This window comes from Thalia democratica, chromosome 6 (genome assembly GCF_965202585.1).
Source record: "Thalia democratica chromosome 6, ktThaDemo2.hap1.1, whole genome shotgun sequence".
NCBI lineage: Eukaryota > Metazoa > Chordata > Thaliacea > Salpida > Salpidae > Thalia > Thalia democratica.
In genome coordinates, this window is record NC_139170.1 from 61942280 (window position 1) to 62043660 (window position 101381).

The 101381-nt window shown below is 25.6% G+C and overlaps 5 protein-coding genes across 5 annotated transcripts; 2 read left to right on the top strand and 3 right to left on the bottom strand.

Moving 5' to 3' along the window:
* Positions 1-6986: 6986 nt before the first annotated feature.
* Positions 6987-16498, bottom strand: LOC145837827 (ubiquitin-fold modifier-conjugating enzyme 1-like). Its single transcript, XM_082945278.1, has 4 exons — positions 16363-16498; positions 12983-13114; positions 10165-10332; positions 6987-7208 (listed from the first exon to the last, which is right to left on the bottom strand). The coding sequence occupies exons 1-4, from the start codon at positions 16480-16482 to the stop codon at positions 7134-7136; spliced, it is 495 nt and encodes a 164-aa protein (XP_082801404.1). The 5' UTR covers positions 16483-16498; the 3' UTR covers positions 6987-7133.
* A 2701-nt stretch (positions 16499-19199) lies between these two features.
* Positions 19200-21262, bottom strand: LOC145838581 (uncharacterized). Its single transcript, XM_082946199.1, has 3 exons — positions 20985-21262; positions 20453-20565; positions 19200-20096 (listed from the first exon to the last, which is right to left on the bottom strand). The coding sequence occupies exons 1-3, from the start codon at positions 21249-21251 to the stop codon at positions 19883-19885; spliced, it is 594 nt and encodes a 197-aa protein (XP_082802325.1). The 5' UTR covers positions 21252-21262; the 3' UTR covers positions 19200-19882.
* A 21187-nt stretch (positions 21263-42449) lies between these two features.
* Positions 42450-43529, top strand: LOC145838367 (5-hydroxymethyl-dUMP N-hydrolase-like). Its single transcript, XM_082945944.1, has one exon. The coding sequence runs from the start codon at positions 42456-42458 to the stop codon at positions 42903-42905; it is 450 nt and encodes a 149-aa protein (XP_082802070.1). The 5' UTR covers positions 42450-42455; the 3' UTR covers positions 42906-43529.
* Positions 43530-43531: 2 nt separating this feature from the next.
* Positions 43532-50200, top strand: LOC145838365 (succinate--CoA ligase [ADP/GDP-forming] subunit alpha, mitochondrial-like). The gene is made up of 7 exons (XM_082945943.1): positions 43532-43710; positions 44724-44856; positions 45275-45390; positions 45587-45743; positions 46231-46398; positions 47058-47145; positions 49362-50200. Exons 1-7 carry the CDS (start codon positions 43564-43566, stop codon positions 49540-49542), a joined length of 990 nt encoding a protein of 329 aa, XP_082802069.1. The 5' UTR covers positions 43532-43563; the 3' UTR covers positions 49543-50200.
* A 6572-nt stretch (positions 50201-56772) lies between these two features.
* On the bottom strand, positions 56773-59019 carry LOC145838227 (uncharacterized). Its single transcript, XM_082945788.1, has 4 exons — positions 58803-59019; positions 58181-58289; positions 57559-57825; positions 56773-57075 (listed from the first exon to the last, which is right to left on the bottom strand). The coding sequence occupies exons 1-4, from the start codon at positions 58957-58959 to the stop codon at positions 56946-56948; spliced, it is 663 nt and encodes a 220-aa protein (XP_082801914.1). The 5' UTR covers positions 58960-59019; the 3' UTR covers positions 56773-56945.
* Positions 59020-101381: the final 42362 nt, after the last annotated feature.

The window sequence follows — 101381 nt, forward strand, 5'->3', positions numbered from 1 at the left end:
TTCAAGATAAATGTCTATAAAAAAAGTTAAAGTATTTTTTATGAGTTAAAAGCTTTATTTTTCACATGTGAAATATATATTTACACTTGAAAATAAACGAAACACTTGAAACAGTTTAGGTTATCATTAAATTTATTGATTATTAAAGTTTCATTCATAATTTACTTGACTAGAAAGGTTTTAAAAACGCTCTAAAAAATCTCGAAATTAAAAAAAAAATTTTAGTAAAAACTAATTAGCAATTTATATATAAATACTTTTGCTTGAGTTTTCACCAGTAGTCCTGACTTAACATAAGTTCCTCAGAACTTGAATAACTGAATCTTTATAAGTTTTTCATCATCCTAATAAAACTTATGTAACCTAAAAGTTTTGTCTGTTGTGACAGCACTATATGAATATAAAAAGTATAATTTATAGACTATTACTATAGTCAATAACTTAAAAGCTATACATAAAAGGTCCTATGTTTATGTATTTTCTATAACTTGCTTCAAAAAAAAACTTTTAAAAGATAAACATTGTACAATATAAAAGGTCTTATGTTGAAGTATTTATTATCACTTGTTTCAAATATTACTTTTTACAGAATAAATATTTTACTACATAGAAATGGCCTATGTTAAAGTGTTTTTATCGCTTTGTTCGAATAATTTTTCTTTACAGAAAAAACATTTTACTTGACAAAGGTCCTATGGTTAAGTATTTTATATTATTCGCTTCAAATAAAAGTCTTTGTAAAAAAAAAATTATAAGATAAAAGGTCTTATATTGAAGTGTTTTTTAACTTCTGCTTTTAATGAAAGTTTGTACAGAAAAAATACTTTACTTTATAAAAGCTCCTATGTTACTGCATTTTTTATCGCTTTCTTTAAAATGAAAATTTTTACAGAAAACACATTGTAAAATATAAAAGGACTTATAATGAAGTATTTTTTATAGGTTGATTCAAATATATCTTTTACAGAAAACACATTTTACTATATAAAAGGTCTTATGTTGAATTATTTATTGTCGTTTGCTTTATAAAAAAGTTCTTACAGAAAAAACATTTTATTACATAAATAGTCCTATGTTGAATTGGTTCTTATCACTAGCTACAAATAAAACTTTTTAAAGTAAAAACATTTTTTCACATAAAAGGTCGTTTGTTGAATTATGTCTTATCGCTTATTCAAATAAAACTATTAAAGTAAAAATGTTTTACTACTCAAATAGTCCTATGTTGAATTATTTTTTATGTTTGCTTGAAATATTTTTTTTTTTACAAAATAGCATATTTTACTAAATAAAATGTCCTATGTTTAAGTATTTTTTGTCTCTTGCTTCAAACTTTTTAAAGTAGAAATATCATACTACATAAAAGGTTCTATGTTGAAATATCCTTATCGCTTAGTTCAAATTAATTTTTTTATAGAAAAAAACATTTTACTACATAAAAGGTCCTATGAATATACTACATAAATGGTCCAAACTATTTTTATAGCTTGCTTCAAATATTTTTTTTTACAGAACTAACATTTACTACAATAAAAGTCCTATGTTTAAACATTTTTATCGCTTGTTTCAAATAATTTTTTTTACAGAAATAATATTTTACTAAATAAAAGGTCCTATTTTAAAGTATTTTTTATCACTTGCTTTAAAAAAAATTTTTTACAGAAAAAGTATTTGACTACATTAAACGTTCTATGTTGAAGTATATTCATTGCTTGCTTAAAATAAAACTTTTTACAGAAAAAAAAATATTTTACTACATAGAAGATCATAAGTTGAAGTATTTATTATCATTTGCTCCAAATAAAACTTTTGACAGATAAAACATTTTACTGCATCAAAGATCTTTGTTGAAGTATTTATTATTGATTGCTCCAAATAAAACTTATTACAGAAAATACATTGTTCTACATGAAAAATCCTATGTTGAAGCACTTTTTGTACCTTGTTTTTAATAAAACTTTTTACATAAAAAACATTTTACTGCATAAAAGGACCTATGTTAAATTGTTTTTTATTACTTGCTACAAATAAAACTTCTTACAGAAAAATATATTACTAAATTAAAGATCCTTTGTTATAGTATGTTTTATTGCTCGCTTCAAAAAAAAACTTTTTACAGAAGAACATTTTACTACATAAAAGATCTTACGTTAAAGTGAATTTTATCGCTTGCTTCAAATAAAATTTGTTACAGAAAAAATATTTTAGTACATAAAAGGTCCTATGTTAAAGTATTTTTTATCGCTTGCTTCAAAAAAAAACTTTTTTTAGAAATTACATTTTACTACATAAAAGGTTCTATGTTTAGGTGTTTTTCATCGCTTGGAGCTATTAGAAAACTGCAGAAGTTTTTAAATTGAAATTGAATGCTTGAACTAACCAACAGATTTCAGTGCACAATGATCAGACTACTTGTTTTTTCTACCAAATACTTTTAAGCTACCTTTCTTTTAAACAAACATTTTGAGCAATTATAATTGTATAGGAGTCAATTTTTATAAAGGAATTGTACAAATTTATGTTTGAAAAAACTTTCAAGAGTTATGTAAAAGTTAAACAAATTATTTTAACTAGATAAAATTTATGCGAAAATTTAGCATCACACAAATATTCTTAAAATAAATAGTATGTTTGCTACAACTTAACAACTAAATAGAATATAAAACAATTTTATTTAGAACAAATCTCTCTTGTAAAAGTTTTCTATTTCAATTATAAGATTTAGTTTTATACTTTTTTTCCAACGATAAAAAAACTAAAATAATTTTTTTTATTTTTACTTTATGTCTTGGTCCTTTAAAGTTTAATGAAAAATTCTTAAAATTTCTTAAAACAAGTATTTTACTTAAAAAATAAAGTACTTTGTTTAGATCGTAGAATAAGTACGCACCCATCCTAAATTCATTTAACTATTTTGACCACACTTATTTATTATACACAATTATTTAGTATAAAAGTATCTTTTCGTACTTAGAAAGGATAAATTGTTAAGATTAAGTGGTTAGAAAACCTTAACAACAAAAAAAAAGATTTTAATTTTTTTGAAAAACATTTTTTAACATAGATAATCATAGAAAATGAATTAAAATTTGAATTTTTCACTAGGGACATTATGTTTAACAACTAAAATTTAAACATTTTTCATGATTTCACTAACAATATTTTCCAGAATGATATTATAAACAACAAAGAAAATCTAAGGAAATAAATCTTGAAAAATATTGATATTAATTTTGAAATATTTAGTATAAGTGAAAGACTTTCTGAGAAATTAAACTTTGGTACCTTTACAACGTTTGAAAAAAAGTTTTTAGGAAAAAGTATTTTAGAGTTGCATATACATTTTGATTATTCAAACTCAATAAGTTTTTTTCTTAGTACCTGCTACTTATTTACAATAGATTTAGCAGTGAAAAAACATTCAAATACACAGTGCATTTAAGTAAACACAAAAATTTTATTTTATAACTTTAAATTATCTGCGCAAGTACTACTTTTATATTTATTTGACCATACTATGTTATGTTTAATGTTTATCAGAATAGTTTTAAACAGGAGAAATAAATATATAAAAATAATACAAGACGTGGTAGGTAACCGAATGACTCGATAACCGAAAGGTTTTATTGTACACCTGGTCTTGGGTTGAACTTTTTGAGCGCTTTTTTGTCGCTAAATAAACTATATGATGTATACACTAATAACAGAAGAAAACAAGAGATAACTTATCATATAACGAGTTAGACTAGGTAAGGATTTCATAAGTTTAAATAAACTAGAATGTTAAAGTTATTAACAAACTGATATGGAAAGTTTAATTAACTGCCTATCTGAGAAGTTTTACTTATAGAATTATCCTAAAATAATCATTTTCTACAATTTACGTTTTTAGCATAAAAGCCAGTCAAATGAACAAGTAAGGTTATGATTATAAAAATGGTTACAAAACTATTTTTAGTACAAAAGTTTTCACAAATGTCTTACAAAAAGTTACAATTTTTTTATAACTGCTACTTACATGATGCAGTATAAAATAAACTACAAGTTCTCACTTTATATGTACATTAAAATAATATTCAACCGGTTCAAACTGTTTGATTTGTAGAGTTTTTAAGCAACACTGTCAATAAAAACGTCAATAAATCACAGTTTTCAGACTGACAAATATTTTGAGTGAAGCGATGGCTTTATACTTCAAATCGCTAATACATAATAAGTTTCAAATACTGATTTGATTATTTAATTTTTCAGAAATTTTTTTCAGTTTTTCAAGCTATTTTTTAATTTCAAATGTGTTTTATTTAGCTGCAACATGTTTTATCTTTTTAATAACTTCAGGGTTGCCACAGGTCAAGCTATGAATAATTTTTTTGACTTTTCCGGACTTTAAACTAAAATGTTCCTGACTTTTCTAGATCAAACTCTTAATTTAAAATTGTCAAAAATAAAACATCAAACATTTGAAACTACCTAAGCTTTCGATCTTATTTTTATACATTTTATAACAAAGTTTTTTTTTTGCTGAATTCAATCATATATATTCCATTATACACCATTTGGACTAACTGTGTATGATTGGTGTATTTGCAATAAACAACTGCATCGGAAAAATATAGTCAGACTTAGTATAAAATTTGTAAAACAACCTAGAAGGTAATAATATCTAATAATAAAAATTATTTATCTAAAAGATGTAATACTTTTATAGACTGTTTTACTTAGTTTAATAAGATACTACCTAAAAGTAAACTATTTAATAAAAAACCTTTAAACTATAAATCAATTAGAAAAGAATAAACTCAAGTAAGTGTAAAAAATTATATAAAACAGTAAAATATGTATCTTTTACATAAAATATTTCCTCCTATCATCTAAAATGAAAATTGTAACAAATGAATATACTCTTATTTTAGAAACCTAAGTTATTTTAAAACAAATTACAAATAAGTAAACTTAACTATGGCACACCTCTCTTATAACTTATTTTCAAAATTTAAAAACTTGGAAAAATTATAAAGAAATAAAGTAAACACATAAACTTGTTACATAAAATACTAAACTAAGTGCTTAATTATAAAGAACTTAATTATTTACTTAAACAAAAACACTCTGATTTTAAAATTCTGCAAAATAAACTTTTGTGTATATATCACAGATTCACTATGTAAGAGTCCTTACCACAGATCAATACTAAAAAGATTACATACAACAACTACTTCTTCAAATAGGGTATAGTTCAACATGTTTCTTATTTTTTTGTTAAGTTTTTGCCACTTTAAATTTTGTTTAAAACTGCTTGTTCAAGCAGGGTAGTTGGTCAATATATTAATAGAAAATTTTGCAGTTTTATATAGGATATCTTATTAATTTTTACCGGATTAAGGCATTGAAAATTAAGTAATTTTGTAAATTTCTAGGGAAATTTTTGCAATTTTAGTCTAACAAATAATTTCTTATTGATCTTTACCATTTGAAAGTTTTAGAAAAATAGGATTTTTTTAATTTAAACTAACAATATCTGACGTTTTTTCAATTTGCATTTCCTAACTTTTTTAAAAACCATAATTTTTTCCTGACTTTTGTCATTTTCTAGTTTTTTTTTTTGACTTTTTATGATTTTCCTGACCTTGTGGCAGCCCTGCAATTTGTTCAAATTAATTTCCATAAGACCGTTTCTACATCACAGAAATAATATTAATATTTTTATTAAAAGTAGTTTTAAATGTTTGTCAGATATTTTTGAAATAATAATTCAGTAGATTCTTTTTTTAACAATTATTGATGAACATTTTTAAGTAACTTGGTAAAATAAAATTTTATAATAGAAAATAAGTAAAATAAAGACAAATTTAAACTCTTAAAACAGGAAACAAGTACTATTTATTATCAATCAATATAAACACTAATTACAAAAAACACTTTTTGATAAGAGTTGCTAATCATTGGTATACTACATCATGACCTAATTTTTTGATTAAATCATGTAGTATCACATTGCTGTTTCACATGTTTTTTTTTAATATTTCCTTTACTTTACAAGATAAATTGATTCATAGCAATATCAAATTAAATAATTCTGTAAAAACGTCAAATTAAAACAAACATTTGAAACATTTTTTTAACCTTAGAGTTTTTTTATTAAAATTATATGTTTGCTTCTGTTTACAGATATGTTCATTAGATTTTAAAAAATTTAACTTAATAGTTCACAACTATGAACAAGAATGTAAATAAGACTTTTAAAGAAAAACACGACAGTTTTCATATTATTATTCAAAATTCCAAAACTTTTCAAAAAGAACCAGAATCTTTTTTTTTTTTAATTACAGGTTGTTTTGGGATTCCAGGTTAAATGGTCTGATACTTATTTAAAACGTTTACCTAAAACACTAATAGCTTTGGCAAGGTTTTTTTCAATAAAAAATGTTGTTGGCTTTTTATGTCAAAAGCTTCAAAGTTTAAGACTAAGCACTTTAATACACTTTCAAAAGCTTGTTCAGTTATTCAACTGTTTTACAATACAATTTATAAAATGTCTTTAATTGTTCGTTTTAAACTGAATTTACAATCAAAAGATTAATAAAATTAAAAGCTTAGTATAAATTTATACAAACTAATATATAATAGTTTAATAGCCATAACATTTAGATATTTGGAAAAAAAATTCATGGAAGATAAAATATAAAGTCAATTAGTAATTCTAATTTTTTTCACATGAAGAACAAAAACTAGTACCTTGCTTATATAAATATACTTATTCTTAAATAAATTACTTTTTGGAACAACACTTTTAAAAAATGTTTACTGATTTAGTCTAAAACAAGACATTGTATTGACACTAAATTGTATTTTACTAAACACTTTATTCTATTCTTACTCAGTCTTAGGAAAGAATAAATTAAATAAATTTGAGTCAATAAAACTTGAAATAACGTTTTTATTAATTAAAATTTATACATTATCAATGTATTGTCTTAAATATTGCATTAAAATTGGTCTATGAGTTTATTGCAAATAAAATTACTTAGAATAAATAGATATAAAAGATCCCGAAAACTGCACACCTTGTTGTATTATGACGTCACATCACCTTGTATGACGTCGCAGAAGTATTGATGACGTAACAATCGAGCTTATTGTTCGTCACTGTGTTTGACGTGACCCTTGGCGACCAAGTCTGGAATTTCTACTGCGAGCCATGGTCCTAACTGTCAAAAAAAGTAAAAATTATTAATCTAATAGTCCCAACTGTGAAAAATATTTAAAACAATTAAATTTATTATGGTCCTGAGTAATTAGCCATAAACTGAAAAATATAAAAAATAAATCACTTGATAATGGTCTTAACAGAGATAAATATTTTTTTTGTTAATTTAACGCCTTTTAACGCTACATCTTGTTTTTTTGTTATTAATTTAAGTCAAAAAATAAATATTTAAAAATCCATTGGTTTTTTAGTCTTCAAAATTGGTGCAGCATAAACTATGTGAAAAAAACAGTGCAGCAAAAATATTAAGTTAATTATTTTTTGCATAATATCAATAATTAAGTTGTATTTAAAACTTAATAAAATCTATCGAAAACCAGATACTGAAACTATCACAATTAAAAATTAAGTTAAACAGATTAAAATAATATATATTCATTCAAGTTTTTCTTCATTTCTATGTATACTACTGTGTTCAGGTGTACAGTTTAAGATATACTAATTATAATATTATACTAGATATAAATTTTAGGAACGGTCGAATTTTGAACGAGATCACTTTAGCACGGCGTCGCTTTTACACGGAGGGTCACTTTTTGCACCAGTGGATAGTTTTGCACGTTTACTCTTTTAATAATATCATTGTTGAATTAATTTTTTTTTTGTCAAATAACTTGGGTCGAGGAATCAACATACAAAACTAAACTTCTTTTTTTTTTCAATTTTATATTTAAAACCTACTTTTTAAATCAACTGTCACACTCAATTGTTACCAACTGTTTTTCATTTGGGAACATTTAGTTACTGAGTAAAAGTTAATTTAATTTGTAATAAAAATTTAATCTAGAATTTTCTTTTTTTAGTCCAAATAAAAGGTCACAAAATAAAAACAAATAAAACAAATTAAGATTTAATTTAAGGCTTGACATTTTAATAAATTTATATTTTAAGGCGTTAGCTTTACAATCTGTCACATTTAATTGTTGCTTAAAACTAAATTTAAAGCATAGAAAATATTTCTTTCTCTAATTTAAAATTAAAAGAAACCAATTTGTTGAAACAAAAATTTAAATCCAATTTTTAAATTAATCACAATAAACCTTTAGTTCAACAGCTTACTAGTAAAAATTTAAAATCAATTATTTTAGTTTTCTTAACAGCTCTAAAAATAATTTTTTGCAACAACTCTTATATTGTTTTACTAAAATAAAAGTGAATTTACTAATTATAATAAAAAGCTTACAACTATAATTGTTCACAACATTTATAAATTTTAATCTAACGACTATAACAAAAATCTCATTGTAACATGTTATCATAACCAGTTCTTTTTTACTCAAAAATACTATCGCATTCGTACTGTTTCTAACTAATTGAGCCCAATAAATACATTTTTAATGTAGTGTTGTAAGCATTTGAAAATCAATAAAAAAGTAAATATAAAAATAAATTCACATGTTGAAGATATTATCAAAATATTTTCAAGCATTCTTACTTTATTATTCTTACATCTCATGAATACGGATCACATGTAACAAAATAATAATAAATCTAGCTTGATAACACGTACCATATATTTAAACTATATTTCAGCATAAGTACATTGTATGTTTACGATTAAAAACTAAGCCTAAATGCCAAACTTCTACAATACCAAAAAGGATATTAATTTTTAGTATGGATTTGTTTTTTTTTTTTAATTGGAAACTATTTAGTTTTCTACACGGTTGCCACTGACTTTGGCGAATTTTCTTCCAGGTTTTCAAAGTTTCTTCTAGGTTTTTAAAAGTACTTGTTTTTGGGATTATTTTTAGTTTTAACTAACGTTTAAGGTAAAAAACTGTGTTAGATAGTATAAAAAATTGAAAAGATACTGTAGAGCTACTTCAAATGTGTTTTATAATACAAAAATTTTTGATGATGACAAAAAAGTGTCATCTATATGGTAGATTTTTTGTGTCAAATCAAAATTTTTCTTCTTACCATGTAAACTTCTTTAAATTCCAGGTTTTTCCAGGTCTTTTTAAAGATTTTTGTTCAAAAACCCAAGTTTCTTTCAAAATTTCTCAAATTCCAGGTTTTTCCAGGTAAAAAGGCAACCCTGCTTTTAAAATCAAATTTAATTTGTGCATGTTTTTTAGTTTTAAATGATTGGCTAAAATGTTTTTAAGCAAAAAATACAGGTTGTAAACTATTTTAAATTCTTATTCTTTTTAACATTTACTTTTTTAGTATTTCTGACCCCAAACCTCAAAAAAATAAACAACTTTTTTAAATATTGAACTAAGAAACAATAAAAATTTCTAATGCAACACGGAATTCTTTTAGAAATATCAAAATATTTAATTCATAAATATTAATCTAAATAACAGGCTAATTTATATGTAATAACTAATTTAATTACAAAATTTTAAGCTTTTAAAAAGAAATAATTACACCCCACGGGATCATAGGGTCAAATTAAAAAGCATTTGTTTAATATATAAATCATCCAATATACTTGTACCAAACTATTTAAAATATATTTAGGGTGACAAGGAATGCAGTTTATGCTTTGTTTTCAAATTTAAACTTCTCTTATACGTTCTAATAAACAATTTATTTAATTTGGTTTTAAACAAAATTTTTAGCAAAGCAGAGTTTAATTTAAGGTTATACTATGATTACTATAAACTTATAATCAAATATTTTATAGGTAAAAAATATATCATTGTGACGTAACAAATAAACCAAAATTATGTGCCACAGCGATATTGAATTTATGTAGCATTACTACGTAATACAAATATTTCTATGACGTAACAAATCAACCCAAAGCGCCATAACAATACCAAATTTAGGTAGTATTATGACGTAATATAGATAATAGTATGACGTAACCAACCCCAAGTGCCAAAGCGTTACCGAATTTAGGTAGTATGATGACGTTATATAGATAACAGTATGACGTAACAAACCCCAAGAGCCATAGCGTGGGCGATGCCGAATTTTGGCGCGTTTCTGGCCCACAGAGGTTTGAAGTGATCAGTCAAGCATATCCTACCGCCACGATACATTTTGGCTGTTTTGCCTTCAAGCTCCGGTAATGCGATTTCCACAGCCGTTGAGGGGTAAGTTACTGGTACCTGATAAAAAACATTAATTAATTTTAAAAACTATATATGTTCCTATTCTAACTTATATATAAACGTTAAATAAGTAACTGGACCTATGGAGAAAAAAATATTTAAACATTTAACAAATAATGACAAAAGTTTTTTTTTTTTTTGACATTTTAAGTTTATATTTTCAAGTGGTATGTTAATGAAACCTCTTAGAACTAATTACATACAATAAAAATTTAATAAACAGTGACAAAAGTATAGTTGTTTGTTGTTTATCACATTTAATTATATATAAGTTTATTTTCACCGCCATTGAAGGGTTATTGGGACAAATCAAATCTGTTTACTATAATTTTGAATTTTTTGAACAATATGTCTTAAGTGAAATAAATTACTTACTCTCGGTTTAAAAAAAACATATTAAATTGCCTAATTTTTTTAATTTAATTCAACTTAAATTAGTTTATGGGATTAAAAAAAGTCATAACCATTTGTTAGCTTTTTTAACTTTAATTGACATAAATGCTTGACTGTTGTAAAACGATGTACACAGTTAAAAGGTAAATATTTATCTTATTTGAACTCGAGCAAAATATCAAAACTACACTTACGTTAAAATAAAAATTTGAAAACAATATATTTTGAATCAAAAAACAATTATACCAATTATTAGTTAATATATTTATTTTGGTCATTATGAATGTGTTTTGGTCAGCTAATTGTATTACATTTATTTAACACTTGCGAACTTTTAATTAAAAACTTAAGCTATCAAGTTCACACAAAAATTTTGAGAACTATTCCTTGAAAGTGTTTTAAGTAAGGTTAGTGTTATGTTTTTAAAATTTTTTAAGTCTAGTAAAACTTTTAGTTTTCAATTCATTTAAAGTAGACTTACTATATTTTTAGGTTATTAAGAATCCTTAGCTGGTAAGCAAAATACTCAACTTTTTGAATTTTTATATAATTATATGCAATTTTATTGAAAATTTTCACAACTTTTAATTTAATTGACAACAAAGTTGCATAAATATAACAATAGCAGTATTGTTAAGTTAAAAATAAATGTTTATAAAACTAATATCACAATACTTTACTTGTGTGATAAACTTAAGATTTGTTTATTAAACAACTCTTAAAATCTCAAGTGACTTTTGGAGAAAAAAATTTACTGTTATAAAATATTTTTGTAAATTTTTAGATTGGTATTTATTAAGGTTACAAATTGAAATTGGGCTAATTAAGGGGGTATGGGGGTTAAGCACTTTTTTTGAAATTTGGTCTTATTTTATATAGTTTTTACTAGCTACAAGATGCTTTTTACAGATTAAAAAGTTCAACATAATTTTTGATATCTAGCCGTTCAAAGTTGGAGGCAGCAATAGGATCCTCCTTAAAAGCGCAAACTAAAACGGCAAATAACTAGAAATCACTAAACATTTATCTTCTCCTACGTTTTTGGAGATAACTACCGCAAAATTTCAAAAAATATTTCTTTCAATATTTAAAAAATTCTGTCGGAACAACATTTTAAAGACCTAGTAAATAAAAAATTTATAACAAAAAAAACAATAATACTGTTTTTTTTTTGTTTTTTTATATAGAATTTTTATTATAAAATTTTTATAAAATTCTTTCCGACAGAATTTTCTAAATATATTAAGGAACACTTCCTGAAATTTTGAAGTAGTTATCTCATTAAACGTAGGAGAAGATAGATTTTTAGTGAAATAATCTATTTTCGCCGTTTTAGTTTGCGCCTCCCATAAGGATCCTATAGCTGCTTCCAACTTTGACTGTCTATATTTCAAAAATTATTATGAACTTTTATAATCTGTAAAAAGCATCTTGTAGCCTAGTAAAAATTAAATAAAATAAAATTTCAAAAAAGTGTTTTACCCCCCCCTATGCCCTTAATTTAAATACTGAGAATTTATTATGTCTCTAATTAAATTTTCAGAGAGAATATATCTAAGTTATTTTTAGAGCACCTGTCAACTTTAATTAATTTAAATATAAATTTGTAAACAATACTTATTTTTTAATTTTTTTTTCAATCTAATAAATCAAATACTTTTATTTACTAGATCAATTTAAAACTTTATTCATCATGAAGGGTATATATCAGATAAACTTTGTTGAAAAAAAAATTAAATGATTACTTTTTTGTTTAAGCTAACCTTGTACAAAAAATTATAAATTAATTTTGGAATATTTGTTTTTATTTCGATATTGTTTTCATACACTTTTATCTTTTAGAAACTTGCTTATAAATATTTTATATTACAGATAACTATTTTTAGAACTTTTTAAAAAGACTTATTGTGAAAAAAAAAATAGGCATAAAGCCTTATATGTATTATTTTATAAAATAACTATAACACTCATTAACGTTAGAATTAAATAAACAAATATAACAATTATCAACTAACATTAAATTCAACTATAAATTAATAGCTTTTCAGATGAATAAAGGAAAATATTAATTTAAAACTAGTATAATAAAAACTAACATCAAATTCGATTTTGAGTTCGAATTTATTCAGGTAAATTATGTACCAACATCAATTAAATACAATAAATAATAACTAACATAAAATTCGATTTTGAATTCATATTTTTTGAGGTCAATAATGTACCAACAATAACTTAAAAACAAATAATAACTAACATCAAATTCTATTTTGAATTCATATTTTTTGAGGTCAATGATGTACCAGCATTTTCCAGTCCACTTGGTACCTTCCTTGTTGCTTTCAAGCCGGAACCAATCATTGTCGTTATCTTTGTTGTTTTGTACGTACTGAAAATTGAAATAAATAAATACAAAATATAAATCATTATCGTTATCTTTGTTGTTTTGTACGTACTGATAAACAAATATATAAATTTAAATCAAACATACGATTCTAATTAACTAATCAAAGTACAAATTTTACTTAAAGTGTGTATTTTAAATTATCTAAATATCATCATTGTCTATTTTTGATGCATATTGTTGAATTTAAAAAAAAGTTAAACTACAATGTACAATACACTAAACATAACAATTGTTTTCAAACAATATTACCTACAGCCTACATTACTAATATACAAATATTTTTTATTGTTTGTATTTAGTAGTTGTTGTTGATAAAAATACTATATTATAACGGATAATCAAAAATATACATTCTCAATCACCAAAACTGATAATTTTCATTAATAGTTTGTATATGCTGCGATAATAAATAAACATATTTTTTACTTTATTTTTCTTTTAATAATTTTCTTGTTACAAAACTGTTCTTGCTTTATACAAGCTTATGTAAAACAAATAAAGAAAATACTTTGCTAGATAAACTACAGTTATCTGATTGCAATTTTTTACACAATTAATACTTGATGCTGCACAGCTCACAGCTGATGTATTTGATACAGAATACTTACTATTGTTTTTTTCTTGAAAAAAAAAAGATTAAAAATTTAAATAATTAGTTCTTATATCTTTTGATATCAAAAGACCAGTTATTTTTGTTGTGAACTTTTAGTTTAATATACAGCTTATTTGCTGTACATATGTTTGAAATGTTTATGGTGATGTCTAGCTAATTTTTAAGTGTTAAAAACTATTTATAATTAACTCTAATTTTACAAAATATATAATAAAGATGAATACTCAATCATACCAAACCATTATAAAAATATACTTTACGAACTATATTACATTAAGTAGTTTATATATATATATAACTTATGTTTTAAATATTGTCAAGACATCATTAAATATAAGAGCAGTAATAAAACTGTATAAGTTATTTTTTTTTTTTACAATTTATTAGATGATATGTTTCACTTGATGTTGTAACAAACGCTATGGTGCAAAAAGAAAGCTTAAAATAAATAATGTTTGAACTTTGTGGTTTTTCGAAATATTTTTGAGAAACATCCATATTAAACATATGTTGCAAGCATCAATTACAAAAGCATTAGCACTATTGAGAAATATGCTGAAGTAAATTGATATTCACCTCAATTTTCTAACAGGGATTGCTCTTTAAATTTTTTCAAATATGACCTTTAATTTTGTTGATTTGCATATACTACTAAAAACAAATTTTAAAAATAAAAAGCTAAAATACCTTTGCATAGATATTGAAAGGTTGTAGCTATTATCATGTTACTACATTTCCAGTACTTAATTATTAAAATTATAAATACATATGATACTATTGTCAGTGGTAATTATACAAAACTATTACATGTTAAAAACTTACTATGTTAAATTTTATTTTGTAAAAATATGAGAAAAGTAAAATAGTATTAAGTAAACAGAATTAAAAATCTAAATAATTACTTTTGTAATACTACAAAATTGAAAATTGATTATTTTTTCTTAAACTTTCAAATACAATTGTAGTACCAAATAAGAGTAGAACTAAGAATTTTATTTTTAAAACTAAACAATGCAGTAGATTTTGTATAGAAAAGCAGGAAATAAGAAAAAAACTGACAATCTTTAGCAAAAAAGTGGGAACAATTAATCTCATATAACGAGGTTAGTTAATCATAAGTTATTTAAATTATATAATTAATAAATATCAAGTAATAAAAAACAAATATGTTCTATATAATAAGTATCTAAAATTCAAACATGTTTGTAGAGCGCTTTTTAACAAAAAATATTTTTTCTACGTAATTACTTGAACTTTATTAACATCTGTGATGCAATCACGGTAGCTAGAGATGAAATTATTTTTTAGTGTTTAATTTTATTTTGACGCTAAAGTTGAGAAATAACGTTTTGAAGTCACGATTTAAATTGTTCTTCAAGTTTTTCAAGACTTTTAATGTAAACTGTATCCTTATTGTAACAGGTTGTTGAAAATAAATAGAAAAGTTATAAGAAAAACAAAGTCTAATATTAAGTAAGACAAAAATACATAAAGTTTAACTTTATTCTAGCAAGTTTGTATATACTTTTGAATTAAAACTGTTTTTATATTAAAAATTAAAGTATATAAGTATGTTGTTTAGTTTGCTTGAATGAAGTGATATTAATCAACCTATTTTTTCAATTAAAAAAATTTTAGTTGTTACTTTATTCTTAATTGATGAACAAACTGGTTAAGAGTATGTAAGACATAACTAATTAACAAAATTAGGTGGTAATTAGTTTTACTCAAAATTAAAAATATATGTACTAAGTTTAAACAAGATAATATTTTAAACAGTTTTTCAATATTTCTTTATTGACATTCTAATCATTATTACTATTCTATAAAAATATATTACAAAAAAATGTTTTTAAAAGGAGTTGTGAATATAATTACAATCACTATTTACAAGATTGACAGGGTTATTCAGGTTTTCAAAAGTACACATTTTTGGGTCTATTTTTAGTTTAAAGTTAAGTTTAAGGTAAGAAAATGTGTTAAACAGTATAAAAACATTGAAAAGATACTGTAAAGCTGCTTTAAATGTGTTTTTTTTAAGTTTTGATGATGACGATATTCATTTATCTGTATGATAGATTTTTTGTGTCAAATCAAAATTTTACTACTTAACATGTAAAAATTGTTAAAAATTGCAGGTTTTTCAGGTTTTCAGGTGTTTTGGCAACCCTAGATCGAAGACATTGTAATGAAATAAATTGAAAACCAAACAAACGGTTTTTTATAAACTATATATCACAATAATTTTGTTTTAATGGGCTGCTCACATACTCTGATTTTTTTTTCGAAACAAAAACAAAATATAAATACGAAAGTTTAGCTTTTATATCCGAACATATTTTTTTCATCAAGTTCAAAACACTAACACTTTAAATATATTTAAAACAGAATTAACTAACAGCAATAAAAGAAAAATATTTTCATTATAATATTGCATGTTAAATCTTGAACATTTACTTTAATAAAATAAACTAGCAGCAAATAAAGATAATTTTTTCATCTAATAATTAAACATTTTTATTACAATATAAACAAATAACTAACAGCGATCAGTGACAAATATTCTTCTTTTAATATTTATAGAACTTACACATTACTTTAACTAATCAAAACTAACAGCAATCAAAGATAAATATTCTTCTTTTAATCTCTCAGTCCAGTCATCAGACCTCGGACCTGCGTTCTTCTTGCAGAAAGGTATGGATGAAAGTGTCTTCTTGGTTTGCACATCTACCATTGTTATTTATATATATTCTGCTAAAAATTAAAAGTCAAGCATTTAAAATGGTGTTAAAATTTAGCTAACATTGAAACAAAATAGTGATGATTCATAAAAGAAAGATTACGCTCGAATACAACAAAGAAAATAAAACTGATTTGTACAAGTTAGAATTTTTTACAGCAAAAATTGTGTATGACCAAAAATAAAAGAATAGTGTAAATTTAAGTACTAAAGTACAAAAAGTTAAAACCTTAGTAAATTAATTCACTTTTACAATTTCTTTTTTTCAATTACAAATAATTCAGTGTAAAATTCAAAATAATTATTTTTTTTAACCACATATGTAAATCGAAACAAAAAAATGTGCAACGAATTTGTCTACATTTTGGTAAAACATTATATAAAAATGTACTACAATCAAAAAATGTTTACAGAGTAAAAATACAAAGAAAACTACGAAAAAAGGAGTCATACTTTTAATTAATGTTAATTTTAAAATAAAACAAATGTTAAATGGAAATTTTTCAAACGGTTGTTTATAAAACTTACAAAGCTTTAAGACTTTAATAAAATTTCAAATACAGTCAAAAACATTCACAATTATTAACATTCAGGAATGAAAACTATTATGAAGGCTTTATTTCAAATTTGGCGATTTATCTGCTTATAGAGGTATCTAAGTTGATTATAATAAATTTTGCATGGAAAACTGCTGTTATCAATTAAGTAAACATTGATTGTTTTTAAATCTCATAAAAATTTAGTTCTGTAGGCGTTTAAATATTTAAAACTGATGTAAATGCATGATAATGTATCTAGTTAGAAGTACAACACAAAATAATTAAAATCTAAAAAAAAAAATTTGTAGTCGGTTCAGTAAGAGTTAAAAGCACAATATAAAAATCAAATAGAATATTTTAAGCAATAATGTATAAACACAAAAAATACAGATGTTTTTAGTTCATATACAAGTCTACAAAAAATGTTACTGAAATGAAAAACTATAGGCATTATACAAAAGAAAATAATAAATTGAAGGTTTATCTTATATCTACTTAGCAGTGAAAATGGCAAACTAGATTTTATTTTACTTGTTAGTACTAAACGTTAACGATTTTGACTGATTTTGGCAAGTTGAACAAAAAACTGCATAAGATAAAATCGATCTTGTTTAAACGTGTCATGTACTAACAGTTTTGTTGGTAATCTTATAAGAGCTTTTGATACCAAATAACATTTTATTTGTTTAATATGATAATTTTAGGACCTTGTTTACTAATAATCAAATCTGTTTTCAAAATAAAAAAATGACTGCAATGTGTAAAACATTCAATACTTTGATTACACTGAGTATAACTTTGTATAAAAACCATGTAGTTTGTAAAATTTTTGAGTAGTCAACATTTAATGATTTCGAGTAGCTTAAGTTATTATCATAAATTGATAGATTTTATTACAAATTCATTTATAAGCTGATATTTTGAAATTCAAGTGTGATACGAGATACATCAACAACCAGTCATCTCAAAAAACTTTAAGTTTACTTTTTGTGAAGGTCTCAAACATATAAATTTTGATTTGTTAAACTCATTTTGCTAACCTATAATACATCGTATACAGTTGAAGTACAAAGATTTTGTTTGAACACCGCTCTATGTTTGTGTACAGATATTTTGAAAGAATCACCATGAAAATTTCAAAAAACATTTGTATGCATATTTTCTATCCTAAATTCAACTCAAGCTCATTGCAAAGATGATTATTTTTACTGATGGTCTCTTACCACAAAGATTTATCGAATCATTGTTAAATTTTTCAAGGTATGTAATATAGCCAACAAAAATTAGGCTTGATATCAGTTAGGAAAGTTCATCAAAGACAGAATTATATACAAAAGTGATCTTTAAAGCTAGATAGATTTACTTTGTACAACTCGATCAAATTTCACATTAAGATGCTCATTGGCTAAGGTCCAGAAGAATATAAAAAAGTCGTGACTTTGACAATAATTTTAAGTACTCGGTAAAATAAGATTTAAAATATATTCACAATAAAAAATACTTATTTACAGACTAAGTGCTTTTACACTAACTTTAGATGGCATAAGTTTTATGCAAAAATCAGATTAGAAAAATCAAGTAGGCATGTGAATATCTACAAAAGACACAAATTTGTATGTACAAAAAGGAATAGTGTAATTTACTCTAAACCCGTATGGCACATAGTATATAGGCCCTTTACAAAAAGTTGGCTTCATATTAATAAGACTATTTTTACATAAAAAATACAGTATAATTTTTATGTACAAAAAGGAATAGTTAACTTTTACACTTATTCCATATGGCACATAGTATACAGGCCCTTTAAAAAAATTGGCTTCAATTTGGTAAGACTTTAATATAAACGAAAAAATATAGAACAATGTGTTATGTACAAAACACTTAAAGCTGATGAGAAAAAAATTAATTAATTTTTCAAGTTTACAAATAAGGTTGTGTCATTTATTGGAAATAATCTTCTAATAAGTACTAAAGGTTTATTTTTATTACTTTATACATTTTTTTAGATATTTGTATCAACTAAACTCTTGTAGAACTTATTTAAAATAGATATAATTTAATACTATTTATAATGAATACTGAAAATAAAGTTGATCTAATTTTATCATTTATGTTAACTTGCATTTTAAACATAAAAAACAAAATGTTTTATTAATCAAAAACTTTGCAGAGTCTAAGTTTACGATTAGTTCAAAACTACAAGTATATGTAAATTTAACAAATGTAATTTAACATGAGGTTATAATTTCAAGTTTTAAAGATAATGAAATTTGAATGAAAATAGTAAGTTTATGTTTGTTTTATGCAGAGACACCAAGGCAGATTTACACAATATCAGATAATACAAAAAATGTTGTGTAAACCAATAAGACTATACAAAATATAGTAGCTTTTTTAGTACTTTACCATAGTGGACAGTTAGTTAGAATGTTATGTTGTGTTCTTTGTCTAATATATATGTATAAGATGTGGTTAATATCAAAGGTAGTTAAATACAGATTCAACGCAATATGTATATACTATAATTATTTTTCACAATAGCTATTGTACATAAATCTCAACTTTATACAAACAGTTTAGGGTCAGCTGAGTTACATGAAAAACTAAACAGTAACTGTTCTTTTATATCATATTCTACACAAAACTATATGGTTGTTGTGTTTGTAAATAATAAGCGGAACATAATACACAATGCTTTGTGTGTTAGTGATTAAACTCCTATGTATAAACTACAAGCTTAATTACAATTTCAAGTAACAAACATTACATAGTTCCTAAAAATCAATACTGTTACTGTCCACAAACTTATATCAATATTAACAGTTCTTCCAAACTCCACTATACAGTTCAATTATCTACATATGAGGTTGATGGTGCATGTCGAATGGTTGTTCGAGTTGTATGTTGCAACCGCTGTTCATGTGGAACACCACCTGCTGTTTGATCTCGCCTACTTCCTGCCTCAGCTGGTCAATGTTGGTGGTTAGCTCTTCGTTGCAACTCCTTAAAGTGGCCACACGGTCCTCCAGTTTGCTGATCCTTTCCAGCTTCCTTTTCCTACATTTGTGCCTGTTTGAAGGTATGAATGTTTGTTATAATAATACAATTTCTCTTACTAAATTTACTTATGTAAATTACTTTTCTCTTTGTGTTAATTTTTTATCATTTAAACTATTTGAAATTTGCAAAGCACCCTAAACTTGTGTCTATTTGAAAATGATGTTTTTTATTAATACTAAAGTAGATTTTGTACTGATTACTATTATCACTCATTCAACTTTTGAATATATGTGGAAATTGAAAGTACTGAGTTATGTAAATTTAGTAACTACTTTGTTGCAGCAGAAAAACTCAAAACCAATTAAAACTCCACAAACTTGAACTTAATTCAAAGTTAGAATTTGTAAAATGGAAAATGTACTCACGCAGCAATCCTGTTTCTCATCTGCTTCCTTTCCAACTTTTCTTTTTCTTGTTTTGTCATGTCAATGGGTTCAACAGCTGGTGAAGATTGGTGAGGTGGTTCTGACTTTACCGGCTGTAAAACAAAAAGTTTAAATAAATAACAAAATTTATGAAAACTATACATGACTACTGTTATATGTTAAAAAACTAAAAGAGTAGGTATTGGTAACTAAAAACTTAAAAAAAAAACAAAATATACTTTTTTTTACATAATTGGAAGAATACTTTAAAAATAAATACAAAGGTTTAATGTAGATGTTTAATATTTTACAATAAATTCATTCAATTTTAAATAAATAGTTTTATTTGAACACTGAATGTATAAAAGCATAAGTAAATGTTTTATCAATATTTCATGGTTATAAATATGCTATTTTTATAGTTTTACAACATTAATATATTTTTAAAACTCTAGTCGTATAACACAGTTCATATAACTATACAACGTGTTTAGTGTATGTGTAAATCTTTAAAAATAAAAACAAAGCAAACCTGTTCAGGAGGTTCAAAACCAGGCTGGTCTGCCATGAAACCAAAATTCACTTGGTTATCGTCCACATGATAGTTGTATGCGCTGGTGCCGGCCTGCTCATAGGTGGGAAGGTAGTAGCTCGTGCCAGGCTGCTGTACCTGATCTGGGTGGTGATGTGTGGGTTCTACAGGTTGCTGGTAAGCTTGGGTGCTCATTGCCATGTATGAGTCGCTCATGCTTGGTTGCTTTGGAAAGTCTCTCATGCTAGTGCTTTGCTTTAAATCCATTATTATGTGTTAAGAATGTTACTGGAAAATTATTGTGAGAAATTAGGTTGTTGTGAAATATTCAAACAGTTATGAGAAGATTGTTAAACATTTAAGGGCATAGGAGGGTTAACACCTTTTTTTGAATTTTGATCATATTTTATATAGTTTTTATTAAGCTACAAGATGCTTTTTACAGATTTAAAAAATTCAAAATAATTTTTGAGATATAGCCAATCAAAGTCGGCGGCAACAATAGGTTTCTTATGGGAGGCGCAAACTAAAACGGCAAAAATAGACTATTTCACAAAAATCTATCTTCTCCTACGTTTTTTGAGAATTTTCAGAGAATGTTCCTAAATATATTTAGAAAATTCTGTTGGAAGGAATTTTTAAAAAACTAAAAAATATAAATTTAAAAAAAAAAATAAACAAAAAAAAAACAGTTTTTTTTTAGTTTTTTTGTTATAAAATTTTAATTTTTTAATTTTTTTAAAGAGGAGAAGATAGATTTTTAGTGATTTCTAGTTATTTGCCGTTTTAGCTTGTGCCTCCCATAAGCATCCTATTGTTGCCTCCGACTTTGATTGGCTATATCTCAAAAAATATTTTGAATTTTCAAAATCTGTAAAAAGCATCTTGTAGCTTAGTAAAAAATATATAAAATAAGACCAAAAACCAAAAAAGTGCGTTAACCCCCCCCCCCTATGCCCTTAAATTTTTACTATAAATGAAGCAAATAGTGCTTGAGCTTTGTTTTAAATCCTTTTGCACTGCTTATATAACTCTGTGTGGTTTGTTCCTTTAGTTGATATTCTTACAATATACTAAACAAAAAAAATACTTTTTAACATTTTTTTTTTCTTTTCTACTTGAAAATATTTTCATTGCAAAATTAAACATATAAATGAAATATATGGATCCAGTTATTTTTTTAGTAAAATGTATTATATCATTTAAGTTTATTTAAAGATCAAATCATATGAACATACATAAAGATGGCCTTCAAATTTCACAGAAATTTCTTTCATGTTTTCTAACTTTTGTACAGATTTTTTTTCATACAAGTTTTTTGCATATTTTTAAGAGAAATATAATTTTAGGTGAAAATATGTTTTTAGGAATATGAACTCACTGAAAAGAAAATGTAATCTTAATTAAAATGTGTCTATCCATATATAAAACTTTAAAAAGTATTGTTTTGTATACTGATTGTAAATTTAGAACAAGAACAAGAACAGGTCAAAATTGCACTAAGAACTAAATTGCACAAAGACAAAATTGCAAGAAGACAAATTTACACCAAGGGTCAACTTTGTACAAGTTACAATTTTGCACAGAGAGTCATTTTTGCACTAGAGTAAAAATAAAACAGAGAATACATATATATATAAAACAGAAAAAAAAGCTAAAAGATAATTTAATAAAAAACAAAAAGAAAAAAAGTTACTGACTGAGGGTTGGGGTTAGGGGTAACAGTGATAGCAAAAAAAAATAACTAATATAAATTATTTTTAAAATAAAAATGAATAAATAAATATTAATTAATTTTAAAAAAAAAGCTACCAATAAAAAAAAGTTAAAAAGAAAAAATTTAAATTAATAAGAACACTAAAAATAAAATTCAACCTGTGCAAAAATGTCTCCGTGGAAAATTGTATGCTTGCGCAAAAGTATCTTTGTGCAAAGTGACCCTTTGTGTAAAAGTGTCTTTGTGCAGTTTTATCCCCTTGTGCAATTTTATTCCCTCTTTCAAATTTGTACCCTTGTGAAATTTTGTACGATTGTGCAAATTTGGCAGCTACCCATATGTACTTATGTAAAATCTTTAGATTACTGTTTTATTTGGGTAGGAGTGAAATATGCACAAAGGGTTACTTTTGCAAAAAGACACTTTTGCATGGAGTGAAAAATTTTAAATTTATTTTTTTATCTTCAAATTATTATTACTTTAATTTTACTATCATTATTACACCTAACTCTTAACCCTCTGCTAGTACGGTTTTTCATATTTTTTTTAATAATTTTTATTAGGTAAACTTTTTTCTTTTTTTTTCTATCACCACTACCCCTTACCCTTACTCTCTCTCTGTGACTTTTTTTTCTTCTTTATTTTTTTCATTTTATTTGTAATTTTTTTGTTATTTTTTATTTGTACAATCACTGTTACCCCTGAATTTTACTCTTGATTATAAGTTTTTTTTACAATTTATTTTTACTTTATTTACCTTTGAGCAAAAATTACCCTTGGTGCAAATGTGACTCTCCCTGCAAAAGTGTCTTTGTGCAAAAATGTCTTCTTGAATAAATGTCCCTTTGAGCAAAAGTGTCCCTTTGTGCAGATTTGACCCTCTATGCAAAAATATTTTTGTACATTTTAGACCGTTCCTGTTTTATTTGTACCTGATGATATGCTTCAAGCAGCAAAATGCTTTTGTACTTAAATAAACAAAGCTACACATTAATATTTTTATTGATTTAAAAAATAAAAATTTCTTATGTGATTTATGATTGATCTTTTTTTGTATATATATTAATAAGTAGGTAGCTGTCTAAACTACACAAGCATCAAAATTGCACAAAGATACTTTTGCACAAGGGGTTTTTTTCTACACAAAGGGTCACTTTTGCACAAAAACACTTTTGCACAAGCAGAAAATTTTGCACGGAGACAATTTTGCACAGGTTAAATATTATTTTTTTAATTTTTTTATTAATTTCAATATTTTTTTTACTATCACTGTTACCACTAACCCTTACCCTCATTCAACAATTCCAAAAACTCAAATTCTTTAAAAAATGTTTTAAGGGCCATACCTCAAAAAGTAATGTATATTTGAAAAAAGTAATAATGCCATATGGGGGGTGCAACACTTTTTTTTAATTAACTTTGGATTTTATTTAAAAGCTTTATGTACAAACTACAAGCCAGTTTTTAAAGAATTCAAATATATCATTTAACTTATGAGATACTTTATTTTTTGTAAAAAGTTTCCAATACAACGTATAAACCTCAAACTTTTTGGGACCAATTTTCTCAGAAATTTTAAAAATTACTAAAAATCTATCTCCTCCTTCATTTTTCAAGCAATCTTCTTTAAATTTTTAGGAAATGCTTCTTATATTATAAGAAAAAACTTTAACCATTAATTTTGATATTTTAAGTATTAATATTTAATGACTAAAATTACAAAAAAAAAGTTTTTTTTTAAGAATAAAGTATTTTTAATCAAAATTTCTTGAAGTTCAAAGTAACGTTTTTTTGTTATAAAGATTAGACTGTTAAAGTTTGAAGAAGATTGCTTGAAAAATGTAGGAGATAGATTTTAAATTCATAGTTTTTTTTGCTGTTTTAGTTTTCCCTTCCCATAGGAAACTTTTTATGTGGCCTGACTTAGATCTGTCATATATCAAAAAATAATTTGAATTGTTATAAAGGATAAATAGCAACTTGAAGCTTAGTAAAATCTCTATAAAATAAGATCTTTTTGTATACATGTATAAAACGTGGCCATAAATAATATGTAGGTATAATTGAGGAAACAGATCACTTTTGCACAAGGGATCACTTTTGCACAAGGGAAAACTTTTGCACAGGGCTTTTTTGAACAAGCATAAATTTTACACGTAGGGTCTGTCTACACGTGGGTTTTACACTTTTTCACTTAACGTCATTTTTGGACAAAGGATAATTTTTACATGAGAGTAAAATAATAAAAAAACATGTTGTAAAAAATTAGATAAAAAATATAATTATTGATAAAAAAAAACAAAAAAAAGTTACAGCCAAGGGTAATTGGTGAGTTGTAACAATGATAGAAATTCTAAATGTACCTAATAAACATCATGAATCAGAAAAAACGGAAAAAATAAACTATAAGAAAAAATTATAAACAGCAAAAAAAAGAGAGTGAGGGTAAGGGTTAGGGGTAATATTGAAAGCAAAGAAAAAAAATTATAGTTAATAAAAATAAAAATGAAATTTCAATCTGTGCAAGATTGTCTTTGTGCAAAAGTGACGCCATGCCAAAATGTCCCCTCAAGCTAAAGTGAAGCCATGCAAAAATTTCCCCTCATGCAAACAAGTTTGTATGCAAAATTTTTCACCCATGCAAAAGTATTCCATTGGGCAAAGGTGACGCCGAGCCAAAATGTCCCCTCACGCTAAAATGATGACGCTTATGCAAACAAGTTTAGATACAATACTTTCCACTCATGCAAAAGTGTCTCATTGGGAAAAAGTGTCACCTTGTGCAAAAGTGATACCAACCGTTATTGAGGGCATATTGGGGGTAAATCATTTTCAAAACTTGATCATTTTATTTTGTTATGTTTTAATCTAAACTAAGTTAAATAGTGTTTAATACAGATTTTAAAAATTAAAAATAATTTTAGAGATTTAGATGGTCAAAGTCAAAGACTACAGTAGATTCCTTTCGGTAGTTACAAACTAAAAAGTCAAAAAAGTACTGTTTCACTAAAAATCTATATTCTATGTTTTTTTGAGATCACTACCTTAAACTGTTAGGAAATGTTCCTTGCAATATTAAAAAATTCTGTCAGTTCAAAATTAAAATAACTAAATATTTTATAAAACAAATGAACCAAAAAACTGTTTTTTTTTTTTTTTGCTTGTTTGACATAAAATTTTAAATTTATAATTTTATTAAATTTTGTTACAACAGAATTTTCTAAATTCTAATAATATTTTTCACAATTTCAATGTAACCAAAAAATTAACCTGTGGAGATAAACCATAATTTTTTAATTTACACACAATTTATTTGGATAATTACCTAGCATGATGTCGCACCAATATCAAACCAAATTTTTATAATATTTAATGTTCTTTTTAACTATAATTAAGGGCTGTAAATAACTGCTATACAAATAAATAAATAGAATTAAACTTACTTATAAACAGTTAACAATTCTTAAATATTTAATAGCTTTTAATTGACAATATAAAATAATTAAATCAATGCAATACTTTCTATTGATTACAATATTGTAAAAAAAAGTTGAATATTTAAGTTTAAAAGTTTATGGTATATAAGTTAAATTCATTTTCTGTATTTATATAGATAGTAAAAAAGGTATCTTTTTAGACTATACATATTAGGCTTAAAACATTGATTTTGAACCTAAAATTATGGCAAAAAAGACATTGAATATAATTTAATTACAACTTGATATTGGTGCAACATCATGCTAGGTAAATCTTTATTTTTTAAAGTAGTTTTAAAACATGTATAATAACTAATCAATCAAAGTACAATACTTTGTTTTAGATTAAAAACTTTTTAGTTTAAATTATAAACAACTCTTATATCTAAACACTTTTAAGCACAAGCCAAAACCTGCAAACAATACTAATAATAATTTCTTTATCATTCTTTACAAAAGTCCTCTGTATATAGAAGAAAATCTTTTTTTGTATATTTGTTGACCATGGGTTTTGATCTTGCAACTTTCAACTGTGAGAATTTTCACAGCCTTCATGAAGGCCACACAGAAGTTGATATACTTTATTGAATGCAAAAAAAAGCGCTCAAATGTTTGGTCCAAGAACCTGGTATACAAAAAAACCTTTTGGTTATCGAGTCATACACCAGGATACAGTTTAAAGTCATGTCCAGGAAAAAAATATTTAAAACTATTTTAAAGCTATAATAGCCTAGGATTTAGAAAATTGATACTAACTAACTTTTTTTTCAAAACATCTGAAATAGAAAACTACCTAGAGTTATTCTGAATTTTTTTGTATAATAATCAGTGCAATTACAGGTCATAGTAGTATTCTGAATTGCATGGTGATGATTTAGTTTATTGTAAATAGTATGGTAAAATTTACATTCTTTTGTTTTGAGAAAATGTGCTTTCAAACCGGGGAATTTTATTATTTGACACGAAGTAGGAAAGCAATTTCCAATAAAACACAGCATAAAATAACTTCAAAAAATGATATCACAGTAAACAAACTAAAACCATCGATTTGTTATTCATTTCAAAAGTTCATTTACTAAGATTTTTACCTAATGACAATTGAATGTACATCAGACACCTTGTTTAAACAAATCGATAAAAAAGATATTAAGTTAAGTTGTGTTTACAAATTATCACAGAAAAAAGTCTTGTTTTCAATTTTTTTTTTCTGGTAGAAAAACAAATTTTTTGACAAAAATATTTTCATAGCTAGTAAAAAACACTGTAAACTTACTTTTAAATAAAAAAACACTGTAAACATATAGACATTATATTAAATGAAAAATGTATTATATTAACTGCAGTCATACATTAACTTTTCAAACTAAATAAAAAGTTTTATTAGGAATACATAAACATTGAGTAATATCAATAATCTGTAAAAAAGTTGCCAATATAACGATAAGCAAGTTAAAAGTCACCTGATTATACTATTTTTTGCTAAAAGAAAAAAAATTAGTTCTATATCAGCATACTGTATTTTGACCTTATCGCAAATCTGCTTTGTAGCAAAGCAACAAAGCTTAATGAATTACAATAACGTTGTTCACTTGAGCAAAATAAATAAAAATTTTAGTGGCATTTTTTTATGGTTATGTTTGTATGCATAATTTTGTATACTAACTTTGTATTGTGTAAAACACACTATTTTATTAACATTTGAAAATGTCGGACCTTTATCCCACTGAAACCGTGTAGTAGGCGAAGTAATTAATTTGAACATCTATTATTATATTTTTTTGACTATGTTTATAGTTTTAACAACTTAGAAAAAAGTCTATAAAAAATTAGTTTTTAAGATTTTAGTAAAACAACTGTTATGTCGAAACTAAAAGTATTATATTTCTAAAATTTTAGTATAAACTTCTGAAATCGTTCTTTTTTAAAGTAAGTACAGCAAACTGCACCATTTGTACAAAAATTAAGCAGAAATTATGAACACCGCGGCATGTTTTTGCTAAAAATCGATAAAAAAGTAAATAAATGTAAGCTTTTTTATTATAATACTTTACAAATATGCCTTTTTTGCTTTAGAGAAAATTATGCTGCTTTGTATAAAACGGTACACCTAAGCTATTAGACGCCTTGCTTTATTTTATACTAAAGTTAATTGACTTATAAAATACATTGGAAGTATTTTTTTGTATTTTTTAATAAACAAGCACAATTTTTAAGTCAATTTGATCAGTTTCTCATAAAAAACAACCCAATCTTGAACTATATGATCTAATCTGTCAATACGAAACTAAACAAATAGTCAACATGATATATGTGATAAAAACTATCTCCAAAGATGTATTCTTGCAGCTAAGTTGCAAATTGACAGACCGTTCATTTCATAGTATTAAAGAACACTTTATTAAAATTATATTTTAAACATTAATACATCACATTAATTAGAGTTAGACTTTATTAAGACTTGAACATCTTTGTTTTAAAATTTGTTAAGTAAAAAAAATATACAAGATTTATTATTCAAGATTTTCATTTGCAAAACTAAGTTTCACACTTTAAAGGATCTTCAGCTACAACTTAAATCTGAAAAATAAAAGTTAAACAAAACATGGAATATAGTATAAATCAAAACAAATAAATTAGAAATTGTAAATTATTTTATTTAGAAAGTAATCAAGAATTTGAATATAACACTCTTAAAAACACTTTATGAGTTTAGGCCCTTAAAAAACTGAACGTGAAACTATTATATACTAAAAAAAACAAAAAAACCTTAGTGGCTCATAAATCATGAAAAAAAACAAGCTATTTACATACTATAATATACAGAAAAACTTTTGAGTCTTTAAATTAGAACTTAGTTACACTGAATATAAAAATTTTAACTTTAAAAACATTACTAGCTTATAGGCTAGAAAACTGAATAAAATTAAAACTATAACACACAAAGGATTTAAGTTTTTAATCATTATTAAAACTACTTATATTGAATAAGCTGTTAACTGAAAAAAAACTTTCAACTTTGTAAAAAACTTTTAACTCTATAAAAATTATGTTGGCATAGAATTTAAAAACAATGTGAATAATTTAGATACTACAACAAATAAAAAGTTTTGAGTCTTAAATATGAAAACTGTATGTACTAGAATTACTAAGTAAATTAAAACTTTAACTTAGGTATAGAACATGAAACTACTAAATTCATAAACAAAATCAGCTTAAAGTAAATAAATAAACTAAGTAATTTACATATTATCATACACAAAGAGATTTATACTAAAGTTATAACTTGATAGGCTACTAGCTGACTGAAGTTAAATCGAGTCTCGAACTATGTAAAAAAATATGCAATAGGTTTGTAAGATTTTTAAATGTAGATCAAAGTTTTTAAGAACTACAGTTATTAACTGTTACAATATCATCTTTACCTAGTCGTTGTAAAACTAGTAAGAAAATGCAAAAAACAAACGATTTTAAAACTTAAGAAAAATTTAGCAGTCTAATGTTAAAAATTGTAGAATTGTAGAAATAAGCTTTTGAAATAATTATAAATATAAACCAAAAGTGCTCTAAAAGTAATAAATTAAATCAAACGAAGAGGTAGATTAATTAGAGTAGGTAACAATTTGAATAACAAAATTTACTTTAAAGTAAATCAATAAAAAAATAGTAATATAAAAACTTGATAATTTTTTTTTAATAATTCTACATAAAACGTCTATTAATTGCTTTGAAAAAACATTAGAAATAGTAACTTGCACTTTAAAAACAAGATGTAAAAAACTGTCTAAAATAAAAGTATCATTGTTAATTTCACATTTAAAGTAAATATATATTTAGTAATAAGTGATTTTGTTTTGTCGTTTATAGTTTTAAATAAAAAATAATCAAATTAACATAACAGTTCAGTTTTATACAACTATGTTACAAACGGGTGGGTGTCACTTTTGCACGAGCGTCACTTTTGCACGAGCGTCACTTTTGCACGAGGGGACACTTTTGCACGAGGGTCACTTTTGCACGAAGGGTCACTTTTGCACGAGGGGACACTTTTGCACGGCGACTCTTTTGCACGAGCGTCACTTTAGCACGAGGGGACACTTTTGCACGGCGTCACTTTTGCACGGAGGGTCACTTTTGCACGAGGGGACATTTTTGCACGGCGACTCTTTTGCACGAGCGTCACTTTTGCACGAGGGGACACTTTTGCACGGCATCACTTTTGCACCGAGGGTCACTTTTGCACGAGGGGACACTTTTGCACGGCGATTCTTTTGCACGGAGGGTCACTTTTGCACGAGGTGACACTTTCGCACGGCGTCACTTTTGCACGAGGAGACACTTTTGCACGGCGACATTTTTTCACGATGACAATTTTTTACGACAGCATTGTAGCACAACGTCACATTTTTACAATGAAATTTTCGCACAGCGACATTTTGTCATGATGACTTTTTCGCACGAAAAATTAATTTTGCATGCAGGCCGATTAACAGTTTTTTAGCTACTACCAAGTCTGTAACATAAAAAGAAACTGAAAACTAAAATTTTATAATATACCTATATTAAAGGCAAAAAATGAGAGATCTAAAATCTTAAAAAGTATAAGTTAATGTTAGAAACAAACTAACGAAAAGATAAAATAAAATTATTTATAAAAGATTCATACCAGGGACAATAAAGTTAATTCATTTAGAAACTAGGATAAAAAATACTTTAAGTGTAAGTAAGTTGTTCTAGCTTATTTTGAATTTTAATATATTAATCAACAACTATGCCTTTTTATATATTTTACTATACGGCTACAAGTTTATTATTCATATGATGAACCTAGGCATCAAAACCTAGACCACTTAAACTGGAAGACACATTAAGAAAAAATAAAATAACACATGTAGTATATTTATTATAACAAAAAAAAATATTATATAAAATTTATAGGTTAACATAAAAAGCAAAATTTTAACCACAAACTTATATTTATTTACGCTTTGATGTAGAACGATCATCATCAAGTATTTAAATGCATTGACTAACAACAAAAATAAAAACCTAACGCTCCAAAGACATTAACGTTAGGCTCTAATTGGCTTATTTCATGATCATGGATTGCTGGTGTAAGCATCTCTTGATACTTTTGATGAACATAAGTTCAAACTTCCAAGTGTTACTCTCTCATTGGCTTATCATGATCATGCAACATTATTGTAATGAAATAATCTAAGTTTAAATCATGAAAAATGCGCTATTTTCTTACTTTTTTTATTCTCACGCTAAATTAAAAAATAAAAATAAACATCAGGTAAAATATGAAATACCTTTACACTTTATAAACTAACTAAATCTTTATTTTTAATTTAACAATTGTTTGAAATAAAAATAAATTAAAAATATTTTATTAACAGCTATATAATGCTAACTATAACATCAAGAGAAAATAAGTAAAAATAATACTCAAAATTCGTGTTTTAAGCCTTACTAAATTAAGTTTATCTTTCTGTTTAAAAAGTAACAAAATTCAGATTATTTTCATTTAATGTATTCAAAATTGCTTTTTTTTTTAATCAAAAATGTGTATTCAACTAGTTTATTTAAATTAAGCTAATAAATATAAATTAATGAATTGTGGTACGTTATTATATTGTTCTACGTAAAACTTCAAAAAAAACTTTAAATTAAAATTTCATTAAAAAACTATCACATTTTAGTTATTTACAACAACTTGCGTTTAAAAGCGAGTATTGTTTACGTCGAAAAAAAAAAAAGAAAATTTAAAAAATGTCGCTGTGCAAAAGTGTCACCTCGTGCAAAAGTGACCCTCCGTGCAAAAGAGTCGCCGTGCAAAAGTGTCCCCTCGTGCAAAAGTGACCCTCCGTGCAAAAGTGACGCCGTGCAAAAGTGTCCCCTCGTGCAAAAGTGACGCTCGTGCAAAAGAGTCGCCGTGCAAAAGTGTCCCCTCGTGCAAAAGTGACCCTGCGTGCAAAGGTGACGCCGTGCAAAAGTGTCCCCTCGTGCTAAAGTGACGCTCGTGCAAAAGAGTCGCCGTGCAAAAGTGTCCCCTCGTGCAAAAGTGACCCTTCGTGCAAAAGTGACCCTCGTGCAAAAGTGTCCCCTCGTGCAAAAGTGTCTTCGTGCAAAAGTGACGCTCGTGCAAAAGTGACCCGTTCCCGTTACAAACAACTTATAAAAAATCAAAAAAATAAATAAAATCTTATAAAAAGAACAAAATAAAAAGTATTTTAATGACTACGAAATACGAACTACTACAATAATCTTTATCTATTAAGTCTTATATTTTGCAAAATTTTACAAAAAATTAACAAAGTTTGATAATACTTTTGTGAAATATACTTTTATAAAGTATTGTTAATTGTTAGTGTCAATTTATTAACAATAGTTCTATGCCGTTAGCTAGCTTTTGTTTATTATTAGTTAATTTTATTAACATTAAATTAAAAAAAAAAAGTACAAAAACGAGAAAACTAAATAAAAGTTTTGTATCTAGATGTTTTTAATTTTTTTGTAACTAAAATTTATTGATTAACTTCTTTTAAGATATTTTAAAAGACTCTATTCGAATAAGATTTTTTAAAATAAGCTATGAAGAGGTCTTTGACTGAAACTGAGTCTGCTTTAAAATATCTCGAAAGAATTTAATAAATATAATTTCTCCTCTAGAAGTTAAGATCTTTTCATTAGTTTTCGAAAAATTAAAACATATAATACTAAATTTTTATGTTATGATAAAATTTGTAAGTAAAAAAAAAAACAAAGTACTATAAATGCTACGGTTTGTTTTATATTCTTTTTGTTAAAAATTGAGTTAAATGTGGTATTTATGAAATAAGTAGTTAATTTTTTATCTTATCGTAAAGAAAATTATTGTAAAGTAACAATTTTAACGGCTAAAAATAAAATAAAAATAAAATTTTATAGTTTAGTTCAGATTTTTACAAACAAACTTATAATCTTATTATTTTGCTAGTTCAAACTTTTTAAATAAAGCTACGAAATTAAGACAAATTGAAAAGAAAACAAGTTAAAAAGTGTTTATCTTTTAAATGTATGATAAGAATAAAATTTCCAATATGTCAATAGGCCAAATTGTTTTCATGAGCTTGACTTGTGTTAAACTGAGGGTTAATCAACTGCTCTATGACAAAAAACAATCTAAAACTTGAAAATCAAAGAAACAAACTTATAGAAACCTTACATTTCTCTTGACTTTTTAAATGTTAGTAAACTTAAGTTTAACCACCTCTTACAGATATATTTCCCTAAGTTCACTTACTATTTAGTTCCTAATCATGGGTTAACTAACACCATTTACATGTTCAATCAAAAGGTTAGTCATCATTTTATGGATTTATGACTAAAGCTTATTTTTTTCCATAGTTTTTTTAGTCTGTTTATTAGAATAGATCTCATATGAAGTTCCAAATTTATGAAAGTTATTCATCTTTATGAAACAAATTTAATATTCTCTATTATAATTTATTTTCTGAGTAACATCTCAGTAAAATAGTTACTTAGAACGAAAGAAAGAAAAAAGTGAGCGCTCACAACTATGGTCAATGGGTTGGTGTGGAGAAAGACCAATCGGTCATCGAGCCTCACACCATATATTTGTAAATAATTTTGATAAGCTTTATTTAAAACTTTGATAAAATCTAATTTTAAGTAAAATTTATGAATTTTTTTTAACTTGAACTAATTAAAAAAATTAATTCTTTAATGAAAAAAATGGTATGCACTCTTTTTTAAACCCTTTACTGCCAATATTAGCCATGAAAATCATAGTCTACCATGGGCACCACACCGTCTCCTCCCAAAGATTTCAATTTTTATGATCATGTAAGTTCACATTTTTCTTGTTGCCCTCTCCACAAGAGCAACCCTGAAAAATGCAATAAAAAGGTCAATAATAGAACAAAAAGGGAGAAGTAGTAAAAATGCAATAACTAACATATCTTCTTTTTCTGAAACTAAATGTGTTTAAAAAAGAAAACAAAAAACAAGAAAAAAGACTTAACAACTTCTTAAGTAAATAAAAAATTATTTAATAAATCTCACTTAGAAATAAAAATAAACAAAATAAGTTTCAACTATACCTGTTCAAAAACCCTGTTACTCTGAAACAAACTCAACAATTATTTTTAAAAATTAAAAAAAAAATATTAATAAATAAAAAACATAATCATACTTATTTATAAACTCACATAAAAAAAATGTTAGTAAATAAAAACTGCTTGTTCAAAAACTATACCCCAAGATTTTTAGTGTTGTATTATTCTGTAAGTTGTTGATGTACACCAGAAATAACAAGGGTCCCAAAACCAAGCCTTGTGGCACTCCTGCTTTGATACTTTCACAAGTTGATGTGTACCCTGCAAAATCTACAAATTGTTTCCTTCAGTGAGATGAAATTCTAAAAATTTAAGCATTTTCCCCTTAACTCCATAATATTCCAACTTGTTTAATAAAATTTCTCTGTCTACACAGTCAAATGCCTTTCTTAGATTTAACAACACTCCACAAACGGCATTACCTTTATCAAAAGAAGTTAGTGTAAACTCCACAAACTCTGATAAGGCTAGAGTAATAGAATGTCCTTCTCTGAAACCAAACTGGGAGCTATTAAGTATACTAAATTTACTAAAAAAACTTTACAGACGACTATATACAGCCTTTTCAATGATCTTATTGATATTTGATAGGAGTGAAATAGGATCTTAGTAAGTTTTAGGATAGTTATTTAATATTGATGTATTCAATAACACAAGTTGATTGCATTTTCTCAACAACTAATTGTACACTAAGGTGGCAGTGATTACATGATTGGATTGTTTAAGTGATTTTTTGTTGTAGCACTGTTTATTATCTACTTAGGGATTTGAGCTTCATGATTTTCCCACACTTTGTGGTCTTTAGTGTTGAATTATTAGCCTTGTGAGTGTTCTCCAAATTGTGTGTCACCAAGGGTTTTTTGTATATATAATTGTATAAAACATAGTTTTTTGTTTTTGGATAGTATGAGTTGAATATTAACAGGTCAGGTAAAATTACGCATGATGTAACACACTCACTTTTCCCTAGAAAATGTTTATTGTTGCTAGGGGTGAAGTTTAAGACTTATGTATTTTTACCATTAAAAAAAAAGTTTTTTTTATTAGTTAAGAACTTAACTGACTTCAACTTTTATTTATTTTAAATTTTTATCTGGAGATTTTTTAGAAAATTATTGGTTTTGCTTAACTATAGGTGAGCATGCTGTGGTTGGTAACTTATAATTAATATAATTATTAATTAATATAATATAATTAATTGATAATTAAAAAAAAAGCTACTGACAGAGGGTAAGGGTTAGGGGTAACTGTGATAATAAAAATAAAATACAAATAATAAATGCAAAAAAAAAAAATTAAAAAAATATAAAATAAGTTATCAATCAAAGCATGCTCGCCTAAAGTTAAGCATAACAAAAAAATCTTTCAAACTTACTCTTCCCTTTACATTGATAAACATTTTTTGAAGGTCAAGCAAGCACTTAAAGTAATTATATCTCTCCCTTTCAAATTAACACTAAGCTAACCAAAAAACAAAAATAAAAAAACAATATATCAACTGAAAAAATTCTTTAGTGACTTGTCTTTTTGCAAACACTGACAAGGTTAAACCTCAACACTAAAAACCTCAAAGTGTGGGAAAATCATGAAGCTCAAATCACCTAGCAAATATCTTCCAATTCAACAACAAAAAACACATCCAAAATCCAATCATGTGGTTACACTGCCACCAGTGTAATCACATTGCAAACTCAAATAAACCAATATCCAACTGAAAGTATTAAGTTGTATAAAAAATTTAAATGAATAAACACTTTAAGTTTGAAAAAATAATACTGTTTGCATAAAAAAAATATATATCAAAAATAAAATCAATAAAAAAATAAGTATTATACAAGTTTATTACTATTTACTTCAAATAAAACTAAAAGAGTAATAAAGCCATAAAAAATAATTATACAATTTGTATTAACTTAAACCTTTAAATTCTAATAAAAATAAATAATAAAATGAACTATCTTTAATCAAACACAGTAATAAAGTTATATCAAATAAAATAAATTAAGGCCATAGGGGGGGGGTAAGCTATGTTTTTTATAAGTTGACCTTATTATATAGAGTTTTTTCTAAGCTTAAAGATGCTTTTTATTGTTTAAAAAAATATTGAAAACGTTTTACAAATATCTCAATTTTTTTGCAATATCTCAAAAGTTAAATGATATTTTTTAACTCTATAAAACTGGCTTGTAGTTTGTTTCATATAAAAACCAATTTAATTTTTGTAAAAAAAAAGTTGTCAACCCCCCCAATGGCCTTAACAATAAATATAATATATTTCAATAATATATGACAATCACTTTTTCATTAGCAGGACAATCATAAGAATAAAAACCCATCAGAATCTGCTGCCCATATAACATGATCAGATTTCTACACAAATAAAACATACATACAGAAACACTCTATATCTACTCTTTGTAGTTATTTAACAAGAAGTTTTTATGACTATATTTGAAACAATATTCTTAAAAGTTTTTAAAAGTTTCAGGGACACTAGAACAAAAATTTGGATCCAAATACCTAAATCAATTTAGGCCAAGTCTTGTTGTAGGTCTTTCGATTATAAAATTAGTTTTCTTTGAAAACCTTGTTAGTGAACAGAACTAACAAGTGTAAATCTATTGTGATCTACATCAAATCTTATTAAAGAATTTTATGCATCAATTTACAATTTGGCAATTTATACACATAATTTTATTTTACAAACCATTTTGTTGTTGTCAGGACAGGCAAACGTCTGTTTAACTTTTTTGCATATTGGTTTTAAGTAATAGTCAGCAGCACCACCCAAAGCAGATATACAATATTGTATGTGCGGACAAAACAAACTATAATATATAATTTGAAATGTAATTGTGTTCAAATAATATCTCAATTAAAACAAAATGTAACAACTCCCAGACAATTTTGATGTGAGAGAACTCCAATGTTTCTTCCAATTCAACTTATCATCCAAAACCACGTCTAATTATTTTTACTTTCTCTCTGCTCAACAAGAAAACCATTAATATTTACACTAAATTCATAATTTGTTGAAGTTTTATTGATAGCAAAAATTTTGTTTTTGAGTACTTAATAAAAAGTTAAATAAAACACAACCATTTATCAACTTTATCTTATTTTAAACAAATAAACAAACCAAGTTGTAGAAATCCTAAATTATTATTATTTCATTAATAGGTAGAATTGAAACTTGATAAATATAATTTTATGATCTTTAATAGTATGTATATTAACTTACATAACTATATGTGCATTACAATTTTGTCAAACATAGTTTTTGTAGTAAAACTATACATTTACTGTCATCGAATAAGAAGTCTGTATAAAGTATAAATTTTTACAAAAATTGAATATAATGTTTAGTTATTCTTCAAATACTTTTAAGGCCATAAGGGATCAATACATTTTTATTACAAAAGTTAACAGCGACCTTTACAGAAGCTTCATGTATGAAATCATAAGTTACTTATTTTAAAACATAAGAAAATACTTGAATTATGTGATATAGTTTGATTTGTTAAAATTACTTGCATAAACAATTTAAACACAGCTTTGTATCTTCTCAAGAATTCAGAATTTAACTGAAATTACATATACATTTTTATTTTTTTAGAAAGAAACCCAAAATTTTTGAAAACATTTATTAAATATTAAAAAAATTTATATAAGTTGAAGTTTATAAAGTGCTTGGAATTACGATTTAGATATATAAATTAAAATAAAGTGGTGTTTCAACTTAGAAAAGATGTTTAAACATATTATTTCAAAATTAGTATTTGACTTCATTAAAATTTTTAAGAAGATGGGTTTTAAAAAAAGAACAATTTATATTATTTAATCTTATTTAACTGTCTTTTTTTCCCTTTCTAGTTTGCTTTTTTTGTGAGAAACCCTTTAAACTCATTAAGTTTGATCTCTTTATTTAAAAAAATACTTTTAATAATAATAAGTTTTGTTAATTGGTAAAAGTGTTTGATAGCTCAAAAAAAATAAACTCCACTTGTAAAAAACGTTGCCCCACAGCCTTGATTATTATACTGAACATTATAGGGTTTAACAATATTTAAACAGGCAGTTATTAAGGCTACTCAGGATAACTCAAAGAAAATTAAGGGCATAGGGGGGGGGGGGGTAAACATCCTTTTTAACCCTTGGTTTTTGATCTTATTTTATATAGTTTTTACTAAGCTACAAGATGCTTTTTACAGATTAAAAAAATTCAAAATAATTTTTGAGATATAGCCGGTCAAAGTTGGAGGCAACAAGAGGATCCTTATGGGAGGCGCAAACTAACACGGCAAACAACTAGAAATCACTATAAATCTATCTCCTCCTAGGTTTTTTGAGATAACTACCTCAAATTTTCAGGAAATGTTCCTTGCAGTATTTAGAAAATTCTGTCAGAAGGAATTTAATAAAAATTATTTAAAAAAAAATTTATAATAAAAAAACAAAAAAAAACTTTTTTGTTTATTTTTTATAAAATTTTTTAATTTTTAATTATTTTAAAAATTCCTTCCGAAAATTTTTTTAAATATATCAAGGAACACTTCCTGAAAGTTTGAGGTATTTATCTCAAAAAACATAGGAGAAGATAGATTTTTAGTGAAATAGTCTATTTTCGCGGTTTTAGTTTGCGTTTTAGTAAAAACTATATAAAATAAGATCAAAAACCAAAAAAAGGTGTTTACTCACCTATGCCCTTAAAATATAAAGTGACAAAGACTTTTTTAATTAGTTTAGACTAATACAGCCTTTTTTTGCAAGTTAAGGCTAGTTTAGATGGGTAAATGACTTTTTTAAAGTTTTGACAATTCCAGTTTTAATAATTCTGAGTTGTTGTTAGGGGCATAGGGGGGTCCAACACTTTTTTTTACTAAAAATAACAATGGATCTTATGTGAAAGCTTAAAGTACTAGCTACAACCCAATTTTTTATAGAATTAAAAAATCTTACTTAGCTTTTGAGATATTGTAATTTTTATAAAAAGTTTCCAATACAAACAATGGACTGCAAATTTTTAGGGGTCAATTTTCTTGGAAATTGGAATTGGAATTTGAAAGTTGGAATTTTAAAAATATTAAACAATAAAAATTTTAGATTAATAAAAAAAATAAAAGGTGTTTTTTTTTAAATTGTATTTAATTCTACAAAATTAAAAAAATTCTGCATTCAATCTTTTTAAAATTTAATAATTAAATGATATAGATAGATAATTTCAATTCATATGTTTTGTTATAAAAATATTTTCAAGTATTAGTTTTACAAGTAGATTTATAATAGTTTAGAAAGAATTATCTATAAAAAAAAGTTTATTGTACACAAGTTTTGAAAAATTATAGAGTATTGTGAACACAAAATTGTTTTATATAAAATTTAAAGGACTAGCATTTCATACTAACTTTAGTAATAATACTACTTGCAGGAATTAAGTTTATATTTTATAGGCAACTTAGTATTTCACGTGTTCTTAATAGTTATAAAACTTGTATTCAAACAGAATTTTTAAGCAACATTTATAACTGAATTTGTAAAAGCAGTTTAATAATCATAAATAGTAATACACAGTAAACTAAATATACCTACAAACAAACACCTACAAAAATATTAAAATCAATAACATGTTGTTAATTAATAATTATTAATCAATAATAGTATTTCTGTCAAATTTTCATTTTATATAGAAGACAAAGTACAGTAAGCTCTCAGATCTTTACGCACTCGTGACGTTACGCACTCTTGTTTAGTTACGCATTTCAGAATTTTATAAAGTTCAAAAAATAAAAATTTTAATTTTTTAAAATATTGCACAAATTAGGTTTGTTTTATATTTTTAATGTAAAAAATGTTTTTGAATGCTAACACACCTCTATATCTTTAGACTTTGTAAATTTATGTTCCTTGACTAATTGATAAACATTTAGTTATACCTCAGTATATCAGAAATTTTGTTAACAATACAAGATTAAATCAAAATTCTGAAATAAATATGACTGTGTTTAATAATGAAAGTATAATGAAATAATGAAAGTTTAAAACACAAAGAAATAATACAGCAGTCTTGCCCTATATATAAATAAACACCATTTTATAATTGTAAAGAAATGCTTAATTATAAATTGAACTTGCTAAGTAGAATAGAATATAAATGTCACATATAAATAAAGGTAAAGATATTTTCTACTTATTATTAAAATACTAAAACTATTTCTACTCGTATTACTATTTTATAGAAATTAAATTTTTTTGACATATGTATAGTTTTATCTGTTGTTTTCATATTTATAAATAAAGTAAACAAATAGTTAAAAGTCAGAAAGTGCCCAGTCTGCTTTTAACTACAAGCAATATTAAAAAACAGCCATTATAGTGAGTATATTTGGTACCTCTCACGATCTCTCATATCTTTACGCACTTTTTCTGTGGACACAATGTGCGTAAATAAGCAAGAGATTACTGTATAACAGTTTTCAAAACTTTCAATGGCAATTTTCTCAGGATTTAAAAAAAAAATCACTAAAAATTTATTTACTTCTTCATTTTTAAAGCAATTTAATTCAAATTTTCAGGAAATTTACTTTTCAATATTACAAACAACTTCTAGGAAGTGGATTTTTGAAAAAAGGATTAAAAATATGTATATGATCAAAATTTATATAAAATATATATTTTGCTTAATTTTTCTATAAAAAACTTTTTTACAAAAATTAGGAGTCTATTTTCTACAAGGTACTTTTAAAGTTGTTTTTTCAATTTATTAAAGGTAATTCTTAAAAAGTTTTGAAACAATGACTCAAAAACTGAAGGAGAAGACAGATTTTTAAAGAAATACTATTTCAAATAGTCTATTTTTGCTGTTTTAGTTTGCTCCTCCCATAAGAAACCAATGAATGCTCTAATTTTGATTGCTTATATCTCAAAAGTCACATAAAATTTTAACAAGTAGTGAAAGTTAACAAGCGGCTTATCTAATTATGTAAAAAATAAGAATAAATTGAAAAAAGAGTTAGCCCTATGCCTTTAAATGAACAATAAAGTTACAGAACTTTATTTTTATATTTGTTTTGTGTTACCCTTGATAAACTAAATTCTGATGTAATTATAAGCCTATATAAGTTTAAAATTTTCCTAATTTTGTAACAATTTTATCATACTGATTAAAATTTGTTGAAATATGTTTGTGTTTAATAAAAAACCTTGTTTGTTTAAAACTGAAAGTTTTCTAAAACTACTTCTGTGGTTGTATCAGAAGTCTATGACTTAGCTTGTGTACTTAAATTTAAATTACCATTAACTAAACTGTTAGTATTTATAAGAGAAATTAAAATAATTAAACATGAATGTATACTTTTGTGACAATATTAGGGGCCAAAAACTTGAGTACTTATAATTAAGGGCATAGGAAGGGTAAACACCCTTTTTTGGTTTTTGATCTTATTTTATATAGTTTTTACTAAACTACAAGATGCTTTTTACAGATTTAAAAAATTCAAAATAACTTTTGAGATATAGCCGATCAAAGTCAGAGGCAACAATAGGATCCTTATGGGAGGCGCAAACTAAAACGGCAAATAACTAGAAATCACTAAAAATCTATCTCCTCCTACGTTTTTTGAGATAACTACCTCAAATTTTCAGGAAATGTTCTTTGCAGTATTTAGAAAATTCTGTCGGAACAGAATTTTAAAAAATTAAAAAATAAAATTTTTATAACAAAAAAACAAAAAAAAAACTGTTTTTTTTGTTTATTTTTTATATAAAATTTTTATTTTTTATTTTTTTCAAAATTCCTTCAGACAGAATTTTCTAAATATATTAAGGAAAATTTCCTGAAAATTTGAGGTAGTTATCTCAAAAAACGTAGGAGAAGATAGATTTTTAGTAAAATAGTCTATTTTTGCAGTTTTAGTTTGCGCCTCCCATAAGGATCTTATTGTTGGCTCCGACTTTGACCGGCTATATCTCAAAAATTATTTTGAATTTTTTAAATCTGTAAAAAGCATCTTGTAGCTTAGTGAAAACTATATAAGATAAGATCAAAAACCAAAAAAGGGTGTTTACCCCCCTATGCCCTTAATAGTTAATATTGTAGTCACAATTAAAATACAACAAATAAAATACCTTTGTTTTTACAGAAATTTATCTAAATAAAACTATGAAAGTGTACTTCTGCGGGAGCATCAGGGGTGGCAGGGACCACGCGGACATCTACATGCAGCTCATCAAGCACATCCAATCTTTAAACTGCCAGGTTTTGACTGAGCACGTTGGTTGCAAGGAGAAGGACGCGAACGGCGTTCTCCTGCCCGATTCCGGATTGAGTGACATCGCAATCCACGACCGCGACATCGCGTGGTTGGATGAGAGTGACGTCATAGTTGCTGAGGTGACGATGCCGTCGCTGGGTGTTGGGTACGAGCTCGGTCAGGCCAAGTTGAAGAGCAAGCCGACGTTGTGCTTGTTCCGCGAAGGCGATGGAAAGCGCTTGTCTGCAATGGTTGCAGGCGCCAAAGACAAGATGGTGTTCAGGGTTGTGGATTACAAGGAGGTCGATAAAGCGAAAGGGCACATCGAGGAGTTTATCAAAAATCATTCAGATGAGTGATACTGTCCAAGCTGTAATTTGAATTAGTCTTGGATTGTATGTGAAGTTCAAAATTTTGTATAAATTGAGAAAACCTGTAGGACCTTTTATTATTTAGCATATATGCTGCTAGCTAATTTTAAACTTGTTAGGTACTGTTCTTTTCAAGAGTCTTATTAATAATTGTTTTTTATACCCCTTAGTCAATTTGTTTTGATAGTAGTATTAATTAGGTGAATTTATGATATGCTTTTTTTTGGCTAGTTATAAGTTTTCTTGTGTATGCTGTAACTTTAATCATTCTAGGTTCTAATCTTTCTATTGTTAAAAACTTTTGCTCATCCATTTGTAAAAATCATAGTTTTCATATAACTGATTAAGTGAGTTTTGTAAATATTTTATTTCACAGCTTGTACATTTTCTAAAAAATAGTGTGTCTTGTGTTTCAGTAGATTTTGTACATTTGTAGCTATTCTTAGCAAAAGTAAAACTTATTAAGACTAAACAAGTTGGACATTTTGAAAATTGAAGATGTTTTTGATTTCAAAAATATAGTTTTTTGTTAAATTTATACAAATAAATCAAATTCTGTTTTGACCAAATGATTATAATTAGTACAAACAAACATGTATTGATAAAACTTCAATTGAATAAATGTTTAAATAGCAAATAAATCAACATGATAAGCAGCAGTTTCCGCGGTTTGGTGGCCCGTCAGATCAACCAATCAGCTTCGAGAGCTTCAAGTCAGTATGACCTCACCAGGAAGAACCTGTCCATTGACAAGAACACCAAAGTCATCTGCCAAGGATTGACTGGTAAACAGGTATGGATTTATTTTTGTAAAAATGTTTTAATATTGACAAGAACACCAAAATGATCTGTCAGGGATTAACTGGTAAACATTTTTTTAAATTTATTAACTGGATTTATTTTTGTAAAAATGTTTAAATATTGACAAGATTACTTAAGTCTTATGTCAGGATCTTAATTGTAAATAAGTTTGTATTTTTTTTGTAAAAACGTTTTGCTTGGAAAACATTTAATAATAAAAGCATTGCTAAAATGTCGTTTATGGCCATAGGGGGGGGGGGGGTAGAAGCCATTTTTTGACCAAAAATAACATATAGACTTATATTATAGTAAATTTTATAATCTATCAGATGCTTTTTTTAGATTTTGAAAATATTAAGTAACTTTTTTTTTATGACCGGTTATATAAAAGGGTTGTCTTTATAAAGGGTATATAAAGGGTAACTTTAAAGCCGTTTTTCTCGAGTTTTTAAAAACGGGCTTTAAAATCTATCTTCTCCTTCATTTTTCAAGCAATCTTCTTCAAATTTTCAGGAAGTGTTCCTTACATTATGAGAAAAAAACGTTATTTGTGAATTTTAATAATTTTAAAAAATAAAAATTTTATGACAAAAATTAAAAAAAAAAGTGATTTTTTATCAAAAAAAAAATTTTTTTTTCAAAAAAAAGGTATTTTTACTTAAAATTTTTTAAAGTCACAAATAACGTTTTTTTGTTATTGTATAAAGAATAGACTGTGAAAGTTTGAAGAAGATTGCTTAAAAAATGAAGGAGGAGATAGATTTTGAATGCATTAGTCTTTTTTCACCGTTTTAGTTTTTCCTTCCCCATAAGGAACCTGTTATGCGGCCCGACTTTGGCCGGTCATATCTCAAAAACTAATTCGAATTTTTAAAAACGGTAAAAAGCAACTTGAAGCTTAGTAAAAACTCTATAAAATAAGATCAACTTGTAAAAAACATGGCCTACCCCCCCCTATGGCCTTATCATACTAAACTACTTATATTCAAAAAAAGCATTATTCAGGGAACATTTCACAGTAAGCAGGCGATTGAATACGGAACCAACATGGTTGGTGGAGTCAACGCCAACAAGGCAGGAACCGAACATCTTGGAGTTCCCGTGTTTGGATCTGTTGGTGATGCAATGAAGGAAACCGGTAATTATTTGTATTATATTTATTTTCATTTAATGAATTTTTGAGTACCTGTATTTGGAAGTGTTGGTGATGCTATGAAAGAAACTAGTTTCATTTCATGCAAAATGTGTTAAGTAGACAAAGCAATGACAAAATAATTTGTGTATAAACTGATTTGTATTCAGTAAAATCTTAATTCTAACTTGCTTAAACTGATATAGACTTACATATCTATGGTTATCTAATAAGTGTTCATAGTTGTAAGTTCCTTTAAAATACAATGAGTTATGTTTAAGTCAATTTAATTTTATCATTTATTAATGATAAGTAATTAAAAATGTGTTATTCCTTTTACACATATGTTAAATTAATTGCATTTTAACAATATTTTGTGTGCTTAAAATAGACATAAATTAATTTTAAATAAACGTTTCAATAGGTGCTGACGCAAGTGTTATTTATGTTCCACCACCGTTTGCTGCCGGAGCCATCATGGAAGCTATTGAGGCTGAAATACCCCTGGCTGTTTGCATTACTGAAGGTATTCCTCAACAGGTTAGAAATATATAAGAAACATTTTTGTTATTGCCATATATTTTTTATTATTGAGATATTATTTCAACATGTAAGTAGTTGTTATCTATGTTAATAGTATGATTGTGTTAAATAATAGTTCAAGTGCATTTAAAATATTTTTCTCAATTTCAAGTTTTTTGCTAAAATTTCAACATAACCAATAGATTTTTCACAGGACATGGTCCGCGTGAAGACAGCGTTGTCAATGCAGTCAAAGACCAGATTGGTCGGACCAAACTGTCCCGGCATAATCATGCCTGAACAGTGCAAAATCGGTATCATGCCAGGTCACATCCACAAAGCTGGCAAAATCGGCATCGTGTCCAGATCTGGTTTGTTGTTTGATATTTAAATTTAGTTCATTATTTAACAATCGTTATAAACATAAGTGCTTTAACTTTTTATATATTAAACATACTTGTAATACGTACAGTTTTAATAGTATTACGTATTAAATTTTACACAATAGTTTAAAGGTGCTTTCTTTAGCATATTTTACATACTTTCTGATAAAGAAAGTCTTATAAGGAATTGAAACTATTAAATTTTTAGATTAAGAATTTGGAAAAAAAAATTGGCAAAAAATAGTCAAGTTACTGAGTTAAAATAGAATTATGTATTTTATTAAAACAATAGCACAACTAACATTTAAAATAGAAATTATTAATAAAATAAAGTTTAGTTCTTTAGTTTTTAAATAAATAAGCGATATTTTGTATCATACCCCAATTTATATCAATAACAACATGTTCCTTTTTTGTCCAAAACATTCTTGATTTATATAAAAGTTTCCTAAAAGTCAATTTAAATTATTCACAGGAACTTTGACATACGAGGCAGTCCACCAGACAACTGTCACTGGTCTCGGACAGAGATTGTGTGTCGGAATAGGGGGAGATCCCTTCAACGGAACTAATTTCATCGATTGCTTGGAAGTGTTCCTCAATGATGATCAGTGCGAGGGTATACTTCTCATCGGAGAAATTGGTATGATTAAAATTATTGTATTTGTTTCTTACTATTAATTAAATATTAACATTAAATGAAAAAAACTATAACTTTTCTATGTATAAACTAAATTCTATGTAAGTATGTTACTAAATTCTGGTTTTAGTATTTTAAAATTGTCTGCAACTTAATTAACATGGAAAATTACAACTTATTAATGATTTTACTTTGTGATATGTTTGGTTTATTTAAGGTTTGAGGCTGTTTACTTAAATTAAATTTTCACTTAAGTATTGCTTTAAATAAATTTACAAGTTAGTTAAGTTCATATCTAATTTGTTAGTTTACTCACACGTTTAACTTGTACACAATCTGATATGTCATTATTACTTAAATAGTGTATCACTTAAATATACTAATAAAGTAGTGAAAATAAACAAAATTGTTTTTTTTTAACCTAAAGCTTATCCACATGTAAGAATCTCAAACGAATAATTAACCCAGGAACAAACAGTGTATTCAAAGAGTGTAACATTTATTTTAAATTAAAGTTGTCTGTCTCATATTCTTTGGTCAGCATTTGTATTAAAAAACCCATAAAGTTCAGTGCAAAAAAGTAGTTTAACTACTCTTTGAGCTAAAACCTGTAAGTAGCATTTAAAATCAACAATTCTTAAGTCATGTAAATTTTAATTCAGGTGGTACCGCTGAAGAAAACGCTGCTGAATATTTGGCTGAACACAATTCTGGACCCAACAGGAAACCAGTTGTATCTTTCATTGCTGGGTTAGAATTTTTTTAAAATACTGTTATTAAGCTGTATATTTGAGTACAACTCTGGTCTAAAAAGGAAACCAGTTGTATCTTTTATTGTTGGGTTAGTAGAAGTTAAAAAAATTATAAATAATTATAATAATAAGCTATATATTTAAACATAATAGTGATCCAAACAGAAAACCAGTTGTTTCATTTTCGTTGGGTTAGTAAATAAGATATTTAATATTAATAAGAAACTTAATGTTTGAATGCAAAAGAACACTATTTGTTTCATTTATAGCTGGGTAAATTTTTATATACTATTTAGTAAATATATATTTTTTAAAGTGTTTCTTTTATGAATCGGCTAGATTTCCGTTGTTGTGTTAGTTAAAAGGAAAACCCGTAGTTTTTTGTTTCCAAGTAAAACTTAGTTTACATATAATTGATAAACAAAGTTTGATAATGAAAAAAAAAATTAAAACTCCTAATTAATTACTCAAAATCCTCTTCAAACACCACAAGCAAAAAATTACTATTTTAGGGCTTCATAGTTGCCAAGTTGTTATGTCTATGTCGTGAACAGTTTTCAAAATTAAAGCCATTTAAACAGGGTTCATGCGCGTCAGGCTAAATCAGTTTTTTTGAAAAAAGTTGAAAAACGTCAGGCTAAATCAGTTTTTTTATTTAAAAATTTAAGAACTTCAGTTTTTCTCAGTTCAAATGCTTAAAGACTTTTGGTTAAAAACAATTGAGAAATCTTTTAAGATCAAATTGAGATGTGAATTTATTTCAAATTAAAGATTTAGTTATTAAAGACAAAATCAGTCAGTATTTGTAAAAATAAATGCTTGAAACCTCTTGTTGAATCTTTAAAAAAACTTTTAAGAGTCTTCATTATTTTGTTTTGAGTAGATTATATACGTCATAATTATGAAACTTCATAAAAAAATACAGTTTAACATTACAATTTAGTTCAACAACTTAGCTGTTTGTTTGAATTTGTTTACACCAGCTACGTTTTTCAGAGCTTAGTTGGTTGAACTGTTTTAATTTCTAATTTAAAGGCTTTATACCATATACTTTTTAAATAAAAACTCTTAGCAGTTTATTCATATATTTAACTGTTTTTTTAAAGTTGTTAGAAATGTTCACAACACTAAAACTTGGCTTTAAGATATAAGTACTAAGTTTTGTGGGAGTACAAAATTTAGGTACAATTTAATTTTCTTTGCAAAGAACAAAATATTAAAGTTATTTTTAATTTAAGTTTAAGCTTTTAAAATCTGATACAACATCAACAGTCACTGTATTTATTTAGAGTTTAAGATTTATAATTATCTATCAATTTTAAGTATTAGTCAAAATACTATAACAAACATTTTTTACTTATTTTATACTCGTGTAAGCGTTTCATTTTAAATTTTGGTTTAACCCGGCAATGCATATCGTTTTATTATAAATCATTTGGTTATAATATTTTACTTAGTGCCAAATCAAGTTGAACAAATGTGTTTAGTAATATATATTAAATTTTTACACTTGTAATAGATTAAATATAACACTTATTTTAAAACTTATTACTGAATTTGTTATGTTAAGAGCATAAGGAGGTTAATCATCTTTTTCAAAATTCAGTTTTATTTTATTGAGTTGTAACTAAGCTATGAGATGCTTTTTGCAGATTTTAAAGCTCAAACTATTTTTGAGATAAAACTGGTTGAAGTCGGAGACTACAATAGTACTAATCATATCCCACAATACCTTTAATGACTTTTAAAGGGGATTTTTCTTAATTTGAAAAAATGTCAGGCTAAATGGGTCTCAATCAGGCTAAATGAAAAAAATTTTGCGCACGAACCCTGTTTAAACTAAATTAAAAGTTTGTATTGACAAACTAACATATTTAACTTCAGATATTATCTATTCAATAGTTTAACTAAGTAAACGAAAATGTAACTAAAAACTATTACACCCTATAAAAAGTTTAAATCCCCTCACCCATTAAATGTGTTTACAAGTAAATAGCCCTGATGTTAAACTGAAAAAATGTCTTTACAAGTCAACATTATATATGACTACATCCCACGTATTACGATTAACCCACTTTACGCCACCAGACCTGTTTTGTTTCACCTATTGTTCCATATGCACACAATTTAAAATCCTTTAAGTGCCCCCTAATACAATTAATTCTTTTTACAGATATACCTCCCTGATAATAACCCGATTAAATGTGTTTACAGGTTAACAGCGCCACCAGGCAGACGTATGGGACACGCTGGTGCCATCATTGCAGGCGGTAAGGGAGGCGCCAGTGACAAAATTGACGCTCTGAAGAAAGCTGGCGTGAGAGTAAGTATGTCACCGGCCGGCATGGGTCAGTGCATGGTTGAAGAGATGGAAGCTAAAAACGTGCAAGGGTAAATAGTAACGACGTTTCAACTCTACTGTAAATTAGTAATGACATTTCAACTTAATAAATTTTTTTAAATTTGTCTAAATGATGTCGTCTAACCTTGCGGTATTGTTGAAATGACGTTTCAGTTGTACTAAAATTTTAAAAGTGTTTTTAAACTTATAGTTTCTATTTATTAGTTTGTGATTGATTTGATTTCTTTTTTTCAGGACCTTTATTTAAGTTAATTCACAAAAAGTTGAATCTTATTAGTCAAATTATAAGGTTTTATTTTATGTTTTTAATTTTTTTATATTGAAGTTAAAATTTAATGGTTGTTTTAAATGTAACTAGCTAAAATTGTTCTGAAAAAAAAATCACTTCACACTTAAGTAAATTAAACATCAAAAGCAAAACACACATAACAATGCAAGTTGAAAAAAATAGTTAATTGCAAAGTACCTAGTTTTAAACGACTTATTTTTATTATCAATTGTTGTAATAACTAAAATTTAAATGACTATAACTTTTTTTAATCTCTACCCGAGTTTTGTTATTTGAAAATCAGTAGGCAATGTTATTATTTTATAATTAATTAATCTATATATAACATCACTAATACTTTTATCTGTTGTCACATGTAAATTTTCTGGTGTTTTATTGTCAAAATACACTTTTAACTTGTCTTGTCTGATTATTTTTATAATTAAAAAGTAAGTGATTAGGTTATTAAAAGTTTACTAAGTTGTTTAAAATAAAATACACATTATCGTTTAGTTGTATTTTTTTAGAGTCTAATAAAGTCAAAAAAATGACATTAAATTTTAGAAATATTGAGTCTAACTTAAATTCAACGGAAAGTAATGAACATCTTAGCTACTAGTTTTTATAAAAGTTTACTTAAAACCTTTTTTTTAATTTTTGAAAAATAACTTAGTTAGTAACATGCGAAATATCCCTCACATAACAAAAAATTTTAACCATTTTAAAACCAGCAATTTTTATAAAAACAATAAGTACAACTATCAATCAGTATCTTTTAAGTTGAGATAAGATAAACCCTAAAACCGGACTTTACAAGTTCTTTGTTAATTGTGATACTAGTAGTAAAATAGTTATATTTATGTTATATAGAAACTAACTTTTCCTCATAGATTTCAAAGTAAATCTATTTTTAAAAACAGGTTATCAATGGCAGCTTAGAATCTTAGATGGTTAGGAGAGATTAGAAGTTTCTAGTTAGTTGTAGAACCAGTTATTTGTGAAATATAAAATTGTATATATTATTTCATTAAATTTTATTTGATAATTCAGAATTTTATATCGAACTCAATTAGAGGAGACTAAGAAATTGATAAAGTACAATTTTTATTAGTTTCTTAAATTATCTTGTCGTGGAAAGCTTAAACATTTTGAAATTTAATCTTCCCACTGAATTTTATTTCTACAATTATTTTAATTATCACTCAGTATATTTATCACATTTAAATTTTTTTTGATGAGAAAGTTTTGACATTTTAAATGCTACAATAAAGTTTCTTTTAAATAGACTGTTTTTGTTTCTAATTAACTCAGAATTAGTAAGCCGATAAATTAATAGTAAGCATTAAGCTTAAATGTTTTTGTACAGCTTAAATACAGTATTTTTCTACATTCTAATATATGATAATTATACTGGTCAACAGTTAAGTTAAATTCAAGCTTCAATAAGTTTATCTTGAAGTTATTAAAGTAAATCAGACAATGGGAATTTACACCAACTGGATAATAAATGTACTCAGTAGATATATATTGTAGTTTTAAAGTTACTATATAAGAAAAGTTGCTATTTACATTTTGTTAAGTATAATACAATGTTTTATGTGTAAAAATATCTTTTTAAAGTTGATCTCTTATGTATAAACTCAGAAAGTTTGGTAGTTTTTCTCACAAGAATTATACAGAGATTTTAATAAGAAAGTTAAGTTATAGATCATGTATAAGTTTTTAAATTCAATGAAAGTTTTAAGTCCCAAAATCCATGACCAGACAAAATCAGTTTTTTGGAAAAAGTGGTTAAATGTCAGTTGCTTGAAAATTTCTTAAATAAATTTGATAACAACTTTTCTTAACTTTATATAATATGTTATTTATTTTGTTTTGATATAACTTTAAGTTTTTGATGAAAAATTATTGTTTGCAAAAAGGTGACTATGTTTACTAGTGAAAGGGTTAGTTAACTTATTCTACAGTTAGTTTGTCAGTGTTTATGGTATTTAAAAAATTAAATAAAGAGTGAGCTAGTAATAAAATGTAAAACTTATCTGTACCAAGTTAACAAAACATTTAATTCTAAAACTTTTATGATTGTTTTAAATTCAACAAAAGTACGAAACTGCACTATTGTTGTTTCATCTGGTTATGAGACCAATTTGGCGCCGACCAACAAAGGTAAAGGCAATGCTTTCTAAACTCTTTTTCATAAACGCCTTCCTTGACATAAATGAAAATATTTTTCTTCCCCATTTGCTTGAGATTGTTCCATTAATAATAAATTATCTTTTTTTCGTCTTACTAATTAGCACGCCCTGACAGCCAAAATCGCCCTTTAAAGGACAATTTTTTTTCCAGTTTAGAAAAATGTCAGTATAAATTTAGAAATTTCAGGGTGAATTAGAAAAGTTCTGACACGAAACGTGTGTGAATAAAATGACGAAACATAAGCAGTTTAAAATATATAATCTCTTTTTCTGAGCAAGTTCGTAAACACAAATAGTATTTTACCATCTGTAGATATTGTAATATAACACAAATAAGTAAAATTAACTTCATTCACAAATTATATTGCTTGTTTGTGTAATGAGTTGCTAATTAGGGCGTTGGCAAGCATATGACTTTAAAAAATTGTCATCTAATGAATTGAAGGTGGCCAATAAATAGTCTAAAAATAGTATTTTCTACACTTTAGAGCAAGGTTTCCCAAACTTTTTTGCAAATGGCCCCCCTTTGTAGAAATTGTAAAAGCAATGGCCCCATTCAACAAGATTACTCATAAACTACGATAAAATACACATAAGACTTTTTTCTTTGCTCTTCATCTGCAACTCAAGAATATCTAGTGTAAGTTTTGAGTTATAGCCCATGTCCCCCCCCCTGTGGCTCCTTTACTGCTCATGGCCCCCCTCTTCCCCCTTTGCTGCTCGTGGCCCCCTGAGTATCTGTCCCCAGGGGGCCACCTGGCCCACTTTGGGAAACCCTGCTTTTGAGAAGCATAAATTATTAAGATTTGGTTTTGAAAGTTTGTCTTTTAGTGAAAACTAATTTAAAGTTCAAAACAGTTAATTTTTCATATAACTCAATTATTTATTCAATATGTATTAAAGCTATTCAAGATGTATTGAAGCTATTTTGTATTAGCATATATAATGAAAGGCATTTATTTATAGTAAATAATTGATAAATACTTTCAAAACGCATTATGTATATTGACAACAGTAAAAGAAAACAAAGGTAATCAACTAGCAGAACAAAAACCAAAAACTATTTAAATAGCCCTTAAATTTTATTTGTATAGCAACTAAAAATTATAATCTGCTAATAACATAAGTGAAGAATTATGTTTGGATTGTATTAACTGATTGTTTTTTGGAAAAAAAAAATCCTTTAAAAAAAACTGTTAAGTTTTGATAAATAAAAGTGATGCCTTTGTATCAGTAATAATTTTTACTGAGTAAATATCAAGTGACTGCTGTTATAAAATCTACAAGCAATTAGTTTTTACAAAATATTCTTAAAATTAATATTTTTTTTTAATCTTAAGTGAAACAGCTGCTTAGATTTTTAAATTGAAATGAATAAAATTACTTGGCAAAAAAAAAAAACAATAGTCAGTTAAAGAATTGATGATTTTATAAGCTTTTTATTGAAAATGAGTTGGATTCTAATTAAACAACCACAATTTTAAGTGTAAAAGCTTTGAACTATACATGTATCGTAACAAAATTAAAAAAAACGTTCAGTAAAAAATTGTTTGTACATAGTTTTAAATGTAAAAAATTTCACTAGACCTAATCAAAAAGTTTCTGAAGTTCTATCAAACATTTTTTCTATAAGTGCTGAATAACTCTTTTAAGAATAACAAGTTCAAATGAAAAAAAAAACATTGTATATTTGAAGTTTAAGAATTTTTAGAGATGATAAAACTCATAAACCCTATCTGTTTGGTAATGTTTTGTAGTAATACAAACATGGGTTTAATGAATTTCAAAATGTATCTTTTTCTATAAATCAATTTAATAAAAATAATTGATCATACTACAGCGATCACCAGACCACAAGCTTTCAGTAAATTGATAACCTATGTAGCATGATCAAACTTGTTGTTACCTTATGATTATCTCCCAGTTAGTCAAAGTCCAGGTTTTAGCAACTAACGCTAGTGTTTTCATTAATTTGCTTTTTCAACTGATTATCTGTAAGAATTGTTAAGAACTATCTGCTTGAATTTGTCTTGATTCAAATAGTTCATAAAACTACAAGAGTCTCTTGAAATAAACCAAGTACTCTGTTTCGATATATGTTTGCACACCTAAGTTATAAACTTGTAAAAAAATGGATTATGGAAAACTTTGATTTAAATTTCTGAAACAAATTTTAGTCCCTTTGTTATTAAATAATTAAAGATACTTTTTTAAGGATAAACCGTCAAATATTTTAGTTATATAGATTAGTATAAAAATATTTTAGCAACGAACTACATTCTAGAATACCATTTATTTGAACTTTAAAGACGTGTTAACTTATCAGTTTAGAAAATATAAAACAACTAATTATGATTTATATATCTAATTAAACTTAAAGTGTGATTTTGTAAAGGAAATATTATAAAGTATCTTATAATATTTATCTGTTGTTTTTTAATAAACGTTTGTCAACACGAGTATTTTTTATTAGTAATTATAGCTCTTAGAGTATAAAAACACGTTGGTTAAGTTTATGTAAAACATTTTGTTATGCCCAATGTATTAACAAGTTAATTTCAACCGGGTTAGTCTTGATGATTATAAAAAATGCTTAGTGATATGTTAATCCTAGTTAGTTTGCTAGAGCTTTGTTTTTAGTACATCAATTTAATAATATAACTACAATCAAAACTAACGTTGAAAACTTTGTAACATTTTTTAATTTTTGAAAAAAAAAAACCACATATAAATAAATTAAAAAGTTGACAAAGTTTACTTTAAAAAGTTATATAACAAAAAGTATATAAAATAAATGTAAGTGGTAGATAAATTGTTTTAGAGTTTTTAACTAATGCATTTCAAACTTAGACTAAATTTATAATTTTGTTAATAATTGAAATAATCAAAATGTTTAAAAAAACAGTATACTAAAGTTAAAAAAACTTATAACTTTTCATATATTTACCTTGGAAGAAAAAACATTCAAATTTTCATAAAAAGTGTTTTCATGTGTACTCAAAACATAAATGTAGCTTGTAAACCTCGTTTACTGACTGAAATATATAACTACATGAAAAATCAACAAACTTCTACTTGTGTAAATAATAAGCAAACAGATTTTGAGAATATTATTACATGCTAGATTTAAACTGTTATTAATAACTGCTATTTACTTAAACTATTTTATTAATTATTATTGTTTAGTGAGAATTTTTTTAACAACTGTTAAGCAATCTATTATAAAATTTTGAAAGAGATAGATTATAAAATTAGTTAATAATCGTTTTTTCCTCCCTTATTAATAGATAGTTTGAAGTATTTTTGTTTCGTAACACATATGTCAAGTTTTACAAAAACCTATTTAAAAAAACTTTTATATTAATCTATTTAGCCTGTTCTATATAGATTGTTTTAAAACTTTAAAAGTTTTGTGCATTCTATATTATATATATTTATGTATATCCGACAACCCTACTTTTATATAATCCCAGACAAGACAATAAGCTATTCTGGTTCAATAACCGAAAAGTTTTTTCGTACACCAGGTCTTTAGAACAAATATTTTAAGCACTTTTTTTATTGTATAATATATGTTAAAGCTAAACTGTTTTTAACATTTACAATAAGTTTAGGAACAAAAGGGTTTCTAGACCAAAAAAAACCTAATCTAAAATTGATAAGATTAAAAATTATATATATACAGTTTATTAAACAAGTAGAAATAGCGTTTATATACTAAAAGACAACATCTGTAAATAGTGTATATGTATATATATAGTAATAAACATGTTTATATAGTGTACTAAAACAAAGAAAAACTTTGTGATCTAATTTCAACATACAATGCACAAAAATAAAGTAAAGTTAATTAAAGTTATTTAGTTAAAAAAAAAAAAGATTTAAAGTAAGTAAGTGGTCAAAAAACAATTACTTTTAGCTTTGCAAACCCTTAAAAAAACACAATTTTAAATTTACAGTTAAACAAGAACTATGCAACTTTATTTTGTCTTCTGCTAGCTAAATAAATATTACCAGCCATCAAGTTTTAATTAGGTGCGCACTTAACAATACAGTTGTTCCCAAAGGACTAGAAGCACTGTATTGTCTCAAGCTTAATTGAAGCTCCTACTTAGGCGTTACAGAGCACTTGATAAACTTCAAAGTTCGTTGTACGTATCTTTCAACACTTGTACATTTTAACAAAAAAATATAAAACATTTACTTTAGTTTTTATTCAACATATACTTTGTTTTGAAGTTGAATTAATAGCGACAAAACGCTTAAAATAAAAAAAAATATCTAACTGTTACAAAAACTTCTAGTTTTTTAATTGTGCTTCAAATAACTTAACTAAAAGTGTTTTTATTGATTAATACTTATTTAAACTGTTTATCAATACAATAGAAGCATCTATAACAATTTATCTGACTGTGTTTTAAAAGTTTACTAAAATATTTAATAGATATTAAACACTAACTTATCATTTAGAGTTCGAATTTAATTAATATAAGAATTTAAGCTTACAAGATAAAAGTTTTTTATTAAACTCAAATGAGGGTTATTAAGTTTATAAAAGCTTAAGGTTGAGCTAAATAAATCAGCACTTTTTAAATTAATCAACTAGATTACTAAAGTCAATAGATCAATGTTTTAACCACAAAAAACAACAGTTTTTAAGGTGTAAGACTAAACTTACAAAACACTTTTAAACAAACAACTCTAAGTTTCAAGCTCACTTATGAAAGGTTTAATTTAAATATCTTTTAAATTTTCTTTTTTTGATCATCAACCATTCCTTTAGATTAAATAAACAACAACTGTTGTGAAATTAGTTTAATGCTCAACAAAACATTCACAATCAAAATAAAATATAACATTTGTAACGTCAAGATAAAAAAGAATAAACAGTGTATAAATAAAATGGTCCATTAATTTTTTTTCCAATACTAATACTACATCCAACCAGTTCAACATTCGATCAGCCAATCAAATCAGTCCAGTATGGGATCACCAAGAACTGATTTCTTCTTCATTTCAAGCTCGTCTTTAGCATTTTGTACATCTGTAAGGTTCTTCCTCAACCTCGCTTCTTTTGCGTCTTGCTTTGAATTATCTATCTCCCTGTGTAAAATATAGAACTAAATTTGTAAATGTATTTGATGCTTTCATTTGTAAATAATTTGAAAATGTTGGGTAAATAGCTTTATGGTAAATTAAATTTGTAAGTTTTGTAGGCTTAGACGTATAAAAAAAAACCAAGTAGTTGACAAATTTAAAGAAGATATTTATAAACAGTTTACTTAAGCATGTGGTGTATTACTAGATAAACGAAAGGTTTTTTTGTACACCAGGTCTTTGAATTATCTTTGAGCATTTTTGCTTTTGTGTTTAATAAACTTATTAAATTAAAAGTTGCAAGTTACTTAAAAAGTCTTTACTCATTCATTTTAACAACTAACTTATCTTATATTTATTTTATGTTTCACAGGTAGTAACTTTAAGTACACATAAGTAACAAAGTAATAACAGTTAAATATAAACTACAAAGACATACTTTTAAAAAATAATTTATAATTTTACAAGGAAATACTTTAAACCACCAACCTGTCCAAATCAGCGAATATTCCTTCACCGAAGTCCTTCTTCTGCCTCTCGAAATCGATCTCGGGACTCCTTTGATCGGGAGTCAGCGATGAAGTCTTCTTCTTGTTAATGGAAGAGTTCATAGAAGACATGGATGACTGCTTTGAAAGTTGTGATGTTTTGAGACTTTTCGACTGGTTCATGTCGATCTCGTGTTTCCTCAACAGGTCCTCGGTGTCCAGAGATCTTCCCAGACCTGTGGACAGGTTGTCCAGTCTTCTGTTCATCCTGGAAAATAATAAAAACTTAAAAAAATACTATATACACTTATTGTATTTCAAACAAGCTCTAAAACTACAAGGCTTCTCCTTAATTAGGCAGTCTATTTTTATTTATTTATATATTATTTATTATTGTTAATTTTTAAATAACTAGCTTTGGAAAAGTTTTCTAAATTTTTTTACAACTTTCAGCTGCGTACAAAATAAAATATTTTAGATTATAAATATAAAAATAGTTTTTTTTTAGAAAAAAAATCAAATACTAAAAACCTACAGACAAAACGCTGTTCTGTATGTTTAAGATTTTACTTTTTATCAACAAAATAAAATATTCTATTATTATCTAAAATAAAAATACAAACTTTCCAAAAGTGTCCCTCATCATAATATCGCTGTCTTCTAACAGGGAATTCCCGAAACCGATATTATCAAAAGAACCCATTTTCACCGCTTTACTGCTACTGTTGAAACCTGTTAACAGAAAAAAACATAAATTTTGTTTGAAGTTTGATTTGGTTTTGTTCTAATCTTAATGAAACAATTAAAATGACTTATGTAAGAAAGTTAAGGATGTTGAAGCTTTTTAGTTTAGTTAATTAACTTTTACTTGTAGTTAAAAAACTTTGATTTAAATGAATTAGATATTGAAAGCTGAAGCTTTGTGTTTATTTTTTCCAGATTTTTAAATACATATTATATGATAAGCTTAAAATATGAAACATTTTGAGCTTGACAAAGGAGTATTTTTAAGATAAAAAATTATTTTTCAATTATTAAAAATAGTTTTGGTGTTAATAATAGCAAAACTACATTTATACTGCAAAGCGATTGTTTAAAAGAAAATTAAGCAGATACTAATGTTGCTAATTATTTTATTGTAAGTTATAATTATAAAAACATTACTTAAATGTAACGCGAATTGTTTAAAAAAGAGCAGATGACATCTTTAAAATGTGTTAATGAAAGTTATTCTTATGAACTTACTTGAATCGATAGCAGAAGATTTGGATGATGATGAGGAATAATGCTCCTCACTGAATGAAGATTGTGACATGGAACTGGTTTTCTTGTTGTTGATAGTGGTTGATTCTTCGCACATGGAGCTCGACTGCATCGAATACATCTTCTTTGATGAACTCATTATTATAGTTTTGTTTGTTTAAAACTTGTTATGTAAATTTCTATATTTTATTTATGGTGTTGTTAAATGTTTTTAAATTTTTAGTGAACATACGTATAAGAAGAAAAACTTTTTGTAAAAACACCATTACTCGACTTAATTCTGAACCATATTATTTTACTATTTGCTTATAACTTAGATAAAATAAGATGCATACGATCTAAAAATAGCATCAAACTAGTAAGTTATCATCCATACTTTAAAAATTAGTTGAGAATAAGCTTCAAAACCGTCGAAATTTAACTTTCTTTTTTTTCAATTAGAAATAAAGCTTAAACACAAAATTCACAGTTTTATTTAATGTTTTATTTCTCTATCAAAGTCAATTTATCCTAAATGAAAAAAAAACATTGTAAACAAAGTTGTATTTTTTTCTACCATAAACTTTTCTCAACCTGAATCTTTTCTTGTTTAGCCAACATACAAAATTCTACAAAACAAAACTTGTAGATTTTGGAAACAAAATAGTTTCTAATTATAATATGTAAAATTTAATTTTAAGTAGAAGTACTTAGCTTAATGTTGTTCTTTTCACATTTATTAAACTTGACAAATATAACATTATATAAACTGAATACGAATGTAAAAATTCTATAAAAAGCTATAAAATAGCAAATTATTTTTAATTTTAACAAACTTTTATTTCTAATACTTTATTTATTTTCTTACTGTGTACTGCTCAGAACTATATTAGATTAGAAACCACTATTTTTTTCTTTTTATACATGTTTCGTTAAATTGTCGTCATCGACAAATATAAACTTGTGATAGCGCCACCTAATGGAAGTTAGACGTTATGACGTAATAATAGAAAGTCGTCTGCAGCTGCGATTAATAGAGAAAGTTCGAGCAGTTTCTCTATGAAAGTTTTTATTTAAATTCACCTTATTGTAGTTTTAAAAAGTTAATTATAGTTAGTTTATAAATAAACTTCTCGCAATCAATGTTTAATATAAATTAGGTGATTAGTTTCGTAGCACTGAAACTTATTAAAATCGAATGATTTATTACAAAGCTGTACGCTATATTTTATTCAATCAGTAAATAGTTTAACTTAGGTTGTTAAAGAGTTTTTAAAATCACATGTTGTTACAACAGTTTACAGACAAAACTTAAAGCTATTTTAGGTTATATTTCGGTAGATTAGGTAAAACGTCTGTATAAAAATATATCATATAGTATAAATCTAAAACGCGTTTAATGTTACCAATAAAGCTATACTTAATAAATCTATTTTAAAAATTGACTTGGGATGGGTTTTTTAAAGGTTTAATGTTTTTATTTTCCTTAATAATATTAAGGTCTTGTTTTCGTTCGTTTTATTACATTCGTTTCACAAAATATAATAAAATAATTGTACATTGAACGAAAAAAAAAGCGTTCAAAACATTTGGTTCTAGGACTTGGTTAACGAAAAATCCTTTCGGTTATCGAGTCGCACACCACGGATACCTTTTGACGCTTTGTCCAGGACTAAACTATGTTTCAACTAACTTTTTTATGCGTTTCATTTTTATTGTTTAGTTCGTGTTTCTTAAAATGCGTGCCTTATCAATGTTCTTTCGGAACTAGTGTTTTTTACTGCTTACTTTTCCAGACATTTGGTTAAATTTAGTATTTCTTTACTGATTACTACATATACTTTAAATACAAGCGGCCAACGAGCATTTTTTAAAGAAATTTTGGCTCGTAATTTTAAAAAAGTCTACTGACCGCTGGACTAAATAGTTGATAAAACTGTGTCAAAAAATTTACATCTGCTGTATTTGCTGACGTAACGGAGTAATTTTATAAAATTTAGTAAAATTAGTAAATTAAGATTCAGAGAAATTTACTACTAGTAGATCTAGCTCCTGTTACAAACAAAAGAGATGCTAATTCTTTGTCATCCTACTATATGTAGGATAAAATAAAAACACATTAAAATACTTGGAGTTCCGAGAAATTTTACACATGTATATTCCGGCACCAATTCCCAATAAAAAAGAAAACTTTTAAACTATTTAAAACTTGACTAAAATTGAATACATTTTCTAAATTTTTTAGTTCGTTTAATATACAATCTTGTAAATAGTATGTTGCTACATTACACAAGTAAAAAAAAAGCCAGATTTAGCATACATTTAGTTATAGTATGAAACAAATTTTACCAATAATTTAGTACACATTTGAACATGTAAGAAAGTGTTTGATAAACTTAGTAAAAATACTATTATAAATTTACATTGCTTAGTGTAAACAAGGAATTTTAAATTTTGTTCAACAATAAATATAAACTATCATGTCTTTATTTAAAGAAATCAAAATAAAGTTTAAGTTTTCAAAATACTACAGGTAAGATCTACTACTTACAAAAAATGAAAGCTTATTTGGAATAATATAGTTTCAGAAAGCTTTTAGCAAAGAATATTTTAATTATAATTTTTTGTATTTAACTTTCATACTCATTTACCTAATATATGTAGTATAAGCAAACTGTTCATCATAACATCTACAGTATTTAAACTCTTACTATTTTAATTCCGTTGAATTCGTTAGTATAAAAATAAGAACACTAGTTTTCTGTAAAGTTTTTAGATACCAATAAAAAACTGATTCACACCAAACAATTTCAACTGAGGAAACTAACTATTTTATATTCTGTAGTAAATTAAGTATTTAAGTACTTTTGCTTAAGAAGTAATTTTGTTAATTAGACGTTTTGAAGTAAGATTAAACATATCTTTTCTTAATTATACAGGTAAAACAAAGCAAAAGAATGCGGCCTCCGATGTACTTTCAGCAAAAAGAATAAAAAAAAAATTTTGGGAAAATTTCTAATTAGACTCTTAATATAGTTGTTAGTAATTATTAATTACTTGTACTTTATCAATGCATATTTTATGATATTTATGGATAGTTTTGTAATTCTACTATTGATTACTACAGTAATGTAGATTAACTGCAGCCAGCGAGCAACTTTTTTTGTAAAATTAACCAGAAACTTAAGAAATGTTACCAATTGCTGGACTAAATAAGTACTCTGTAATATCATATCAAAATTTTGCATGTCGTTTATGTGCTGACGTAACAAAATAATTTTCGTCAAGTTTTGCAAAATTGGTAAATAAATTCTCAGTGTAAGTTCTTAATGATTAGTGCTTGCTCCTTTCGCTAACAAGAAAGACGCTAATTATTTGTGATCCTACTAAGTGTGGGATGATATAAAACTGAATCTATAAAGATCGTAATTGCAAGCTTGAATCATTGCATTTGTTATGACTGCGAATGTATTTAGTAATGTTATTTAAGTATCTCTTTGTTGCTGAATAAGACTAAATAGTAAATACTCTTCAACTATTTTGCTTTTATAAGTTTAATAACTTTGAGTTATGCGCAAATTTTTACTGACTAAACCAGAGATCGGCAAAATGCGGCGCGCGAGCATGTAAACTTTTGAAACTTACATCAGACATTCTGATATCTGAAGTGATTATTTAAAAAAGTTATAGGTGCAAACAAGAGATTTGAAAATAATGAAACGCTACAGCTAAAAATAAAACAAAATTTAATTTGAAATGATAATTTCTATAGTTTTACAGTATCATATTTTTTTTCGTAGAGCATCTGCTACAATGTTCCATTCCACTACAACAAACCGTTTTATAAACAAAAGAATAACTTTAATAGTTTTATAACTAGTTTCTTTTTTGAGCAAAGCACTTGTTCCAATGCTCCACCCAAGGCGGCGCCGCTGGCTGCCTAACTAGAACAACGAATGCATTCTAGTTAAGAGATTTTTTTTGGAAATTTTGCCCGCGACTACCAAATAACTGCCGACTAAATTCAAATTATCAAAAAATTTTGTCTAAAAATTTTATCAAGTTTCTTGCATCTGGTTTATTTCCTGACGTAATAACATAGTTTTGATAAAATTGTTTGAATTTAATACTTTAAATGTCAGTGTAATTTCCAACAATATGTTAAAAAATGCTTGTCTTTCACAAATAATTTGATATCCGTCTAAGTACAGGATGTTTTAAATCTAAATAAAAGTAATTAAATATGAACTGTGCCAATTTTATAATCTAACATTGTTAAACTAAACTAAGTTAGTTAACATTGGTTCTATAACTAAATGGTGAAATTAAAACAAATTTTTTTACATCTATTTTATTTGCTGACGTTATGAGATAGTTTTGATAAGATTGCGCATTTAATACAACGAATTTCTGTGGAAATTAATGGTAGTTAATACGGGCAAAAATAAAAAAAGTATTTAGAAAAATTTGAAATTTATTTAGCATCCAACAAAGTATGGGATAAAAAATATTAAACTTCATAAAGCAATATATTAAGTACTTGCCTAACTTTACACTATTTTATTGTGGAACAAATTACTACTAATAGAGATGTTTAGTTTTTTCTAATCCAGCGGACTGCGGAGACTTTCTATAGGAAAATTGGTAGGTTATAAAAGGCTGCTGACACCTGAGAAACAATTTTTTTTGTGAATATAGTAGGCTAAAATTATGTTAATGTAACTGTTTTGAGGAAAATAGTAAAAAGTATTATGAAATTATTTAATTTGTCATTATAAATTGTTTAAGTTATGCACAAGTTTTATCGACTAAGTTAGGCATTTGTAAATTGCATTGCGAGAACATGTAAATTTGTGAAATTTTCTCTAGACATTATGGCATTAGAAGTTAATAATAAAAAAAGTTCATAGAAGCAATTGGCGGGAGATTTGAAAAAAAATTAACGCTGCAGCCAGTGGCGACACGTAGTTTTTTTGTTAGAGGGTGCATAAAATTTACAAATGTTAGAAAACACTTAGTTTTATCTATAGTAAGACTAATGTAGTAAGATAAAAATACTAAATATACCACAGAACGTCAGTGAACAAAGGTTTTATTTGAAAGTAACGGTTTCAATAATTTTATGGTATTATAATTAGTTTATGTCTTTTTTGGTTGATCTGCTCTAATGCTCTGCCCACGCAACGCCGCTGGCTTCGACTATAACCACATCTGCAGCCCGCGAAGACTTTTATTTTCGAAATTTAGCCATCGATTACCAAATACCTGTCGACTAAATACTACCTAACGAAAATTTTGGTTTACAGTTCTATCAAAATGTTTGCATCTGGTTTATTTCCTGACGTAATAAGAAAGTTTTATCAAAATTGTTTAAATTTAATACTTAAAGTTTCAGTGTAAACGTCTAAATAACACATAAAAGTTAATAAAGTATTTTGAAAATATTTAAAATCCTACAAGATGTAGGATAAAATAATGGATTAAAAATTTAATAAAACAGAACAGATTAAATTTCAAAAATGTAATACATTAAGTTTCGGCGTGGCTGTAGTAAAACTTGAAATGCAAAAGACTAAAACTTAGATTGAAATAGTCATCGGAGTAACTTTACAGTAGTATCAATAAAAATTAAGTAATAAAAATAGGAAAGCTTTTTTAAGACTTTTGGTTACATATTTAATGACAAATAATGTCAAAATGTGCTTATTATTTTCATTAAAATAATTACTTTAACAATTTTCAGCCGATTGGACTTCCAAAAAAAGTTGAATGTGTTACATTTCATTGGCAACTAGTTTTTTTAAGTAACAAAACAATTTCGTATAAAAAGTTTCTCACAGGCCGCAAAATTACAAAAACTAAATATCTTTTTTATTAGTAACTGGTTCCACTATGAAAAAGTGTGAAGCTACATTGAAATAGTCTCAAAAACAGTTTTTGAATATTTAATGTTTTATTTTTATTGATACTGCTAATTATTACTATCTATTTCACTCAACTGGCTACTTTAACTTAAACTTTAACTAATTTACTTAAAATAAGTAACAGTTCTAGTTTTGATTTTGTCTCTTTTATGTTTTAAATCTCGTTAATAAATAAAAGGAGTACTAACTGTTTTATGTAGGAGTTTATTTAAGCTTTATATTTCGATAAAAAGTATAATCTCAAACACAACTTGAAAATATATAAAAGCTATTATTTAAGTATTATTAAATTTCAGTCGATAAAAAAATACGTTGTATAACTATAATAGGTTAATAGACTCGTCAAAGCAACGTATAAAAGTTTTATTTATTCTAAAAAGAAACATTTTGATTAACAATAAAAACTATTGAAAAAAAGGAATATCATAGTTGTAAAAGACTACATGAAAAGCTTATTATTCTTATTACATTAAATACTGCTGTTACATTTAGTTTTTAATTTGTATTTTTTATTTTAAACACTTTGAGTTTTGAGCAAAAAAAGGTGTTCAAAAGATAGTTATACAGTCAAAACATATCTTTTTACAAAATTAAGTTTCTTAAGACTTTTAAATGTTATTAAGTTTCGATGCAAGCATTTAGTTATACAAATTAAGTTTCAAATTAGTTATCTGATAATAACTTTAAATAAATAAAGCAAACCTTATGAGCAAGCCTTGTAAAAAAACTTTAGACTTTTGTGCAGAATTAGATATCTAAACAGAGATCATAACACTAAAAGAGAAAGATTAAAGGTTAAATATGTTAAAACAAAAAAACATCAAAGTTTAAAGTTTATGCTATACACAAAAAAAAAGAAGAAGTCTTTATAATGATGAATGTACTTCTTTTTCATATATTGTTTTTAGAACCTCTTAAATACTAAATTAGTTTTTTGCATTTTACTAGTAGATCTTTTTTTTCTAATTTCTTTTATGATATTTTTTGAACTACTTAAAATTTTTATGATCTAAATTGATAATTTACTGTATTTTATTGTTGTTTACTTTGCATTTATTTTTCTTTATTTATTTTTGAGTAGTGGTTAAGTAGTTCTCTGTTTTTTTATAATATTTTTAAGTTTACTTTAAACGACAATGCCCCTATTAAAATACTAAGTAAGTTAAGCACACTTTACAAACACTTTAACTTTATTTCGTTGCTGTTAATAAATTTTTTTTTTTTTTCTTGGTCGATAAAAGAAAAGCGCTCAAAAAGTTTGGTTAAGGACCTTTTGTACGATGTAACCTTTCGGTTAACGAAAAAGTTTAATAGTTTAAAATAGTTTATAAATTTTTAGTAGAAGTACATAATAGATTTAAATTCTTTATCAAAATGTCTACAATATCTTATTCATTTTAAAAGTATTTTTCAAACAAAAACAGTTGATGGTTTTTTTCCTAAAGTTTTCGATAATAAAAAATGACAGATTCAAATTGATAGTTCATTAGTGATCTAATGGTGAAACCATATACAATTTTCAATTAAATAAATTTTTAGTTCTTCAGTATTTCTTCGAAAGAATGAAAAGAAAAGGAGCTACAGAGAGCCACAAGGCCTCAGTTTGAAGCTTACACTAAATATTCTGGAATTGATGATGAAAAGCAAAAAAAAAGGTCTTAGGCGTTTTTATTGGTAGTTTTTTGAGAAGCTATGTTAGAGTAAGCCTTTTTAATTTCTTTTTAGGGGATTTTTTAAATTTTTTTGGGAAGTCTTGCATTAGACGAAATACTTTTCAGGTATTAACATGTTTTTTTAAATAAAAAAGATTTTTGTTGTAAAAACTTACAGTTAGGCTCAACATTTAACTATTACTAAAAAAATTAGTTTATAAAAATACTATCTAAATGAATATTGCTTAGGTTTTTCAAAATTTTGTTTTGTTAAAAATGCTTCAATAATACTAGAATTGTGTTTTAATTTTTTAGTTTTATTCTTTTCATAAAATATTATAGACGTTTTAATTTAAATGTTTTTAAAGTGTTTTTTATTTTCCAGAATTTGAGAATACTTCTTAAAAATCGTCCATTATCGATATCTCTACGATATTAGTGCTTTCGTACTGCTTATTTTGTTACTTACTTACTTAAACTAATATTGTTATGATTACTGAATTTGTTTTAGTTAAACGCGGCCAGCGAGCGACTTGTTCTAGAAAACTGGCCCGCAACTTATAAAAGCTTGCCGACCGCTGTACTAAACACTCGGTAGAAAATTCAACGAAATTTTTACATGTGGTTTATTAGCTGACGTAACAAAATAATTTTATAAAGTTTTGCAAAATTAATACAATAAGTTTCAGTGTAATTCTTGGCATGAAATATGAAAACAAACGCCAAAAAACATTTTAAAATCCTGCAAAGTTCAGGACAATATGAACATATCTTTCATATTTATTATATAAGCACTGAGCGAGGTATTTGACCGAAACTCAGTTTGCAATATAAAGTCTGGAAAGAATAAAATAAAAACTGGATTAATACGGATAACAATAGCGTCTTTTGGTTACTCCATGTAAGTAAACTAAGTAAGCGAGCAACTTTTTATAGGAAGAAAATCTACCAAACCCTGGACTGAACACAAAATTTCAGACAAATATTTTACTTATGCTGTGTTTGCGGACGTAAAAGAATATATTTTTTAAGTTTGAACAAAGTTGAAAAAAAAGTTTTCAGTGTAAATTTACTAAATAGTTAATTCTGTCTCCTGTATATAATAAAAGAGCTACTGACTTTTTAATTCTACTAAGTGTAGCATAAAAAACTAGAAATAATCAAAATTGAAATTTTATACATTAAGTTCCAATTAAACTTTAAACTTGTTTTTTCCGGCAAAACTTGCTAATAAAAGCAATATTTCTAAATAAAAAAACTGAAACTTTATTGAAATCTGATATATATTTTTAATTTTTTTAGTTTGTTTAATAAAAAATTTGAAAATTGTATGTTGTTACAATAATTAAATACCAAAATATAAAGCCGATTTTAGCAAACTTTTCGGTATGCCAAGAAATTCCTACTATTATTTTTGTATACAGTTTATAATTTTAATTGTGTTTAATACACTTAATAAATAAACTTCTTCAGCCAGTACAAATTTACGACATAAACTACTTTTTCTTTATTTTGATAAATCAAAGTGAAGTTTTAGTTTTCAAACCATTTAAAAACAAAACTGTCAACTTACAAATAATCAGAACCTATTTGGTATAACATAACTTTAAAAAACTTTTATCAGACAATGTTTAAATGTAATAATTATCTTACTAATATAAAAAACATTCAATTTGTCTATTTATCAATAAAAATATTTTTATAAGTATTATTTAAAAGCTTTTGATACCAATAAAAAGTTGAATTATATTACCAATTCAACAACAAATGATCTAGTTTATAGAAACTAGTTGTTTTATGTTCAGTAATAGTTAAGTACTACAGTTAATCTACAAAATAAATAATTTTAAAAACCGAATTCTTTGAAGAAGAATTTTAACCATTTTTTTTATAGAGCAGATGAAGATAAAAAAAAAAATTTACCTACGTTACACTTGCAGCTAAAAACTTACTTTTTTAAAACAATTAAAAAGTTTTTGAGTAAAGTTACACTGTTAGATTCTTTATTTAGTTATTATTAATTTCTACTTCTTTATGAACGCATGTTTAATCAATTTTCCGGCTTATATTAATAATCTACTATTGAGTATCACAGCGATTTTAAATAACTGCGGTCTGCGATTCATAAAAGGCTGCTGCTATTTTTTAAACAAATTTTCATCTGGTTTGTATGCTGACGTAACAAAATAGTTTTCTTATACTTTTGCAAATTTAATACAATAATTTCAAGTGTAAATTTAATAAATAACCTGTGGCTTAGTAACTTTATTAGTGACGCTAATTATTTGTAATTCTGCTAAGAGTAGAATAAAAAAAAACGAAATACTAAAAACTGGAGTTTATTAAGTTTATTTCCAGTGAAAGTTAACGTTTATTTATACCGGCACCACTTGCTACTAAAAATACTTTTGTATTTAAACTTTACTAAAGTTGAATGCTTAACTACAATGCTTTAAGTTATATTCTCTTGAGTTTGTGTTTCTTAAAAAATCTTTAAAAATATCTGTTATAATTATAAAAACCATATAAAAATTTACGACTGTTGTAAAAGCTTACAATTAGGCTCAAAATTTAATTAGTAGTAATAAAAATAGATACACAAATAAGGTACGCAGTTTTAAACAAAGCAAAAGTGCGTACCTTGTGTGAAATGCGTACCTTAGAGTTTGACAGAAATTTAACCTTATCCACTGCAAATAATGGCTAATATGTACTAAATTTTAGTATGAACACTATCAAACGGGCTTTGAATTGGTTTTTTATAAATCTATTGTGTTATACTTACATTAACAATGTTAAGATCATATTTTTATCGTTTCTTTTCATCACTTTTATACAATATCATATAAATTTAATTATTGCTTTTTTGTTTCACTTATTTTCGAGATTTATTCAAAACTAAAAGTTTCACTTTATCGCTGTCTCTTCTGCTCTAGTGCTTTTTTATTTATTTATTATTATCATGTTTTTGGTAAAGCTCTGTTTTTATATTGTTTACTAATTTATCCAATTTAAATGCGGACCGCGAGCAAATTTTTATGGGAGAAATAGCCCGTAATTTAAAAAAGCTGCCGAGCCTTATCTACTAAGTACTCAATAAAATTATATAAAAATTTTTAATCTGGTCGATTTGCTGACGTAACGAAAAGTTTTGAATAAAGTTTTGCAAATTTATTTCACTAAGTTTCAGTGTAGTAAATTTCTAAGTTTTTTACCAATTTTTTTTATTTTAAATCCTGCTTAGTGCAGGAAAATATAATTCTGAATAATAAATATAACGGGCAATACAAGTAGCACAATTTTTAAAAATTGATACTAAGTAAACGTTACTTAATATCGTGTTTTATATATAATGATAAGATTGTTACTTATAGTCCTACTAAGTAAAGAATAAAATAAAATGAAGTCAACACATAAAATAAGAATTCAAAAGTTCGGCATATAGTGTTTTTGTTTAACCTCAAACATATTCTAGTATCAATTACCACTAAAAATGTTTAACTTTTGTAACCCTGCGACCTGTGAGTAACTTATTGATAACACTCAAGATACTTATTGAATACAATAAATTTTTGAATTCATCAAGACTTCGTGTTAGAAGTTGTTTTTAGTTGATTAAAAAATGTTTAAACTAAAAAATAGAAAGTTTAAGAAAAATCTAGATTTAAAAGGTTATGATATACTACATTAAAAACGTTTGTTTGTCACTATTCAAAAATCTGTTGCTAAATTTTATTTTTTTTTATCGCTATTTAAAAAAAATATACATTGTACTTTTTTAAGCCGTAAAAAGGTAAACAAAAAAATATTTTTTTTAAACTAAAAGCAAACTATTATTAAGAATAACGGTTCCTGGAGGAAAATAATCAAACATATTATCTTCCGCTTGACAAGAAAATTTTATTTTTAAAGGCTTTGTGAGTTTCGATGCAAAGCATCAAGTCATACGAGTTAAGCTTTGAAATAATCAAAAAAAAACTTCTAAAGTTGTTTAAAATTTTGTACTTAGAAGCAGATATTCAAACAGCTAAAATTAGTTTAAAATAGATTATAGTTATATAATTCTAACTTGAGTATATATTATAACTGAACTATCTTGTAGTTACAGCAGAAGTGTCAAGGTATAAAGTTTGTGCTTATATTAAAAGATATTATAAAAATCAAAAAGTTCTTATTAATGTATACAACAGCTTAGTAGAAAAATATTTGTTGTCTTAATGTATAGTTATCACTTTTAAAGTTTTTAGATTTAGAGTAATTGTTATATTTTATTAATATTTATCTTAACTTTTTGTTTTCTGAATATTTTTTTATGAAAATTTAAAAATACAAAAAATCGTTTTAATATAACTTGACTATTAATTGTACAAACTATTTTTGAGTACTGTTAAAGTAACTCTAAAATTTCAATAACACTTGTTTGGTTAAATTAAATTAACCCTTATTAAAACACTAAGTATCAAGTTAAGCTTACTTTACACCCATTTTAACTGCATTTCTTTGTTGAAAATAAACTTTAGTAATTATTGTTTATTGAACGATAGAATGTGCTCAGAAAGTTTGGTCTAATTATCTTTTTTACCAAAGAATCTTTCGGTTAGAAAAAAATCTAATAGTTCAACTTTGTTTAAAACTTTTTTAGTAGAGATACATATTTTTTTATATAACAAAATGTCTACAGTATCTTTACTCTTATTCATTTAAAAAGCGTTCAAACAATCATTTTACAAATAAAAATAGTTTATGGTTTTATGTTAAAGTTTTCTATACTGAAAAATGTCATACTCACATTAACAGTTCAATAACAAATGATCTAATGCTGAAATCATATATATTTTTTAAATGAAGAAATTTTAATTTCTTCAGTATTGCTTCAAAGTAAGTTGTTTTGTAATTATATGTTTAGAAGAAAAAAAAAAGTTTTCATTAGACCATAGTTTCCCAAAGTAGACTAATTGGTCCCCTTGAGGGCAATCACATAATTTTAGGGGACCATGAGTAGTAAATATGTTACAGGGAGGCCACAAGGCCATAATTTCAAACTTACACTAGATAGATATTCTAGAGTTGATGATGAAGAGCAGAAAAAAGGTCTCAAGTGTTTTTAACGGTAATTTTTTAAGAAACCTTGTAGGAGGGGGCCATAGCTTTTTCAACTTCTTGAAAGGGACCTTTTGAAAAAAATGGAAATCCTGAACTATATCAATAATACAAAGATCGGCAGGCTGCAACGCACAAAGTACTTTCCAGATATTAATATATTTTTTTACAATAAAAAAAGCTGAAAATTTAACTTCTAACAACTTATCGATGTACCTACGATACTAGTGCTTTCTTATTGCTTTATCAAATATTTGGTTATATTTCGTATTGTTTTGATAACTGCATTTCATTTAGTTAAATGCGACCCGCGAGCAACTTATTCTAGAAAATTAGCTCGAAAACCTACCGACCGCTGTACTAAACACTCGGTAGAAAATTCAATCAAAATTTTACATGTGAACTATTTGCTGAAGTAACAAAATAGTTTTATAAAGTTTTGCAAAATTGATACAATAACTTACAGTGTAAATTCTATAGCCTAAACTTAAACACATAAGCGGTATTTTAAAATCCTGTCATGTACAGGGTAACATAAACATATTTTTATATTTAAAATAAAAGCATTGACGAGGTCTTTGACCGAAACTAGTTTGCAATATAAAGTCTGGAAAGAATAAAAAAAAAACTGCATTAAAACGGATAACATAAGCGTCTTTTGATTACTCCATGTAAGTTAACTATATGCGGCCCGCGAGCAACTTTTTATAGAAAAATCATTAAATTTATAGAAAGTATGGACCGTAGTTTATAAAAAAACTGCCAACCCCTGGACTGAACACCCGGTAAAATTCAGACCAAGATTTTACATATGCCGTTTTTGCGGACGTAAAAGAGTATAATTATTAAGACTGAGCAAAGTTGAAAAAAAAAAGTTTTCAGTGTAAGTTTACTAAATAGTTAATTCTGTCTCCTGTCACTAATAAAAGAGATGCTGATTTTTAAATTCTACTAAGTGTAGCATAAAAAACTAGAAATAATCAAAATTGAAATATTATACATTAAGTTCCAATTAAACTTTGTACTTGTTTTTTCCGGCAAAACTTGCTAATAAAAGCATTATTTCCAAAAAAACTGAAACTTTATTGAAATCTGATATATATTTTTATAGTTTGTTTAATAAAAAATTTGAAAATAGTATGTTGTTACAATAGATAAATACCAAAATTTAAAGCCGATTTTAGCAAACTTTTTGATATGCTAAAAAATTCTTACTATTATTTTTGTATCCAATTTAGGTTTTTTATTGTGTTTAATACACTTAATAAATATATTTTAATATAAAAGAAGTTTAAACTTTTTTCAGACAGTACACATTTACGACATAAACTACCGTTTCTTTATTTTGATAAATCAAAGTGAAGTTTTAGTTTTCAAACCATTAGAAACAAAACTGTCAACTTACAAATAAAAAGAACCTATTTGGTATAACATAACTTTAAAAAACTTTTAGCAGACAATATTTAAATGTAATAACTTTTTTTATAAATTTATTTTTATAATTCATCAACCGTAGTACTAGCAGATTGTTTAATAAAATATTTGCAGTATTTAAACTCTTACTAATATAAAAAACGTTCAATTCGTCTATTTATTAATAAATATATATTTATAAGTTTTCTTTAAAAGCTTTTGATACTAATAAAAAGTTGAATTATATATACGATTCAACAACAAATGATCTAGTTTATAGAAACTAGTTGTCTTATGTTCAGTAATAATTAAGTACTACAGTAAATCTACAAAATAAATAATTTTAAAAACCAAATCCATTGAAGAAGAATTTTAACCATTTTATTTTAATTGAGCAGATAAAGATAAAGAAAAAAATTATACCTACGTTACACTTGCAGCTAAAAACTTACTTTTTTAAAACAATTAAAAAGTTTTTGCGGTAAAGTTACACTGTTAGATTCTTTATTTAGTTATTATTATTTTCTACTTCTTTATGAACTCATGTTTTATCAATTTTCCGGCTTATATTAATATTCTACTATTGAGTATCACAGTGATTTTAAATAACTGCGGCCTGCGATTCATAAAAGGCTGACGACCGCTACTATTTTTTAAACTAATTTTCATCTGGTTTGTATGCTGACGTAACAAACTAGTTTTCTTATACTTTTGCAAATTTAATACAATAATTTCAAATGTATATTTACTTGACAATCTGTGGCTTAGTAACTTTATTAGAGTGAAGCTGATTATTTGTAATTCTGCTAAGAGTAGAATAAAAAAAAACGAAATACTAAAAACTAGAGTTTATTAAGTTTATTTCCATAGAAAGTTAACGTTTATTTACACCGGCACCACTTGCTACTAAAAATACTATTGTATTTAAACTTTACTAAAGTTGTCGGCTTAATTACAATGCTTTAAATTATATTCTCTTGATTTTGTTAGTTTGTGTTTGTAAAAAATCTCTAAAAATGTTTGTTATAACTATAAAAAACATATAAAAATTTAAGACTGTTGTAAAAGCTTACAGTTAGGCTCAAAATTTAACTAGTAGTAATAAAAATAGATACACAAATAAGGTACGCAGTTTAAAACAAGGCAAAAGTGCGTACCTTATGTGAAATGCGTACCTTAGAGTTTGACAGAAATTTAACCTTATCCACTCCAAATAATGGCTAATATGTACTAAATTTTAGTATAAACACTATCAAACGGGCTTTGCATTGGTTTTTTATAAATCTATTGTGTTATACTTACATTAACAATGTTAAGATCATATTGTTATCGTTTCTTTTCATCACTTTTATATACTATCATATAAATTTAGTTTTTGTTTTGTTTTACTTATTTTCGAGATTTATTTAAAACTTAAAGTTTCACTTTATCGCTGTCTCTTCTGCACTAGTGCTTTTTTATTGCATGTTTTATGATGTTTTTGGTAAAGCTCTAATTTTATTTTGTTTACTCATTTTTGTCCAATTTAAATGCGGACCGCGAGCAAATTTTTATGGGAGAATTACCCCGTAGTTTAAAAAATCTGCCGAGCCCCATCTACTAAGTACTCAATAAAATTATATAAAAATTTTTAATCTGGTCGATTTGCTGACGTAACGAAAAGTTTTGAATAAAGTTTTGCAAATTTATTTCAATAAGTTTCAGTGTAGTTAATTACTAATTTTTTTACCAATTTTTTTTATTTTAAATCCTGCTTAGTGCAGGAAAATATTATTCTGAATAATAAAAAATACTACGGACAATAAAAATTGCACAATTTTTAAAAATTGATATTAAGTAAACGTTACTTAATATCGTGTATTATATATAATGATAAGATTGTTATTTTTAGTCCTACTAAGTGAAGAGCAATACAAAATGAAGTTTATACATAAATTAGAATTTCAAAGTTCGGTATATAGTGTTTTTGTTTAACTTCAGACATATTCTGGTGTCAATTACCACTAAGAAATATTTAACTTTTGTAACCTTGCGGCCTGTGAGTAAGTAAAGATACTTATTGTGTTGTAAATATAATAATATTTACATCAAAACTTCGAGTTAGAAGCTGTTTTCAGTTGATAAAGAAATGTTTAAACTAAAAAATAAAGGTATATGGAAAATATATGTTAAAAAAGTTATAAAATGCTACTTCAAAAACGTTTAATTGTTACTATTTAAAAAACTGTTGCTGAATTTTATATTTTAATGGTCTAGTTTAAAGAAAAAAATTTTGTTGTATTAAGCCGTAAAATAGTAATTAAACATTTACTTTGTAAATTAAAAGCAAGTTATCTCTTTCGCTCGAGAATAAAATTTGATTTTTCAAGGATTTCAAGCAAATAGTGAGTTTCGATGCAAAACATCAAGTCTTACGAATTAAGCTTTGATATAATCAAAAAAAAAAACTTCTAATGTTGTTTAAAATTTTATACTTATAAGTAGATATTCAAACAGCTAAAGTAAGTTAAAAAATGTTTTTAATAGTTTGGAATTTATTAACTTCAGTATATATTGTAACTGAATTTTCTTATAATTACAGTAAAAGTAAAAAGGTATAAAGTTTGTGCTTTGTATTAAAAAAATATAAATAAAAAGTCGTTTATATGTTTACAATAGCTTAGTAGAATATTTCTTGTAGTATCTATATATAATTATCACTTTTACATTTTAGAAGCGAGTAACTGTTATTAATATTTTTCTTAACTTTCTGTTTTCTGACTACTTTTATTATAATTTATGAAGTTTTAAAAGTACAAAAACTGGACTTCAAAATCTAAGACGTAAGCTATCACGTTTTTATTTAAAGAAGATATAAAAGGTGAAAAATGTTAATAAATAAAAGTAAGCTCTAAAAATTTTTAGCTCTGAAAATAACTAAGAAAGGTTTTAATAGACAATATGAAAAAGTAATAAATATATTTTATAGATTATTTTTTATACCTTTTGATATAAAGTAGATTGTAATTGGTTATCAAACTGTCTTCAATATATAAACTGCAACGTTAAAATAAATAAAACTACTGATTTATTTTTGTTTAGTTTGTTGATACTAGAAAAATTAAACTCACACTATTCTACTACAAATCATCTAAGTAGCAATAAATATTTGTTGTACTAAAACTATACTAAGTTGTACAGTATTTATTCTAAAGAAGTAGTTTTGTTTATCATATGTTTAGAAAGTATAAATCATTATACATTTTTCTTAACTATAAAAGTAAAACTGTGAGGCCCGCGTAGTACTTTTCAGCTATAAACATACTTTTTTAAACAGTAAAAAATGTTAAATAAAAATAAAACAATTAGGCTTTAAATTTAGTTACTAGTGCTTGCCCTAACTAAATTATTTATTATCACATCCTTTTTTTAGTTTAGTATATTTTGTTAACTACTACAATTATATTATACTAATACGCGGAATCAAACTTGGTAAAAATCAGTGTTAAAAATCCCCGTAGGTAGGACTCAAATGAATTAAAATAGTAGTTTAATTTATACTGTCGTTGACATTTCTAATACTTATAACGCTTTTTATTAGCAAGTCTGTGCGGAATACTTGACGCTAAATATTGTGGCCCGCGAGCAATTTTTCTGGGAAAACCGGCCCGCGACTTGAACTAATGAGTAAATTTCAACGAAACTTTACATGTGGTTTATATGCTGACGTAACGAAACAATTTTATAAAATTGTGAAAAATTAATTCATTAATTTTCAGTTCGATTTCTAAAGTAATAGTAATAGTTAGTTTCATAAGTAATAGTTCTAGCACCAATAACTAACAAAAGGGATGCTGATTCTTTGTAGTCCTACTAAGTGTAGGATTAAATATACTTGAAACTAAATGTCATTATATAATTACTTTAGTAAAAATTTGAATTTGTTCATTCCGCAACCACATGCTATTGAATGAGACACTTTTTAAACTACTTGAACTTTATTAAATTCGAATATGTTTTCATAGTTTATTTTAGTTTGATTAGTAAACAATCTTGAAAATGGTATGTTGTTACATTTAATAACATCAAAAATTTAAGGCCAATTTTAGCTTTTGTTTCAGTATGCTATGAAAAAAGTGTTAGTTGTATTAAAGTATACAGTTTTACAATGTAAGAAAGTATCGACTAATAGAAAAAAATATTTTTTGTAGATACATAAACATTTACGGCATATACTATCATATCTTTATTTAAAGAAACTAAAGTAAAGTTTAAGTTTTCAAAATGCTTAAAGTACAAGCTATTGATAACTAATTAAAACTTACTTGGACAAAAAATTAATTTAGAATACTTTTAGAAAACTATTTTAAATGCTTTTTTTATTTGTTTTTAAAATCTTATACAGTTGTTGTTATTATCTATTTACCGAACATATGTAGTATACTTAAGTTGATTATCAAAACACGTACAGTATTTAATCTCTTATTAATCTAAAAACACGTTTAGTCCTTACTTAACCAATTAAAATGTATTTACTAGATTTTTAATGAGATTTTTGATACTAAAAACAAAGTTGTATTACACAACAACTTCAATAACAAATAGTGTAGTTCGTGACAACTATTTTTTATTCAAAATAATATTGCTTTCTTTAGCATTTCTTCTACTTTAGAGCGTAAATAAGTAAGTTAGTATAAGTTTTATGAGTTAAAAATTTTGTTTTTTGTTTTCATCTATAAGTTTTAAGTTATGTGTTCTAATTTTTAACAATATTAATTATTTTGTAAGTTTTTCTTCTTCGTCTTTTTCTTAGTTGTCCTTCAGTTTAAGTCGCCCAAGTTTTGATGCCTGGGCCTACTGTAAGACAATAAATTTGAAATAATAAAAATGTTTTATTCCAAATTATATAGATAAAAGATCGGCAAACTGCAGCCCGCAAAGCAAAAGTACGGGGCAAGTTATAACTTTTTGCTAGAAACATACTTTTTTATAACCATAAAAAGTTTTATAGTAAAAATCACAGTTAGGCTCTAATTAAGTTATTAGTAGTTACCACTGGCGTCGCGTGGTATTTTTCTCATGTGGTGCAAAAAAAAAAATCATAGTTGACGGTGCTTGAATTGTTACTGCTCGAGTTGCCTCTGCTCTGCTCAAATTTATTTCTTTTCCAGTTGTCCCTGCTTGAGTATTCCCTGCTCGAGTTGTCTCTGCTTAGCTTTGTTTTAATTTTTTGTTTACAATAGCTTGCGGAATGATACTTAAGCCTGTACTGTTTTAGGGAATTTTCAAATTAGCTTACTTACCGCAAGATATTGATTTTGCGGTAATTCTTGAAGAAATTTTGCTGTTTTGAGTTCATTTGCGGCAGTCAGCTACGAGTTTGCGGCAGTGTAGTGAGAAAAATGGTCGTTTTCTAAATTGGAGTTTTATAAAAGATTATGTTCTAAAAAATAACGAAAACGTTTTAGTTACTTATTTTTTTTTACAAAATTTTAAGGTGGTGCAATTGCAGCAGTGCAACATCCCACGCAATGCCCCTGGTAATTACTAATGCTCTTTTATTTTAAATTTTATTCTTTAAATTTTATTTAAGTTCAGCATTTTTTATAGTACCTTTAAATACATCAAATAACTTTATCCAACTTAAAACTTTTAAAAATTAGCCCGCGACTTATAAAAGAATGCCAACGCTGGGATAAATTTTCACTAAAAAAGTCAAACAAAAGTTTTTCACCTGGTCTATAAACTAACGTAACACGACAACTTTTATAAAATTTTGCGAATTTAGTACATTAAGTTCAGTGTATCTTCAAATATATAACAAATAAATGTGACGCAACTTATTGAAATTCTACCAAGTGTAGGATAAAATAAAACTAGTTTAAATGAACTTTAAAACCGGAATGTTAGCACTTTTTGTAAGTGACAATGTGTTAGGTCTTGTAATTTAAGTTGGTTTACTTGATTAAATAAAATTATACCTTCTGACTCATAGTTGATTGACTTTAAGTTATGCACAAGTTTTTACTGACTAAAAAAACATTGGCAAACTGCGGCCCGAAAAAATGTAAACTTTTGAAACTTAGACTAGACATTCTGGCAACTAAAAAAATATATTAGAAAAACACTTCATAAGTGTAATAGATGATTTGAAAAAAAAAAAGATGACGCTGCAACCAGTAGCGACTTGTGGTACTTTTGTTAGGGGGTGCGGAAAATTAACAAATGTTAGAAAACACTTAATTTTTACAACTTTTAAAAGTAATGTAGTAACATATGAATACTAAATATACAACAGATCGTTTGTAAACAAAAGTTTTATTTAAAAATAACAGTTTCAAAAGTTTTATGGTATTATAATTAGTTTATTTCCTTTTTGGTTGATCTGGTCTGATGCTCTACCCAACGCAACGCTGCTGGCTTCAACTATAACCACAGCTGTAGCCCGCGAAGACTTTTATTTTCGAAATTTGGCCCACGACTACCAAATACCTGCCGACTAAATACTACCTAACAAAAATTTTGGTTTACAGTTCTAACAAATATTTGCATCTAGTTTGTTTCCTGACGTAATAAGAAAGTTTTATCAAAATTGTTTAAATTTAATACTTAAAGTTTCAGTGTAAACGTCTAAATAACACATAAAAGTTAATAAAGTATTTTGAAAATATTTAAAATCCTTCAAGATGTAGGATAAAATAATGGACTAAAAATTTAATAAAATAGAACAGATAAAATTTCAAAAATGCAATACATTAAGTTTCGGCGTGGCTGTAGTAAAACTAGAAATGCAAAAGACTAAAACTAAGATTGAAATAGTCATCGGAGTAACTTTACAGTAGTATCAATAAAAATTAAGTAATAAAAATAGGAAAGCTTTTTTAAGACTTTTGGTTACATATTTAATGACAAATAATGTCAAAATATGCTTATTGTTTTCATTAAAGTAATTACTTTAACAATTTTCAGCCGATTAAACTTCCTAAAAAAGTTGAATGTGTTACATTTCATGGGCAACTAGCCTTTTTTAAGTAATAAAAAAAATCGTACAGAAAGTATCTCACAGTCCGCAAAATTACAAAAACTAAACATCTCTTTTATTAGTATTTGGTTCCACTATAAAAAAGTGTGAAGTTACATTGAAATTGTCTCAACAACAGTTTTCGAATATCTAATGTTTTATTTTAATTGATACTGCTAATTATTACTATCTATTTCACTCAACTGGCTACTTTAACTTAAACTTTAACTAATTCACTTAAAATAAGTAACATTTCTAGTTTTGATTTTGTCTCTTTTATGTTTTAAGTCTCGATAATAAATAAAAAGAGTACTAATTGTTTTATGTAGGAGTTTATTTAAGCTTGATATTTCGATAAAAAGTATAACCTCAAACACAACTTTAAAATATATAAAAGCTATTATTTAAGTATTATTAAATTTCAGTCGATAAAAAATACGTTGTATAACTATAATAGGTTAATAGACTTGTCAAAGCTACGTATAAAATTCTTAATTAATCTAAAAAGAAACGTTTTGATTAACAATAAAAACTATTGAAAATAAAGGACTATCATAGTTGTAAAAGACTACATGAAAAGCTTATTATTCTTACTACATTAAATACTGCAGTTACATTTAGTTTTTAACTTGTCTCTTTTATTTTAAACACTTTGAGTTTTGAGCAAAAAAAGGTGTTCAAAAGATAGTTATACAGTCAAAACATATCTTTTTACAAAATTAAGTTTCTTAAGTCTTTTAAATGTTATTCAGTTTCGATGCAAGGTAAATTAAGTTTTAAATTAGTTATCTGATAACCACTTTAAATATATAAAGCAAACCTTGTGAGCAAGCGTTGTAAAAAAACTTTATACTCTTAATCAGAATTAGATATCTAAACAGATATAACACTAAAAGAGAAAGATTAAAGGTTAAATAAGTTAAAACAAAAAATATCAAAGTTTAAAGTTTATGCTATATACAAAAAAAAAGAAGAAGTCTTTATAATGATGAATGTACTTCATTTTCATATATTGCTTTTAGAACCTCTTAAATACTAAATTAATTTTTTGCATTTTACTAGTAGATAATTTTTTTCTTATATTTTTTATGAAATTTTGAACTACTTTAAATTGTTTTGATCTAAGTTGATAATTTATTGTATTTTATTGTTGTTTATTATGCAATTATTTTTCTTTATTTATTTTTGAGTAGTGGTTAAGTAGTTCTCTATTGTTTAATAATATTATTAAGTTTACTTTAAAGGATAATAGCCATATTAAAATACTAAGTAAGTTAAGCACACTTTACAAACACTTTAACTATACTTCCTTGCTATTAATAAACTTTATTAATAATTTTTTTTGATAGATAAAAGAAAAGCGCTCAAAAAGTTTGGTTTAAGGACCTTTTGTACGATGTAACCTTTCGGTTAACGAAAAAATCTAATAGTTCAACATTGTTTAATAAATTTTAGTAGAAGTACATAACAGGTTTAAATTATTTATCAAAATATCTACAATATCTTAAATCTTATTCATTTTAAAAGTATTTTTTACAAACAAAAACAGTTGATGGTTTTTTTTGTTAAAGTTTTTGATAATAAAAAATGACAGATTCAAATTGATAGTTCATTAGTGATCTAATGGTGAAACCATATACAATTTTCAATTAAAAAAATATTTAGTTCTTCAGTATTTCTTCGAAAGAATGAAAAGAAAAGGAGCTACAGAGATCCACAAGGCCTTAGTTTGAAGCTTACACTAGATATTCTGGAATTGATGATGAAAAACACAAAAAAGGTCTTAAGCGTTTTTATTGGTAGGTTTTTGAGAAGCTATGTTAGAGTAAGCCTTTTTAATTTCTTTTTAGGGAATTTTAAAAATTTTTTTGGGAAGCCTTGCATTAGACGAAATACTTTTCAGGTATTAACATGTTTTTTTAAATAAAAAAGATTTTTGTTGTAAAAACTTACAGTTAGGCTCAACATTTAACTATTACTAAAAAAATTAGTTTATAAAAATACTATCTAAATGAATATTGCTTAGGTTTTTCAAAAATTTTGTTTTGTTAAAAATGCATCAATAATACTAGAATTGTGTTTTAATTTTTTAGTTTTATTCTTTTCATAAAATATTATAGACGTTTTAATTTAAATGTTTTTAAAGTGTTTTTTATTTTCCAGAATTTGAGAATACTTCTTAAAAATCGTCCATTATCGATATCTCTACGATATTAGTGCTTTCGTACTGCTTATTTTGTTACTTACTTACTTAAACTAATATTGTTTTGATTACTGAACTTGTTTTAATTAAACGCGGCCCGCGAGCGACTTGTTCTAGAAAACTGGCCCGCAACTTATAAAAGCTTGCAGACCGCTGTACTAAACACTCGGTAGAAAAATCAATGAATTTTACATGTGGTTTATTTGCTGACGTAACAAAATAATTTTATAAAGTTCTGCAAAATTGATACAATAAGTTTCAGTGTAATTCTTTGCATGTAAAATAAGAAAAGCGCCAAAACAACATTTTGAAATCCTGCCAAGTGCAGGGCAATATATACATGTCTTTTTGTATTTATTAAATAAGCACTGACGAGGTTTTTGACCGAAACTCAGTTTGCAATATAAAGTCTGGAAAGAATAAAACAAAAACTGGATTAATACGGACAACATAAGCGTCTTTTGGTTACTACATGTAAGTCAACTAAGTAAGCGAGCAACTTTTTATAGAAAAATTATTAAATTTATAGAAAGTATTGACCGTAGTTTATAAAAAACTGCCGACCCCTGGACTGCACACCCGGTAAAATTTAGACCAAGATTTTACATATGCTGTTTATTCGGACGTAAAAGAATATAATTTTTAAGATTGAGCAAAATTGAAAAACTTATTTTCAGTGTAAGTTTACGAACAACTAATTTTGGCTCCTGTCGCTAATATAAGTACTACACTAAATCAACAAAATAAATAATTTAAAAACATAATCTTTTGAAGAAGAATTTTAAACATTTTTTCATAATGTGCAGATGAAGATAAAAAATATAGGTCCACGTTATACTTTCAGCTAAAAACGTACTTCTTTAAAACAAATAAAATATTATTGTGGCAAAATTTCACAGTTAGACTCTTTATTTAGTTATTAGTAATTACTAGTTTTTTATTAACGCATATTTTACAACTTTGTTGTCAAATTTAAATATTATATAATTGATTACTACAGTAATTTTAAATAACTACGGCCTACGATTCATAAAAGGCTGGCGACCGCTACTATTTTTTAAACAAATTCTGCATCTGGTTTGTATGCTGACGTAACAAAACAACTTTCGTTTAATTGTGCAAGTTTAGTACATTAAATTTAAGTGAACAAAAGCAATTTCAACATTTGTTACCAACATAAACAACACTGGTTATATTTGTGATCCTTCTAAGTGTAGGATGAAATGTATAAAATACTTGACACTAGGTTTATGAACATTTGGCTCCAGCTAAAGTTTACGCTCGCTTATACTGGCAAAACTCGCTACTAAAAAAGCTTTTATTTTTAAACTTTATTGAAGGTGATAAAATACAAGGCTTTAAGTTATGTTCTCTTTAACTTGTAATTTTGTATGTTAAACAATCTTGAAAACAGTTTGTTGTGACTTACAATAACACATAGAAATTTAAAACTTTTGTAAAAACTTACCATAAGGCTTAAAAATTAACTATTAGTAACAAAAGTAGGGATATTGATGGTACGAACCTTGAACAAAATAAAATGGTGCACCTTACATTAACAAAAATTTAACCTTATCCATTCTAAATGATGGCTAATAAATACTGAATTAAAGTATAAACACTATCTGAACGGACCTTGCATAGATTTTTGAAAATCTATTGTGTTATACTAACATCAACTTAATTAAAATCATATCTTTATTCGTTTCATTTCAATAGTTTCATAAAATATCATGTATTTTAATTTTAATTTTTATTTTGTTTCACTTACTTTCGGGATTTAGTTAGAATTAAAAGTTTAACTCAATCGATGTTCCTTCTGCACTATGATTTTTTATTGCATGTTTTATCATGTTTTTTATAAAGCTCTGTTTTTGTTTCTTTACTCCATATTTTTGTTGCATGTTTTTGGTTATTTTGTTATGTATCTGTTGTTATTCTGATTACTCCATTTATCTTATATAAGTGTAGCCCACGAGCAAATTTTTATGGGAGAATTGACCGGTAGTTTAAAAAAGCTGCTGAACTAGATGAACAAAGTGCTAAATAAAATCATACAAAAAATTTACATCTAGTCGATTTCCTGACGTAACGAAAAGTTTTGAATAAAATTTTGCAAATTTATTTCAATAATTTTCAGTGTATGTAATACATTAACAATCTTTTTATCCAATTTATTCTATTTTAAATCCTACATAGAGCAGGAAAATATAATTCCAAATAATAAAGTACGGACAATACAACTTGTTCAACTTTTAAAAATTGATATTAAGTAAACGTTACTTAATATCGTGTTTTATAAACAATGATAAGATTGTTACTTATAGTCCTACCAAGTGAAAAACAAAATAAAATGAAATCCATACATAAAATAAGAATTTCAAAATTCGGTTTATAGTGTTTTAGTTTAACTTCAAACATGTTCTGGTATCAATAACCACTAAACAAGTTTAATTTTTGTAACCTTGCGGCATGAGAGTAAGTGAAGATACTTATTGTGTTGTAACTGTAACAATATTTACATCACAAATTCGAGTTAGAAGTTGTTTTTAGTTGATTAAGAAATGTTTAAACTAAGAAGTAGAAAGTATATGGAAAAGGTTAAAAAAGTTATTAAAAACGTTTAATGTCACTATTTAAAAAACTGTTGCTAAAATTTAGTTTTTAATGGCTAATGTATAAAAAAAAATATTGTATTTTTTCAAGCGGTTAAAAAGTTAGCAAAAAAATATTTTCAAAATAAAAGTAAACTAATATCAAAGATATCGGTTCCTTTAGGAAAAAGATACAGTTATCTTCCGCTCAAGAATAAAACTTGTTTTTCAAGGCTTTTAAATGCTAGTGAGTTATGATGCAAAGCATCAAGTTATACGAATTAAGCTTTAATAGAAATATGATTATAGTTCTAAGATGATTTAAAATTTTATCCTTAGAAATAGATATCCAAACAGCTAAAGCTAGTAAAAAAAAAGTTAGGAATTTACTAACTTTGATATATATTGTAACTGAACTATCTTGTAGTTTCAGTAAAATATCAAGATATAAAGTTTGTGTTTTGTGTTTAAAAACCATAAAGAAAAAAATCAAAACTTCATTATTAAGATGTATACAACGGCTTAAAATATTTCTTGTAATCTCTTTATATGGTTATCACTTTTACAGTTTTTAGAAGCGAGTGACAGTTATAATTTATTAACATTTATCTTAACTCTCTGTTTTCTGATTACTTATAACTCTTTTTATTAAAATTTAAAAACACAAAAGCTTGTTTTAATCTAATTTGATCATTAATTGTGTAAACAATTTTTGAGTACTGTTAAAGTAGCTCTCTGCTTTTTTATAACACTTGTTTAGTTTACTTTAATTAATAATACCTTTATTAAAACACTCAAGTATTGATTATGCATACTTTAGTAATACTTCAATTTCACTTCCTTGTTATTTATTGTTTATTGAAAGATAAAAAAAGCGCTCAAAAGGTTCGGTCAAAGGACCTGGTGTACAAAAAACCTTTCGGTTATCGAGTCGTACACCAAAACGTCATGCCCAGGAAAAATTGTTTTTAATAATTTTTAGTATTAAAAGATTTCTAAAAATTAAGCTTAGTTTAACATTTTTTAAGTAAAAGTACATTAATACAAGTATTAACAGGTTTTACAATTTATATAACTGTGTATTGTATTTTTTTAAAGTCTTAAAAAATGTTAGCAAAAAAATATTTTGTAAACTAATAGCAAACTATCATCAAAGATATCTTATAAGCTTAAAGATAGATAAGCTTATATTACTAAATTAAAACTAATTTATTAATATAAAAACACAAAAATACCACAGCTCGTTTGTAAACTAAATTTTTATTCAAAAATAACAGTTTTATGGTATTAAAATTAGTTTATTTCTTTTTTGGTTGATCTGATCTGATGCTCTACCCCTAACAACGCCGCTGGCTTCAACTATAACCACAGCTGCACAACCACAGCTTAGAATTTTATTTTCGAAATTTGGCCCGCGACTACCATATACCTGCCGAACTAAATACTTCCTAACGAAAATTTTTGTTTACAGTTCTAACAATTTTTTGCATATGGTTTATTTCCTGACGTAATAAGAAAGTTTTATCAAAATTGTTTAAATTTAATACTTAAAGTTTCAGTGTAAACGTCTAAATAACACATAAAAGTTAATAAAGTATTTTGAAAATATTTAAAATCTTACAAGATGTAGGATAAAATAAAGGATTAAAAATTTAATAAAATAGAACAGATTAAATTTCAAACATGCAATACATTAAGTTTCGGCGTGGCTGTAGTAAAACTTGAAATGCAAAAGACTAAAACTAAGATTGAAATAGACATCGGAGTAACTTTACAGTAGTATCAATAAAAATTAAGTAATAAAAATAAGAAAGCTTTTTTAAGACTTTTGGTTGCATATTTAATGACAAATAATGTCAAAATATGCTTACTATTTTCATTAAAGTAATTACTTTAACAATTTTCAGCCGATTGGACTTCCAAAAAAAGTTGAATGTGTTACATTTCATGGGCAACTAGTTTTTTTAAGTAGCAAAACAATTTCGTATAAAAAGTTTTTCACAGGCCGCAAAGTTGCAACAACTAAACACCTCTTTTATTAGTAATTGGTTCCACTATAAAAAAGTGTAAAGCTACATTGAAAAAGTCTCAACAACAGTTTTTGAATATTTAATGTTTTATTTTTATTGATACTGCTAATCATTACTATCTATTTCACTCAACTAGCTACTTTAACTTAAACTTTAACTAATTTACTTAAAATAAGTAACAGTTCTAGTTTTGATTTTGTCTCTTTTATGTTTAAAATCTCGATAATAAATAAAAGGAGTACTAATTGTTTTATGTAGGAGTTTATTTAAGCTTTATATTACGATAAAAAGTATAATCTCAAACACAACTTGAAAATATATAAAAGCTATTATTTAAGTATTATTAAATTTCAGTCGATAAAAAAATACGTTGTATAACTATAATAGGTTAATAGACTCGTCAAAGCTACGTATAAAATTTTTAATTAATCTAAAAAGAAACGTTTTGATTAACAATAAAAACTGTTGAAAAAAATAGACTATCATAGTTGTAAAAGACTACATGAAAAGCTTATTATTCTTACTACATTAAATACTGATGTTATACTTCGTTTATAAACTGTCTCTTTAATTTCAAACAATTTAAATTTTCTACCAAAATAAGGTTTTTAAAAGATAGTTATACAGTCAAAACATAACTTTTTACAATTCTAGGTTTTTAAAACTTTCAAAACTTATTGAATTTCGATGCAAAGCATTTAGTTATATGTATCAAGTTTCAAATTATTTATCTGATAATAACTTTAAATTTAAAAAGCACACCTTGTAAAACTATTTTAGACTTATACTCAGAAATAGGTATCTAAAAGATAAAATAAGTTTAAAAAAAGGATTAAATGTTAAATAGGTTACAACAAAAATATCAAAGTTTAAAGTTTGTGCTATATACAAAAAAAATGAAGAAGTCTTTATAACGATGAATGTACTTTTTTTTTTATATATTGATTTTAGAACATCTTAATTATTAAATTACTTTTTTGCATTTTACTAGTATATCATTTTTTCTAATTTTTTCATGATATTTTTTTAACTACTTAATAATGTTTTGATCTAAATTGATAGTTTATTGCATTTTATTGTTGTTTATAGTTATATGTTAATGTTATTTAGTAGTATTATTAAGTTTACTTTAAAATAATACCCCTTTTAAAATGCTAATTAAGTTAAACAAACTTTACAAACACTTTTAATATATTTCCTTGCAGTTAATAAATTTTATTAACTATTATTGCCTGAACGATAAAAGAAAAAAGCTCAAAAAGTTTGGTCATAAAGGACTTTATGTCCAAATTAACCTTTTGGTTATGGAAAAAATCTAATAGTTCAACTTAGTTTAAGAATTTTTATTAGAAGTACATAACAGATTTAAATTCTTTATCAAGATTTTCACAATGTTTTATTTTTTATTCGTTTAAAAAGCGTTCAAACAGTCATTTTACAAAAACAAAAACAATTGATATTTTTTGTCAAAGTTTTCGATGCTTTAAAATGTCAGACTAACATTATTAGTTTGTAACAAATAATCTAATGCTAAAAACATATATTTTTTAATTGAACAAATTTTAAGTTCTACAGTATTTCTCCAAAAGAAATTGTTTTGTTTTGATAAGATTATAAGAAAAAAAAAATCCTTACACTAATAAATAAGTGACCGGCAAATTGCGGCCCACAAATTACTTTTCAGATTATAATATGATTTTTTTAACAATAAAAAAATTTTTTGTAGTAAAACCTTACAATTAAGCTCAAAATTTAACTATTTGTAATAGAAACAGAAACATCGATATGCTACGCACCATGAACACAGGCAAAAATGCGTACCTACGTAATGGATGTTGCATACGTCTTTTGGTTATTTATGTAATCAAATACGGCCCACATGCAACTTTTTAAACCAACCTCTGGACTAAACAAAATTAAAACTTAGTTCTTCCATTGCTAAAGTTTCATGACCCAGGAGTACAATTTTCTTGCTAAAATTTTCAGGCGAAAATGAGTTGCACCCAGGCAACCTTACGTATGTTGCGTACCAGTTTGATGGAAATTTAACCTCATTAACTTAAATATTATATAACATTTTTTTAATTAATATTGTATCTAAATGGACGTTGCATAAATTTTTCAAAAATTTATTGTGTTTAAAATTCATTAATACTGTTAGAATCATGTATTGTTTTTTTTTTTAATTTTAATCGTTTTATGATATTAATGAAATTTAAAGTTAAATGTTTTTTAAGTCTCACTCATTTTCCGGAACTTGTCAGTATCTTAAAAATAGTGGCTTTTCGAACGATACTAGTGCTTTTTTACTGGGTACTGTATATCATATTTGGTTAAATTTCGCATTTTTTTTATCACTACTTTTATTTAATTTAAATGCGGCCCGCGAGCAACTTATTCTAGAACACTGTCGACTTATAAAAGCTTGCCGACCGCTGTATTAACACTCGGTAGAAAATTCAATAAAATTTACATGTGATTTATTTACTGACGTAACAAAATAGTTTGATAATGTTTTGCAAAACTGATACAATAAGTTTTAGTGTAGTTCTTTGAATATAATATGAAAACAAGCGCCAAAAAAAACATTTTAAAATCCTGCAAAGTGCAGGACAGAATAAACATATTTTTTTATAATTATTATATAAGCACTGACGAAGTCTCTGACCGAAACTAGTTTGCAATATAAAGTCTGGAAAGAATAGAACAAAAACTGGATTAATACGGATAACATAAAAGTCTTTTGGTTACTCCATGTAATTTAATTAAGTAAGCGAGCAACTTTTTATAGAAAAAAGTTTACCAGCTCTTGGACTGCACACAAAAATTTTACATATGCGGTTTTTGCGGACGTAAAAGAATTTAATATTTCAAGATTGATATTGAAAAAAAAAATTTTAAGTGTAAATTTACTAAATAGTTAATTCTGTCTCCTGTCACTAATAAAAGAGATGCTGATTTTTAAATTCTACTAAGTGTATCATAAGAAATAACAAATAGTTAAAATTGAAGTTTAATACATTAAGTTCGAGTTAAACTTTATACTTGTTTATATTCAATACTTGATGATAAAAGGGTTATTATTAAAAGAATTGAAACTTTACTGAAATCGGAAATATTAAAAATAAAAGTTTCAGTTAGTTTGATAAACAACTTTGAAAATGGTATGTTGTTGCAATAAATAACTACAAAAATTAAAGCTAAATTTAGCATGTATTTTGGTATACTAAGAAACAAATCTTATCATTGGTTTTGTTAATACTTGAATAAAAAACTTAATGAATATATTTTAATAATAAAAAGTTTTAGCTTTTATCAAACAGTATACTCTTACGACATAAGCTATCATGTCTTTATTTAAAGAAATTCAAATAAAGTTTTATGTTTTAAAATGATAAAGGTAATATTGACTACCTTAAAATAATTAGAACTTATTTGAAAAATGTAGGTTTAAAAAGCTTTATAATATTCAAATGTTATAACATTTTTTTATATGTTTAACTTTCATAACTCATTTACCTAATATATGTAGTATAAGCAAACTGTTCATCAAACATTTACAATATTTAAACTCTTATTAATTAAAAAACCGTTTAATTAGTTTTTAAGTAAGTTCTTATTAATTAACTTGATATTTGAGTTTTAATATTATGTAATAAAAACTTAACTCACACTATCAATTCAACAACAGCTTTTATTTTACTCATAAAAATAAATTCTTATATCTTTTGTAATAGTTAGGTTTTACAGTACTCTGCAAAATATAACTTTGATAATCAAATGATTTCAAAAAAAATTTAAAATGTTTCTTTCACATAAATTTCTTATCAAAATAAAGCAAAGCAAAAACATGCAGCTTGAGATGTGTTTTCAGCCAGAAACATATTTTTTAAATATAAACAATGCTTTTGTGGTAAAATTTAGACTCTTTGTCTAGTTATTAGTAATTACTAGTGCTTAATTAATACATATTTTATCATATTTATGGTTGGTTTTGTTATTCTACTATTGATTACCACAGTGATTTTAAATAACTGCGGCCTGCGATTCATAAAAGGCTGCCGACAGCTGATATTTTTTAAACAAATTTTCATCTGGTTTGTATGCTGACGTAACACAATAGTTTTCTTATACTTTTGCAAATTTAAACAATAATTTCAAGTGTAAATTCAATAAATAATTTGTGGCTTAGTAACTTTATTAGAGTGAAGCTGATTATTTGTAATTCTACTAAGAGTAGAATAAAAAAAAAACGAAATACTAAAAACTAGAGTTTATTAAGTTTATTTCCAGTGAAAGTTAACGTTTATTTATACCGGCACCACTTGCTACTAAAAATACTTTTGTATTTAAACTTTACTAAACTTTAATGCTTAATTACAATGCTTTAAGTTATATTCTCTTTAATTTGTAAGTTTGTTTATTAAACAATCTTGAAAACTGTTGTGTTGTGACTAACAATAACACATAAAAATTTTAAACTTTTGTAAAAACTTACAATAAGGCTCAAAAATTAATTATTAGTTATAAAAGTAAGGATACCGATTGTACGAACCTTGAACAAAATAAAATGGTGTACCTTACAGTTTGACAAAGATTTAACCTTATCCACTCCAAATGATGGCTAATAAATACTGAATTTTAGTATAAACACTATCAAAACAAACCTTGCATAGATTTTTGAAAATCTATTGTGTTATACTTACATCATTAATATTAAAATCATATCTTTATTCGTTTCATTTCATTAGTTTTATAGAATATCATGTAAATTTGATTTTAGTTTTTTTTTATTTCATTTACTTCCGGGATTTAGTTGAAACTAAAAATTTCACTCTAACGATGTCCCTTTTGCTCTAGTGCTTTTTTATTGCATGTTTTATAATGTTTTTGGTTATTTTGTTATGCATCTGTCTTTATTTTGATTACTCCATTTATCTAATTTAAATGCGTACCGCAAGCAACTTTTTATGGGAGAATTGACCCGTAATTAAAAAAGCTGCTGAACCCGATGTACTAAGTGCTAAACAGAATTATATAAAAAATTTACATTTGGTCAATTTGCTGACGTAACGAAAAGTTTTGAATAAAATTTTGCAAATTTATTTCACTAAGTTTCAGTCTAGTTAATTAAGATTTTTTACCAATTTTTATTTTATTTTTAATCCTGCTTAGTGCAGGAAAATATAATTCTGAATAACAAATATAACTTACTACGAACAATACAAGTTGTTCAACTTTTTTAAATTGATAAAAAGTAAGTTTTAATTAATATCGTGTTTTATAAATAATGATAAGATTAATATTTATAATCCTACTAAGTGAAGAACAAAATAAAATGAAGTCCATACATAAATTAGAATTCTAAAATTCGTTATATAGTGTATTAGTTTAACTTCAAACATATTCTAGTATCAATTACCACTAAAAAAGTTTAATTTTTGTAACCTTGCGGCCTGTGAGTAAGTAAAGATACTTATTGTGTTTTAACTATAATAATATTTACATCAAAACTTCGACTTAGAAGCTGTTTATTTTGAGGAAGAAATGTTTAAACTAATAAATAAAGGTATAAGGAAAATCTAGGTTAAAAAAGTTATGAAATACTAGATCAAAACTATATAAACCTTACTACTAAAAATGCTGAACTTTATTTTTCAAAGGTCTAGTTCATAAGAACGACATTGTGTTTTGTAAGCCGTAAAAAAGTTAGTAAACATACACTTTGTAAATTAAAAGCAAATTATTATCGAAGATATCTGTTCCTGCAGGAAAGAGAACAGTTATCTTCCGCTTGAGAACAAAACTAGTTTTTTCAAGGATTTCAAGTAAATAGTGAGTTTTGATGCAAAATATCAAGTCTTACGAATTAAGCTTTGATATAATCAAAAAAAAACTTCAAAAGTTATTTAAAGTTTTATACTTATAAGTAGATATTCAAACAGCTAAGGTTAGTTCAAAAAAATTAATAGTTAATAATTTACTAACTTCAATATATATTGTAACTGAACTTTCTTGTAATTACAGTAAAAGTAACAAGGTATAGAGTTTGTGCTTTGTATTAAAAATATAAATAAAAAGTCATTTATATGTTTACAATAGCTTGGTAGAATATTTCTTGTAGTATCTATATATAATTATCACTTTTAAATTTTAGAAGCTAGTAACTGTTATAAATGTTTATCTAAACTTTCTGTTTTCTGATTACTTTTAATATAATTTATTAAGTTTTAAAAGTACAAAAACTGGACTTCAAAATCTAAGACGTAAGCTATCATGTTTTTATTTAAAGAAGATATAAATGTTAAAAATGTTGATAAATAAAAGTAAGCTCTAAAAATTTTTAGCTCTGAAAAAAACTAAGAAAAATTTTAATAGACAATATGAAAAAGTAATAATCATATTTTATAAATTATTTTTTATACCTTTAGATATAAAGTAGATTGTAATTGGTTATCAAACTGTCTTCAATATATAAACTGCAACGTTTAAAAAAAATAAACCTACTGATTTATTTTTGTTTAGTTTGTTGATACTAGAAAAGTTAGACTTACACTATTCTACTACAAATCATCTAAAGCGTAATAAATATTTCTTGTATCAAAACTATATTAAGTTGTACAGTATTTATTCTAAAGAAGTTGTTTTGTTTATCATATGTTTAGAAAGTTTAAACCATTGTACATTTTTCTTAACTATAAACGTAAAATAGAGGTCGGCTAAGTAAAAATGTGAGGCCCGCGAAGTACTTTTTAGATGTAAACATATTTTTTTAAACAGTAAAAAATATTAAGGAAAGCAAATTACGATTAGGCTCTTAATTTAGTTACTAGTGCTTGCATTAATTAATGCATTTATTATCACAACCATTTTTATTTTATTATATTCTGTTAACTACTACAATTATATTATACTAATACGCGGTGTCAAACTTGGTAAAAAGTAATGTTAAAAATCCCCGTAGGTAGGACTCAAATGAATTAAAATAGTAGTTTAAGTCCAAATGCCGTTGACATTTCTATTACTTTTTATTACCAAGTCTGCGCGGAATACTTGACGCTAAATATTGTGGCCCGCGAGCAATTTTTTCTGAGAAAATCGGCCCGAGACTTACAAAAAACTGCCGACCGCTTAACTAATGAGTAAATTTCAACGAAACTTTACATGTGGTTTATATGCTGACGTAACAAAATAATTTTTATAAAATTGTGAATAATTAATACATCAACTTTCAGTGCGATTTCTTAAGTAGTAATTTTAGCACCAATTACTAATAAAAGAGATGCTCATTCTTTGTAGTCCTGCTAAGTGTAGGATAAAATATTCTTGAAACTAAACGTCAATATATTTACTTCAGTAAAATTTTGAAGTTGTTTATTCCGCAACCACACGCTACTAAATGAGACACTTTTTAAATTACTACAACTTTATTAAATTCGAATATGTTTTTATAATTTTTTTAGTTAGATTAGTAAATAATCTTGAAAATGGTATGCTGTTACAATAAATATCAACAAAAGTTTAAGGCCAATTTTAGCTTTTGTCTCAGTATACTATGAAACAAGTTTTAGTTATATTTAAGTATACAGTTTTACAATGTAAGAAAGTATTAACTAATAAAAAAAATATTTTTTTGTAGATTCATAAACATTTACGGCATATACTATCATGTCTTTATTTAAAGAAGATAAAGTAAAGTTTAGGGTTTCAAAATGCTTAAAGTACAAGCTATTGATAACTAATTAAAACTTATTTGGACAAAAAATTGATTTAGAATACTTTTAGCAAACAATTTTAAATGCTTTTTTTATTTGTGTTAAAAATGTTATACAGTTGTTGTTATTATCTATTTACCGAACATATGTAATAGATTTAAGTTGATTATCGAAACTCGTACAGTATTTAAACTCTTATTAATCTAAAAACACGTTAAGTCCTTACTTAACCAATTAAATTGTATTTACTAGATTTTTAATGAGATTTTTGATACCAAAAACAAAGTTGTATTACACAAAAATTTCAATAACAAATAGTCTAATGCGTGACAACTATGTTTTATTCAAAAAAATATTGATTTCTACAGCATTTCTTCTACTTTAGAGCGTTAATAAGTAAGTTAGTATAAGTTTTATGAGTTAAAAAATTTGTTTTTTATTTTCATCTATAAGTTTTAAGTTATGTGTTCTAATTTTTAACAATATTAATTATTTTGTAAGTTTTTCTTCTTCGTCTTTTTCTTAGTTGTCCTTCGGTTTAAGTCGCCCAGGTTTTGATGCCTGGGTCTACTGTAAGACAAAAAATTTGCAACAATAAAATTGTTTTATTCCAAATTATATAGATAAAAGGTCGGCAAACTGCAGCCCGCAAAGCAAAAGTACGGGGCAAGTTATAACTTTTTGCTAGAAACATACTTTTTTATAACAATAAAAAGTTTTATAGTAAAAATCACAGTTAGGCTCTAATTAAGTTATTTGTAGTTACCAGTGGCGTCGCGTGGTATTTTTCTTATGTGGTGCAGAAAAAAAATTCCTAGTTGACGGTGCTTGAATTGTTACTGCTCGAGTTGCCTCTGCTCTGCTCGAATTTATTTCTTTTCCAGTTGTTCCTGCTTGAGTCTTCCCTGCTCGAGTTGTCTCTGCTTAGCTTTGTTTTATTTTTTTTTACATTAGCTTGCGGAATGATACTTAAGCCTGTACTGTTTTAGGGAATTTTCAACTTAGCTTACTTACCGCAAACTATTAATTTTGCGGTGATTGCTGTAAAAAAATGCTTTTTTAATTTCATTTGCGGCAGTCAGCTAAGAGTTTGCGGCAGTGTAGTGAGAAAAATGGTCGTTTTCTAAATTGGAGTTTTATAAAAGGTTATGTTCTAAAAAACAACGAAAACGTTTTAGATACTTATTTTTTTTTTACAAAATTTTAAGGTGGTGCAATTGCGGCAGTGCAACACCCCACGCGATGCCCCTGGTAATTACTGATGCTCTTATATTTTAAATTTTATTCTTTTTATTTTATTCAAGTTCAGCATTTTTTATAGTACCTTTAAAAACATTAAATAACTTTATCCAACTTTAAACTTTTAAAAATTAGCCCGCGACTTATAAAAGAATGCCAACGCTGGGATAAATTTTCACTAAAAAGTCAAACAAAAATTTTTCATCTGGTCTATAAACTAACGTAACACGACAACTTTTATAAAGTTTCGCGAATTTAATACAATAAGTTCAGTGTATCTTCAAATATACAACATTGACACTTATAACAAATAAATGTGACGCAAGTTATTGAAATTCTACCAAGTGTAGGATAAAATAAAACTAGTTTAAATGAACTTTAAAACCGGAATGTTAGCAATTTTTGTAAGTGGCAATGTGTTAGGTCTTGTAATTTAAGTTGGTTTATTTTATTAAATAAAATTATACCTTCTGACTCATAGTTGATTAACTTTAAGTTATGCACAAGTTTTTACTGACTAAATAAAACATGACTAACTGCGGCCCGCAAAAATGTAAACTTTTGAAACTTAGACTAGACATTCTGGCAACTAAAAAAATATATTAGAAAAAAAATTCATAAGTGTAGTAGATGATTTGAAAAAAAAAGATGAAGCTGCAACCAGTAGCGTGGTACTTTTGTTAGGGGGTGCGGAAAATTTACAAATGTTAAAAAACACTTAATTTTAACAACTTTTAAAAGTAATGTAGTAAGATATGAATACTAAATATACAACAGATCGTTTGTAAACAAAGGTTTTATTTAAAAATAACTGTTTCAATAATTTTATGGTGTTATAATTAGTTTATTTATTTTTGGTTGATCTGGTCTGATGCTCCACCCAAAGCAACGCCGCTGGCTTCAACTATAACCACAGCTAAGAATTTTATTTTCGAAATTTGGCCCTCGACTACCAAATACCTGCCGACTAAATACTACCTAACGAAAATTTTGGTTTACAGTTCTAACAAGTTTTTGCATCTGGTTTATTTCCTGACGTAATAAGAAAGTTTTATCAAAATTGTTTAAATTTAATATTTAAAGTTTCAGTGTAAACGTCTTAATAACACATAAAAATTAATAAAGTATTTTGAAAATATTTAAAATCCTACAAGATGTAGGATAAAATAATGGATTAAAAATTTAATAAAATAGAACAGATTAAATTTAAAAAATGCAATACATTAAATTTCGGCGTGGCTGTAGTAAAACTTGAAATGCAAAAGACTAAAACTAAGATTGAAATAGTCATCGGAGTAACTTTACAGTAGTATCAATAAAAATCAAGTAATAAAAATAGGAAAGCTTTTTTAAGACTTTTGGTTACATTTTTAATGACATATAATGTCAAAATATGCTTATTATTTTCATAAAAGTAATTACTTTAACAATTTTCAGCCGATTGGACTTCCAAAAAAAAATGAATTTGTTACATTTCATGGGCAACTAGTTTTTTTAAGGAACAAAACAATTTCGTATAAAAAGTTTCTCACAGGCCGCAAAATTACAAAAACTAAACATCTCTTTTATTAGTAATTGGTTCCACTATAAAAAAGTGTAAAGCTACATTGAAATAGTCTCAACAACAGTTTTCGAATATTTAATGTTTTATCTTTATTGATACTGCTAATTATTACTATCTATTTCACTCAACTGGCTACTTTAACTTAAACTTTAACTAATTTACTTAAAATAAGTAACAGTTCTAGTTTTGATTTTGTCTCTTTTATGTTTAAAATCTCGATAATAAATAAAAGGAGTACTAATTGTTTTATGTAGGAGTTTTTTTTAGCTTTATATTTCGATAAAAAGTATAATCTCAAACACAATTTGAAAATATATAAAAGCTATTATTTATGTATTATTAAATTTCAGTCGATAAAAAATACGTTGTATAACTATAATAGGTTAATAGACTCGTCAAAGCTACGTATAAAATTTTTAATTAATCTAAAAAGAAACGTTTTGATTAACAATAAAAATTATTGAAAAAAAGGACTATCATAGTTGTAAAAGACTACATGAAAAGCTTATTATTCTCACTACATTAAATACTGCTGTTATACTTCGTTTATAAACTGTTTCTTTAATTTTAAACACTTTAAATTTTCTACCAAAATAAGGTTTTTAAAAGATAGTTAGTTATACAGTCAAAACATAAATTTACAATTCTAGGTTTTTAAAATTTTCAAAACTTATTGAATTTCGATGCAAAGCTTTTAGTTATATGTATCAAGTTTCAAATTATTTATCTGATAATAACTTTAAATTTAAAAAGCACACCTTGTAAAACTATTTTAGACTTATACTCAGAAATAGGTATCTAAAAAGATAAAATACATTTAAAAAAAGGATTAAATGTTAAATAGGTTACGACAAAGATATCAAAGTTTAAAGTTTATGCTATATACAAAAAAATGAAGATGTCTTTATAACGATGAATGTACTTTTTTTTTATATATTGTTTTTAGAACATCTTAATTATTAAATTACTTTTTTGCATTATACTAGTATATAATTTTTTTCTAATTTTTTCATGATATTTTTTAAACTACTTAATAATGTTTTGATCTAAATTGATAATTTATTGCATTTTATTGTTGTTTATAGTTATATGTTGTTGTTTTTTAGTAGTATTATTAAGTTTACTTTAAATAATAATACCCCTTTTAAAATACTAATTAAGTTAAACAAACTTTACAAACACTTTTAATATATTTCCTTGCTGTTAATAAATTTTATTAACTATTATTGCTTGAACGATAAAAGAAAAAAGCTCAAAAAGTTTGGTCATAAAGGACTTTATGTATCGAAAAAATCTAATAGTTCAACTTAGTTTTCAGAATTTTTATTAGAAGCACATAACAGATTTAAATTCTTTATCAAAATGTTCACAATGTTTTATTTCTTATTCGTTTAAAAAGCGTTCAAACAGTCATTTTACAAAAACAAAAACAATTGATATTTTTTGTCAAAGTTTTCGATGCTTTAAAATGTCAGACTAACATTATTAGTTTGTAACAAATAATCTAATGCTAAAAACATATATTTTTTTAATTGAACAAATTTTAAGTTCTACAGTATTTCTTCAAAAGAAATTGTTTTGTTTTGATAAGATTATAAGAAAAAAAAATCCTTACACTAATAAATAAGGGACCGGCAAATTGCGGCCCACAAATTACTTTTCAGATAATAATATGATTTTTTTAACAATAAAAAAATTTTTTGTAGTAAAAGCTTACAATTAAGCTCAAAATTTAACTATTTGTAATAGAAATAGAAACATCGATATGCTACGCACCATGAACACAGGCAAAAATGCGTACCTACGTAATGGATGTTGCATACGTCTTTTGGTTAATGCATTTATATAATCAAATACGGCCCACATGCAACTTTTTAAACATGCAACCTCTGGACTAAACACCCGGTAAAACTTTGTTCTTCCTTTGCTAAAATTTCATGACCAGGACTACAATTTTCTTGATAAATATTCAGATGAAAATGAGTTGCACCCAGGAAACCTTACAGGAGTTGCGTACCAGTTTTACAGAAATTTAATCTGATCAACTTAAATAATATATACATTTTTGATATTAATGCTAGCTAAATGGACGTTGCATAAATTTTTCAAAAATTTATTGTGTTTAAAATTCATTAATATTGTTAGACTAATGTATTGTTTTTTTTTTAATTTTATCGTTTTATGAGATTAATAAAGTTTAAAGTTAAATTTTTTTAAGTCTCACTCATTTCCAGAATTTGTGAGTATCTTAAAAATAGTGCTTTTTCGAACGATACTCGTGCTTGTTTACTGCGTAATCGATCTCATATTTGGTTAAATTTCGTAATGTTTTGATCACTCCTTTTATTTAATTTAAATGCGGTCCGCGAGCAACTTATTCTAGAACACTGTCGACTTATAAAAGCTTGCCGACCGCTGTACTAAACACTCGGTAGAAAATTCAATGAAATTTTACATGTGAACTATATACTGACGTAACAAAACAACTTTATAAAGTTTTGCAAAATTGATACAACAAGTTTCAGTGTAATTCATTGCATATAATATGAAAACAAGCGCCAAAAAAACATTTTAAAGTCCTACAAACAGCAGGACAATATATTTATATTTATATATATATAATTTATATTTACTATATAAGCACTGACGAGGTCTCTAACCGAAACTAGTTTGCAATATAAAGTCTGGAAAGAATAAAATAAAAACTGGATTAATACGGATAACATAAGAGTCTTTTGGTTACTCCATGTAAGTTAACTAAGTACAGCACGCGAGTAAATTTTTATAAAATAAAGTCTACCAGCCCCTGGTCTGAACACAAAAGTTCAGACAAAAATTTCATATATGCTGTTTTTGCTGACGTAAAAGAATATAGTTTTTAAGACTGAGGTTTTCAGTGTAAATTTACTAAATAGTTAATTCTGTCTCCTGTCACTACTAAATGAGATGCTGATTTTTAAACTCTACTAAGTATAGCATAAAAATAAGAAATAATTAAAATTGGAATTTAATACAATCAAGTTCCAATTAAACTTTATACTCGTTTTTCCGGCAAAACTTGCTAATAAAAGCAATATTTCTAAATAAAAAATAACTGGAACTTTATTGAAATCTGATATATATATATATTTTTTTTTTAGTTTGTTTAATAAAAATTTGAAAATTGTATGTTGTTACAATAATTAAATACCAAAATTTAAAGCCGATTTTAGCAAACTTTTCGGTATGCAAAGAAATTCTTACTATTATTTTTGTATACAGTTTATCATTTTAGTTGTGTTTAATACACTTAATAAATATATTTTAATATAAAAGCAGCCTAAACTTTTTTCAGACAGTACACATTTACGACATAAACTACCGCTTCTTTATTTTGATAAATCAAAGTGAAGTTTTAGTTTTCAAACCATTAATAACAAAACTGTCAACTTACAAATAATGAGAACCTATTTTGTATAACATAACTTTAAAAAACTTTTAGCAGACAATATTTAAATAAAATAACTTTTTCATAAACTTAATTTTTATAATTCATCAACTGTAGTACTAGCAGATTGTTTAATAGAATATTTGCAGTATTTAAACTCTTACTAATATAAAAAACGTTCAATTCGTCTATTTACCAATAAAAATATATTTATAGTTTTCTTTAAAAGCTTTTGATACTAATAAAAAGTTGTTTAATATATATGATTCAACAACAAATTATCTAGTTTATAGAAACTAGTTGTCTTATGTTCAGTAATAATTAAGTACTACAGTAATTGTACAAAATAAACAATTTTAAAAACCAAATCCTTTGAAGAAGAATTTTAACCATTTTTTTTAATTGAGCAGATAAAGATAAAGAAAAAAAAAGGCCTAAGTTATACTTTCAGCTAAAATGTAATTTTTTACACAATTAAAAAGTTTTTTCGGTAAAGTTACACTCTTAAATTCTTTATTTAGTTATTAGTAATTTCTACTTCTTTATGAACGCATGTTTTATCAATTTTCCGGCTTATATTAATATTCTACTATTGAGTATTACAGTAATTTTAAATAACTGCGGCCTGCGATTCATAAAAGACCGCTAGTATTTTTTAAACAAATTTTCATCTGGTTTGTATGCTGACGTAACAAAATAGTTTTCTTATACTTTTGCAAAT

What these genes read in the sequence shown, in the direction of transcription:
- LOC145838367 (XM_082945944.1), top strand. Translation starts at nt 42,456, where the DNA reads ATGAAAGTGTACTTCTGCGGGAGCATCAGGGGTGGCAGGGACCACGCG.
- LOC145838227 (XM_082945788.1), bottom strand. Translation starts at nt 58,959, where the DNA reads ATGAGTTCATCAAAGAAGATGTATTCGATGCAGTCGAGCTCCATGTGC. An exon ending in ATCTTCTGCTATCGATTCAA is followed by an intron (nt 58,290 to 58,802) that starts GTAAGTTCATAA and finishes TTCTGTTAACAG; the next exon opens with GTTTCAACAGTAGCAGTAAA. An exon ending in ATATTCGCTGATTTGGACAG is followed by an intron (nt 57,076 to 57,558) that starts GTTGGTGGTTTA and finishes TATTTTACACAG; the next exon opens with GGAGATAGATAATTCAAAGC.
- LOC145837827 (XM_082945278.1), bottom strand. Translation starts at nt 16,482, where the DNA reads ATGGTAGATGTGCAAACCAAGAAGACACTTTCATCCATACCTTTCTGC. An exon ending in AATATTTATCTTTGATTGCT is followed by an intron (nt 13,115 to 16,362) that starts GTTAGTTTTGAT and finishes TTCAATTTTCAG; the next exon opens with TACGTACAAAACAACAAAGA. An exon ending in AATTCAAAATAGAATTTGAT is followed by an intron (nt 10,333 to 12,982) that starts GTTAGTTATTAT and finishes GTTTTTTATCAG; the next exon opens with GTACCAGTAACTTACCCCTC.
- LOC145838365 (XM_082945943.1), top strand. Translation starts at nt 43,564, where the DNA reads ATGATAAGCAGCAGTTTCCGCGGTTTGGTGGCCCGTCAGATCAACCAA. An exon ending in AAGGATTGACTGGTAAACAG is followed by an intron (nt 43,711 to 44,723) that starts GTATGGATTTAT and finishes AGCATTATTCAG; the next exon opens with GGAACATTTCACAGTAAGCA. An exon ending in ACTTCTCATCGGAGAAATTG is followed by an intron (nt 46,399 to 47,057) that starts GTATGATTAAAA and finishes ATTTTAATTCAG; the next exon opens with GTGGTACCGCTGAAGAAAAC.
- LOC145838581 (XM_082946199.1), bottom strand. Translation starts at nt 21,251, where the DNA reads ATGGATTTAAAGCAAAGCACTAGCATGAGAGACTTTCCAAAGCAACCA. An exon ending in GTTTTGAACCTCCTGAACAG is followed by an intron (nt 20,566 to 20,984) that starts GTTTGCTTTGTT and finishes TTTGTTTTACAG; the next exon opens with CCGGTAAAGTCAGAACCACC. An exon ending in ATGAGAAACAGGATTGCTGC is followed by an intron (nt 20,097 to 20,452) that starts GTGAGTACATTT and finishes ACCTTCAAACAG; the next exon opens with GCACAAATGTAGGAAAAGGA.